Below are 144,179 nucleotides of genomic sequence, written 5' to 3'. Positions count from 1 at the left end.
AGGAATTGGAGCCCTCTCAATAATTCTGTGACTTTTCAGGGCTACCAAAGGATATGCATTTTTGACATGTTAATCTAGATTCCTAGAATTCATTTGGATTTTCAATCCATTGCATACTTCCCTCATGAAGGAATATGACATCTGATTTTTTTTTTCCAGTCTGAGGGAGGAAAAGAGAAATGATAAGGTGGGGACAGAAGTGAATATTTCAAATATTGCCCAGACAAAGAAATTAGTGCACAATAATTCCTGTTCTACCTTCCCAGACCCTTCCCTTATCTGTCTTAGGGGTTTAGGGTCTGAAGATCCAAACTATGAATATGGTTATACATGGAGGGGACACCTTTCTGAGAAGAAGACCCATCTATGCCATCTGCACACACTAGGATAGAGCCCTGGAACTATGTGCATGTCTTCTCAGCAGTTAGGCAAACCTCTTCTTATGCAAAACCTCAAAATGGGGGAGGGAATCAGGCAGAAAGAGATCCAAACGTCCAAGATTCATATGGTTGTGTTTTCACTGTCAGAGCTTATGTACTGAACATTTTGTGAGATATTTTTGATTTGTTGTCCTTGTCTTGGTTTAGCAAAGAAAGAGTTGAGTATATTTTTTTAAATGTATGGTAAACAGCTCTCCTTTATTGCTAAGTACCAAGTTTGCCTGAAAATCTGAAATCATTATATTGATAGACCATGGAAGGGAATTCAGCATGAAATGGAACATTCTTAGCCTCCTTTTTAGTTGTCCATTATTTAAAGTGACCCCATACAATGCCAAATCTGCAGTTGCATGTAAATCCTATTCACTGAAAATTATCCTTCCACAGCTATACTGAATTTCAGGCTGAAACACTGTTTGATAAACATTCTGATACTATCCAATATTTGAAAAGTTCTTGAAGCAGGATTTTTAAAAGTACGAGAAGGGAGTTAGAAGGCTGTGGATCTTTTGTTTCATGTTTCTCGCCTTTAAGCCCATTTGGAATAGTCTTTGACTGACATGAGGGAAACAGTGGGTCCAATATTTACCTCCTCCCATACACACATCTATAAAGAAAGCTGAGCACCAAAGGATTGATGCTTTTGAACTATGGTGTTGGAGAAGACTCTTGAGAGTTCCTTGGACAGCAAGGAGATCCAACCAGTCCATCCTAAAGCAAATCAACCCTGAGTGTTCATTGGAAAGACTGATGTTGAAGCTGAAAGTCTGGTACTTTGGCCACCTGGTGTGAAGAGCTGACTCATTGGAAAAGACCCTGGTGCTGGGAAAGATTGAAGGCAGGAGGAGAAGGGAACAACAGAGGATGAGGTGGTTGGATGGCATCACCAACTCAGTGGACATGAGTTTGAGTAAGCTCCGGGAGTTGGTGATGGACAGGGAGGCCTGGCGTGCTGCAGTCCATGGGGTCACAAAGAGTCAGACATGACGGAGTGACTGAACTGAACTGAACATCTCAGATACACCTGCAGATGCCATGGGCATCTTTCCCATAATCAGATGAGATCCAGGAGAGCATTTACTCCTGTCATATCTTATACTTCCAGGTCCTCTTATCCTCCAACTTGAAGACATAACATTCAAAAGCTGGCACTCCCCTTGTTCCAAACACTTGTTACCACAGTGGACTGATTGCACTGTCTGACTTGCCATTCCTGCCAAGATTCATTTCTCATTTTTTCTTTGTCCTATAACACAGACCATTTAGAAAATATTGGATTATTCAACAGATGTTTGGCAGGAGTTTGAAGTAGAAGGTCTGAAATATTTGTGGAGAATATACTTGACTAGTTTTAATCTCTGACCAAGTAATGGGGAAAGTATATAAATATCAGCATTGGTTTATTTCCATTCTTACTTTTCTTCCCCAGTCTTTACATATTTTTTGTCCTGTGTCTCTCTTTTTAGGTAATATATCAGAGAAGAGAAATTTAATCAAAGAGGAAGTAGGAATGCTTAGCGAAGTGCATTCATATCCCGGGCTATGAGTGTTCTAAAGAATGGTGTATCATTCGAGTTGCTCTATGTGTGGCATCATTAGAGCAGTGCATTAGAGTAGCTCTAATTGTTTCATGCTAGAACTTCATATGAAGAAGTAAACTGTGAACCAGAATCTCTTTCTTTTACAAACAATTTAGTCTGACTCAGACTCCTTTTTGAAAAAGCAAAGGAAGCTTCTTAAAGGAACTTTGTAGAGTGGTCTCCTTCTATTGAAATAAATTCAGCAAGTAAAATTAATGTAAAAAATCAGTCAAAATGAAAATAGAGGTGGTTCACGGGTGAATATTTGACAACCTGGCTCCTGCAGTAATTGAGTTGAAGCTTTTAGGAAATCATGTTATGTCCTTAGAATTACTTCACTGTCAGGTTTGATTTTTCTTTATCCAGTTATCACATAGTAATTTCTAATTAAAGCAGAAGATCACTCGAGTGTCTAAAAAGAAAAGAGTAAAAGCAAGAAAAATTATTTATTTTACTTATTTGATAAGTAATTATTTCTTATATTTGTATTCAATTTCAAAAGCAGAAAAGGCTGTGTTTCTACACCACAGAAGGTATAACCATATGTACAGTAAACGAGATAGGCATAAGTAGCTTATGACCACTTGAGTTTTATATAGGTGTCACCTGAAAATAATATATTTGTTGTCTTCACATAAATAATATTCATTTCCACTTAGGATGTAGACAATTGAAAAAAAAAATCTCCCTTACCAGAGTATACAAAGAGTTATATAAAAACCAGAATACATAAAGCATATTTAAAACTCAGTAATAATACAACCTGGTTTTGAAAATGGGCAAAATATTTGATCAGACAACAAAAAAATATATATTAATGGTCAATAAGCACATAAGGATATTCAACATGATTAATCATTAGGAAAACAGAAATTAAAATCACAGTGAGAAAATACTACCTAGATATTTGTATGACTCCAATCAAAAACCAACAAACAAAATCAAACAATATCAAATGCAATCATGAATTCAAAGTAACCGAAATCCTTACGTGTTTCTGGTGGAAATATAAATTGGTATGGTGACTTGGAAAACAGATTTCCAGTTTCTTATAAAGTTAAAAATATTCTTGCCATGAGAGACTCAGCACTCTTAGGCTGTTCCTCAAGTGAAATGAAAACATAGATTCAGATAAAAACTAATAGGTAAATATGTAAAGGCAGCTTTATTCATAATCATCAAAAGCTGTACACAACATCAATGGACACCAATAGGGGAGTGGAAAAAGGAAACGTAGTTCATTCATACAATGCAATGATACTTAGCAGGAGAAAAGAAGCAAACTACTGATACCTGCAATGGCATGGAAACATTTAAAAAGCATTATGCTAAGTGAAAGACCCAGAAAAAAAAAAAGACAACATTCTTTATAATTCCATTTATTTGACATTCTAGAAAAGATAAACCTAAAGTGGAAGAGGAGAGTGAAAACATTGGCTTAAAGCTCAACATTCAGAAAACGAAGATCATGGCAACTGGTCCCATCACTTCATGGCAAATAGATGGGGAAACAGTGGAAACCGCGGCAGATTTTATTTTCTTGGGCTCCAAAATCACTGCAGATGGTGACTGCAGCCATGAAATTAGAAGACGCTTGCTCCTTGGAAGAAAAGTTATGACCAACATATTAAAGAGCACGTGTATACCTGTGGCGGATTCATTTTGATATTTGGCAAAACTAATACAATTATGTAAAGTTTAAAAATAAAATAAAATTTTAAAAAAATGAGTATAAAAAAATAATAATAATAATAAAAAAAGCAGAGACATTACTTTGCCAACAAAGGTCTGCCTGGTCAAGGCTATGGTTTTTCCAGTAGTCATGTATGGATGTGAAAGTTGGACTGTAAAGATAGCTAAGTGCTGAAGAATTGATGCTTTTGAACGGTGGTGTTGAAGAAGACTCTTGAGAGTCCCTTGGTTTGCAAAGAGATCCAACCAGTCCATCCTAAAGGAAATCAGTCCTGAATATTCATTGGAAGGACTGATGTTGAAGCTGAAACTCCAATACTTTGGCCACCTGATGTAAAGAGCTGACTCATTTGAAAAGACCCTGATGCTGGGAAAGATTGAAGGCAGAAGGAGAAGGGGATGACAGAGGATGAGATGGTTGGATGGCATCACCGACTCAATAGACATGGGTTTGGGTGGACTCCGGGAGTTGGTGATGGACAGGGAGGCCTGGTGTGCTGCGGTTCATAGGATTGCAAAGAGTTGGACATGACTGAGCAACTGAACTGAACTGAATTGAACTGATAGGGACAGAAAGCAGATCACTGCTTTCCAAAGACCGGGAACAGGGAGAAGGGAACTGAATGTAAATCGGTATGACAGACTTTTTTGTGATGATGAAAATATTCTATATCTTGAATGTGGTGGTGGTCACCAGACTTTATATAAGTTTTCAAGATTTACAAAACTACCTACGCTTGTAGGGCAGATTTTACTATGTTAACTTATATCTCAGCAAAATTTCCAGTGGTCATGTATAGATGTGAAAGTTGGACTGTGAAGAAAACTGAGCACCGAAGAATTGATGCTTTTGAACTGTGGTGTTGGAGAAGACTCTCGAGAGTCCTTTGGACTGCAAGGAGATCCGACCAGTCCATTCTAAAGGAGATCAGTCCTGGGTATTCTCTGGAGGGACTGATGCTAAAGCTGAAACTCCATACTTTGGCCACTTCATGCGAAGAGTTGACTCATTGGAAAAGACTCATTGGAAAAGTTGCTGGGAGGGATTGGGGGCAGGAGGAGAAGGGGACGACAGAGGATGAGATGGCTGGATGGCATCACCAACTCGATGGACATGAGTTTGGGTGAACTCCAGGAGCTAGTGATGGACAGGGAGGCCTGGGATGCTGCAATTCATGGGGTCACAAAGAGTCGGACACAACTGAGCGACTGAACTGAACTGAAATCAATGATAAGAGAAGGATATGGAGGAGAAATGATCCATTTTGTCTGAATTAGGCATGACAGTCTAACACTTACCACACTGCATGGTTTTGTTCAGAAATTACTCATGGTAAGTTATCTCGTCTGAGAACTCAGTGATTGCAAATTGGTACTTGAGTGCAGCTATTCAAGTCATTCTAGATTTATTTCTTATCCTGTGAACTTCATAGGACTTTTATTATTAATGAGGTCAAAAGTCAGAGTATTAAGAAACACGAAGGAGTAAAAGCTTCTTTAAATTCAGAGAAGAGTTTGATCATGAGCCCCAAGGGCTGCCTCTTCTGGTCTTGGGGGAAGTGGTGTTGGAAGGAGAGGATGCAGAACCACAGAGTTGATAGGAAAATGAAACTTATTGTAATTTAAATTTGAGCATCAAATACCCGTGAGGTATCTACATGCAAATTTAATTGGGAAAGTCAGTTGTATCTACTAAAATCAAGACAAACATAACTTACTTTAAGAGCATGATTACTTTGAGGCTTTATAGGTAGACTGTGGAAATGCTAATGAATAAGTTTACAGATTTGAACCAAATTATATGTTTTGTGTTTTGAGGCTCAAGAGAATTGATTCAATCATACTAACAGATTGAAGAAGCAAACAGATATTGCGTGACAAGATGGCATGTATTAGAAAAGTAAGAACAGCTACATATTTTGTTTTTAAATTTTATTTTACTTTTGGTTTGATCAGTGAGAGAGTACATAAAAATTCTGGCAACACTGGCTTTGTAAATATGTCTTCAAAAGGGGGTTACTCACTCTTCAGTCTGACATCTGTCACTCCCCTAGAACACAAAAGGACTGTGCAGGTCTGGGCAGCTTGTTAGATTGCTGTCAATGTTTATTTTCACCAATATCCAAATGTGTGAATATAAGAAAGTTAATGTTTTAGAAAACAGTTTGTCTTTGTTCTTTTATACTATGCATGCATTTTTATACCAATCTGTTTCAGAATGAAGCATATTTTATCCAGACATGGTAGGTTTCAAAGACTTTATCAATGCACAAGTTTCATAATGTTGCATTAAGACCATAACATGACACCAAAGAATCTGTAAAACATTTTTATCTTACACTATTTGCCACACTGGATATTTATTCTTATTAACATAAGAAAGTAGAATTCATCATATATTTTAAAGTAAGAATTATTTGTATTTTAATACAACACCCAATGTTTGATGGTACATAATTGAAATCACTTCTCTAGTAATTGAAATACTTAATTATACTGTTGATTCCACATGCAAGTATAATTATATTAAAGCCTATTTCTTTCCTTTTGGCTTTTGTTTGTAAAAATCACAGGTACTTTAGATAATGTTCAATTGCTTCGGTTATTAAATTCCACCAACTAAAAATTGTTCATTCAAAGCCATTTTAAATATAAAGAACTTTTAAAAGTTAGCCCTGAAGACGTAGTAAATTTTCAGGCATTTCCTCTCAACATTCAAATAGAAAATCTGTTCTCTGTTCACTTTTTAAATTAAAAATGAGAGAAGAAATGGAATTCAGACTCCAGTGAAAGCCTGCTTTCTGTGAAGAAAATGTATTGATTTTATCATGGTCTTATGAACATGTCAAGTGGTAATTAGGTATTTTCTGAACAACTTTCACAGGGTGATTTTGCAGGATTGGGGATCATGAAGACTGTAATACTCTGAACAGTATCCAGAACTACTTCTAACACCTGCTTTTGAATCAGAAACAAACTAAAACCTGATAGACAGGAACATATAGATGAAAGTATATTTCACTAATTTTCAATATAGTTTTATTAATTCAATAGTAACATACTATTTTCATATTTCATTTGCATCTTTGATTAACTGCATGAATTGCTACACTGGAATAACACCCCCTTGACTGGTCTATCAAGTGATTTTCCAACTTACTTACTTAGTCACACTTTATCCTGTACTTCTCCTCTCCCCTCATAGCAATCACACTCATAGAAGTCAGCCTGAACATCTTTTATTGTTAATTTAAGACATCTGTGTTTAGCACACACTATGTTTTTATATTAATATCTTCAGTTTCCTAGAGAGTGTCACTTTTTCTCCCACTGGTAAAACAAAAAATCTTTTATTTGCAGGGATTATTATGAAGATCCAATGAGGAAATTTTAGTAACCTTGTTCCACTCACTTTAAAGGCTTTAAAAACTTGAGATATTATAACTCAGTTACTGCTCAAACAGAAAGCAACCTAGTCATGGATCCTGAATCAATTCAGTTTAGTTCAGTCGCTCAGTTGTATCTGACTCTTTGCGACCCATGGACTGCAGCACACCAGGCATCCTTGTCGACCACCAACTTCTGGAGTTTACCCAAACTCATGTGCATCAAGTTGATGATGCCATCCAACCATCTCATCCTCTGTCATCCTCTTCTCCTCCCGCCTTCAATCTTTTTCACCATCAGGGTCTTTTCCAGTGAGTCAGTTCTTCACATCAGGGGGCAAAAGTATTGGAGTTTTAGCTTCAGCATCAGTCCTTTTAGTGAATATTCAGGACTGATTTACTTTAGGTCCCTGAATACATGTAAACTTTTTCTAGTTCCCAGAAGAAATTGATTCAGAATGCTCTCAGGAGGACTGCTTTGCTTGGATTTGTAATTTCAAATCCCATGTGTGTTATTTCCTTGATGTTGTAGACTGAACAGTCCATGAGCTCAGGAACACATGCTGTGCCTATAGATTACATCTAGACCACAAACAGGCCTGATAAGATTGCTCTTAGCCTCTTTCCCCCTGTATATCACCCTATTCACAGTTAGCCTAGTAAAGGAGGGGGGAGGAATCCTCATGTTACGTTTGCTCACTCACATCTAAGGAGGAAAGATCCAACAAAGATGGAGGTAGCTTTTAAACACTCTGTTCTTTCCAGTAAAAATATTTGTTTCACTTTTGAACTGGAAATAGAACTATCATATTGTCAGGAATAAGTTTGGAAGACTGTCCAATACAAGGTTAAAAAATGCTTCTTATAAGTTTATATCTCTCTCAGGCCACTCTCTTCCACTCCATTCTCATTTAGAAACATCGACATATAAAATAGTATCATCCAGGAAGGATTCATGATGAACCTTCTTGAAAACCCTACATTCTTCAGCATAACATGTTTGAGATAAAAACGTGCTCAGCAAACATTACAAAAATCAGGTTTTTTTTCCAACTTTGCTTTTAAAAAAGATACTATTGATGAAAATCTGAACATTTCTCCTAATTTGTAGTCACAAATCATGTAGTACAACTGGTTAGTATGCAGGCCCAAAGGAAGAAAAGCTTCAAAGAAATTAGATATCAAAGAAAATATAGTTTATAATTTATGACTGCAGAGAACAAGCGTTGTGCAATGTTTAAGACCTAAGGCTCCAGAGTCCACATACTTAGTTTTAAATCCCAGTTCCATCATCAGCCAGCCATCTGATAATAGACTACTTTATTAGCCTCCCCAAATCTCAGTTTCCTCATCTGTCAAATGGAATGTTGCTAGTTCTTGCTGTCATAGAAAAGTTAAATGAAAAGATGAATGTAAAGAACGCAGAACAAGACTTGACTCAAAAAGTTGTTAGTTTCCTTTCAGTTAGTGGTTATGGAACTAGAATTATATTTTAGCCTTTTAGCAATGTGCATGTTTTCAGAAGTATATGTCATTCTAAAATTAATCGTAGAGGATATTTCTAATGGGCTTCCCTGGTGGCCCAGCGGTAAAGAATCTACTTGCAATACAGGAGGTGCAAGAGACGCAGGTTCAGTCTCGGGGTCATATGCATGTTGAATGTTCTAGGTAGTAATCCAATGAATTACATGGAATGAATTATTTTTGATAAGTAAGCACATACAATAAGAAAAATTAAAACTAAAAAAAGATGGCTTTGTTATCATTAATCATCTTGATAGGAAATATCTCTCCTAAAAGCTGATATGATACACACACACATAAGTATTTCTATATAATATATATATTAGTTTTGAGTGAATCAATGACTAATTAATGCCAAACTCTTAAATGGATTGAGAAATAATAAAACATGTTAAAGTCATCAATCCATGAAAAAAAATTTATCATCATTTAAGGGAGAAAAGATAGTAATTTTTGATTTTCCCTACTGATAATCAACTCTGCTGCAAAATCAATTTGATTAGAATGAATGCATCACCTCTCAGACAGATGTAAGTGGCTATCAACACAAGAGAGTAATTAAGAGCAAGCTCTTGAAATAAAATTCCTGGATCTAAATCTTGGTTCTGCTTTTAGCTTTGGAAACTTTAGCCTCTGTTTCCACATCTGTTAACTGGGGAAAAAAGTAATACTCATCTCATAGGGTTTTTTGAAGGATTAAATAGACAATATTTGTTCTGGGCTTAGGACAGCATCTGCCATATAATATATGCCAAAATATTAACTTAGCTGACTTGTCACCCTGAGGTTTATCTTTCACTTTGGCTGAGTTTCATCAGTAATTGAAAGAGTGGTTCTGACTTCTACTAGGCTAGATTAAATAAAGATCCAGGTTTTGTCAATAGTGTGCTTAATTAAGCAGACCAGATAAGAGTATCAATAAGCACTTGAGAGAGGCCTTGATATGGATAAAGTTAAAGAGAGCTGATACGGAATGTAGGTAAATGACTAAGCAAGTGCTGGACTCTTTCAGATTATCTCTGGATGCATGGCTACTGTCTCATCAAACTCTGATGTATTCAAGTAATGATATCTTACCACTCCTTTGTACAGTTCTGGAAAATTTGGGCCCCAGTTTGTGACTGTACCAGAAGCTCATCTGCAAATCAACTGTTTGAAATTCAAAAGATATTTTTTAACAGGAATGATATTCTGAATGGCAGTTCTTAGGCCAGTCTAATGGATTCAGATTTTCACTGAAGAATACTACCCCATCAGGTAAATTTGACTACCACTTTTAGCATGCATTTTATTTGTGTTTAATATGCCAGAAGTGAATATCCCTGTCTGCAATAAGCAGCTCATTTGCCACACCAGAAAAGGCACCCTGGTTGTTCTAGAGTGCCGATAACTAATTTGTCAAATTCCCATTTCTGCATAAGATACTTTTCCTCCTAATTTCTGCACTTTTGCAGAAGAGGATATTTGAATAACAAAAGCTCATAGTTGGAATAGAGTTTACATTCCTTCTAGTCCACAAAATCATATAGGGACTAAACTTTTTATTCTTCTCTCTCACTGTCTGTGCTTCTGAACTAGAGGCAGAGGCCCAGTAAGGAGTCTGTCCTGCCCAGGAGTATGGTGGGTTGTGCTGCAGAAGCAAGGCCCCCCAGACCAATGATGGTGTTTTCATGACTGTCCTTGCCTGTGTTCTCTAAGCTTCCAAAGCCTGTTAAAATTTTAGCTACTATTTCTGTAACTTCCAGTGACATTTGTCATATCAGTCCCCTCTCCGGATAGAATACTACCCTCCCTCTTATTTAAATCTCTTTCTCTACCACTCAGAAAAAAAAAAATCACATTTAAAAAGTTCCATCTGAATAGAAGATTCATTTCATCACTCTTTTCTCTATGGATCTAAGCATCTCTGGGATGTCAGTTTATAATTAAGACTAAAAAGGAAAAAAAAAAAAAGTAGCAACCCAGATGTATCTATAACAGTGTCAAAACTGAATATCCTCTTAATAATGAGTAAGATAATATTTTTCAACTTCTCATTATTTTCTCTTTGAAAATACATGTGGCAAAAATAATGCACACACTTTGTTGGACTGTGTTTCTTTAAATGCTGTATTTCGTGAAGCATTAAAATGGATTTGGTATCAACATGCTGAAGGCTCCTGCAACCACCAAGATATCAGCTGTCATTACTGTGTCATGGAGATTCACCCCGAAAAATACCTCACACAAAAATGAAGGAGACATTTGCAGACAGCTTTGTCATTTAGACATTTTCTCATGGTACATAGATGGATCCTAGGTGCTGTGCTCATTATAAAATGATTTCCGAAATTTAGGGGGACTAGAATCCTCCAATGAGATGCTAAATATCCATGGATACACTAGCTTTGGTATTTCTTGAAATCCAATATGTAGAGCTTTGTGATCTAGTGACTTCCTCCTTACTTTCTGCTTTTAAATGCTTGTTTTTACACTTTGTCTTCATAGTGTTTATTGGCAACAAGAACAGCTCAGTGCCAAACATGTAATACATTACTCAATGCATCTTAGCTCTTATAAATGAAAGAATCAATGCAACTGCGTCGTTTCACATTTGACTTGCTGTGTTCCACAGAAATAATGTGCATACAATGATATTACATAATGGAACTGCGTGTACCATTTTAGCAACAGCCGGAATGGCTGGATAAAGTGATTAGTGACCTTGCGTTCTCCTTGACTTCACTACATTCTCTGCCAGATTGACTAAGTGATGAGGTTGGTAACCATAAGTATCCCTGTCAGCCCTTTACCTCTCTCCTTACTATATTTCAGACTTTTTTTTTTTTTCTCTTCTCCATCTCCAGCCCCAGAATTTATCCTTTCACCTCTGCTCACAGACCTTTGCCTTCATCTTTCTAAATAAGATGATAAAGGATAAGCAATTGCAATATGGCCTGGAGAGGGCGCTCTTAAAATATCATTCTTTCTCTTCATTTCTATCCTCTCTTGTTCCACATTATGGGTGCATGCCAAGTTGCTTCAGTCCAAGTCTTCCCAACCCTATGGACAGTAGCCCACCAGGCTCCTCTGTCCATGGGATTCTCCAGGCAAGAATACTGGAGTGGGTTGCCACGTCCTCCTCCAGGCGATTTTCCCAACCCAGGGGTCAAACCCGCATCTCTTATATCCCCTGCATTGGCAGGCAGGTTCTTTACCACCAGCACCATCTGGGAACCTGGTTCCATATTATAGTACATCCTTATTCTCTGCTGGTCAGATAAGAGCAAACAAAACAAGTCAATGAAATATAACTGTACCAGAATATTTACCTTGGCTCTGTATCCTTTTACCCACAAGTTTCACAGGAGATGGTGTGGCTGAGAGAGTGAAGAAAAAAGAAGAAAGGTCTTGGAAGGTTGAGAGAGAGGGGAGAAACTGACAGAGAGTGAAACACAAAATCTTGGTTGAACCTAATCACGGGTAAAGTAGTTTTTATTTGAGACATGAAGACCAGTGAGGGTTTTTGCTTCCAGGTTGATGAAGGATGACAAAAAAGGCTACCCTTGAAGCCATGCTATGTTGGTTTAGAGTCAGATTGTTATAAAACTAATAAAATGCTTTCTTTAGATGCCTCCCTCTCTTTCCCTCTCTTTATTCCTGCCAGCATTCACATGAGTTCCATGATCATAGCCTCTTGCCAGCCTACATTAATATCTATTGTTTTCTCTTCTACCACAAAATTAATCTTCCTAAAACAAGGCTTAGATGACACTGCCTTGGTCCCAGGCCCTGGAGGTGGGGAGACTCGCTGGCCCCTGCTTAGCTTTGAGGTGCAATATGACTAGCTTGTCAGTGCAACTTGCTAATACATCATGACTGTCTTCATCATTTTCCCACCTGTTCTCTGTTCGTTATCTTCTGCTACAGAAAGACTGAACATTTTCCCTAACTGGATGTGCTTAAAGATGTTTCCAGACCAACAGGGACTTCCTAAAAAGTAGAACCCAAGTCATTTGAATACTTTTTTTTTTTAGCATATGTGAGCAGCCATCCTAGACAACTAACTAGTCAAGTGTTAGCACAAACTGCATTAGTGGAATTTCTTTCTTTCTGTAAGTAGATCACACACACACATATTCTAAATATACATTCTATTATATATACACATTCCATGTTCAAGTGGTTCCTTTTCCAAATTGTCCACTTGAGCAATGATTCTCAAAGTGTGGTCCCCAAAGGAACGCGTCAACATCACTAGGGAGCTTGTGAAAAATGCAAACTCTTAGACCTCACCCCAGATCTAGAATAGGAATCTCTGGTGGTGAAGCCCAGCATCTGTGTTTTAACAAGTCATCCACATAATTTTGATATATGCTATCAAATTTTGGGGAACATTAATCTAATGTCTACCAATTATGAGTTCATTTTTCATAATACAGTGAGATTTGATGTAAAAATATATAATACTCTTCTTATCATACCTACTACAGAATAAAGTGAATGTGAGTTTTCATTATGAACACCTATCTGAAATTTTTGGAAAATGGCCCCATGAGAAACAGGCTTTCAAATATATATATACATCTAGCAATTCAGTACTTTTTCCAGGCACAGTTTGAAGATATATATTAATCCCTTCAAGTCTTAAAACAAATAAGTGGTATTATTTATTTTCCATTTTACACATGGGTATAAGCCAGGCCCAGAGGAGTCTAACAACTTACCAGTTATCACAAAGCCGGTTAGGAAAAAGCAGAGATTTGTACCTGGTAATAGAGTGCTCCACGCTTTTAACCACTTCTTTATGTTACGTATTTAATAAACATCCTCTTACTCTTCTTAGAGCTATTTTGTTTTTAAAAATACAACTGTGTCATCAAATGTCCAGTGAACATTATTGTAAAACTTGAAATCTCACCCAACTTTGTTTTATTTAACTTATTTAACTTCCAGTTTACACTCGCTAAGAGGCTTAGTGAGGCTACATGATTTACTCAATTCCAAATAATTCTTATATTGTTTGAACTGATCTGTTTTTGAGTAGAATGTGCTTTCCCTTATAATTTTATTTTTTTAAAAATCAGTGTCAATTCACTGATTAAGAGGTTACTATTTATTTTTAATGCACATCAGTAGATGGAAGACTGTAGATTTTCATTTTGAGCAGACACAATGAGAGTGAATAAATCATTCCATTGTTAAATATAAACTCACATTATTTACAAATTGGTAAATATTTACCAGCATTTTATCTTCTACAGCTAATACACAGAATCTTCTTTGCAATATATTTAACAAAATTTAGTGTCTGTAAAATTACTACTAACTAGTTTATTAGAAATAAATTGCAAATTGAAGTATTACACAGATTTAAAGTGTAACCTTTGTTAGCTACATGTATTAGCACAAATTGGTTTGCAATGTATTAAACATAAATCTGATGCAAATTAACAGGAACAAATATTCATAGATTGTCTAGACCAGTTATCTAGATTGTAGTTATTTTGAAAACTTTTAAAAATGAAAAGAGAAGAAACTTCTCTGATTTATTGTATATTAAAATTAGGATATGTTCTTTAAAGTCATTTTCCCATCAATCCATTTTAATTTTAACACTGTCTTAAAAACATTGGCATTTTCTTTCCCATTGTCCAGAGCAAAGACATCTGAAAATACAGTTAAGTAACTCAAATGCACTATGAAGGTTAACAGTCTCTTGGGGATTCAATCACCATTTGATTTAATGTTGGACTGTTTAATCATATTATAAACTTCTCCAACTGGCCTGCATAATTGCCTCCTTAGCAGAAAAGAGTAAACAGCTTACCTTGCAACTCTGGTTCCTTAAGAAGCCATTACATTCCTGAAAACATCACAAGATCTGTCAGCATTTTCATTATCTACCTCCATTTTCTAGAGCTGATAACTGGCTATAAAATTTTACTCTGGGCTTAAAATTGACATTTAATATTTTGACCATGAAATAAATGTAGTCATATTCTGGGAGAGAGGGTAGGGCTCTTTTGCTGTGCAATTCAAATTAAGTAAATTGTTATTGCCCAGAAAATAGCAACTCATAACAATCACTACCATTTATTGAGTGTCTATTTTCCACCAGGGGCCAGTATAGTTTCATATACTATATTGAATTCTTTTTAACAAAGTTCAACAAGGGAGGTGGTATTATTCTAGGTCTGCAGATGAGGAAACTGATACTTAGAGAAATAAAGTCCTTTTCCCAAGTTTACACAGTAAACATAAGCTCATAGGACCATGGTGCTTCTTACTATGCAGCTGCTGCTTAACCTCACCCGTGCACAGGGGTGAGCAGGAGGGACATGAGCTAACAATGGAAAACAGGGGTTCCCATTTCAACAGTCAACCTATTTCACCTCTTTTGCCAGAGGTGACTGTCTCATCCCTTAGCCAATTATAGCTTCTATGGATATTTTTGCTGCATATCTTGAAGGGGAAAAGTAAACTAATATGTCAGGATTAGAAAAAGGTGTTCCACTATTTGACAGCTTGCCATGTTTCCATAACAAACAACTATTTGATTAGAGAAAATGAGGTTTGAAAATAATTTCTTTCACCCAAAATATGAACCAATCAGTGTAGGTGTTTTTAATATTTAAAAAAAGCTCATAATAGCTATCATCCACTAACTTAAATGACTACCGTCTCCCACATATATTCTTTATGACTTCTTCAGCAAAAACTCTGTAAATACTTTCTCCCAGAGAAAGTTTCGGCACCTGGCTCCTAGATTAATGTGACAGATCACACGACTCACCATGTTGGAAATCCACTGCAACTTACATCTAAAATCATATTGTGAGAAAGTGTTCAGCAGGGCTGATGGTTATGCTAATTCGGTGGCATCTTAACTTTGGGGGTGAATCCAAACTTCAGAGACAAGAAAATTTATCCTCTTATTTTGAAAGGCAGACTATGTTAGCCTGTATGAAAATTCATTTGCTGTTTGTTATTTTTCTACTTTTACAATGATAGCCATGAACACAAGTTCAGTTCTGTTCAGTCGCTCAGTTGTAACCCCCTGGACTGCAGCACACCAGGCTTCCCTGTCAATCACCCATTCCCGAAGCTTGCTCAAACTCAGGTCCATCGAGTCAATGATACCATCGAACCATCTCATCCTCTGTCATCCCTTTCTCCTCTGCCTTCAATCTTTCCAAGCATCAGGGTCTTTTCCAATGAGTCAGTTCCATCAGCATCATCCATATCAAATCTTTATTAGTATCTACTTGGTGAGTAGTACCGTGAAGTTGTCCTCAGGACAAGTTAAAGCAATATTCTGTGATAATCTAAAGGAGAAAAGAATTTTAAAAAGAATAGATACATGTATATTTATAACTGAATATAATATGTGTAATATAACTTGGCTGTACACTTGAAACTATTCCAATATAAAATAACATTAAAAAAAAAAAGAACAAAGTTAAAGCAGAGTTAAATTCCCTCAGTGTACCCAATTTGGTCAAGGTCTATCGATTTGATCTTTTAACCTGGCTTCATGATTAATCATAAAGTGATCAATTGGGATGACTAGGCAGTAAGCACAACTGAAAACTCAACAGCAAAAATCACCAAATTGCCTCTAGCCATGTCCTTTAAAATTGTCTGCAATTTAACTTCACATCCAGGCTCTAGGATCTTTTAAATCCTTTAGAGAGGAAATACTGTCGAATATGTCATCAGGATAGATCTAGGGAGGACCAGTTCTCAATTAAACCACAACTGAGTCCCATCCAGGGGAAAGCTGAGTTTTTAGTGTTTGATTGAGAGAATCATTTAAAACTGATTAGAAATCTTCAGAGGATAATTTAAGTGATAGGTAGAAACCTGAGTGGCTTCATTGCCACAAAAGGCCTATAATTCAGTGGTAGCTGAAAGAGAATGTGTATAAAAAATTCAAACAGTTCTTTTCAACCTCCAAAATTAGATGATTTTACTCAAGAGGAAGGCTGGGGCTCAAAAGCATAGAAATCCACTGTAACTTACATCTGAAACTATTCTGTGAATAAGTGCTCAGCAGCATTGATGGTTATGCTAATTCTGTGACAATCTTAACTCGGGATGAAACCAAACTTCAGAGACAAGAAATTGTTTTTTTTTTTGTTTTTGCAAACAGGGGACAGTGGTCACAGAAATCAGTCTTGCTGCAGCAGATACACTTCATCAGGAAAGCAGACCAAGTCCTTCTGGCTGAAAGGCCATTGGAAGCTTGTTCCTTAGTAGAATAGGATGATGCCCCTGGTCATAGTAGCACAAACATGGCTTTGAACTTATATTCCCCTTTTCCCCTGAATAAAGACATACTCTGTATATTTAGGGAAGCTCCGATGGCTCAGCAGGTAAAGAATCTGCCTGTCAATGCATAAGATGCAAGAGATACGAGTTTGATCCCTGGGTCTGGAAGATCCCCAGGAGGAGGAAATGGCAACCCTCTCCAGTGTTCTTGCCTGAGAAATTGCATGAATAGAGGAGCCTGGTGGGCTACAGGCCAAAGCGTCACAAAGAGTCAGATACAACTAAATGACACAAACACGCCTTAAGCATTTAAGTGGCCACCTATCTCTGTGTACTTTCTGTTTTACTCTTACAGATCTTTGATAATTTCCAGAACCCTGCAGATCATGAACCTCCCAGAGAGTAAGTGGGTTGATTAGGAGGTCCCTGGTTACTGGATTAAACATGAAAATGCCTCTGATCCTGAAATTCATGTCAAGACAATTTGACTCACGCCATTTGGCTTGTCTGTGTCTCTACCCTCTGCTGCTTTGTGTGCCTTAGAAGTCCTCCTTGGGATTTTGCCTTGACTGCAGAAAGCCTGTTTTTCAGTTGCTTTCATCGGGTTTTTGTCTCTGTCTGAAATGCTCTGTCATAGAGCACTGCTTAATGCAAACTGCAAAGCAAAAACCTTAGGATAAGGAAGCATGTGTGTCGCTTTCTGGTCTGGTCTCTTATTGTTACCCCTGACAAGTTTGGCTCCTGGGGGCCAGAAACTGGAAGTCTAATTCCTGCCTAAGGGTATGGAATAGTTGGCCCAGAAACGATTATGGCTTCAAGGAGCCACAAGGGGGAGACAATGATTCATCTTGGTGACTCCGCATTCCAATTCTGTTCTTCCTGTAAAGGAGCTGAAGTGGGAGCTGGGATAGGTTTAGTGATAGGTGACTCAGTAGTAAAGAATCCATCTGCTGATGTAGGAGACCCAGGAGCCAATGTTCGGTTCCTGGTGGGATGATCCCCTGGCAGAGGAAATGGCAACCAACTCCAGTATTCTTTTTTTTATAACATTATTATTGTTTTTTTTTTTTTTTTAAACACCAAGAACATTTTGTATTGGGGTATAGCCAATTAACCAATTATGATAATTTCAGGTGAACAGTGAAGGGACTCAGTCATACATATACATGTATCCATTCCAGTATTCTCGCTTGGATAATCCCATGGACAGAGGATTCTGGTACAGTCCCTGGGGTCCATAACTGAGCATGCGCACAAGGTGGAGACCACACCCATCTCTTCTTCCTAGTTACGCATCAGTCCCATTTCTAAGTCTCTTTTTCAGAAAGAAGAGGCCATATGACTGACTTCTAAACCCAATGAATTCTAAGCTGATGTTAATGTGGACTATTGCCACCTATAAATCCTCCTATGAAATTCCTCTGATTAGTGAGTTTTGAGCACTTCTCATTTACCTGGGAGAAGGAATGGACAACCCACTCTAATACTCATGCCTGGAAAATCCCATGGACGGAAGAGCCTGATAGGCTACAGTCTATGGGGTCACAAAGAGTCGGACACGACTGAGTGACTTCACTTCTCATATACCTGTGGATCATTCGTATATCATCATTGGAGAAATGTCTATGAAAGTCCTTCCCTCATTTATACATACATATTTTTTCTGCTATTGAATTGTAGACGATATGTGTGTATTTGGATGTTAACTTCTTATCAGTATAGGGTTCACAATATTTTCTCTTACTCCACAGGTTGCCTTTTCATTTACTGGTTATATCCTTTGTTGTGCTGAAAACTTTTAGTTTGATGTAACCCCACTTGTCTATTTTGGTTTTATTGCCTGTGCTCTTGATATCACATCCAAAAAAAAAAAATCACGGCTAAAAACAATATCAAGATTTTAACTATGCTTTTTTTTTTTTTCTAGGGTTTCACAGTTTCAAGTCTATGTCTTTAATCCATACAAATGGCCAATTCAGTAGTACTTGAATAAAGATGCTGATGGTACTAATCATTCAGTTCAGTTCAGTCGCTCAGTCATGTCTGACTCTGCAACCCCATGAATTACTGCACACCAGGCCTCATCCAAATGTGTAATATAAGAAAGTTAATGTTTTAGAAAACAGTTTGTCTTGTTCTTTTATATATGCATGCATTTATACAATCTGTTTCAGAATGAAGCATATTTTATCCAACATGGTAGGTTTCAAAGACTTTATCATGCACAAGTTTCATAATGTTGCATTAAGACCATAACATGACACCAAAGATCTGTAAAACATTTTTCATTACACTATTATGCCACACTGATATTATTCTTATTAACATAAGAAAGTAGAATTCATCATATATTTTAAAGTAAGAATTATTTGTATTTAATACAACACCCAATGTTTATGGTACATAATTGAAATCACTTCTCTAGTAATTGAAAACTTAATTATACTGTTGATTCACAATGCAAGTATAAATTATATAAAGCCTATTTCTTTCCTTTTGGCTTTTGTTTGTAAAAATCACAGGTACTTTAGATAATGTTCATTGCTTCGGTTATTAAATTCCACCAACTAAAAATTGTTCATTCAAAGCCATTTTAAAATATAAAGAACTTTTAAAGTAGCCCTGAAGACGTAGTAAAATTTCAGGCATTTCCTCTCAACATTCAAATAGAAAATCTGTTCTCTGTTCACTTTTAAATTAAAAATGAGAGAAGAAATGGAATTCAGACTCCAGTGAAAGCCTGCTTTTCTGTGAAGAAAATGTATTCATTTTATCATGGTCTTATGAACATGTCAAGTGGTAATTAGGTTTTTCTGAACAACTTTCACAGGTTGATTTGCAGGATTGGGGACATGAAGACTGTAATACTCTGAACAGTATCCAGAACTACTTCTAACACCTGCTTTTGAATCAGAAACAAACTAAACCTGATAGACAGGAACATTAGATGAAAGTATATTTCACTTAATTTTCAATATAGTTATTAATTCAATAGTAACATACTATTTCAATTTCATTTGCATCTTTGATTAACTGCATGAATTGCTACACTGGAATAACAACCCCCTTGACTGGTCTATCAAGTGATTTTCCAACTTACTTACTTAGTCACACTTTATCCTGTTACTTTCTCCTCTCCCCTCATAGCAATCAACTCATATAAGAAGTCAGCCTGAAACATCTTTTTATTGTTAATTTAAGACATCTGTGTTTAGCACACACTATGTTTATATATATCTTCAGTTTCCCTAGAGAGTGTCACTTTTTCTCCCACTGGTAAAACAAAAAATCTTTTATTTGCAGGGTTATTATGAAGATCCAATGAGGAAATTTTAGTAACCTTGTTCACTCACTTTAAAGGCTTTAAAAACTTGAGATATTATAACTCAGTTACTCGCTCAAACAGAAAGCAACCTAGTCATGGACCTGAATCAATTCAGTTTAGTTCAGTCGCTCAGTTGTATCTGACTCTTTGCGAACCCATTGACTGCAGCACACCAGGCATCCTTGTCGACCACCAACTCTGGAGTTTACCCAAACTCATGTGCATCAAGTTGATGATGCCATCCAACCATCTCATCCTCTGTCATCCTCTTCTCCTCCCGCCTTCAATCTTTTTCACCATCAGGGTTCTTTTCCAGTGAGTCCAGTTCTTCACATCAGGGGGCAAAAGTATTGGAGTTTTAGCTTCAGCATCAGTCCTTTTAGTGAATATTCAGGACTGATTACTTAGGTCCCTGAATACATGTAAACTTTTTCTAGTCCCAGAAGAAATTGATTCAGAATGCTCTCAGGAGGACTGCTTTGCTTGGATTTGTAATTTCAAATCCCATGTGTTTATTTTCCTTGATGTTGTAGACTGAACAGTCCATGAGCTCAGGAACACATGCTGTGCCATAGATTACATCTAGACCACAAACAGCCTGATAAGATTGCTCTTAGCCTCTTTCCCCCTGTATATCACCCTATTCACAGTTAGCCTAGTAAAGGAGGGGGAGGAATCCTCATGTTACGTTTGCTCACTCACATCTAAGGAGGAAAGATCCAACAAAGATGGAGGTAGCTTTTAAACACTCTGTTCTTTCCAGTAAAAATATTTGTTTCACTTTTGAACTGAAATAGAACTATCATTTGTCAGGAATAAGTTTGGAAGACTGTCCAATACAAGGTTAAAAAATGCTTCTTATAAGTTTATATCTCTCTAGGCCACTCTCTTCCACTCCATTCTCATTTAGAAACATCGACATATAAAATAGTATCAATCCAGGAAGGATTCATGATGAACCTCTTTGAAAACCCTACATTCTTCAGCATAACATGTTTGAGATAAAAACTGTGCTCAGCAAACATTACAAAAATCAGGTTTTTTCCAACTTTGCTTTTAAAAAAGATACTATTGATGAAAATCTGAACATTTCTCCTAATTTGTAGTCACAAATCATGTAGTACAACTGGTTAGTATGCAGGCCCAAAGGAAGAAAAGCTTCAAAGAATTAGATATCAAAGAAAATAGTTTATAATTTATGACTGCAGAGAACAAGCGTGTGCAATGTTTAAGACCTAAGGCTCCAGAGTCCACATACTTAGTTTTAAATCCCAGTTCCATCATCAGCCAGCCATCTGATAATAGACTACTTTATTAGCCTCCCAAATCTCAGTTTCCTCATCTGTCAAAGGAATGTGCTAGTTCTGCTGTCAATAGAAAAGTTAAATGAAAAGATGAATGTAAAGAACGCAGAACAAGACTTGACTCAAAAAGTTGTTAGTTTCCTTTCAGTTAGTGGTTATGGAACTAGAAATTATATTTTAGCCTTTTAGCAATGTGCATGTTTTCAGAAGTATATGTCATCTAAAATTAATCGTAAGGATATTTCTAATGGGCTTCCCTGGTGGCCCAGCGGTAAAGAATCTACTTGCAATACAGAGGTGCAAGAGACGCAGGTTCAGTCTCGGGGTCATATGCATGTTGAATGTTCTAGGTAGAAATCCAATGAATTACATGGAATGGAATTTTTTGATAAGTTAAGCACATACAATAAGAAAAATTAAACTAAAAAAGATGGCTTTGTTATCATTAATCATCTTGATAGGAAATATCTCTCCTAAAAGCTGATATGATACACACACACATAAGTATTTCTATATAATATATATATTAGTTTTGAGTGAATCAATGACTAATTAATGCCAAACTCTTAATGGATGAGAAATAATAAAACATGTTAAGTCATCAATCCATGAAAAAAATTATCATCATTTAAGGGAAAAAGATAGTAATTTTTGATTTTCCCTACTTGATAATCAACTCTGCTGCAAAATCAATTTGATTAGAATGAATGCATCCCTCTCAGACAGATGTAAGTGGCTATCAACACAAGAGAGTAATTAAGAGCAAGTCTTTGAAATAAAATTCCTGGATCTAAATCTTGGTTCTGCTTTTAGCTTGGAAACTTTAGCCTCTGTTTCCACAATCTGTTAACTGGGGAAAAAAGTAATACTTCATCTCATAGGGTTTTTTGAAGGTTAAATAGACAATATTTGTTCTGGCTTAGGACAGCATCTGGCCATATAATATATGCCAAAATATTACTTAGCTGACTTGTCACCCTGAGGTTTATCTTTCACTTTGGCTGAGTTTCATCAGTAATTTGAAAGAGTGGTTCTGACATTCTACTAGGCTAGATTAAATAAAAGATCCAGGTTTTGTCCAATAGTGTGCTTAATTAAGCGACCAGATAAGAGTATCAATAAGCACTTGAGAGAGGCCTTGATATGGATAAAGTTAAAGAGAGCTGATACGGAATGTAGGTAAATGACTAAGCAAGTGCTGGACTCTTTCAGATTATCTCTGGATGCATGGCTACTGTCTCATCAAACTCTGATGTATTCAATAAATGATATCTTACCACTCCTTTGTACAGTTCTGGAAAATTGGGCCCCAGTTTGTGACTGTACGCAGAAGCTCATCTGCAAATCAACTTTTGAAAATTCAAAAATATTTTTAAACAGGAATGATATTCCTGAATGGGCAGTTCTTAGGCAGTCTAATGGATTCAGATTTTCACTGAAGAATACTACCCCATCAGGTAAATTTGACTACCACTTTTAGCATGCATTTTATTTTGTGTTTAATATGCCAGAAGTGAAATATCCCTGTCTGCAATAATGCAGCTCATTTGCCACACCAGAAAAAGGAACCTGGTTGTTCTAGAGTGCCGATAACTATTGTCAAATTCCCATTTCTGCATAAGAATACTTTTCCTCCTAATTTCTGCACTTTTGCAGAAGAGGATAATTTGAATACAAAAAGCTCATAGTTGGAATAGAGTTTACATTCCTCTAGTCCACAAAATCAATAGGGACTAAACTTTTTATTCTTCTCTCTCACTGTCTGTGCTCTGAACTAGAGGCAGAGGCCCAGTAAGAGTCTGTCCTGCCAGGAGTATGGTGGGTTGTGCGCAGAAGCAAGGCCCCCCAGACCAATGATGGTGTTTTCATGACTGTCCTTGCCTGTGTTCTTCTAAGCTTCCAAAGCCTGTTAAAATTTTAGCTACTATTTCTGTTAACTTCCAGTGACATTTGTCATATCAGTCCCTCTCCGGATAGAATACTACCCTCCCTCTTATTTTAAATCTCTTTCTCTACCACTCAGAAAAAAAAAAATCACATTTAAAAAGTTCCATCTGAATAGAAGATTCATTTCATCACTCTTTTCTCTATGGATCTAAGCATCTCTGGGATGTCAGTTTATAATTAAGACTAAAAAGGAAAAAAAAAAAAAAGTAGCACCCAGATGTATCTATAACAGTGTCAAAACTGAATATCCTCTTAATAATGAGTAAGATAATATTTTTCAACTTCTCATTATTTTCTCTTTGAAAATACATGTGGCAAAAATAATGCACACACTTTGTTGGACTGTGTTTCTTTAATGCTGTATTTCGTGAAGCATTAAAATGGATTTGGTATCAACATGCTGAAGGCTCCTGCAAACCACCAAGATATCAGCTGTCATTACTGTGTCATGGAGATTCACCCCGAAAAATACCTCACACAAAAATGAAGAGACATTTGCAGACAGCTTTGTCATTTAGACATTTTCTCATGGTACATAGATGGATCCTAGGTGCTGTGCTCATTATAAAATGATTTCCGAAATTTAGGGGACTAGAAATCCTCCAATGAGATGCTAAATATCCATGGATCACTAGCTTTGGTATTTCTTGAATCCAATATGTAGAGCTTTGTGATCTAGTGACTTCCTCCTTACTTTCTGCTTTAAATGCTTGTTTTTTACCACTTTGTCTTCATAGTGTTTATTGGCAACAGAACAGCTCAGTGCAAACATGTAATACATTGACTCAATGCATCTTAGCTCTTATAAATGAAAGAATCAATGCAACTGCGTCGTTTCACATTTGACTTGCTGTGTTCACAGAAATAATGTGCATACAATGATATTACATAATGGAACTGCGTGTACCATTTTAGCAACAGCCGGAATGGCTGGATAAAGTGATTAGTGACCTTGCGTTCTCCTTGACTTCACTACATTCTCTGCCAGATTGACTAGATGATGAGGTTGGTAACCATAAGTATCCCTGTCAGCCCTTTACCTCTCTCCTTACTATATTTCAGACTTTTTTTTTTTCTCTTCTCCATCTCCAGCCCCAGAATTTATCCTTTCACCTCTGCTCACAGACCTTTGCCTTCATCTTTTAAATAAAGATGATAAACGGATAAGCAATTGCAATATGGCCTGGAGAGGGCGCTCTTAAAATATCATTCTTTCTCTTCATTTCTATCCTCTCTTGTTCCACATTATGGTGCATGCCAAGTTGCTTCATCAAGTCTTCCCAACCCTATTGGACAGTAGCCCACCAGGCTCCTCTGTCCATGGGATTCTCCAGGCAAGAATACTGGAGTGGGTTGCCACGTCCTCCTCCAGGCGATTTTCCCAACCCAGGGGTCAAACCCGCATCTCTTATATCCCTGCATGGCAGGCAGGTTCTTTACCACCAGCACATCTGGGAACCTGGTTCCATATATAGTACATCCTTATTCTCTGCTGGTCAGATAAGGCAAGCAAACACAAACAAGTCAATGAAATATAACTGTACCAGAATATTTACCTTGGCTCTGTATCCTTTTACCCACAAGTTCACAGGAGATGGTGTGGCTGAGAGAGTGAAAAAAAAGAAGAAAGGTCTTGGAAAGGTTGAGAGAGAGGGGAGAAACTGACAGAGAGTGAAACACAAAATCTGGTTGAACCTAATCACGGGTAAAGTAGTTTTTATTTGAGACATAAGACCAGTGAGGGTTTTGCTTCCAGGTGATGAAGGATGACAAAAAAGGCTACCCTTGAAGCCATGCTATGGTTGGTTTAGAGGTCAGTTGTTATAAAACTAATAAAATGCTTTCTTTAGATGCCTCCCTCTCTTTCCCTCTCTTTATTCCTGCCAGCATTCACATGAGTTCCATGATCATAGCCTCTTGCCAGCCTACATTAATATCTATTGTTTTCTCTTCTACCACAAAATTAATCTCCTAAAACAAGGCTTAGATACACTGCCTTGGTCCAGGCCCTGGAGGTGGGGAGACTCGCTGCCCCTGCTTAGCTTTGAGGTGCAATATGACTAGCTTGTCAGTGCAACTTGCTAATACATCATGACTGTCTTCATCATTTTCCCACCTGTTCTCTGTTCGTTATCTTCTGCCTACAGAAAGACTGAAATTTCCCTAACTGGATGTGCTTAAAGATGTTCCAGACCAACAGGGACTTCCTAAAAAGTAGAACCCAAGTCATTTGAATACTTTTTTTTAGCATATGTGAGCAGCCATCCTAGACAACTAACTAGTCAAGTGTTAGCACAAACTGCATTAGTGGAATTTCTTTCTTTCTGTAAGTAGATCACACACACACATATTCTAAATATACATTCATATTATATACACATTCCATGTTCAAGTGGTTCCTTTTCCAAATTGTCCACTTGAGCAATGATTCTCAAAGTGTGGTCCCCAAAGGAACGCGTCAACATCACTAGGGAGCTTGTGAAAAATGCAAACTCTTAGAACCTCACCCCAGATCTAGATAGGAATCTCTGGTGGTTGAAGCCCAGCATCTGTGTTTTAACAAGTCATCCACATAATTTATATATGCTATCAAATTTTTGGGGAACATTAATCTAATGTCTACCAATTATGAGTTCATTTTTCATAATACAGTGAGATTTGATGTAAAAAATATATAATACTCTTCTTATCATACCTACTACAGAATAAAGTGAATGTGAGTTTTCATTATGAACACCTATCTGAAATTTTTGGAAAATGGCCCCATGAGGAAACAGGCTTTCAAATATATATATCATCTAGCAATTCAGTACTTTTCCAGGCACAGTTGAAGATATATATTAATCCCTTCAAGTCTTAAAACAAATAAGTGGTATTATTTATTTTCCATTTTACACATGGGTATAAGCCAGGCCCAGAGGAGTCTAACAACTTACCAGTTATCCACAAAGCCGGTTAGGAAAAAGCAGAGATTTGTACCTGGTAATAGAGTGCTCCACGCTTTTAACCACTTCTTTATGTTACGTATTTAATAAACATCCTCTTACTTTCTTAGAGCTATTTTTTTTAAAATACAACTGTGTCATCAAATGTCTCAGTGAACATTATTGTAAAACTTGAAATCTCACCCAACTTGTTTTATTTAACTTATTTAACTTCCAGTTACACTCGCTAAGAGGCTTAGTGAGGCTACATGATTTACTCAATTCCAAATAATTCTTATATTTGTTTGAACTGATCTGTTTTTGAGTAGAATGTGCTTTCCCTTATAATTTATTTTTTTAAAAATCAGTGGTCAATTCACTGATTAAGAGGTTACTATTTATTTTTAATGCACATCAGTAGATGGAAGACTGTAGATTTTCATTTTGAGCAGACACAATGAGAGTGAATAAATCATTCCATTGTTAAATATAAAACTCACATTATTTACAAATTGGTAAATATTTACCAGCATTTTATCTTCTACAGCTAATACAACAGAATCTTCTCTGCAATATATTTAACAAAATTTAGTGTCTGTAAAATTACTACTAACTAGTTTATTAGAAAAAATTGCAATTGAAGTATTACACAGATTTAAAGTGTAACCTTTGTTAGCTACATGTATTAGCACAAATTGGTTTGCAATGTATTAAACATAAATCTGATGCAAATTACAGGAACAAATATTCATAGATTGTCTAGACCAGTTATCTAGATTGTAGTTATTTTGAAAACTTTTAAAAAATGAAAAGAGAAGAAACTTCTCTGATTTATGGTATATTAAAATTAAGATATGTTTCTTTAAAGTCATTTTCCCATCAATCCATTTTAATTTTAACACTGTCTAAAAACATTGGCATTTTCTTTCCCATTGTCCAGAGCAAAGACATCTGAAAATACAGTTAAGTAACTCAAATGCACTATGAAGGTTAACAGTCTCTTGTGGGATTCAATCACCATTTGATTTATGTTGGACTGTTTAATCATTATAAACTTCTCCAACTGGCCTGCATAATTGCCTCCTTAGCAAAAAGAGTAAACAGCTTACCTTGCAACTCTGGTTCCTTAAGAAGCCATTACATTCCGAAAACATCACAAGATCTGTCAGCATTTTCATTATCTACCTCCATTTTCTAGAGCTGATAATGGCTATAAAAATTTTACTCTGGGCTTAAAATTGACATTTAATATTTTGACCATGAATAAATGTAGTCATATTCTGGGAGAGAGGGTTAGGGCCTTTGCTGTGCAATTCAAATTAAGTAAATTGTTATTGCCCAGAAAATAGCAACTCATAACAATCACTACCATTTATTGAGTGTCTATTTTCCACCAGGGGCCAGTATAGTTTCATATACTATATTGAATTCTTTTTAACAAAGTTCAACAAGGGAGGTGGTATTATTCTAGGTCTGCAGATGAGGAAACTGATACTTAGAGAAATAAAGTCCTTTTCCCAAGTTTACACAGTAACATAAGCTCATAGGACCATGGTGCTTCTTTACTATGCAGCTGCTGCTTAACCTCACCCGTGCACAGGGGTGAGCAGGAGGGACATGAGCTAACAATGGAAACAGGGGTTCCCATTCAACAGTCAACCTATTTCACCTCTTTTGCCAGAGGTGACTGTCTCATCCCTTAGCAATATAGCTTCTATGGATATTTTGCTGCATATCTTGAAGGGGAAAAGTAAACTAATATGTCAGGATTAGAAAAGGTGTTCCACTATTTGACAGCTTGCCATGTTTCCATAACAAACAACTATTTGATTAGAGAAAATGAGGTTGAAAATAATTCTTTCACCCCAAATATGAACCAATCAGTGTAGGTGTTTTAATATTTAAAAAAGCTCATAATAGCTATCATCCATAACTTAAATGACTACCGTCTCCCACATATATTCTTTATGAACTTCTTCAGCAAAAACTCTGTAAATACTTTCTCCCAGAGAAAGTTTCGGCACCTGCTCTAGATTAATGTGACAGATCCACGACTCACCAGTTGGAAATCCACTGCAACTTACATCTAAAATCATATTGTGAGAAAGTGTTCAGCAGGGCTGATGGTTATGCCTAATTCGGTGGCATCTTAAACTTTGGGGGTGAATCCAAACTTCAGAGACAAGAAAATTTATCCTCTTATTTTGAAAGGCAAACTATGTTAGCCTGTATGAAAATTTCATTTGCTGTTTGTTATTTTTCTACTTTTACAATGATAGCCATGACACAAGTTCAGTCTGTTCAGTCGCTCAGTTGTACCCCCTGGACTGCAGCACACCCAGGCTTCCCTGTCAATCACCCATTCCCGAAGCTTGCTCAAACTCAGTCCATCGAGTCATGATACCATCGAACCATCTCATCCTCTGTCATCCCTTTCTCCTCTGCCTTCAATCTTTCCAAGCATCAGGGTCTTTTCCAATGAGTCAGTTCCATCAGCATCATCAATCAAATCTTTATTAGTATCTACTTGGTGAGCTAGTACCGTGAAGTTGTCCTCAGGACAAGTTAAAGCAATATCTGTGATAATCTAAAGGAGAAAGAATTTTAAAAAGAATAGATACATGTATATATTATAACTGAATATAATATGTGTAATATAACTTGCTGTACACTTGAAACTATTCCAATATAAAATAAACATTAAAAAAAAAAAGAACAAAGTTAAAGCAGAGTTAAATTCCCTCAGTGTACCCAATTTGGTCAAGGTCTATCGATTTGATCTTTTAACCTGGCTTCATGATTAATCATAAAGTGATCAATTGGGATGACTAGGCAGTAAGCACAACTGAAAACTCAACAGCAAAAATCACCAAATTGCCTCTAGCCATGTCCTTTAAAATTGTCTGCAATTTAACTTAACATCGCAGGCCTAGGATCTTTTAAATCCTTTAGAAGAAATACTGTCGAATATGTCATCACGGATAGATCTAGGGAGGACCAGTTCTCAAGTTAACCACAACTAGTCCTCCAGGGAATGCTGAGTTTTTAGTGTTTTGATTGCAGAGATACACTTTTATAAGACTGAGTTAGAAATCTTCAGAGGATATTTAAGATGATAGGTAGAAACCTGAGTGCTTAAAAAGCATTATGCTAAGTGAAAGACCCAGAAAAAAAAAAAGACAACATTCTTTATAATTCCATTTATTTGACATTCTAGAAAAGATAAACCTAAAGTGGAAGAGGAGAGTGAAAACATTGGCTTAAAGCTCAACATTCAGAAAACGAAGATCATGGCAACTGGTCCCATCACTTCATGGCAAATAGATGGGGAAACAGTGGAAACCGCGGCAGATTTTATTTTCTTGGGCTCCAAAATCACTGCAGATGGTGACTGCAGCCATGAAATTAGAAGACGCTTGCTCCTTGGAAGAAAAGTTATGACCAACATATTAAAGAGCACGTGTATACCTGTGGCGGATTCATTTTGATATTTGGCAAAACTAATACAATTATGTAAAGTTTAAAAATAAAATAAAATTTTAAAAAAATGAGTATAAAAAAATAATAATAATAAAAAAAGCAGAGACATTACTTTGCCAACAAAGGTCTGCCTGGTCAAGGCTATGGTTTTTCCAGTAGTCATGTATGGATGTGAAAGTTGGACTGTAAAGATAGCTAAGTGCTGAAGAATTGATGCTTTTGAACGGTGGTGTTGAAGAAGACTCTTGAGAGTCCCTTGGTTTGCAAAGAGATCCAACCAGTCCATCCTAAAGGAAATCAGTCCTGAATATTCATTGGAAGGACTGATGTTGAAGCTGAAACTCCAATACTTTGGCCACCTGATGTAAAGAGCTGACTCATTTGAAAAGACCCTGATGCTGGGAAAGATTGAAGGCAGAAGGAGAAGGGGATGACAGAGGATGAGATGGTTGGATGGCATCACCGACTCAATAGAACATGGGTTTGGGTGGACTCCGGGAGTTGGTGATGGACAGGGAGGCTGGTGTGCTGCGGTTCATAGGGTGCAAAGAGTTGACATGACTGAGCAACTGAACTGAACTGAATTGAACTGATAGGGACAGAAAGCAGATCACTGCTTTCCAAAGACCGGGAACAGGGAGAAGGGAACTGAATGTAAATCGGTATGACAGACTTTTTTGTGATGATGAAAATATTCTATATCTTGAATGTGGTGGTGGTCACCAGACTTTATATAAGTTTTCAAGATTTACAAAACTACCTACGCTTGTAGGGCAGATTTTACTATGTTAACTTATATCTCAGCAAATTTCCAGTGGTCATGTATAGATGTGAAAGTTGGACTGTGAAGAAAACTGAGCACCGAAGAATTGATGCTTTTGAACTGTGGTGTTGGAGAAGACTCTCGAGAGTCCTTTGGACTGCAAGGAGATCCGACCAGTCCATTCTAAAGGAGATCAGTCCTGGGTATTCTCTGGAGGGATGAGTGCTAAAGCTGAAACTCCATTCTTTGGCCACTTCATGCGAAGAGTTGACTCATTGGAAAAGACTCATGGAAAAGTTGCTGGAGGGATTGGGGCAGGAGGAGAAGGGGACGACAGAGGATGAGATGGCTGGATGCATCACCCAACTCGATGGACATGAGTTTGGGGTGAACTCCAGGAGCTAGTTGATGGACAGGGAGGCCTGGGATGCTGCAATTCATGGGGTCACAAAGAGTCGGACACAACTGAGCGACTGAACTGAACTGAAATCAATGAAAGAGAAGGATATGGGAGGAGAAATGATCCATTTTGTCTGAATTAGGCATGACAGTCTAACACTTACCACACTGCATGGTTTTGTTCAGAAATTACTCATGGTAAGTTATCTCGTTCTGAGAACTCAGTGATTGCAAATTGGTACTTGAGTGCAGCTATTCAAGTCATTCTAGATTTATTTTCTTATCCTGTGAACTTCATAGGACTTTTATTATTAATGAGGTCAAAAGTCAGAGTATTAAGAAACACGAAGGAGTAAAAGCTTCTTTAATTCAGAGAAGAGTTTGATCATGAGCCCCAAGGGCTGCCTCTTCTGGTCTTGGGGGAAGTGGTGTTGGAAGGAGAGGATGCAGAAACCACAGAGTTGATAGGAAAATGAAACTTATTGTAATTTAAATTTGAGCAGTCAAATACCCGTGAGGTATCTACATGCAAATTTAATTGGGAAGTCAGTTGTATCTACTAAAATCAAGACAAACCATAACTTACTTTAAGAGCATGATTACTTTGAGGCTTTATAGGTAGACTGTGGAATGCTAATGAATAAGTTTACAGATTTGAACCAAATTATATGTTTTGTGTTTTGAGGCTCAAGAGAATTGATTCAATCATACTAACAGATTGAAGAAGCAAAACAGATATTGCGTGACAAGATGGCATGTATTAGAAAAGTAAGAACAGCTACATATTTTGTTTTTAAATTTTATTTTACTTTTGGTTTGATCAGTGAGAGAGTACATAAAAATTCTGGCAACACTGGCTTTGTAAATATGTCTTCAAAAGGGGGTTACTCACTCTTGCAGTCTGACATCTGTCACTTCCCTAGAACACAAAAGGACTGTGCAGGTCTGGGCAGCTTGTTAGATTGTGTCAATGTTTATTTTCACCAATATCCAAATGTGTGAATATAAGAAAGTTAATGTTTTAGAAAACAGTTTGTCTTTGTTCTTTTATACTATGCATGCATTTTTATACCCAATCTGTTTCAGAATGAAGCATATTTATCCAGACATGGTAGGTTTCAAAGACTTTATCAATGCACAAGTTTCATAATGTTGCATTAAGACCATAACATGACACCAAAGAATCTGTAAAACATTTTTATCTTACACTATTGCCACACTGGATATTTATTCTTATTAACATAAGGAAAGTAGAATTCATCATATATTTTAAAGTAAGAATTATTTGTATTTTTAATACAACACCCAATGTTTGATGGTACATAATTGAAATCACTTCCTCTAGTAATTGAAATACTTAATTTATACTGTTGATTCCACATGCAAGTATAATTATATTAAAGCCTATTTCTTTCCTTTTGGCTTTGTTTGGTAAAAATCACAGGTACTTTAGATAATGTTCAATTGCTTCGGTTATTAAATTCCACCAACTAAAAATTGTTCATTCAAAGCCATTTTAAAATAAAGAACTTTTAAAGTTAGCCTGAAGACGTAGTAAATTTTCAGGCATTTCCTCTCAACATTCAAATAGAAATCTGTTCTCTGTTCACTTTTAAATTAAAAATGAGAGAAGAAATGGAATTCAGACTCCAGTGAAAGCCTGCTTTCTGTGAAGAAATGTATTGATTTTATCATGGTCTTATGAACATGTCAAGTGGTAATTAGGTATTTTCTGAACAACTTTCACAGGGTGATTTTGCAGGATTGGGGATCATGAAGACTGTAATACTCTGAACAGTATCCAGAACTACTTCTAACACCTGCTTTTGAATCAGAAACAAACTAAAACCTGATAGACAGGAACATATAGATGAAAGTAATTTCACTAATTTTCAATATAGTTTTATTAATTCAATAGTAACATACTATTTCATATTTCATTTGCATCTTTGATTAACTGCATGAAATTGCTACACTGGAATAACACCCCCTTGACTGGTCTATCAAGTGATTTTCCAACTTACTTACTTAGTCACACTTTATCCTGTACTTCTCCTCTCCCCTCATAGCAATCACACTCATAGAAGTCAGCCTGAACATCTTTTATTGTTAATTTAAGACATCTGTGTTTAGCACACACTATGTTTTATATTATATCTTCAGTTTCCTAGAGAGTGTCACTTTTTCTCCCACTGGTAAAACAAAAATCTTTTATTTGCAGGGATTATTATGAAGATCCAATGAGGAAATTTTAGTAACCTTGTTCCACTCACTTTAAAGGCTTTAAAAACTTGAGATATTATAACTCAGTTACTGCTCAAACAGAAAGCAACCTAGTCATGGATCCTGAATCAATTCAGTTTAGTTCAGTCGCTCAGTTGTATCTGACTCTTTGCGACCCATGGACTGCAGCACACCAGGCATCCTTGTCGACCACCCAACTTCTGGAGTTTACCCAAACTCATGTGCATCAAGTTGATGATGCCATCCAACCATCTCATCCTCTGTCATCCTCTTCTCCTCCCGCCTTCAATCTTTTCACCATCAGGGTCTTTTCCAGTGAGTCAGTTCTTCACATCAGGGGGCAAAAGTATTGGAGTTTTAGCTTCAGCATCAGTCCCTTTTAGTGAATATTCAGGACTGATTACTTTAGGTCCCTGAATACATGTAAACTTTTCTAGTTCCCAGAAGAAATTGATTCAGAATGCTCTCAGGAGGACTGCTTTGCTTGGATTTGTAATTTCAAATCCCATGTGTGTTATTTCCTTGATGTTGTAGACTGAACAGTCCATGAGCTCAGGAACACATGCTGTGCCTATAGATTACATCTAGACCACAACAGGCCTGATAAGATTGCTCTTAGCCTCTTTCCCCCTGTATATCACCCTATTCACAGTTAGCCTAGTAAAGGAGGGGGGAGGAATCCTCATGTTACGTTTGCTCACTCACATCTAAGGAGGAAAGATCCAACAAAGATGGAGGTAGCTTTTAAACACTCTGTTTCTTCCAGTAAAAATATTTGTTTCACTTTTTGAACTGGAAATAGAACTATCATATTGTCAGGAATAAGTTTGGGAAGACGTCCAATACAAGGTTAAAAAATGCTTCTTATAAGTTTATATCTCTCTCAGGCCACTCTCTTCCACTCCATTCTCATTTAGAAACATCGACATATAAAATAGTATCATCCAGGAAGGATTCATGATGAACCTTCTTGAAAACCCTACATTCTTCAGCATAACATGTTTGAGATAAAAACGTGCTCAGCAAACATTACAAAAATCAGGTTTTTTTTCCAACTTTGCTTTTAAAAAAGATACTATGATGAAAATCTGAACATTTCTCCTAATTTGTAGTCACAAATCATGTAGTACAACTGGTTAGTATGCAGGCCCAAAGGAAGAAAAGCTTCAAAGAAATTAGATATCAAAGAAAATATAGTTTATAATTTATGACTGCAGAGAACAAGCGTTGTGCAATGTTTAAGACCTAAGGCTCCAGAGTCCACATACTTAGTTTTAAATCCCAGTTCCATCATCAGCCAGCCATCTGATAATAGACTACTTTATTAGCCTCCCCAAATCTCAGTTTCCCTCATCTGTCAAATGGAATGTTGCTAGTTCTTGCTGTCATAGAAAAGTTAAATGAAAAGATGAATGTAAAGAACGCAGAACAAGACTTGACTCAAAAAGTTGTTAGTTTCCTTTCAGTTAGTGGTTATGGAACTAGAATTATATTTTAGCCTTTTAGCAATGTGCATGTTTTCAGAAGTATATGTCATTCTAAAATTAATCGTAGAGGATATTTCTAATGGGCTTCCCTGGTGGCCCAGCGGTAAAGAATCTACTTGCAATACAGGAGGTGCAAGAGACGCAGGTTCAGTCTCGGGGTCATATGCATGTTGAATGTTCTAGGTAGTAATCCAATGAATTACATGGAATGAATTATTTTTGATAAGTAAGCACATACAATAAGAAAAATTAAAACTAAAAAAAGATGGCTTGTTATCATTAATCATCTTGATAGGAAATATCTCTCCTAAAAGCTGATATGATACACACACACATAAGTATTTCTATATAATATATATATTAGTTTTGAGTGAATCAATGACTAATTAATGCCAAACTCTTAAATGGATTGAGAAATAATAAAACATGTTAAAGTCATCAATCCATGAAAAAAATTTATCATCATTTAAGGGAGAAAAGATAGTAATTTTTGATTTTCCCCTACTGATAATCAACTCTGCTGCAAAATCAATTTGATTAGAATGAATGCATCACCTCTCAGACAGATGTAAGTGGCTATCAACACAAGAGAGTAATTAAGAGCAAGCTCTTGAAATAAAATTCCTGGATCTAAATCTTGGTTCTGCTTTTAGCTTTGGAAACTTTAGCCTCTGTTTCCACATCTGTTAACTGGGGAAAAAGTAATACTCATCTCATAGGTTTTTTGAAGGATTAAATAGACAATATTTGTTCTGGGCTTAGGACAGCATCTGCCATATAAATATATGCCAAAATATTAACTTAGCTGACTTGTCACCCTGAGGTTTATCTTTCACTTTGGCTGAGTTTCATCAGTAATTGAAAGAGTGGTTCTGACTTCTACTAGGCTAGATTAAATAAAGATCCAGGTTTTGTCAATAGTGTGCTTAATTAAGCAGACCAGATAAGAGTATCAATAAGCACTTGAGAGAGGCCTTGATATGGATAAAGTTAAAGAGAGCTGATACGGAATGTAGGTAAATGACTAAGCAAGTGCTGGACTCTTTCAGATTATCTCTGGATGCATGGCTACTGTCTCATCAAACTCTGATGTATTCAAGTAATGATATCTTACCACTCCTTTGTACAGTTCTGGAAAATTTGGGCCCCAGTTTGTGACTGTACCAGAAGCTCATCTGCAAATCAACTGTTTGAAATTCAAAAAGATATTTTTTAACAGGAATTGATATTCTGAATGGCAGTTCTTAGGCCAGTCTAATGGATTCAGATTTTCACTGAAGAATACTACCCCATCAGGTAAATTTGACTACCACTTTTAGCATGCATTTTATTTGTGTTTAATATGCCAGAAGTGAATATCCCTGTCTGCAATAAGCAGCTCATTTGCCACAGCCAGAAAAGGCACCCTGGTTGTTCTAGAGTGCCGATAACTAATTTGTCAAATTCCCATTTCTGCATAAGATACTTTTCCTCCTAATTTCTGCACTTTTGCAGAAGAGGATATTTGAATAACAAAAGCTCATAGTTGGAATAGAGTTTACATTCCTTCTAGTCCACAAAATCATATAGGGACTAAACTTTTTATTCTTCTCTCTCACTGTCTGTGCTTCTGAACTAGAGGCAGAGGCCCAGTAAGGAGTCTGTCCTGCCCAGGAGTATGGTGGGTTGTGCTGCAGAAGCAAGGCCCCCCAGACCAATGATGGTGTTTTCATGACTGTCCTTGCCTGTGTTCTCTAAGCTTCCAAAGCCTGTTAAAATTTTAGCTACTATTTCTGTAACTTCCAGTGACATTTGTCATATCAGTCCCCTCTCCGGATAGAATACTACCCTCCCTCTTATTTAAATCTCTTTCTCTACCACTCAGAAAAAAAAAAAATCACATTTAAAAAGTTCCATCTGAATAGAAGATTCATTTCATCACTCTTTTCTCTATGGATCTAAGCATCTCTGGGATGTCAGTTTATAATTAAGACTAAAAAGGAAAAAAAAAAAAAGTAGCAACCCAGATGTATCTATAACAGTGTCAAAACTGAATATCCTCTTAATAATGAGTAAGATAATATTTTTCAACTTCTCATTATTTTCTCTTTGAAAATACATGTGGCAAAAATAATGCACACACTTTGTTGGACTGTGTTTCTTTAAATGCTGTATTTCGTGAAGCATTAAAATGGATTTGGTATCAACATGCTGAAGGCTCCTGCAACCACCAAGATATCAGCTGTCATTACTGTGTCATGGAGATTCACCCCGAAAAATACCTCACACAAAAATGAAGGAGACATTTGCAGACAGCTTTGTCATTTAGACATTTTCTCATGGTACATAGATGGATCCTAGGTGCTGTGCTCATTATAAAATGATTTCCGAAATTTAGGGGGACTAGAATCCTCCAATGAGATGCTAAATATCCATGGATACACTAGCTTTGGTATTTCTTGAAATCCAATATGTAGAGCTTTGTGATCTAGTGACTTCCTCCTATCTTTCTGCTTTTAAATGCTTGTTTTTACACTTTGTCTTCATAGTGTTTATTGGCAACAAGAACAGCTCAGTGCCAAACATGTAATACATTACTCAATGCATCTTAGCTCTTATAAATGAAAGAATCAATGCAACTGCGTCGTTTCACATTTGACTTGCTGTGTTCCACAGAAATAATGTGCATACAATGATATTACATAATGGAACTGCGTGTACCATTTTAGCAACAGCCGGAATGGCTGGATAAAGTCATTAGTGACCTTGCGTTCTCCTTGACTTCACTACATTCTCTGCCAGATTGACTAAGTGATGAGGTTGGTAACCATAAGTATCCCTGTCGGCACTTTACCTCTCTCCTTACTATATTCCAGACTTTTTTTTTTTTTCTCTTCTCCATCTCCAGCCCCAGAATTTATCCTTTCACCTCTGCTCACAGACCTTTGCCTTCATCTTTCTAAATAAGATGATAAAGGATAAGCAATTGCAATATGGCCTGGAGAGGGCGCTCTTAAAATATCATTCTTTCTCTTCATTTCTATCCTCTCTTGTTCCACATTATGGGTGCATGCCAAGTTGCTTCAGTCCAAGTCTTCCCAACCCTATGGACAGTAGCCCACCAGGCTCCTCTGTCCATGGGATTCTCCAGGCAAGAATACTGGAGTGGGTTGCCACGTCCTCCTCCAGGCGATTTTCCCAACCCAGGGGTCAAACCCGCATCTCTTATATCCCCTGCATTGGCAGGCAGGTTCTTTACCACCAGCACCATCTGGGAACCTGGTTCCATATTATAGTACATCCTTATTCTCTGCTGGTCAGATAAGAGCAAACAAAACAAGTCAATGAAATATAACTGTACCAGAATATTTACCTTGGCTCTGTATCCTTTTACCCACAAGTTTCACAGGAGATGGTGTGGCTGAGAGAGTGAAGAAAAAAGAAGAAAGGTCTTGGAAGGTTGAGAGAGAGGGGAGAAACTGACAGAGAGTGAAACACGAAATCTTGGTTGAACCTAATCACGGGTAAAGTAGTTTTTATTTGAGACATGAAGACCAGTGAGGGTTTTTGCTTCCAGGTTGATGAAGGATGACAAAAAAGGCTACCCTTGAAGCCATGCTATGTTGGTTTAGAGTCAGATTGTTATAAAACTAATAAAATGCTTTCTTTAGATGCCTCCCTCTCTTTCCCTCTCTTTATTCCTGCCAGCATTCACATGAGTTCCATGATCATAGCCTCTTGCCAGCCTACATTAATATCTATTGTTTTCTCTTCTACCACAAAATTAATCTTCCTAAAACAAGGCTTAGATGACACTGCCTTGGTCCCAGGCCCTGGAGGTGGGGAGACTCGCTGGCCCCTGCTTAGCTTTGAGGTGCAATATGACTAGCTTGTCAGTGCAACTTGCTAATACATCATGACTGTCTTCATCATTTTCCCACCTGTTCTCTGTTCGTTATCTTCTGCTACAGAAAGACTGAACATTTTCCCTAACTGGATGTGCTTAAAGATGTTTCCAGACCAACAGGGACTTCCTAAAAAGTAGAACCCAAGTCATTTGAATACTTTTTTTTTTTAGCATATGTGAGCAGCCATCCTAGACAACTAACTAGTCAAGTGTTAGCACAAACTGCATTAGTGGAATTTCTTTCTTTCTGTAAGTAGATCACACACACACATATTCTAAATATACATTCTATTATATATACACATTCCATGTTCAAGTGGTTCCTTTTCCAAATTGTCCACTTGAGCAATGATTCTCAAAGTGTGGTCCCCAAAGGAACGCGTCAACATCACTAGGGAGCTTGTGAAAAATGCAAACTCTTAGACCTCACCCCAGATCTAGAATAGGAATCTCTGGTGGTGAAGCCCAGCATCTGTGTTTTAACAAGTCATCCACATAATTTTGATATATGCTATCAAATTTTGGGGAACATTAATCTAATGTCTACCAATTATGAGTTCATTTTTCATAATACAGTGAGATTTGATGTAAAAATATATAATACTCTTCTTATCATACCTACTACAGAATAAAGTGAATGTGAGTTTTCATTATGAACACCTATCTGAAATTTTTGGAAAATGGCCCCATGAGAAACAGGCTTTCAAATATATATATACATCTAGCAATTCAGTACTTTTTCCAGGCACAGTTTGAAGATATATATTAATCCCTTCAAGTCTTAAAACAAATAAGTGGTATTATTTATTTTCCATTTTACACATGGGTATAAGCCAGGCCCAGAGGAGTCTAACAACTTACCAGTTATCACAAAGCCGGTTAGGAAAAAGCAGAGATTTGTACCTGGTAATAGAGTGCTCCACGCTTTTAACCACTTCTTTATGTTACGTATTTAATAAACATCCTCTTACTCTTCTTAGAGCTATTTTGTTTTTAAAAATACAACTGTGTCATCAAATGTCCAGTGAACATTATTGTAAAACTTGAAATCTCACCCAACTTTGTTTTATTTAACTTATTTAACTTCCAGTTTACACTCGCTAAGAGGCTTAGTGAGGCTACATGATTTACTCAATTCCAAATAATTCTTATATTGTTTGAACTGATCTGTTTTTGAGTAGAATGTGCTTTCCCTTATAATTTTATTTTTTTAAAAATCAGTGTCAATTCACTGATTAAGAGGTTACTATTTATTTTTAATGCACATCAGTAGATGGAAGACTGTAGATTTTCATTTTGAGCAGACACAATGAGAGTGAATAAATCATTCCATTGTTAAATATAAACTCACATTATTTACAAATTGGTAAATATTTACCAGCATTTTATCTTCTACAGCTAATACACAGAATCTTCTTTTGCAATATATTTAACAAAATTTAGTGTCTGTAAAATTACTACTAACTAGTTTATTAGAAATAAATTGCAAATTGAAGTATTACACAGATTTAAAGTGTAACCTTTGTTAGCTACATGTATTAGCACAAATTGGTTTGCAATGTATTAAACATAAATCTGATGCAAATTAACAGGAACAAATATTCATAGATTGTCTAGACCAGTTATCTAGATTGTAGTTATTTTGAAAACTTTTAAAAATGAAAAGAGAAGAAACTTCTCTGATTTATTGTATATTAAAATTAGGATATGTTCTTTAAAGTCATTTTCCCATCAATCCATTTTAATTTTAACACTGTCTTAAAAACATTGGCATTTTCTTTCCCATTGTCCAGAGCAAAGACATCTGAAAATACAGTTAAGTAACTCAAATGCACTATGAAGGTTAACAGTCTCTTGGGGATTCAATCACCATTTGATTTAATGTTGGACTGTTTAATCATATTATAAACTTCTCCAACTGGCCTGCATAATTGCCTCCTTAGCAGAAAAGAGTAAACAGCTTACCTTGCAACTCTGGTTCCTTAAGAAGCCATTACATTCCTGAAAACATCACAAGATCTGTCAGCATTTTCATTATCTACCTCCATTTTCTAGAGCTGATAACTGGCTATAAAATTTTACTCTGGGCTTAAAATTGACATTTAATATTTTGACCATGAAATAAATGTAGTCATATTCTGGGAGAGAGGGTAGGGCTCTTTTGCTGTGCAATTCAAATTAAGTAAATTGTTATTGCCCAGAAAATAGCAACTCATAACAATCACTACCATTTATTGAGTGTCTATTTTCCACCAGGGGCCAGTATAGTTTCATATACTATATTGAATTCTTTTTAACAAAGTTCAACAAGGGAGGTGGTATTATTCTAGGTCTGCAGATGAGGAAACTGATACTTAGAGAAATAAAGTCCTTTTCCCAAGTTTACACAGTAAACATAAGCTCATAGGACCATGGTGCTTCTTACTATGCAGCTGCTGCTTAACCTCACCCGTGCACAGGGGTGAGCAGGAGGGACATGAGCTAACAATGGAAAACAGGGGTTCCCATTTCAACAGTCAACCTATTTCACCTCTTTTGCCAGAGGTGACTGTCTCATCCCTTAGCCAATTATAGCTTCTATGGATATTTTTGCTGCATATCTTGAAGGGGAAAAGTAAACTAATATGTCAGGATTAGAAAAAGGTGTTCCACTATTTGACAGCTTGCCATGTTTCCATAACAAACAACTATTTGATTAGAGAAAATGAGGTTTGAAAATAATTTCTTTCACCCAAAATATGAACCAATCAGTGTAGGTGTTTTTAATATTTAAAAAAAGCTCATAATAGCTATCATCCACTAACTTAAATGACTACCGTCTCCCACATATATTCTTTATGACTTCTTCAGCAAAAACTCTGTAAATACTTTCTCCCAGAGAAAGTTTCGGCACCTGGCTCCTAGATTAATGTGACAGATCACACGACTCACCATGTTGGAAATCCACTGCAACTTACATCTAAAATCATATTGTGAGAAAGTGTTCAGCAGGGCTGATGGTTATGCTAATTCGGTGGCATCTTAACTTTGGGGGTGAATCCAAACTTCAGAGACAAGAAAATTTATCCTCTTATTTTGAAAGGCAGACTATGTTAGCCTGTATGAAAATTCATTTGCTGTTTGTTATTTTTCTACTTTTACAATGATAGCCATGAACACAAGTTCAGTTCTGTTCAGTCGCTCAGTTGTAACCCCCTGGACTGCAGCACACCAGGCTTCCCTGTCAATCACCCATTCCCGAAGCTTGCTCAAACTCAGGTCCATCGAGTCAATGATACCATCGAACCATCTCATCCTCTGTCATCCCTTTCTCCTCTGCCTTCAATCTTTCCAAGCATCAGGGTCTTTTCCAATGAGTCAGTTCCATCAGCATCATCCATATCAAATCTTTATTAGTATCTACTTGGTGAGTAGTACCGTGAAGTTGTCCTCAGGACAAGTTAAAGCAATATTCTGTGATAATCTAAAGGAGAAAAGAATTTTAAAAAGAATAGATACATGTATATTTATAACTGAATATAATATGTGTAATATAACTTGGCTGTACACTTGAAACTATTCCAATATAAAATAAACATTAAAAAAAAAAAAGAACAAAGTTAAAGCAGAGTTAAATTCCCTCAGTGTACCCAATTTGGTCAAGGTCTATCGATTTGATCTTTTAACCTGGCTTCATGATTAATCATAAAGTGATCAATTGGGATGACTAGGCAGTAAGCACAACTGAAAACTCAACAGCAAAAATCACCAAATTGCCTCTAGCCATGTCCTTTAAAATTGTCTGCAATTTAACTTCACATCCAGGCTCTAGGATCTTTTAAATCCTTTAGAGAGGAAATACTGTCGAATATGTCATCAGGATAGATCTAGGGAGGACCAGTTCTCAATTAAACCACAACTGAGTCCATCCAGGGGAAAGCTGAGTTTTTAGTGTTTGATTGAGAGAATCATTTAAACTGATTAGAAATCTTCAGAGGATATTTAAGTGATAGGTAGAAACCTGAGTGGCTTTCATTGCCACAAAAGGCCTATAATTCAGTGGTAGCTGAAAGAGAATGTGTATAAAAAATTCAAACAGTTCTTTTCAACCTCCAAAATTAGATGATTTTACTCAAGAGGAAGGCTGGGGCTCAAAAGCATAGAAATCCACTGTAACTTACATCTGAAACTATTCTGTGAATAAGTGCTCAGCAGCATTGATGGTTATGCTAATTCTGTGACATCTTAACTCGGGATGAAACCAAACTTCAGAGACAAGAAATTGTTTTTTTTTTGTTTTTGCAAACAGGGACAGTGGTCACAGAAATCAGTCTTGCTGCAGCAGATACACTTCATCAGGAAAGCAGACCAAGTCCTTCTGGCTGAAAGGCCATTGGAAAGCTTGTTCCTTAGTAGAATAGGATGATGCCCCTGGTCATAGTAGCACAAACATGGCTTTGAACTTATATTCCCCTTTTCCCCTGAATAAAGACATACTCTGTATATTTAGGGAAGCTCCGATGGCTCAGCAGGTAAAGAATCTGCCTGTCAATGCATAAGATGCAAGAGATACGAGTTTGATCCCTGGGTCTGGAAGATCCCCAGGAGGAGGAAATGGCAACCCTCTCCAGTGTTCTTGCCTGAGAAATTGCATGAATAGAGGAGCCTGGTGGGCTACAGGCCAAAGCGTCACAAAGAGTCAGATACAACTAAATGACACAAACACGCCTTAAGCATTTAAGTGGCCACCTATCTCTTGTGTACTTTCTGTTTTACTCTTACAGATCTTTGATAATTTCCAGAACCCTGCAGATCATGAACCTCCCAGAGAGTAAGTGGGTTGATTAGGAGGTCCCTGGTTACTGGATTAAACATGAAAATGCCTCTGATCCTGAAATTCATGTCAAGACAATTTGACTCACGCCATTTGGCTTGTCTGTGTCTCTACCCTCTGCTGCTTTGTGTGCCTTAAGAAGTCCTCCTTGGGATTTTGCCTTGACTGCAGAAAGCCTGTTTTTCAGTTGCTTTCATCGGGTTTTTGTCTCTGTCTGAAATGCTCTGTCATAGAGCACTGCTTAATGCAAACTGCAAAGCAAAACCTTAGGATAAGGAAGCATGTGTGTCGCTTTCTGGTCTGGTCTCTTATTGTTACCCCTGACAAGTTTGGCTCCTGGGGGCCAGAAACTGGAAGTCTAATTCCTGCCTAAGGGTATGGAATAGTTGGCCCAGAAACGATTATGGCTTCAAGGAGCCACAAGGGGGAGACAATGATTCATCTTGGTGACTCCGCATTCCAATTCTGTTCTTCCTGTAAAGGAGCTGAAGTGGGAGCTGGGATAGGTTTTAGTGATAGGTGACTCAGTAGTAAAGAATCCATCTGCTGATGTAGGAGACCCAGGAGCCAATGTTCGGTTCCTGGGTTGGGATGATCCCCTGGCAGAGGAAATGGCAACCCACTCCAGTATTCTTTTTTTTATAACATTATTATTGTTTTTTTTTTTTTTTTTAAACACCAAGAACATTTTGTATTGGGGTATAGCCAATTAACCAATTTATGATAATTTCAGGTGAACAGTGAAGGGACTCAGTCATACATATACATGTATCCATTCCAGTATTCTCGCTTGGATAATCCCATGGACAGAGGATTCTGGTACAGTCCCTGGGGTCCATAACTGAGCATGCGCACAAGGTGGAGACCACACCCATCTCTTCTTCCTAGTTACGCATCAGTCCCCATTTCTAAGTCTCTTTTTCAGAAAGAAGAGGCCATATGACTGACTTCTAAACCCAATGAATTCTAAGCTGATGTTAATGTGGACTATTGCCACCTATAAAATCCTCCTATGAAATTCCCTCTGATTAGTGAGTTTTGAGCACCTTCTCATTTACCTGGGAGAAGGAAATGGCAACCCACTCTAATACTCATGCCTGGAAAATCCCATGGACGGAAGAGCCTGATAGGCTACAGTCTATGGGGTCACAAAGAGTCGGACACGACTGAGTGACTTCACTTCTCATATACCTGTGGATCATTCGTATATCATCATTGGAGAAATGTCTATGAAAGTCCTTCCCTCATTTATACATACATATTTTTTCTGCTATTGAATTGTAGACGATATGTGTGTATTTTGGATGTTAACTTCTTATCAGATATAGGGTTCACAAATATTTTCTCTTACTCCACAGGTTGCCTTTTCATTTACTGGTTATATCCTTTGTTGTGCTGAAAACTTTTAGTTTGATGTAACCCCACTTGTCTATTTTTGGTTTTATTGCCTGTGCTCTTGATATCACATCCAAAAAAAAAAAAAATCACGGCTAAAAACAATATCAAGATTTTAACTATGCTTTTTTTTTTTTTCTAGGAGTTTCACAGTTTCAAGTCTTATGTCTTTAATCCATACAAATGGCCAATCAGTAGTACTTGAATAAAGATGCTTGATGGTACTAATCATTCAGTTCAGTTCAGTCGCTCAGTCATGTCTGACTCTGCAACCCCATGAATTACTGCACACCAGGCCTCCCTGTCCATCATCAACTCCCGGAGTTCACTTAGACTCCCATCCATCGAGTCAGTGATGCCATCCAGCCATCTCATCCTCTGTCGTCCTCTTCTCCTCCTGCCCCCAATCCCTCCCAGCATCAGAGTCTTTTCCAATGAGTAAACTCTTTGCATGACGTGGCCAAAGTACTGGAGTTTCAGCTTTAGCATCATTTCTTCCAAAGAAATCCCAGGGCTGATCTCCTTCAGAATGGACTGGTTGCACTCCAAGGGACTCTCAAGAGTCTTCTCCAACACTACAGTTCAAAAGCATCAATTCTTCGGCACTCAGCCTTCTTCACAGTCCAACTCTCACATCCATACATGAATACTGGAAAAACCATAGCCTTGACTAGACGGATCTTTGTTGGCAAAGTAATGTCTCTGCTTTTGAATATGCTATCTAGGTTGGTCATAACTGTCCTTCCAAGGAGTAAGCGTCTTTTAATTTCATGGCTGCAGTCACCATCTGCAGTGATTTTGGAGCCCCCCAAAATAAAGTCTGACACTGTTTCCACTGTTTCCCCATCTATTTCCCATGAAGTGATGGGACCAGATGCCATGATCTTCATTTTCTGAATGTTGAGCTTTAAGCCAACTTTTTCACTCTCTTCTTTCACTTTTATCAAGAGGCTGTTTAGTTTCTCTTCACTTTCTGCCATAAGGGTGGTGTCATCTGCATATCTGAGGTTATTGATATTTCTCCTGGCAATCTTGATTCCAGCTTATGATTCTTCCAGCCCAGCGTTTCTCATGATGTACTTTGCATATAAGTTAAATAAGCAGGGTGACAATATACAGCCTTAACGTACTCCTTTTCCTATTTGGAACCAGTCTGTTGTTCCATGTCCAGTTCTAACTGTTGCTTCCTGACCTACATACAGATTTCTCAAGGGGCAGGTCAGGTGGTCTGGTATTTCCATCTCTTGAAGAATTTCCCACAGTTTATTGTGATCCACACTAATCATTGGGAAAATGCAAATCAAAACTACAATGAGATGAAATCACCTAACACCTGCTAGGATGGGTATGATTTTTTTTTTAAAGTGTTAGAGAGAAGATGCAGAAATTGGAACAATTCTGCACTATTGATGGGAATGTAAAATGGTGCAACCACTTTGGAAAAGAGGATGAAGGGGATATATGTATACTTATGGCTGATTCATGTTATTGTATAGCAAAAACCTACACAACATTTGTAAAGCAATTATCGTCTAATTAAAAATAAAATTAAAAAGAAAATATTGTTATACATACAGTAAAATACTATTCAGTCTTAATAAGGGAATTCTGCCGTATGCTACATGGATGGACCTGGAGGAAGTTACGCTCTTAGTTAACAATCACGGAAGGACAAATAACGTGATTTCACTTGCATGAAATGCATAAGAGAGTCAAACTTGTGAAAGTAAGGATTCGAATGGTGCTTTCCAAGGGCTAGGAGTGGAAAAACAGGGACATGTGTAATAGATATAAAGTTTCAGTCAAACAAATAGATTGTAAATATTTTCTATACAATATAGTGCCTATAGTTAATATTGCATTATACACTTAAAGATTTGTTAAGAATGTAGCTCTCATGGAAGTGTCCTCACTACAATAGGAAGATAAATAAATAATAACAAAAATCCTCCTACACAAAATCTTCTTTCCTGCCAACACAATCTTGAGGAAAATACCACTGGTAATCTTGGAAGCCACCAAGTTAGATACGAGAAATATACAAATGGAAGGAAACTGTATCCCTGTATTATCTTTTGGAGAAGAACTTAAAACCAATAGAGAAAGCATATAGCAAACTTCGTATTAATGAGACATAAAATTATACGGTATAAACATTTTGAAATCTGGGGTTTATATCTTTAAACAGCTGTCATTGCCTAAAGTATTTGTGAGTTGTGTGTTGAAATGGGGTGTTGCCAAAACAAAAACTAGATTGTATCTCATTTGTTTAGTGGTCAAAGAGTAGATGATAAGGAAACTGACATTAGAGGCCTAAAAGATGACAACTTATGTGATGTGACATTTGGTAAAATGGTTGTTACCTGTGGCACTTGAGAAGTAGATCAAATATCTACTGATCCTGCAGAACAAGGGTGAAAGAGTTGGAAAGAATCGACATGTTGGTTTTCACATTTGATTTTTGATGCTGTTTTAAGAAAGAGATAAACTCAGGAAAGAATTGCCCATTTTCCAAGCAGAATTGAAAAGGCATAGAGAGAATCCAGAATCTAGGGCCCAAAATGGTGGTGAAAACTGATTATTTCTAGATTCCTCAAAAGTAAGAGAGAAGATGTGAAAAAGCTTTGAGAGACAAGGACCAGATACAGTTGCTCAGATGTTCAAAATTACTGAACCTGTGGCAAAACGTTGATTAGCAGTAAGAATTTCTCATCTATTGTTTTAGCTGTACTAAAATTGCTAGTTGACTGTGAAGTTGAGGATGAGTAAGCCATGAAACAAATAAATTTGGCCTTAACACTGTGTCTCATAAAGAAGTTTTAGTTTCTTTATTGGCACATGGAACTGACTGGAAACAAATCTATCTGGACTTTGAGTGCATTTTATGGCCAAATAAATTCATGAGTTTACTCCAAATATGTCTTTTAACAGTATGGCACCTAAAAATTGGATCCTCAAAATTGCACTAAGACTAAACTGTGTATGAAAAATTCCATGTAAATTAATTGCAAACAGAAATACTTATAGACATGTCCCAACAAAAAATTTAAGCTATCACACTACAAAAAAACCACCCCCAACATAAAAATATCTCTATGAAGGCTGAAAAGAAAATAGAAATAAATATGCACTGTTTATAAAGTAGAATGGAAATTCCAACTGGCTGTGATTTCACATCTACAAAACTAAATTACTGAAGACAATGGAGCAATGGATGTGAATTAAGAACCAAAATCCAGTATTGTAACCGACGTGTGAAGGCAAGAAAATAATTTTCTCAGATACAACTAGAAATTATATTATGCAATATTATTCTGAAATGGTCTATAAAATGTACAACATGGAAATGGAAGAAAAACAAAATTAGCTGATCAAGAATAAGAGAGTCATAATTTTAATGGCACATCTATGAACATTAAATCTATGTAAAATGCAGACCCGATATATCATAATTTGTAGGCTGAATCTAAAGCAATACTGTGGATGAAAGTTAATGTTCTAAATGCCTATATTAAAGACAAAAGTTCTCCAAGCAAAAACCTTGACTTCAGAAACTATAAAAAGAGCAAATAAAACCCAAAGTAATAATAAGAAAAGTAATAAGAATCAGTGCAGAAATCGATGAAATAAAAATCAGAAAGGCAGCAGAAGGTCATGAGAATACTCTTGAGAGTGATTCATTATCTTGAGTGTGATGGTAGCTTCACACGTGCGTATCTATTTCAAAACTTCTTAAATTACGTATCTCAAATCCACACGTTTCATTATATGTTATTTAAGCTTCAATAAAACTGTTAAAAACTTTTATAAAAAGAGGTTGAAATAACTATTAAAGTTTATAGGATAAAATTATTGAACAACTTAATCGAGTTTGCTTGAACTGAAGACCATGAGCACCTAGATTGAGGACATCCACTGAGCACCCAGTGTGAGTGAAAAGAGACCTGCTCCAATATATGTCATTGTGAAACTTCAGAAGGACATGGTCATAGTGGACAGACAACACCAGAAACACTCAAAGGTAGAAGAAAAAGGATAACCCAACAGACAACCAAATAAAAACCATATTTGGTGACTCAGACAGTAAAGAATCTGCCTACGATGCGGGAGATTTGGGTTTGATCCCTGGGTCAGGAAGATTCCCTGGAGAAGGAAATGTAAACCCACGCCAATATTCTTGCCTGGAGAATTCCATGGACAGAGAGGCCTGGTGGGCTACAGTCCATGGGGTCACAGAGTTGGACACGACTGAGCAGCTAACACATACATACTTTACAGGATTGGAAAACACAATGGCAATTTGACATTTCAAGAGCAACTCTGGATACTTGAAAAGAATGTAGACATACTTAGAGAATTCGGAGGAAAATGATTTCCAGTCACTAATGCTACACAGAGAATTCAGAAATGATTAAGCTGCAGCCATCAACAGAGGGAGAGGAGGAACTGTTTAGGTGAGGGACTGTAGTCTTCAGAATAAATACTTCTTTGAGCATGGATTGCAGAAGCTCTTGTATACAGCAATTGGAGTTTATAGTTCTGGCTCACTGAGTAAAGGTAGCCGGCAGTCTAGAAACAAGTACAGGTGAGCAGAGAGAGAGAAGGGACAGTTCTACCTGAGAAGTACTCAAGGGACATTCTAAATTCACTACTCTCTATCTCTAATTCTTTATCAGCACATATGAGTAGTGGAATTTGGAGAAAAAGCTTAGTGCTCTTTCCAATCAGTGCAGCTGAAGGCAGTGCTCTCAGGTAAAATATGTTATATTTGATGTCTTCAACAGTATCTTATGTTTTCTTAATCTTCCTTGGCAGTTCAGATTATTCCATTTGCACTCCTAGAGTACTACTTGATACGTTTTGTAGCTTGTGTAAAATGTCCAGGTGTTTACTGGAAAAAATTTGATACAAATAGTTATCCTAATTCTTGGTCCATGGTCTATACCCACTCCATCACCCTCTACTCCAGGTAACTTTGAAATTTTTCACCAGTCACAAATTGATAAGAATGAACGATATAAAATCGTATTTATTTTGTAGGTAAAAAATGGTTCAAATTTCACCAATTGGATATTTCATCAATATATGTGGATAGTAAGTATTTCTGCAGACTGGAAAAATAATTTTGCCAATTATGTGTGTCATCGTTTTTCAAAAGTGGTCTTTAAAATTTTTAAAAAGCTACTGTTAAAATGGTGGTCTTGACTGCTTCTTAGATGTTCCGTCTGAATTAGTTCTGTTATTAATGTAATTTTCTTCTTCTGCATCATCTGCTTTTATAATGAATAAATTGCACACTCAATTTCCAAAATATTAAAAGTTAAAGGACACATAAAGCAAAAGAGGATATATAGAGCAAAAAAGTCAAATAAAACTATCATATTTATATTAGATAAAAATTAATTAGATTTCCAAAGGACATTTATATCAATAATTGGAAAGATCACAGTAAAGATGTAGTTGTCATGAGTATTTGAAATAAATGTCATTCAGAAATTATATAAAATATAAATCCATAGCAACATAGAAGGAGACAAAATGAAAAGTACAGAAAGCAATATTCTAAAATTTAATATTATTAATCATTAATGTGGGTGTATTTCAAGGAAGCAAGGCTGGTTTAAAATTAAACATAAACTGTAAATATACTTAAGGAAGTATCTAGGCAAAAAGTAAATAGAGATATGGTGGGTTTAGTCACTAAATCGTGTCCGACTCTTGCGACCCCATGGACTGCAGCCAGCCAGGCTCCTCTGTCCATGGGATTCTCCAGGCAAGAACACTGGAGTGGTTTGCCGTTTCCTTCGCCAGGGGATCTTCCTCACCCAAGAATCGAACCCAGGTCTCCTGCATTGAGGCAGATTATTTACCGACTGAGCTATGAGGGAAGTCCCAAATAGAGATATAGTATATCAGAATAGTATCTTAAAAGATTTATGTAGACATCATGAAATAGCCTTGTGCCAAGTACTATGTTTGATGTTAGGAGTTATATTAATAAATATTTAAATATTAATGGAGCTTCCCAAGTGGCACTACTGGTAAAGAACCCACCTGTCAACGCAGAAGAAATAAGAGAAACTGGTTCGATCCCTGGGTCAGGAAGATCTCCCGGAGAAGGAAATGGCAACCCACTTCAGTATTCTTACCTAGAGGATCCAATTGACAGAGGAGCCTGGAGGGCTATAGTCCATGGGGTCACAAAAAATCAGACATAACTGAAGCAACTTAACACACACTCATGCAAATATTTATATATTTATACCTGTTTTACTTATTTAGAACAAAATTAGACTTATTACCTAACTACTAGCCAAGAACATATACAAAAGTTGATTGTGTAGGGACAAATCAATAAATATTTCAAATGAATAAATTGTTCATACCTCATTCTCTGAACAAAACTAAAACAAAAAATGCATAACAAATGGTTAGTTTAGATACTTGTTTGAAAACTGAGAACCTTTTAATTTGAAAACAAAATGTATCAAAATTTGTAAGAGGCAACCAAACTGCTATTCAAAGAAATACATTTCTTTGAAAACTGTTATTGATAAATTAGAATTCTTTCTCCAGAAATAAGAAATAAAAGGATATAAACAAAATAGACTCACAAGGATCATTTATTAAAAAATAACATAATTATAGGAAAGTGTGAGTAAAATATTAGTAAGTTAAAGCAACTAAAATAAGCAATAATTAATTACAGTTAATCAGTAACTTAATGAGATCCTCTTTGCAAAGATCAATAAACTCCTCTAGCTAATATGATGAGAAATATATGAGAGCAAATTTCTAACATTGAAAATGAAACTGATCATATAGCTATGGATGCAGATAGTTTAAACACTGTGAAACCATCACATTAGGAAAACCTGTCCTGACACATTGAAATAAGCAATTTCCTTAGAAAAATATAAATTAGAAAAATTAATTTAAAAAGTAGAAAATGAAAATAGTCAATTAATCACAAAAAGCTTAGTAAAAGAAAATTAACGTCATAAAAACCCTCTAAATAGAATCACCTCTATTCGTTTCATGGGAGAAAAACACACACTTTTCAATGAACACGTAGGTGAAGCACATTCACAAAGCAAAGACCATATGCGTGCCTGTGTGGTCAGTCACTTCAGTTGTGTTCAGCTCTGTGTGACCCAGTGGACTGTAACCCTCCAGGCTCCTCTGTCCATGGGATTCTGTAAACAAGAATACTGCAGTGGGTTGTCGTGCCCTCCTCCAGGGGATTTTCCCAACCCAGGAATTGAACTCACATCTCTTGAGTCTCCTGAATTGCAGGCAGATTCTTAACCACAGAGCCACCAAGGAAACCCAAAAACCATATGCATTTTTGGAAATCCTCAACTAAAAAAAAAAAAAAAAGAAGTCAGCATTGCAGTTGTAAGAAAACATGAAAAAATGACTTGCACAAAAATAAATCCTTCAAACAAAATCTCATTTACACATGACTTGGATTTGAATGTGAGTTTATTGTATGAGTTCACATATAGATGGCCTTTCCAGGTGGTGCTAGTGGTAAAGAATCCTTCTGCCAATGCAGGAAATATAAGAGACATGGATTCAATCCCTAGGTCAGGAAGATTCCTTGGAGGAAGGCATGGCAACCCACTCCAATATTCTTGACTGGAAAATCCCACGGACAGAGAAGCCTAGCAGGCTGTAGTCCACAGGGTCACAAACAGTTGGACACAACTGAAATGACTTACCGCACACACACGCACGTTATATAGATGGTAGAGTAGTTGAAAATTGGGAAGCCGATCAACTTAATTCATAAATTAAGTCTTAGAAGGCAAAAAACTTATGTTGTTATTGTTTAGCGTCTAAGTCACGTTTGACTCTTTTGCAACTCCATGGACTGTAGCCCATGGTGTTTAATTAAAGTCATTGTTCCTTATTGATAATATTTAGCAAACTCAGGGAAAAAGAATACTCTCTACTCAAATGCATGTAAGAAATATCTCACATTTATCTGTAGAGCATGCGCTTTTGGTCCTGTGTAAAAAGACCTAAGAAACTCTACAGTAAAATGACATGTTTAACTTGACTACACATTGACACAGAAATGTTTTGCAGTGCTACCAGCCATAGTCATCCTGTTTTCCATTAGCTCCTCTGACCTTAGTTCATCTGCAGCTGAAAGTCTGTACCCTTTCACTAGCCTCTCCATATTTACTCCACCCTTCAAGGCCATACTTTACTACTCTCTATTTCTATCACTTTGACTTTTTTCTAAATATGCCTCATATAAATGATGTAAAAGGCACCTTTTGAGAAGTATACATAATAAAATCTTGTAGAACATGGTAGGTGTTACCATTTTCAGAAATACCCACTGAAGTCAGGCATAAGACAAAATCCTCATGTTGAGAAAAGTTGTTTAGTTCTCTTTTAAACTACATGGAAATCCAGTTAAGAAAGCAAGGAAGGAAACAAGTGAGAGCGAGCTGGGGAAACAACCAAATAGCAAGTATTCATAAAGAAGAAACACATTTTTATTGTTCTCAAATTTAGAGAATTGGTTTAATCCTAATTGTGTCAATTGGGCTTCTCTGATGGCTCAGCCAGTAAAGAGTCTGCCTGCAGTACAGGAGACACAGATGTGGGTTCCATCTCTGGGTTAAGATGATCCCTTGTTGAAGGAAATGGCAAGCCACTCCAGTATTCTTGCCTGAAAAATCCATGGACAGAGGAGCCTGGCACTTACAGTCCGTGGGTTGTAGCAGTAGCCTGGCAGGCTACAGTCTGATGGGTTGTAAAGAGTCAGGCATGGCTGAGCAACCAAGCACCCAAGCATGCATCCATTGAAAACTTTCGAACCCAAGACATTTACTAAAATAGTCAGTTACAAAGTCAATATATAAAATTAGTATCTTTCTACATTCCCGGAAAAGACTGTTTAAAAATTGTAGTACATAAATGTTGCCATTTTCAACAAAAATAGAACAAGTAATACCCCTGAAAATACATTTACAAAACTAAATAGTGCTTACACGTAAAAAATGATTAAACTACGAAAATGTTTTTAAAAGTGTTTAAGGTGTACAAAAACGACACAAGAAGTACTATGCGAAAAAATGTACTGAACTATGTTCTCTGTTATAACAAGTATATAGAGTAAAATAATTTTCCTGGATGAGTCAACTTAATGTTGTAAATAAATTTTCTCAAATATACTTTTAAATTTACACTTACTTCAATCAAAATACCATTTTCTTTCCAGTGTTCAAATAAATTGTCCAAATAAATGGGAAAAAGTAATTCTAAACCTTATGCAGAAAAATTAAAATAGAATAGCTAAGAAATCATGAAAAAGAGATGAGGAAGTAGCTTTCGTACTAGCAGATACTTAAATTCATTAACGATTAATAATTATAACTATGCCGCAGTGATAAAAATAATGGCCATATATGTAAATGAAATACAATAGAATATGCAGAAAAGTCATCCAGGTATAATAAGACTGTAGTGCAAGTACTGGATCAAGGTAAGAATCTGCCTGAAATGCAAGAGATGTAAGAGACGTGGGTTTGATCCCTGGGTCGGGAAGATGCCCTGGAGAAGGAAATGGTAACCCGCTCCAGTATTCTTGCCTGGGAAATCCCATGGATGAAGGAGCCTGGAGGGCTACCGCCCATGGGGTCGCAAAGAGTTGGCCAGGACTTAGTGCTTGAACAACACACTCAAAAGTCAGTATTGTACCACCAGTGGTGAATGATAACAGGACCAATCCAGGACAACTAGGGATTTGGGAGAAAGCTTATCTCATAATGCTGCCAAAGCAGAATGTCAATTGGAATAAATTTTCTGGAGAAATGTTCATCGGTCGGTTTCAAAAATGTTCAATTTGTGTGTGCCCTTTGGGCTCCGACTTTCTTTTCAGTCTCCTTGAAGCAATATAAAAATTTTACTTCGAATAATTCATTTGGAGATGATTGCAAATTTCACAAAGATATACTCTTAAGCTGTTCATCTCAGTGTGGTTAAGATTATATATTTTAAAAAATGAAAAAGAAAATGACAGGGAAGAATCTAAATATCCAACAGTAAAGGTTTGGTTAAAATATAGTTGTATTTCAGACAGATAATATCACTATTATTAAGTTTGGGGTGGGGGAAGATGGAGGGGATAAATCTGTACCAGACTTGAAAAACCGTTCACAGTGTACACTAAAATTTTTACAGTACACAAATGTATATGTATACATTTTACAAAGATGTACACACATATAAAATACATACTTGTATAGGTACACTGCATGAGCCAAGGTTTATGATGAGACCATTTAAAGCCAGGACTGTCTCTCTGTACGTGTGTGTGTATTTCTTTCTCTGCCTCTGTCTCTGTTTCTCTGTCTCTTGAGAGAGATGAGAAAATATGGTATGGATTTGTGGCCATTCACGTATCCATTCAGTTATTAAGTTCCATGCGATTTTAGAATTTGAAGTTAACCCCTCTTCAAGTCTCTTCGCTTTATTGGAGTTTTCTCCTGTCTTTCCCAGCTGAAGTCCTTGCTATGTCTAGAGTCCATTATCTTGTTTCTGTCAAGGAAGACATCAGCTTCCCAGTGAAGCGTCTATCTCACTGGGGTCACTGGACAGAAGCCTCTGTTTACTCTCTAATGGAGGGGTGATCTTTTCTGCTCTGATTTTGCTCTGTTCTGTCATTTGTGCACTGCCTGGTCCACAGCTGTTCACTTGGCGGAAGTTCATTTACTCGGTTTGCGTGGTCTGTGTATGGTGGTTTGGTCTCAGGCTGAAACTGTCTATAATATTTTACTGGGTGAGACGAAGTCAACAGTAAATTTAACTAATTCATTGAATGGAATTACATGTTGCTCTAACAAACTATAAAAGGTGTCCAGACTGTTTTGGATGTTATATCAAACCAGGACCTTTGATTCACTGTGGCCTTCTGTGGTCTTTGTCATGAGGCTCCCCTGGTGTTGTGATGGGTTTAGTGGAAAGAAATCACATTTGCTGTTCATTGCCTTTGCTGCTGGAGCCTGACAGTACAGGTGTGGGCTGTCAAAGTTAAAAGAAAAAATCTTATAAAGCAAACATTTAACTATAATAAATTACCTAGTATAAGCCCAACGTATTAAAAAAATTAAAAGTGGGGTGTTTTCAGATTCAACTTACATCCAGGGCATTTAAAAAAATAATAAATAATATTACATGGTTTCTGTAATCTGTCAAATGACAACTCAGGGGTTTTGCCAGTTTACTGATTTTTTTTTTTCTGTTTTGTGACACAGTATAAGAAGCTATGAGTAAAGATATATTTTTGAATGATTAAGGGAAATTAAATAATTTTCTTTCTTAAAACGAGTAAACTAATCATTATTTTACTAACAATAAGAAAAGTTTCCCTTACACATTTTACGCATACTGCCCCTTCAGTACCATAAACAGAATTCTTAAGCCCAGAACTATCCAAACATGTATTTTGATCTGTTACAAAGGAAAAGAAAAAAATGACTCTAACTCAAAGAAAGAAAATCTGTGACTTTAAGGTGACAAGTAGTTCCAGGTTTTACTGTAAGGTAGATGTTTAACATTAAACCTGTAATTCTAATGAAAAATTAAATTTGCTCATTTTCAAGTATTCATACAGCCAATGTGACTTAATGATGTCCCAGCTTGTAGGAAAATATAATTACTGATTCTGCTTTTCTTCTGGTTTTCTCTCCCTCTCCTTTTCACAGCTTTGTCCATTTTATCTGCTCAGAAAAATAAGCCCAAGAGCTTACATACACAAAGAAAAGATAAAATGTCACCTCCAGAGCTTTCATCAAAGGCAGACTCAAACTAGATATCCTAACAAAAGGTAAAGGAACAATGAACTAAAACATGGTAACAAATATGTAATGAGCTGTAAAAAAAATAAATCGATAATTGCACTTGAGATCTGTCAAAATTTTACTGTCCCTGATCCAACCAAGGGACTCTTCTGCTGCAGTATTTTGTGAACACAGCTCTCTTGTGGGATCGGGCTGCAGAGGACATTTTAGTGGGAGGACGAGCGCAATAGGATGAGGGGTATGATTCATGTTCAGCATCTCAAGTGGAGGATGGAGTGCAAGCCTTGAATAATGAAACAAAGAGAAGATATTCCGCATGCCAGGAAGGTTACTGTTAGAGAGCTGTTAGAATTATTTAAAAAGGTTAGTCTATGAATAAACATGCTTCATCAAGGTCTCTTACACATGCAAAGAGAGATGCTAATGAATAATAAAAGAGTAATGGGGACTGGAGAAGAAATGAATGTTAATCTTATCCAAAGCAGATACAAATTAATATTGGAGCAACATTTTTGTAATCACTTCTCAAGGCAAAAATTCAATTAATGTGACTCTATCAATATTTCAAATCAGTCCCTTGAAAATATACTTGTCGCTCTGCATATAAGCTCTGTGAATGGCTGTAACTCACCTTGTCAATGCTTGGGGAGACTCCTAAATGGTACAGTTGGAGGAAATTGGGACTAGTTTTATAAATCACAGGCCTATGATGCAGAATTGCCTGAGGACGCATTTCAGTTAGGAAGCTCACTAAAGAGTAATTTTCCTATAGAAAATAAATATACGAGTCCAGAATAGCTTACCTTACTTCATGATTTTATTTTCTGCTATATATATATACACACACACATATATATTCACACTCACACGTGGGAGTGTGGTTTCTGGAGAATAGATAATTCTATGTACATGCTTACAGTCACAGAATAGATGTCTATATATTATATAATATATATGCATATTCACACCTATAATATATGTATTTAAATAACATCATGTCAAATGGACTAGCACAGGAGTCTATATACCACCACCAAAAGGAGACTAGTTCTATCAGTGGGAAAATAGTCATGTAAAACACATCTGAAAAAAATGCTCAATTTTATCTTTTGTCATGGCCTGCTTTGGAGATAGGAAAAGGAAATTGAATATTTTCTTCAGAATTATTAATATATCTGATTTTTTCACTAGAGATTTATTTTATCTCATATCTTCTTTCTTTTGTTGGTAGTCACTAGATACATTTTATATAGTGAGCTATTCCTCCTGTTTGGCATACAATATAAATGCCTGTCATAGTTTGTTTAAGGTGTCAGAGACTGAGCAAAAGTTTATGAAACTAAATGGACTCCTTGAGTAAGTGTTTTGCAGCTGGGCAGAATGTGTTGTTTGTGTTGTAATGCCCCGACAGGTTTATATAATAAGAGGTGCTAACGCCACCATCCTATGATAGATTGGACTTATTTGAAGCATGGTGCTGTAGACAAATACACTTACACGCTGTGGTGTGCAAAACCCAATGCCGATCCAAAGTGAGTCACCCTATTAAACTAACTGTCGGGACAATCTCATTTCTGTACTTTTAATAGACAGCGTATCATTCCCATAATGAAAGAAACATGAAATAGTTTCCATACGGAATGAGTTCCCTAGAGGGGCTGGGATTTGTCTCATTATACAAAGCTTTTCTATCACCGTTCCAATACCTCTTCTCATCTTTGCTTCTCATCCGAGTGGAGAATTTTCTGTCAACAGCTTTAGTCTGGCTAAACCTTCATAACACAGGAGAGAAATATACTGGAGATAAGATTACTTTTTTCCATTTATGTAGAAAATTATATCCAGTATTCCTGCCTGAAAAGGATTACTCTCTGATGTGGACAGCATTCTGCGCTCTCATTAAAAAGGAAGGCAGTCTGCAATTTTATTTTATTTTTTAAAGAAGTTGGATGTGGTAGGAAAGACTATCAGAGATTTCATGCTGTGAAATTCACCAGGGGGAGAAAACCACTACTTGTGCATTCTCCTCGGGTACCTTTGGGAACTAACAGTCCTGTGCTGTACCAAGAGCATCCCGTGGCCAGCAATCCGACCACCTGCCTCAGTAATTTTGATGGGAGGAAGAAGGTTAATATGATGGAATAAAATGAACTTTGTCAAGTAATATTAAAGTTCAGTCAGTAGCTGTCAATTCCAAGGGTTTTCTGAGAAAGGATGTCCCTGTGCTGTGATTCTCCCTGACTTTCTGTTGCTTCTCTTTGCTTTCGTTCAGGTAGGTGCTTTGAGCAGCCGTTACCTCACAGCAGAGGGGTTTCTTCTTGCCCTCTTGTGCTCCTTCATATCCTCCCCACCACCATCCTCATCATCTCAACCTCCTGCACTCCTCATCTTCATCATCACCAGTTAAGTACTTAAAACATATGTCAATATAATTTCATCATCAAAAATGCTTCTGTGTATTTTTATGCTCATTTCACATGAAAAAAAGTCACTTAGAGTAACTAACTTCTTCTAAATCACAAAGTCATAGATGGAAGAAATAAGATCCAAACCCATGTTTGAAACCAAAGACGAGGCTCAACAATGATGTTCCAATACCATTACTCTTCGAGCATACTTCTTCCAGGAATGTACCCAAATATCAAGTGCTGTTGTTAAGTTGCCAGGCTTCGGTACAGCTCCTTGAGATACAAATACATTACTTAACAAAGCACCTCTTGGACATCAGGCTTATGGAAAAATATCTCATGATTTAACATGAAGTAATAAGAACAAAGGGGCTTCCCTGGTGGCTCATATGGTAAAGAAGCTGTCTGCAATGCAGGAAACCCAGGTTTGATCACTGGGTTTATTCTTTGACAAGTACTCAAGTGGCTTAAATTTACTTGATATTGATTTTCAACTGGTCATTCTGGACATATATTTAAAGGCAAGTATAGCAATGAAATGAAGCTTGCTTTTTTGTTGTTGTTATTTTGTCACATAGCAATATAATATTTTCCTAGTATTTGTAAAAAGTAATTTAAGTTGTTATGGGAAAGGTCAAAATATGTTGTCCCATTATTGCTTTTAATAGAAGAACTGGATTAAACAGACTGAGGTAAGATAAATGGAATAAAAAAAAATAATCAAAGAACTTAACTCCTCAGTAAAGAAGGGAATTACTGAAAAATCATCAATAGCTAACCAAATCTGTAGTAAGTACTGTTATAGGTGAAAGCTGGAAGAAGGTATTCCTAAGACTTGTAGATAAACTTCATCAGCTAAATAAACACCCTCTCCAATGTACTTTAAATTACTCCATATTACCTTTTATGGATTATCTTCTAGACCCTATTCTATGGATGAAATAAATATTTGTAAGATCAATATTGAAAATTGAAGCTATACAACCTACCAGTAGAAGTCAGCAGATGACTTTTTCTGTTATTTCCATGGATGTTTTTAGTTCTGTGGTTTCCCATCATCCATCTTCTTGGGGAGAATTATCTCCTCATGTCATGCAGTAATAGTTGGACTATAATCTAAGGCATATATTGGGTCTCACTATACAGTTGAAAAGGTCCTTGAAAGTTCCTTTAACAAGTCCTTTCTTTTCAGCTCCATTATTGTGAAAGAATGTATAATCAGACCCCCTTTTGGGACACCAAATCTTGAGTGAATAATGCAAAGATGGAAAAAATCACAGAGTTTTATTTTAACTTGGTACCCCAGTAACTGGAGGGGGGAATCCTGCTCTAAAAATTTCTGGAACTTCCAGAACTCTCCCAAACTTAGATTACCTCTGTAATAGTGATATCTCTTGTATCTTTCCAATTAATTATGTGCTCATTTAAATAGGGTCCCTTTCTACTGCTTGTATCCAGAACAGTAAAAGGATAAAATTCAAAAGGCTGAATATAAATAGCTTAATTTCACTGGTAAGCTGAATTTATGTTTCGTTAAAGACAATTCCATGCCAAACCATCACATACAGTTAAGGTGAAGAAAGGCTAATTTGATTATCATCTTTTTTTTAATTAATTTATTTTTTATTGAAGGATAATTGCTTTACAAAATTTTACTGTTTTCTGTCAAACCTCATCATGAATCAGCCATAGATATATATATATATGTCCTCTCCCTTCTGAACCTCGCTCCCTCCCCATCCCACCCCTTAGGTTGACACAGAGCCCCTGTTTGAGTTTCCTGAGCCATACAGCAAATTCTTTTTGGCTATCTATTTCACATATGGTAATGTAAGTTTCATGCAAAGAGTTGACTCATTGGAAAAGACTCTGATGCTGGGAAGGATTGGGGCCAGGAGGAGAAGGGGACGAAAGAGGATGAGATGGCTGAATGGCATCACTGACTCAATGGACATGAATTTGGGTGAACTCCGAGAGTTGGTGATGGACAGGGAGGCCTGGCGTGCTGCAGTTCATGGGGTTGCAAAGAGTTGGACATGACTGAGCGACTGAACTGAACTGAACTGAATGTAAGTTTCCATGTTACTCTCTCCGTACATCTCACCCTCTCCTCCTCTCTCTCCATGTTAAAGGTAATTTACTTCCCCTGTCTAATCAGCCAGCAAAATCATGGTCCACACTCCCCAAACGAGTCTCCCCCAGATGCTTCCATCGTGACTTCCAGCACCTTTATCCACGGCAGTGTCTTCTCTCTTTGGCCCAGATGTCATCCGTTTTTATTTGCTCTTCACTTTTTGCTCTACTCCAATCTAACATCCACCTAGCACCCAAGGAAATACTTTAGAAACATAAATTCAATCATTTCACTTTGCTGTTAGACTTCTTTGATAGCTGACTATTAGGCTTCACATAGAGTCCAAACTGCTATGCTTTGCAAGGCCCTGGATGATCCAGTCAATGGCCCGCTGTAAAACTCCATCTCATATCATACTGTTTCACGAGCCACTTGTACTTTCTTTGAGATCTCAGCAATTTTAAAACCGTGCCCCACCTCAGCTTCTCAATCTCTCACCTTAAGTACTGTCTCCTCAGAAAATTCTTCCCTAGCAATCTCTTTTTATTTACTTGCCCTTGGCTGCTTGCTTCAATGTCTTATATTTTTAAGTATATACTTTGTGTTTGTCACTCATTTATTGTTTATGTATTCACTGGAATGTAAGATCTTTGAGGGCAAATTGATTCACAAATGCATCCCCAGTGGGATAGAGCCCACTGTGGCCTCTCAAATATTTTGTGAAAAAATAAATGCATGTTTTCTATGTACATTAACACTGAATTGCTTTTCTTGTAAGAACCCAGCTTATTATCCTCTTTTCCTTAAAATCAAATAGCTTTATGTTTTAATTCCACGTTTCAGGGCTTGAAAATGTCGCACATTTATGTAAGCTTGTCTTTTATAGGATATAAAATGAATAGCATTTTGAACTGTTAATGTCTATTTCCTTTGTTTTGTATAACAGTAATGAGACTCCAGTACTCTTGCCTGGAAAATCCCATGGACGGAGGAGCCTGGTAGGCTGCAGCCCATGGGGTCGTTAAGAGTCGGACACGACTGAGCAACTTCACTTTCACTTTTCACTTTCATGCATTGGAGAAGGCAATGGCAGCCCACTCCAGTGTTCTTGCCTGGAAAATCCCATGGACAGAGGAGCCTGGTAGGCTTCAGTCCATGGGGTCACTAAGAGTCGGACACGACTGAGCGACTTCACTTTCACTTTTCACTTTCATGCACTGGAGAAGGAAATGGCAACCCACTCCAGTGTTCTTGCCTGGAGAGTCCCAGTGACAGCGGAGCCTGGCGGGCTGCCGTCTCTGGGGTCGCACAGAGTCGGACACAACTGAAGCAACTTAGCAGCAATGAGATTAAAATGAATATAGTATAAGCAGGAGATCTAAAATCTCACCAGAGAAGAAGCTTATAAAATACTCCTGGTATCAGGGGAAACCTAACAAATCTTTCCTCTACCTGTAAACCATTTTTCATCAACACGAGATTCCAAGAACTCCTATAGACAGTGGAATGATACATTTGAACTACTGTGTGCTGTATCAGCCAGAAAAATTTTGGTTTTCTTTTCTGAACAATACACTCAGAGAAACTCTCATGGAAATGGTTATTGAGTTAGATGGAGAAGGAGCACAACACCTTGAGGGAAAATTTTCACTTTGAGAGAAAATATCCAATTTCTTCCATTTTGGAGCAATTATGATAGTGATGAGAAATTTGTAAGACCTATCTTTTCTATGGAAATGTCAACAGATTTCATATTAAAAATAGTATGAGGTGTGCTATGCTTCTTTTTTCTTCATATTCCAGCAATATTCATCCATCCAGTGAAGAAGGAATAGAAGTTAAATGGGAATGTGTGAAGAACTGAGCTTGCAAGAAAATAATGTCCTAAGGGGGGAAAAAAGTTCACTCTGATTTCCATTTGAGATATAATTTTCACATATAAGTTGCAACAAAGTGTCAAATATGATACTGGATACCATTTTTGGATCTAGTCTGGGCAAGAAGATTAACACAGACAAAGTGTATTAGTCTGGGATCTCTCTTTTTTAGATAATTATGGTGAAGATATTTCTGTGAAGCAAACCTGCAACATTTCACTATTAGAAAGGGAAGTAGAGAACATGACAAACTCTGGTGTTTTTTTTTTTTTTTTTTCAGATCGTAGCATTTGATCAGAAATATCACTAATTTTAGATCTAAATGATCAAGTTTAAAAAGGTGCTACAAATGGTTAGGTTTCATGTGAATGAGACCAACGTTTGAAATTCAATTTAATAAGCATTATTACATATTTTCTATTGAGAAAACACTAGGTAGTGAAGTTTTTCAAAGGTGTGCAGACTTTTCTCAAGTCTCAATTTACTAGGACATATAAGACCTGCACAAACTGGGGGAGAAATCCAGTTTTCTCAAAGATTAATGATGATTATCTCTGGAAGGTCATGGTACAATGCAGCTTCTGTTTCCATAGATTTACTGTGGAATCTAGAATCTGCATTCCTAATAAACTCCAAAGTAATGCCGATTTTTGCTGTTATATGGACCAAACTTTGAAGACTGAAGGTATAAAAGATAACTGTCTGAAGTGGGTCTCAAAAAGCAAGCCTTCCCTTGACCATAAAATTGCACTTATAATACTTGTGAGATACTGATTGGAGATATTCGAGAAACAAGAAAAACATGTAAGTAAAGGAGTGAAAATTTACAATAGAAAATTTACTATTTTGGATGGAAATTGATCATTATGATGGCTTTTTTGAAGTGAAGGATGTTAGTCACCTGTTATGTGCCAAGTCATGTGCAAGATTTTACTATATATAGTGGTTACATTTCAATATTTACTACTCATTAGTGAAAATGTTTCTTTATGAAAGTAAAAAATCAGAAACACTGTCTTCTCAGGAAAATGAATCTTTTTCCAGGGTTCTTTTTCCTAGTACACCTGAGAATCCCCAAAGACACTTTCATATATAACTACTAGATCACTTTGTGATGTTGTATCGAAAATGTAATTATCACCATCTGTCTCTTTTGTTCTATAAGCTCTTTCCTCTTTTCTTGTGGCTGGAAGGCAAGTATTCCCTAATTCCTGTGGTCAGTCAAACAAAAGGTATTTCAGAGCAGAGATATTAGGACCTTCACTCTGTGAAATTTCATTTCTCAGAGTAAACAGAACCTGGGGATGAGAACAGGAGCAGGTGGATCTTGAGTTTGAATGGTCAGGTGTATCCCTTATGAGTGATAAGTCACTTCAGTCATCTCCTGCTCTTTGTGACTCTATGGACTGTAGTCTACCAGGCTCTCTGTCCATGGGATTCTCCAGTCAAGAACACTGGAGTGGATTGCCATGTCCTCCATCAGGGAATCTTCCTGACTCAGGGATTGAAACTACCTCTCTTGCATCTCCTGCATTGGCAGGCGGGTTCTTTACCACTAGTGCAACCTGGGAAGCCCATATCCCTTATATGTCAACTGTAATCATTCTAGGTCCTGCTGCTCTGCTGGGCGTTTCTTCTAGACATCTCTCACATGTTATTCCCATATTATTTTCTCACTTATGGACAGCTATGCTAGAGAACACACCTGACTCCTTATTGCATCTATTCCTTCAGCTCTAATCTGTGTGCTCTGTTGCCTGTGCTTAGTCACAATGGCCCTGCAGCTTTGTCTAGTCAATCAGTAAGAGAATGTTGTCAGCAGCCTGAAATATACAGAATGGCCCATGCTCAGGGTTCTGATAATTAAAGTATAAAACTTTTCCATTTGTTATAGAGACTAAAAGATGCAGCACACAAAATAGCAATTTTCTTGTTGGAAGCTTATAGGGACACTGACCAGATCTACCTGGACAGCTGCAAGAACAAAGGATTCCAACACCAAGAAGTTTCAAACAACCAGACCCATGCCCTCCCCTTTTGTACAAAAGAAACCTGAATTATCACACGGACGAGAAGACTCTTAGGGACACTAGTCCACCACTTCCTCGATCTGCTGGCTTTGTGAATAAAGTTGCCATTTTTGTGAATGGCAATATTAGTGAACTCCTTGCCCTAACAACTTATTGGAAGTAAAGTCCGATGATGTAAAAAGCAATATTGCATAGGAATCTGGAATGTAGCTTCATGAATAAAGGTAAATTAGAAATGGTCAAACAAGAGATAGCAAGACTGAATATTGACATTTCAGGAATCAGTGAGCTAAATTGGATTGGAATGAGTGAATTTAACTCAGATGATGATTATATCTACTAATGTGGGCAAGAATACCTTAAAAGAAATGGAGTAGCCCTCATAGTCAACAAAAGAGTCTGAAATGCAGTACTTGGATGCAATCTCAAAAATGACAAAATAATTTATGTTCATTTCCAAGACAAACCATTCAATATCACAGTTATCCAAGTCTGTGCCCTGACCAGTAATGCTGAAGAAGCTGAAGGTAAATGGTTCTATGAAGACCTACAAGACCTTCTAGAACTAACACCCCAAAAAAGATGGCTTTTACATCATAGAGGACTGGAATGCAAAAGTAGGAAGTCAAGAGATACATGGAGTAATAGGCAAATTTGGCCTTGGAGTACAAAACAAAGCATGGCAAAGGCTAACAAAGTTTTGTCAAGAGAACAGACTGCTCATAGAAAACACCCTCTTCCAACAACACAAGCGAAGACTCTACACATGGACATCACCAGATGGTCAATACTGAAATCAGATTGATTATATTCTTTGCAGCCAAAGATGAAGTTCTACAGAGTCAGCAAAAACAAGACCAGGAGCTGACTGTCAGACAGACCATGAACTCCTTATTGTCAAATGCAGACTGAAATTGAAGAAAGTAGGGAAAACCACTAGATCATTCAGGTATGACCTAAATCAAATCTCTTACATTATACAATGGAGGTGAAAAATAAATTCAAGGGATTAGATCTGATAAGCAGAGTGCCTGAAGAGCTATGGATGGAGGTTCCTGACATTGTACAGTAGGCAGTGATCAAGACCATCCCCAAGAAAAAGAAAGGCAAAATGATTCTCCGAGGAGTCTTTACAAAGAGCCATGAAAAGAAGAGAAGGTAAAGACAAAGGAGAAAAGGAAAGATATACCCATTTAAATGCAGAGTTCCAAAGAATAGCACAGAGAGATAAGAAACCTTCCTTAGTGATCAATGCAAAGAAATACAGGAAAGCAATAGAATGGGAAAGACTAGAGATCTCATCTCTTCAAGAAAATTAGAGATACCAAGGGAATATTTCATGAAAAGATGGGCTCAATAAAGGACAGAAATGGTATGGACCTAACACAAGCAGAAGATATTAAGAAGAGGTGGCAAGAATACACAGAAGAACTGTACAAAAAAAGATCTTCATGATCCAGATAACCACGATGGTGTGATCACTCACCTAGAGCCAGACATCCTGAAATGCAAAGTCAAGTGGACCTTAGGAAGCATCACTATGAACAAAGATAGTGAAGGTGATGGAATTCCAGTTGAGTTATTTCAAATCCTAAAAGATGATGCTGTGAAAGTGCTGCACCCAATATGCCAGTCTTTTCATACTGTTCTACTTCATACAATAACCTCAGATATGCAGATGACACCACTCTTATGGCAGAAAGTGAAGAGGAACTCAAAAGCCTCTTGATGAAAGTGAAAGTGGAGAGTGAAAAAGTTGGCTTAAAGCTCAACATTCAGAAAATGAAGATCATGGCATCCGGTCCCATCACTTCATGGGAAATAGATGGGGAAACGTGTCAGACTTTATTTTTGGGGCTCCAAAATCACTGCAGATGGTGACTGCAGCCATGAAATTAAAAGACACTTACTCCTTGGAAGAAAAGTTATGACCAACCTAGGTAGCATATTCAAAAGCAGAGACATTACTTTGCCAACAAAGGTCTGTCTAGTCAAGGCTATGGTTTTTCCAGTGGTCATGTATGGATGTGAGAGTTGGACCGTGAAGAAAGCTGAGCACCAAAGAATTGATGCTTTTGAACTGTGGTGTTGGAGAAGACTCTTGAGAGTCCCTTGGACTGCAAGGAGATCCAAGCAGTCCATTCTGAAGGAGATCAGCCCTGGGATTTCTTTGGAAGGAATGATGCTAAAGCTGAAACTCCAGTACTTTGGCCACCTCATGCGAAGAGTTGACTCATTGGAAAAGACCCTGATGCTGGGAGGGATTAGGGGCAGGAGGAGAAAGGATAACAGAGGATGAGATGGCTGGATGGCATCACTGACTCGATGGACCTGAGTCTGAGTGAACTCTGAGAGTTGGTCATGGACAGGGAGGCCTGGCGTGCTGCGATTCCTGGGGTCACAAAGAGTCGGACGTGACTGAGCAACTGAACTGAACTGAACTGAATATGCCAGCAAATTTGGACAACTCAGCAGTTTTCCACAGGACTGGAAAGGGTAAGTTTTCATTCCAATCCCAAGAAGGACAATGCCAAAGAATGTTCAGACTACCGCACAATTGCATTTATCTCACACACTAGCAAAGTAATTCTCAAAATTCTCCAAGCCAGGCTTCAACAGTACATGAACCATGAACTTCCAGATATTCAAGCTGTATTTAGAAAAGGCAGAGGAACAAGAAATCAAATTTCCAACATCTGTTGGAGCATCAAAAAAGCAAGAGAATTCCAGGAAAACATCTACTTCATTTTATTGATTATGCCAAAATCTTTGACTATGTAGATTACACTAAACTGTGGAAAATTCTTCAGGAGATGGGAATACCAGACCACCTTACCTGCCTCTGAGAAATCTGTATGCAGGTCAGAAAGCAACAGTTAGAACTGGAGATGGAAAAACAGACTGGTTCCAAATCAGGAAAGGAGTGTATCAAGGCTGTATATTGTCACCCTGCTTTTTAACTTATATACACAGTACATTATGTGAAATTCCAAGCTGGCTGATGCACCAGCTAGAATCAAGATTGCTGGGAGAAATGTAAATAACCTCAGATACACATGTGACACCACCCTTATGGCAGAAAGTGAAGAGGAACTAGATTGCCTCTTGATTAAAGTGAAAGAGGAGAGTGAAAAGTTGGCTTAAAGCTCAACATTGAAAAAACTAAGATCATGGCTTCTCGTCCCATCACTTCATGGCAAATAGATGGAAAAACAATGGAAACAGTCAAAGACTTTATTTTCTTGGGTTCCCAAATCACTGCAGATGGTGACTGCAGCCATGAAATTAAAATATGCTTACTCCTTGGAAGTAAAGTTATGACCAACCTAGATGGCATATTAAAAAGCAGAGACAATACTTTGCCAAAAAAGGTCCATCTATTCAAAGCTGTGGTTTTTCCTGTAGTTATGTATGGATGTGAGAATTGGACTCTAAAGAAAGCTGAGCATCAAAGAATTGATGCTTTTGAACTGTGGTTTTGGAGAAGACTCTTGAGAGTCCCTTGGATTGCAAGGATATCCAACCAGTCCAGCCTAAATGAAATCAGACCTGTATATTCATTGGAAGGACTCATGGTGAAGCTGAAACTCCAATACTGTGGCCACCTGATGCAAAGAACTGACTCATTGGAAAACAACCTGATGCTGGGAAAGATTGAAGGCAGGAGGATAAGGGGACGATATAGGATGAGATGGTTGGATGGCATCACCAACTCAATGGTCATGAGTTTGAGCAAGCTCTGGGAGTTGGTGATGGACAAGGAAGCCTGGCACCCTCAGTCCATGGGGTCGCAAAGAATCAGACACGACTGAGCAACTGAACTGAATAAGTGGTCTCCTAATCTATTGGCTTACCTTTCAGTGAGCAGTATGAATTTGGACTCAGTAACACTCCTTATTCTTTTCCTTCATCTGACTTCCTTCAATAGTTCATTGGATAAGTCTATTAAAAAGAAGGTTTAAAAAAAAAAAAAACAGAACAAAGGACAAATTCACCTTCTTTTTACGCTGTCCTCCTAGACCCTGTAAAAACTGAAAGTGTGGCTGGGTGATATTTTAGTAAAAGTACACAGTCCATGACATTTTAATGAAATAATAGAACTTTGTATTTCATTCAAGTGGTTGGTCTATACGGAGGACTAAGGGAACTTCTAAGAATTAGTCATTGTGGATGACATGCACTAGTCTGTCTAAGTCTCAGTTCTGACTCAAACATATGAATGTGTTAAGAATGAACTGTCATTTATCCTATCAACCACCTTACAAGTTAGACATTATCTCCATTTCAAGCAACATTTTGAGCACAAAAAGCAACTCATGAAGCAATCTCAAGAAGGTTGATTAACTTTTACATAGTCAGAGAGCTAATATGATCAAGCCAAAAGGATAAAGCCAAATCCACCCACTTGGATTTGGAAGATAACTGTGGACCAGTGAAATAATAACTAGTATTCTTATTTGCTCTAGGCCAGTGTTATAAACACTTGAGATATGCTAACTAGTTTATTCCTTACAACAAGCCAAGAGTTTTATAGAAGAGGCCATTGAAACACAGAGATTCATTCCAAAGTCACATAGAAAGTAAGTAGAAGAACTGAGATTTGAACTCAGGCATCATGGCCCTAAAGCTACATTTTTAACCACTAATTCATTAAAGCTATATTAGAGTACTCTGAGAACAAAGATACAAGATTAGGGTAATAGATAATTACTGAAATGTAGCCTAAAAAAATGCACTAGGTGATGGCAACTATGGTAAGAATCAGCTGATTACAGGTACTTGACCACTGTGCAAATCTTTTCTTTTTCTTTCTTTTTTAAAATATAAATTTATTTAATTGGAGGTTAATTACTTTACAATATTGTATTGGTTTTGCCATACATCGACATGAATCAGCCACAGGTGTACTCGTGTTCCCCATCCTGAAACCCCCTCCCCTCTCCCTCCCCATACCGTCCCTCTGGGTCATCCCAGTGCACCAGCCCCGAGCATCCTGTATCATGCATCGAACCTGGACTGGCGATATGTTTCACATATGATAATACACATGTTTCAATGCCATTCTCCCAAATCATCCCACCCTCACCCTCTCCCACAGAATCCAAAAGACTGTTCTATACATCCCTGTCTCTTTTGCTGTCTCGCATACAAGGTTATCATTACCATCATTCTAAATTCCATATATATGCGTTAGTATACTGTATTGGTGTTTTTCTTTCTGGCTTACTTCACTCTGTATAATAGGCTCCAGTTTCATCCACCTCATTAGAAGTGATTCAAATGTTTTCTTTTTAATGGCTGAGTAATATTCCATTGTGTATATGTACCACAGCTTTCTTATCCATTCATCTCCTGATGGACATCTAGGTTGCTTCCATGTCCTGGCTATTGCAAACAGTGCTGCAATGAACATTGGGGTGCACGTGTCTCTTTCAATTCTGGGTTCCTCGGTGTGTATGCCCAGCACTGGGATTGCTGGGTCATATGGCAGTGGTATTTCCAGTTTTTTTAAGCAATCTCCACACTGTTCTCCATAATGGCTGTACTAGTTTGCATTCCCACCAACAGTGTAAGAGGGTTCCCTTTCCTCCACAACCTCTCCAGCATTTATTGCGTGTAAACTTTTGGATCGCAGCCATTCTGACTGGTGTGAAATGGTACCTCATTGTGGTTTTGATTTGCATTTCTCTGATAATGAGTGATGTTGAGCATCTTTTCATGTGTTTGTTAGCCATCTATATGTCTTCCTTGGAGAAATATCTGTTTAGGTCTTTGGCCCATTTTTTAATTGGGTCATTTATTTTTCTGAAATTGAGCTGCAGGAGTTGCCTGTATATTTTTGAGATTAATTCTTTGTCAGTTGCTTCATTTGCTATTCTTTTCTCCCATTCTGAAGGCTGTATTTTCACCTTGCTTATAGTTTACTTTGTTGTGCAGAAGCTTTTAAGTTTAATTAGGTCCCACTTGTTTATTTTTGCTTTTATTTCCAATATTCTGGGAGATGGGTCATAGACGATCCTGCTGTGATTTATGTCATAGAGTGATTTGCCTATGTTCTCTTCTAGGAGTTTTATAGTTTCTGTCTTATGTTTAGATCTTTAATCCATTTTGAGTTTATTTTTGTGTATGGTGTTAGAAAGTGTTCTAGTTTCATTCTTTTACAAGTGGTTGACCAGTTTTCCCAGCACCACTTGTTAAAGAGATTATCTTTAATCCATTGTATATTATTGCCTCCTTTGTCAAAGATAAGGTGTCCATAGGTGTGTGGGTTTATCTCTGGGCTTTCTATTTTGTTCCATTGATCTATATTTCTGTCTTTGTGCCAGTACTATACTGTCTTGATGATTGTGGCTTTGTAGTAAAGCCTGAAGTCAGGCAGCTTGATTCCTCCAGTTCTATTCTTCTTTCTCAAGATTGCTTTGGCTATTCGAGGTTTTTTGTATTTCCATACAAATTGTGAAATTGTTTGTTCTAGCTCTGTGAAAAATACCATTGCTAGCTTGATAGGTAGTATACTCATTTTCACTATATTGATTCTTCCAATCCATGAACATGGTACATTTCTCCATCTATTAGTGTCCTCTTTGATTTCTTTAACCAGTGTTTTATAGTTTTCTATATATAGGTCTTCTGTTTCTTTAGGTAGATATATTCCTAAGTATTTTATCCTTTTTGTTGCAATGGTGAATGGAATTGTTAAAATCTTTCTTAGGAGGTGGAGAGGAGGTCAACGCCAGTCCCTTAAACTGAATACACAGAAGTCTGGGAAACAAAAAAGGTAATGGAGCAAGACTAGGTTGAGAGAATCTTGGGGAAGGATGTGAACTGATAAAGCTAAAGAGAGCTTATCAAAAATAATTCTTCTGACTGTAGAATATTGGAGAGTATAAATATTGGGTGATAGTATGCAGTCAAAGTTAATCTATTCCAACTAGGGTGTGGACCCACTGCAAGCTTCAGTTCTTGCTTCTCAGAATTTCCTTCTTGATAATTTAAAAGAAAGAATTGTTTATATTGAAGATAGGGCTTCCCTGGTGGCTCGGATGGTAAAGAATCTGCCTGCAATGTGGAAGACCTGGGTTCAATCCCTGGGTTGGGAAGATCCCCTGTAGGAAGGCTTGGCAACCCACTGTAGTAATCTTGCCTACAGAATCTCCATGGACAGAGGAGCCTGTTGGGCTACAGTCCATGGGATCATTAAGAGTTGGACATGACTAAGTGACTAAGCACAGCACATATTGAAGATGTATAACATAGTGATTTGATATATATATATATATATATATATATATATATATATATGACTGCAGTCAATTTAATAAACCTGTCCATTGCCTCTCATAGTTACATTTGGATGGATGTGTGGTGAGAATCTGAAATCCATTCTCTTATCAAACTTCCAGTGTTCAATGGATTAGAGAATAAAAATCTGATTTCAAAATCTGCTATCCCATGAAATAGGCCAAATGAGAGGAAGTCAAGGTGTGAACTGTTATACAGTATATGGAAGAAGAGAAGCTCATAAACATGAGCAGCAGAATGTGGGGAAAGGAAAAGTTGGTGTGATTTCTCATGTGAGGCCTCATTCCGCATGCAGTGAGACAGAGAGATGAGTTGAAGGTGGAGATACACATTTCATCCACTGATTCAAACTCCTACCATCAGAGTTATTCTACCTGATTTGGTGCTACACCTCACTTTTCCACTAACTGTTTGTGCCAGTTAGTAAAGAATATCAGATTTAACCCACTGTTCAGTAATCTGTGATGCTGGCGCTGGAACAGCCAACCACATTTTTGTTTTCCCCCTTGGCTCCTTTTTGTGCTCAGCTAGCGAGGGACCCTGGAGGGGAATGGAAGAAAACGACTTGTTCCTTTATCCTGTCAGGATTCTTCTAGCAACGTGTCTTCACTTGGAAATAGCAGTTCATTTTAGTTGGCAGTAGCTGAATCCAGTTTAAAGTTTTTCCCAACATTTGCAGAAACCGTGTCCTTGCTCTCTTGCCTTGGAGATATTAATACCAGCACAAGCCAACAATCCCAGCTAATGTTTCCATGAGGTTCCTGTTCTGGACTTATAGACATTAGTACAGACTTAATGGCATCTTCTGTGTAGCAGTTTGTGCTTCAGAGTCACAAAATTCTTCCTCGTGTCTTCTAAATTTCAATAATTTCAGACTCTTTCAGCCTCTTATCTGCCTCAGGGGTTGAAGCTTCCACCTCCCCCCACCTCACCCCGCCCAAATTACTACCTCTGGAGATATATATATTTGCACTCATCTCACACGCTAGTAAAGTAATGCTCAAAATTCTCCAAGCCAGGCTTCAGCAATATGTGAACCGTGAACTTCCTGATGTTCAAGCTGGTTTTAGAAAAGGCAGAGGAACCAGAGATCAAATTGCCAACATCTGCTGGATCATAGAAAAAGCAAGAGAGTTCCAGAAAAAACATCTATTTCTGCTTTATTGACTATGCCAAAGCCTTTGACTGTGTGGATCACAATAAACTGTGGAAAATTCTGCAAGAGATGGGAATACCAGACCACCTGATCTGCCTCTTGAGAAATTTGTATGCAGGTCAGGAAGCAACAGTTAGAACTGGACATGGAACAACAGTCTGGTTCCAAATAGGAAAAGGAGTACATCAAGGCTGTATATTGTCATCCTGTTTATTTAACTTATATGCAGAGTACATCATGAGAAATGCTGGACTGGAAAAAACACAAACTGGAATCAAGATTGCCGGGAGAAATATCAATAACCTCAGATATGCAGATGACACCACCCTTATGGCAGAAAGTGAAGAGGAACTCAAAAGCCTCTTGATGAAAGTGAAAGTGGAGAGTGAAAAAGTTGGCTTAAAGCTCAACATTCAGAAAATGAAGATCATGGCTTCCGGTCCCACCATTTCATGGGAAATAGATGGGGAAACAGTGGAAACAGTGTCAGACTTTATTTTTCTGGGATCCAAAATCACTGCAGATGGTGACTGCAGCCATGAAACTAAAAGATGCTTACTCCTTGGAAGGAAAGTTATGACCAACCTAGATAGCATATTCAAAAGCAGAGACATTACTTTGCCAACAAAGGTTCCATCTAGTCAAGGCTATGATTTTTCCTGTGGTCATGTATGGATGTGAGAGTTGGACTGTGAAGAAGGCTGAGCGCCGAAGAATTGATGCTTTTGAACTGTAGTGTTGGAGAAGACTCTTGAGAGTCCCTTGGACTGCAAGGAGATCCAAGCAGTCCATTCTGAAGGAGATCAGCCCTGGGATTTCTTTGGAAGGAATGATGCTAAAGCTGAAACTCCAGTACTTTGGCCACCTCATGCGAAGAGTTGACTCATTGGAAAAGACTCTGATGCTGGGAGGGATTGGGGGCAGGAGGAGAAGGGGACGACAGAGGATGAGATGGCTGGATGGCATCACTGACTTGATGGATGTGAGTCTGAGTGAACTCCTGGGAGTTGGTGATGGACAGGGAGGCCTGGCGTGCTGCGATTCATGGGGTCGCAAAGAGTCGACACGACTGAGCGACTGATCTGATCTGATAGAGAGAGAGAGAGAGAGAGCGAGAGAGTTTCTCTCTCCTAACTAAACTCAAACTGATATACCACATTTATCACCTCAAAAAGTTTCTGAGACTTAATTATTTCATTATCAAAAAGCTATGTTTCTGCTGGATAAAAACCAATTACCTGCAAGTTCTATGATTGCTTGTATGGCCTTTGGAATTTCTTTCTTAAAATATGTGCTCACTGCCAAACAGGGTAAAAGAAAATATCTGCAGCTTTTACTTGGCTTTTTACTTAGTATTGTCTTTACAAGGATTATCCATCTAGCTAATAGTCCCATCAAATACACTAAACATCTTGGCTCATGAGGATAATACAAAGTCACAGTAGATTTCACTGAAATTCAGAGGAACAAATGCTAGATGCATTCAGTGTTGGCACAGAGACTGAAAAGCTATCTGGGGAATGGACCACAAGTCAGGACATAGTACGTAGAGAATAAGAAAGCAATCATTACTATTATTGTTATTTATTGAACACAGACTTGATACCTGACACATGGTTAATTTTTTCAAATATGTTTAATCCATCCTACAGTCCTACATATTGTGGTGGTGCTTTTATTAACCTCTTATTACCAGGGAGAAAATCAAGGCTCAAAAATGTTATATGACTTACCCATCCTCCTTAATAAGAAAAAAGGGGGTATAGATTCTAATGCTAAACTATGAGGCTGCAAGGCCCACTCTCTTAATCTTTATACTAATTTCCTATGGTGCAGTGTTGGGCCAAAGAGGAAGTGTGGCCATTAACAGGGCCAAAAGATGGATCGTAAGAGAAAGATAATGCTGCGTAGAAATGTTAACATATGTCAACTTCTGGTTCTCAATACATCTTTACTGCCACTTTTCTACTTGAATGAGTTACATGATCTTTGACCAATTCTGGTTTATCTGTTTTTATGTTCTCAGGTACAAATTTTCTATCAATGACCATGTCTAAGCCCTATAAACAATTGCCCAGAAACACTACCAAGGTAGGTCCAGAACCTAAAATACATAGTGTTGTATGAATTTCTTTGTTTCTAAATGCTAAAGGTTCATAATTTATATTTACATGTGAACTTGCTGATGATCTGTTAAATTTTGATTCATGTATATTAACATCCTGTGTAAGTGGGTCCTGCAGACAAAGCTGAGTTTATTGGGAAACTCCAAAAAGAGGCTGATTTAGACAAAATTTTTACACTTTAGTCTGAGATAATGATTAATGGACACAAACCAGTACTTCTAATTAACGAGCAAAGTATCATGAAATTTTGTCTCAATCAATGACCTATTTTTTACAAAGAAACTAATAGAGATAATAAGGTCATACTGTTTAAATTTTGAGTTTGTTTATAATACTATATTTTTGCACAGTAAAGCAGACGCTGTAGTGATGAGAATGAATCAGAACAAGTCTCTAAACTTTTCAATCCCTCATCTAAAAACTCCTCGTCTAAAAATTCAGGATGATAGAAAAAGATTATATTAGGGAAGTTACTGGGTTCGGTGGGTTGGCATCTATGAAGTGCTCAGAGTTGAAGAAACCAGTCTGCATAATCATCAGTTATTACTATTATTATAAAGCAACAAATGGTCCTGGGCATGTGGTTAGCCTACTATGAAACTTGGTGTTAAAAAGCAGCAAAAAAAAAAAAAAAAAAGAGAGAGAGAGAGCAAGAAAAGGGGGGGCGGGGAATAATTTTAACAAAATGAAAAAAAATGCTGTTATAAGAATTAGTTAGAACTAAAAGTCAAAAGATAGATATTTATAGGTTATTGGTGAATGCTGCTCTTTCTCCTTTGAGCTCTTCTGGTTCCTGTGCAAATGGGCTGGGAATCTAATGAGGGCCATCTTCCTCACAACATATCAAATACCCCACCCTGAGACAGCGCCAAAAATACCACAAAAAAGAACAGCCCTTCTCAGAGTATCCCAGCCTTCCTTTTCCAGATGGATGGTATAATAAAAATATTCCTCCAATTATTTCAGGGCTTTAAAAGAGAAAAAGAGAAGATACAGCTTAAGTTCAATCCTGAAAAGGCATGAAGCTGTCAGGGAAGCTATTTCTGAGCAGGTTGGCCCTTCCTAGTAAAGATTCTTTAAAAAAAATTTCTGTCTTGTTTAAAAAAACTATTAGAGGTAAGGTAGAAGAGTCACCTCCTTATATCTTAGTAGTCACAGCAGAAATACAGTGTGGAAGTTTGTTAAGCCATTTAAAATCCTGAGATTCTCAGACAAAAGACACAAGGTAAATACAGGAATATACAGGAATACTGAGCTCAATTTGGCAGCAGCATGAAAGGCACTTGCTTGTAAGATTTCTTCAGAGACCCTGTCTAAGGGAATAACTGCTAAGGATATTCCTTCCTAATTTCTCTTTCCGGAACACACAACCTCCACTTGTGCAAAGTCTCCTCACAATGTGAGTCCATGTAAATGTCTATCAGAAGTAAGTAATAGAGTATCAGTACCAAGGACCAAGCTGAACCTGTGGAGGGTGCCCCCAGTGTAGACGGTACTCCCATCCAGTTCTCCTTCCTCTAACAAGTGAACTTGCAAAGGTCACCGTGTCCTCAGTCTGCATAGAGAGACTCCTCTTCTACAGTACATATCTTCTCTGAATACAAATTCCCTTAAGTAGAGTAATGCTGCTCATAACTGTATTATAGAGAAGTTCTATTTTCTAAAATTAAATCCAAAAATGAAAAGGAAGTTAAGGGGATTAACTTAGTAGGCTATTGCAACAGAGACTGCATTGGCCCTGGAAAAACACTCATCTTTTCCATGCAACTGACGCTTATGATTAAATGGGACAATTCCATTTTATCTCTGGATAGATGCAGAGCAAAATCTTGTGATCATTCATGAGAGAGTAAAGACACACGAGACAGTTTATCTGATACTTAGTGTTCAGAACCAAATTTAATAGTTCTGAGTGTTTATTCTGGCTACAGTTAGTACATGATTAGCAATCAAGAAGAGATGCAATCCTTTTCAATTAGAATAATCTTCTGAAAGGAGTTCCCATCAATCTTTTAGCCTCAAAGGAATTTCTCTTGAAAATTATTAAAAGCTACCTAAGAAGTAAGGGTTCTCTGATTCTGTGTGGCATATGTGCAATTTATTTATTCAAATGCATTATTCTTTGTTATGAACACACCCCTGGTCTGCATTTAGGACCCTAAGCCTTATTTAGCATTTACATGGTGCTTCCCTGGTAGCTCAGATGGTAAAGAATCTGGCAGCAATTCAGGAGGCCTGTGTTGGATCCCTGGGTTGGGAAGATCCCCAGGAGAAAGGAACAGCATGTGTGGATCATACCAAACTCTGGAAAATTCTTCAAGAGATGGGAATACCAGACCACCTTACCTGCCTCCTGAGAAATCTGTATGCAGGTCAAGGAGCAATAGTTAGAACTGGACATAGAACAGACTGGTTCCAAATTGCAGAAAGAATACATCAAGGCTGTAGTGTCTCCCTACTTATTTAACTTATATGCAGACCACATCATGCGAAATGCCAGACTACATGAAACACAAGCTGGAATCAAGATTGCAGGCAGAAATATCAATAACCTCAGATATGCAGATGACACCACCCCTATGGCAGAGAGTGAAGAACTAAAGAGCCTTCTGGGGAAAGTGAAAGAGGAGAGTGAAAAAGCTGGCTTAAAACTCAGCATTCAAAAAACTAAGATCATGGCATCCGGTCCCATTACTTCATGGCAAATAGATGGGGAAACAATGGAAACAGTGAGAGACTATTTTTGGGGGCTCCCAAATCACTGCAGACGGGGAGTGAGCCATGAAATTAAAGATAGTTGCTCCTTGGGAGAAAAGTTATGACCAAACTAGACAGCATATTAAAAAGCAGAGATATCACTTTGCCAACAAAGGTCCATCTAGTCAAAGATATGGTTTTCCCAGTAGTCACACATGGATGTGAGAGTTGGACTATGAAGAAAGCTGAGCATGGAAGAATTGATGCTTTTGAACTGTGGTGTTGGAGAAGACTCTTGAGAGTCCCTTGGACTGCAAGGAGATCATCCTGTCAAATCCTAAAGGAAATCAGACCTGAATATGCATTGGAAGGACTGATGTTGAAGCTGAAACTCCAATACCTTGGCCACCTGATGTGAAGAACTGACTCATTGGGAAAGACTCTGATGCTGGGAAAGAATGAGGGTGGGAGGAGAAGGTGACGACAGAGGATGATATGGTTGGATGGTGTCACTGACTCACTGGACATGAATTTGAGCAAGTTCTAGGAGTTGGTGATGGACAGGGAAGTCTGGTGTGCTGCAGTCCTTGGGGGTCACAAAGAGTCGGACACGACCAGGCAAGTGAATTGAATTGAACTGAACCCACGCCAATATTCTTGCCTGGAGAATTCCATGGATAGAAGAGCCTGGCATGTTACAGTCCAAGGAGTTGCGAAGTGTCAGACACAACTGAGAGACTTTCATTTTCTACTTTTAGAAACGTATGCTACAGGCATTTTTACTAGCTATTCCTTACAGCACCCTGGTGCAATAGAACAACATTACTGTATTACTTCCTAGATGTAAAACAAACCCAAGCAGTGCTTGGAAGTATGGCCATTCTTAACTGATACATTCAGAATTAAAGATGTGACTTCAAGGTACATTGTTTTACTGGATGAGCCAATAAAAATGTTTTAAAAAAGAAATGAGGGATTTGGATGTGCTTCTTGTCTTGATTCACTACAACATTATATATATTGGTTACCTTTTAGGACACCAAACGCATATGTTAGTAAAACAGTATGTTCAAAAGCTCACAAAATATCTTCCATACACAAACATATACCTATCTTCCAGAATTCAGCTGGGAATGCATTCCTCCTAAAAGGAAGGCTGGATGAATCAGTTACTATTTTTGTTGTAAGATTATCTTTCAATAATTGCTTTTTGAGGACATAGCATCTCCCAAGGAAGAGGCTAATACTAATCTTTTCGAAAACCGTCCATTTGTCTCCTGTTGTTGTTTCTATATCAATACATGTGGTTGTTAGCTACTTCTGCCTACCCAAGACATACTAGTTGCACAGATGACAGATTCAGGCATAGTTGAGCCCCAGTAAACCAATCATTTCAGTGCTGTCAAACCAATAGAACACTTAATCAAGGTCATTACTTCTCTTTGTTATTCTCTTGTTACAGCTGGGAGATAATTTTATTTATTTCATTGGTTTCTTAGTTTCTGAGCTATACAAAACAGATGTATTGAACTACCACTTTGTGAAAGGAACATTGTAAATGGTGGGGATAAAAATCGATGAGTGGGTCTAAGCGAAATCTCAACTAGTTGAAATCATAATGATATTTTCTCTGGGTAGTTTGGCCATTTACTATTTCTATATGGTTTTATGTATTTTCAGGCACTTTTGATTAAGCAAGCAGTCTCATACACTTCATCACTCTAGTGGAGTGGCATGAGCCAGTGGAAAAGTACTTGGGAGTAAGGACTGGGGGTTGATTGGTGGGGTGTGTTGAGCACATTGAGTTATTCCTGTATTTGCATTTTTTTTTTTTTTTTACTCTACGATTAGGCCATCTGTATTTGGTAATCGGTACCCATCCTACATATATTAGGCTCCTACCTGCCCATAGAGACAGAGAAATAAGGTTATCATCTCCTTTGAAGTTTAGATTGTAACGACAGAGTTGCTGGGTCCTCAAGAAAGACCTGGAGAATCCCACGGATAGAGGAACCTGCAGGCTGTAGTCTGTAGGTCACAAAGAGTCAGACATGACTGAAGTGACAAGAAAGACATTCCCTGGGTTGGAAACTGGCAAGAGACTGGGAAAAAACTTACATACACATCAAAGGAACAGAGGAAGGATTTACAGTTGTGATTTTTCTAAAGGAAATGCTCCAAGGGAATTCCCTGGGGACCCAGTGGTTTCGATTTGGTGCTTTTACTATCACGTCCTGGGTTCAATCCCTAAAGGGGGAACTAATATCCCATAAGTCACTGGAGTGGCCAAAAATAAATAAAGCAACTGCTCTAAGAAAAGGGACATCATGGGCCTGTGGTTGAGAAGGACCTTGAATAATCATAAGAGAGTTGAGGGGAATTTTAAGACCCATTTTGGTCACCACTGTTTGTGGAGATCATGAAAGTTGGCAAATCGATTAAACTCTGAAAGGGGGAGAGACTCCTGCAGTCATCAACTTTCCAGGAAGGTGAGAGAGGGCGTAACGAGGCCCCTACATGTTACTGTTAGGGCGGGGCTAAAGCAGTAGTATTTTTCATGGCTCATGGACCAGAGGCTTGCCTATTTATTCAAATAAATAGATAGCTTTTGCTTTGAAGTAGCTGAGAATTCTAGTTATAGAGTCAGGCTGATTTTTCACTAAGATTCTATCCTTGAAATGTATTTGCAGTGAAATCTGGAAATTTTACTTAATGTTTCTACTATGAATAGATAATTATACCTATCTCATAAGTATATTGAAAGAACTAAATGAAAATGTTTCTAAGGGACATTTTCCATACAGTTCTTGGCACATGATGAATGCTCAAGAAATGGTATACACTTGATGTGTACCTAAATGAGGTATCAGCCTACTGCCTAATATTATTCTCATTCTATGTCTCAAACCCAGCAAAATAAGCACTTTATATTTAGCTCTGCTCTTGGGAAAAAATGCAACAATCTCTTTGCTCATGTGTTAATTTAATTATTAATATTTATCATTGTTATTAATTATACTTTGCATTCACATATAATTTATGAACTGATTATCACAAGTGGAAGTGATCTTAAAAGAACTTATTCCAAGAAAGCAGGTTTTTATTTCTTTGGAACACTCTCATTTCTTTAGCCTTTAAAAAATGTTATTTGAATAGTGATTTCATCAAAGCTTTTTATATCCTTGTTACCTTACCATTCTGAATCTTTAGAGAAGCTATTTGTAAGCGTGAAAGGCTTTAGAAGGGAAAACCAGTACAACAGAGTTAGATTCATTTCTAAAAAAAAAAAAAAATCCCCAAACTTCTGTAGGTCACTAGCAGAGGAGGGTTTTCTTTATAACAAGAGCCCTGCCACTCTATGGGCCTTTTTTTTTTTTTTGCAAATAGAGAATTTCTGGGTTTCCAGCTTTCCTTAAATGCCAAGCTTCCTGTATCACTACTACGAATTGCCTTGGCAGGAAAGACGTCAAATAGCCTCAGTGTAGAAAGCAAGGCTGTCGTTTTTGCTCAGTTGTTGGAAACCAAACATTAACTAGAACATCAGTATAAATATGATCTGGATGCAGTGACTCATTCTGTTTTAACTTAGTTTCACTTAAAATTTAACAGGGCAAGAAAATAACTATTTTTTAAATGCCTCCTATGTTCTCAGTACTTTTTGATGTATCTACAAGATATCCTTGAAGAGAAAGGATAGGCTGTAGGCTAGATGTTTACATTCCCATCATATTCACTGGTTGACATTCGAACCTTCATATATTGGAAAAGTGAGTCTTTTAGGAGATACTTAGGTCAGGATGGTGGATCCAATCCTGATATATATGTCCAATATATATTCATATATTGGAAAGTGAGTCTTTTAGGAGATGATTAGGTCAGGATGGTGGGTCCCTAATGAATGGGGTTAGTTCTCTTGTAAAAGAAGCCCCAGAGAGAGCTCTTTCGTGCCTTCTGCTGTGTGAGAACAAAGAAAGACCATGGCCATCCGTGAACCAGGAAGCAAGCCTTCACTAGTCACCAAATCTACCAGTGTCTTGATCTTGAACTTCTCAGCCTCTGGAACTGTAAGAAATAAGCTTCTGTGGTTTAAGCATAAGCATAACCATTTGCTTATGCTCAGAGAAGATACAGATCTTTGTTTACTTCTCTTATCAACTAGGGTTTAAATGAATGGTTTTAAAATATGTTCTTCTCATCTCTGAATCAAGGAAAAGACATCACTCTCAATTTTCTTTTCCAAGAGATATTAAGAGAAATGTTAATTAAAAAAAAAAGAAAATAATTTGGTATGTAGGTGGGAAATAAATATTCAAAGTTGCTTACCTCTACTACTAAGCAAAAACAAGTGGCTCTCTGCAAGTGAAGACAATAATGTACTCCCAGATGCTTTAGATAAAAAGCAAAGAATCACAATAATTAATTTGATTAAATATCTAGCTCTGGAGATATTAAATTTTGTTACTTCTTCTATCTCGTATAATTAAATACTAAAAAGAAAATGCCTGCTATTGATAAGCTATTTAGAATTCAAAAAGCTTAGTTTAAGCAAAGTACAAAAGACTTGACACTACAAATCATGAGTGGAAAAATCTCAAGGTATAAAAACCTTTAAATGATTTCCATTGCAACTTATAAGGTGTGCCACTGGTAGCCATCGGTCTAGAAGAAGCTCCAACAAGAAGAAATGTGTTCATGAAACTTGTCATGAATAAGAAAGCTTGCAGCTGTTAGACCTGCAAAGAGAGAATTACAATAATGTAGCCTGCTGGCAATTTAGCTTAGCCAAAATCACGGAAAATATATACATGATCTTAACATTCTGATATCTTGTTCTTGTGTCAGAAATGACGGTGACAGGGGAAAAAAGAATCCATTGTTGTGACAAAAGCCCTAGGACCACACGAAACGGCCAAGTATGTCATCAAAATGAAGACAGTATGAGCTTATCTGCCTGAAATGCTTTGTTCACACCCTAGCTAAAATTAGTTGAAATGTGATTCTACTCTATTTAAAACAGTTCTTTTTTTTCATTTTCAGCTTCATTTAGAGAAAAAAGTTATTTTTCTAAAGAAAAATTCCCCTGGCAAGAACTGATACAAGTTCATGAAACTGTAATCTCAACAACCAGGTAATGGGCAAATCTACAGTACACAGTAATTTATTCTGTTTTGTCTAGTCATCCGACCTGGTTACATCTGTTACTTTATTTACTTACTCATATCTGGGGTTAGTGAGGGATCAAAACAGTAACACTGTCACAAAAAATATATCTTATAGTAGTGTTCTTGTTTTTTGATACATACAAATTTATAGAGCTCAACAAATCAACACAAAATAAAACACACCCAGACACTGTCACTTGACTGTCTATTCATATTAATACTATACTTAATGCCGTGTTAAATTGTCCCTTCTACTGTTTACTTGCTTCTGGTTGAAATATGATATTTTATATTTATCCTTTACATGTTGCTGATATTTAGAAACTTGTAATTATCTATCTTGTAACCTTTATGTTAATGTCATCATAATTACAACCTGGTTTGAGTGCAAATTAGCAAAACTCTACTGGAATTCCATTTGGAAATATATGTCAAAATTTACCCAGAAAAGGTCTCCCAGTGCTTTTAGCTCATCTGGGAGCACTGATGGCAGACTCAGAGCATCCTCTCTAAGGCTCTGGTGTTCACCTGCTCTGCTCTGTACCCATCTAATGTTGGCATGGCAGCTGTCGTTTATGGTAGTTTTAACTTTGTGAGCAGCCAGTGATACAATAGGTCTTGCATGGCAGAAGTTTAGACTAATTTGGGGGTCCAGACGTCTGTGTGTTTATTAATAAAGCTTATTAGTTGAATTCTTCAAAAAATTGACCAAGAAATTCTGCTTCTAAGAATTTATCCGATGGATACATATTTTCAAAATACTTTATGTATAAGTTCAGTCACTGAATCATTCTTTCTAAGGCAAAACACTGGAAACTAAATAAAGTTTAACCCATAGAGAAGATGGGTTAAGCTAACTAGGGTAAAATCACAAAATTAACCATTACGCAGTCATAGAAAACAGCAAGGTTGCTTATTTATGTGCTGATATGGAAACATGTCTAATATATACTAGTAATGAAAATATATCAATTATTAAGATATCAAACATTGTATAGAATAGTACCTAGAAGAGGAAGATATATACACATAGCTGAAAAAATTTCTTTAGAAACAAATGCCATTTTCTTCTATGTTTTGGGAAACTAGTTGGACAGATAAGAAAGCACTAGTAGGACTAATTTTCCATGAATGTTCTTATAGTTTTAATTTTTTTTTCCATTTTGTGAATGTATTACTGGGCAAGGAAAGTTTAGTGCAGCTGTCCTAAGTTACTCAAAATATGCACATTTCAAGGAAATATCTGTCTTCAGGACTGGCCTGTGGTGGACTCCCGGGAGGTAGCATCCTAGTCTTTGGTATATTCTTCCTGAGAAGAATGATTTTTGTGACTGATGCCTTAGATGACACTGTATTTATGCTAAATACCTGTGTTTGTATACAAGATGCTGAGTCACACTCTATAACAACCTGGTCAAATACAGTTTTTCCTAGCAATGTCACTGATAATGAACAGTTGCTTTATCTCAAGGAGTGTGGTGTGGGAAGACTAGGATGTGAGTTGTTAAGGTCAACCACGCAGGTACTACATGTCTTGGTGACTGAGACTTAATAAATAAATGGACACCAAGCTCCGGGCTGAGCCTCTGTGGCTGCCATCACCTCACACACACTGTCATATAATGTTGCTGGGATAACTGGGTGTGTCCTCCTTTGACTCTACTGTGAGGAGGGGGAAGGGAGGGGTTGACTTGACACTCAAAAGGCTCATCAGAAACGGCAGAGACTGGGGGAGACTGAAGAGCCACACACACTGACACATGTGCACTGGACGAAGGGCAGGGCACAGACTGTCTGGGTCTAGATAATGGTTTCTTCCTTCAGCAGCGTCTCCTTCTGCATGGAGCTCAGTTCTCCTCCCAGACTATCCAGGTTTTCCAGGTACGAGATCTCTTGGGTGTCCTCAGTACTCTGGGAAATGGGCAACAAATGGCATCTAGGGCAGGCTATTTCTTGGATGAGGCAGATGGCACCAGCCACCATGAACAGAAGGATGCTGAAGCCCAGGACGTAGTAAGGCCACTGTATGGAGAACTGCGGGGGGCTGGGCTTCATCCGCAGACTCTGGATCTCCAGGGCATGCAGCAACAAGGCCAGGAAGGCACAAGCCCCTGTGAGGAAACTGATGAAGGCTGACACAAAATTGTGCTTCCGGGTCCTCGGAAAGAGCTGAGACGCAAAGGACACCATGATGAAAGTGGTGAGGAAAGACAAGACAACGGCGGACAGCAGGGAGACTCGGCCGAGGATGACGTAAATGGATAAGGGTCGAGGCTTCCAGCACTTGATATGGAAGCAGTTCTCAAACAGGCCACTGAAGAACACTTCCTGGGACTCCTCGTTCACCAGCCGCACCCAGAAGGGGAAGATGGAGACCAGCAGGATAAGCAGGTAGCCCAGGGAGGCTACAGAGCTTGCAGAGGGCTTCTTGTAATCTCTGTCTCATCTGAATTTGCCTTTTGCTGGTTTTAATCTGCATCCCTTCACTGAGAAAATCACTTTTCTGAGTCCTAGGAAACCTTGTAGCATATCACTGTGTCTCAGAATGATCTTGGGGACTCTGTATATTCCAAAAATCAAAGGAAAACATTTTAAAGTTTAAATTGCTTTTATCGAAGTCAACTCGATCAGTTTATTGAAATCCTACTATAAACAGATTTAGTGCTAAACATTGGGAGAAATCCTAGACTAAGGCCTCCATCAAGTTTATTGGCCGACTGAGGGATAAAATTATGACAGTGAAATTATCTGCAATGCAAGGAGTTATGACTATTTCATACATAGAGTGAATTAGAGGAGTTCCTGGAGTCTACAGATTATTTTTGTTGTGGAAAGAATACAAGCATTGTTTATGAAAGCAATCTTCTCTTACTGAACATTTAATGTGCTTTGCTGTTCTAGCTGTTTGTTTTATTTTCATGGTCTCTAAATCACTTCAAGGTAAACATTTACATTCTTATTTTACGTATGAGGAAATCAAGGTTCTGAGAGCCTGAGGCCAAAATTGATCACTTAATAAGTGGTGAAAGTAGGTTTCTGATTAAAAATAAGTAAATAACATTTCTCTTATATTTATTAGTGTACTATAAACACAATATAGTCACTTGCTATTATATGAATACATTGTCTAAGATTTAAAGCTTTAGAAATGAAACATTCTCAGGGTTAGAGAGATTAAGTAACACTTAGCTAGGAAGAGCCAGACCCCAAATTTGATGTTCTGTCTTCTTGAATCTGAAGATGGCATTTCCTCCCATTGTGTTAAAGTGTCCTATGAAGCTAAAACATTATCTATAAATAAGATATTCTTTTTTCAATTTAAAAAATTTTATTGATATATATGGCTCAGATGTTAAAGAATCTCCCTGCAATGTAGAAGACCCAGGTTCTATTCCTGGGTCAGAAAGATCCCTTGGAGGAGGGCATGGCAACCCACTCCAGTATTCTTCCCTGGAGAATCCCATGGACAGAGGAGCCTGGTGGGCTACAGTCCATGAGGTCACAAAGAGTTGGACATGACTGGGTGACTAACACTTTCATTTTCATAATTGATTTACAATATTGTGTTAATTTCTGCTGTATAGCAAAGTTAGATATAGATATATATTATTTATATATATAAATAATATATATATTATATATTTATTTTATTATATATTATATATATTATATATATAATATATATATAATTTTTCACATTATTTTCTATCATGGTTTACCACAGGGTATTGAATACAGTTCTCTGTACTGTACAGGAAGACCTTGTTGTTTATCCATTCTGTATATAATAGTTTGCATCTGTTAGACCCAAATAAGATTTGTAAAACAGACCACACTTATACGATTCTAGAGAAATAACAATACATCTGGTCTTAACAAGAATTTTCAGTAATGCTATATTTATCTATGAATATAAACTAATAGTACAGGAGAAACTATTACAGTAGTAAACTTTAAATAGTATGAAAATAAATGCATATAAAACTGCTGAATATTTCACATAAGTGAAATACATGTGTTTTATAAACAAAAGAAGGTGAAACAGTGGTAGTATTGCCTAACTTCAACTAAAAATAAATGAGGGAGTCCAGATATGCATTTATCAGACTTTCACTTTTATCCTTGAAATATCTTTTGTACTTTGAATGTATTGATATATGTCACAAGTAATCACAGAAACAGTAAAAAGTTGTCAGATTGCATTAATAGATAGTGTGCATGTAGCAACATCATCGTTATTAACCTAGGTATTAATTTCCAAGCAATTTCTTCAAAACTCTTAGATGTAGGCTAAATGCAGCTTTGTTTGATGACCCCCATCATTGCATTGTTATTGAAGGATCCAACAGAAATTTAGATTGCTAACTAAATTAAGCACATTAAAAGCTTATCTGAAACTCCAAATTATAGCCTTTGAAGATTCAAAAAGTCAGAAACACAAAGACAGCTATATTTAACTGATTTAAAAGAAAAAATAACACAGCTGGAAATTAATCATAAAATGCAGTGCTCATAATACAGAACTGCATGTCGTTTTCATTAATGTCTATCCAAGCATTCAAATGATGCTTCAACTTAAGACAATATACATTTCCCTTAGGACATACACTGTATTAAGAGTAAGGTTGTTTTTATGTTTAATTGGGAAGAATGAAGAACTGTTTGAATCTTGCCATACTTTATAAGCAATAAGCCTGTATTACCCCCAAAGGCAAGTCAGATGCAAAGATTTTCTTAAGAGGAGATTAGTGAAACACATGCTTCTTATGATAAGAATTGGTATGGAGGAAACTGATGAGATAACATAACTCTTAACCATCAAAATTTTCCTGAGAGATGTCCATAAATTCAGGATTACAAATCTGATTGATCAAGGCTGTGGGACTGAAATAGTGTCACATGATGAGATTTTGCATCCATTGAGGTAGGATCATTGCACGTGAACCAGGGAAGCTAGTTGATGCTTATATATAGTTGCTGTTTAGTTGCTAAGTCATGTCTGACTCTTTTGTGACTCCAGGGACTGTAGCCCACCAGTTGTCTCTGTCCATGGGATTTCCCAGGCAAGAATACTGGAGGGGTTGTCATTTCCTTCTGCAGATACTTATATATCAGATCAGATAAGATTAAGTCAGTCACTCAGTCGTGTCCGACTCCTTGCGACTCCATGAATCGCAGCACGCCAGGCCTCCCTGTCCATCACCAACTCCCAGAGTTCACTCAGACTCACGTCCATCGAGTCAGTGATGCCATCCAGCCATCTCATCCTCTGTCATCCCCTTCTCCTCCTGCCCCCAATCCCTCCCAGCATCAGGGTCTTTTCCAATGAGTCAACTCTTCGCATGAGGTGGCCAAAGTACTGGAGTTTCAGCTTTAGCATCAGTCCTTCCAAGGAAATCCCAGGGCTGATCTCCTTTAGAATGGACTGGTTGGATCTCCTTGCAGTCCAAGGGACTCTCAAGAGTCTTCTTCAACACCACAGTTCAAAAGCATCAATTCTTCGGCACTCAGCCTTCTTCACAGTCCAACTCTCACATCCATACACGACCACAGGAAAAACCATAGCCTTGACTAGACGAACCTTTGTTGGCAAAGTAATGTCTCTGCTTTTGAATATGCTATCTAGGTTGGTCATAACTTTCCTTCCAAGGAGTAAGCGTCTTTTAGTTTCATGGCTGCAGTCACCATCTGCAGTGATTTTGGAGCCCATAAAAATAAAGTCTGACAACTGTTTCCACTGTTTCCCCATCTATTTCCCATGAAGTGATGGGACCAGATGCCATGATCTTCGTTTTCTGAATGTTGAGCTTTAAGCCAACTTTTTCACTCTCCACTTTCACCTTCATCAAGAGGCTTTTTAGTTCCTCTTCACTTTCTGTCATAAGGGTGGTGTCCTGCCTCAAATCTTTCAAGGAAGAGAGTTAGCATAAGTAAGGCAGAAAACATTCCTTAATCTTCCTTTTAATTTCATTCACACTCAAACAACAAAGGAAAATCTGACTCTCTTGGAAGAATGGAAGCAATTTAGTGACTGAAGGCAAGAAGGAGCAAATAGTGATGGAATAAAAAGTTTTTTTTAAGGAAACTGCAAAATTGGTTTAAAAAGAGACCCAGAGGGATGGTATGGGGAGGGAGGAGGGAGGAGGGTTCGGGATGGGGAACACATGTATACCTGTGGCGGATTCATTTTGATATTTGGCAAAACTAATACAATTATGTAAAGTTTAAAAATAAAATAAAATTAGAAAAAAAAAGATTTTATTAATACTTACTGCAATATATTTTGTCCTTTTTGCAATTTTCTTATAAATTTAAGGTACAACATTTTATTGAAGTATAGTTAATTTACAGTATTTTGTTAGTTTTAAGTGCACAGCAAAGTGATTTAGTTATACACACACACACACACACACACAAACTTGTATATATACTCTTTTTCAGATTCTTTTCAGTTATAAGGCTATTACAAGATATTGAGTATATTTCCCTGTGATACACAGCAAGTCTTTGTTATTTATCTATTTATTTTATATAGCATGTAAACATTAATCCCAAACTTCTAATTTGTCTCTCCTCTCCCTCGCTATACCCTTTGATAGCCATAAAATTGTTTTCTACATCTGACTCTAGTTCTGTTTTATAAGAAAGTTCATTTGTATCAATTTTTAGAGTTCACATATTAAGTGACATCATATGATATTTGTTTTTCTCTGTCTGATTCAGTTTACTTAGTTTGATAATCTCTAGGTTCATCCATGTTGCTTCAAATGACACTATTTCCTTATTTTTATGACTGATTAATATTTCATTTTGTGTGTATATATACATTTTTATTCATTAAGATACAACATTTTTAATTAAAATAATGAGAATACTTTCTCTGACTTCTTTTAAATATCTATTTTAAGTAAGAAAATTATGCATTTTATTTTATTTTTTTTTCTAATTTTATTTTATTTTTAAACTTTACATAATTGTATTAGTTTTGCCAATTTAAAAATGTATAGCAGGTGCCAGCAATAATTCACTTTTTTTAGAAATCAAAAATAAATGAGGCACAATCCTTTAAAGTCCTTTTAGGGACAAGATGAAGAATTTTATATCTAAAGTTTTTACAATTATTTATAAAGGTGGATAGTATATTCTGATGTTGAGTTCAAATATCAGGAAAGAGAAATTAAATTTGTGAAATAAGAAAGGAAACACTAGAGATAACCTACCCTTAAAATTGAGAATCAACTGAGGCTTTTATGAGTTCAACTTGACTTCTAAATAGTTTCATCAAAGTAATACACTGATGAAAGCTAAGGATCTTTTGGGATGATGTCAGGTCTTTACTGTATATTTTTTTGTCTTGTTGAAATTGCCTTTAACTTAATATGTTCTTCTTAGTTCTTTGAGTTCCCCTAAGCAAAACAATATTATAAGCTTTTTAAAATAAAATTTTACAAGGAAGTATATCAATTACTGTGAAAGACCAAATCTCATAGCACAAATATTTTGTTCGCTGACATTGCAAAGGAAAATTTTACTAAAACTATGAGGCTGTCTCTATATAAGATTATTTATCCTCCCCACTAAGCAAATTTAAGTCTCCTTTGAATTCTTTTCTTTCTCATTTTAAACACTATTATTTAGCATTTATTGAGTAAATATATTATTTTATTTAACAGCTTAATTATATGTGTACTTTATGAAACATCCCTTGTTCATGTTTATTGCCCAGACCTACTTTTGTTGTTCAGTCACAAAGTTGTGTCCAATTCTTTGTGACCCCATGAACTACAGCACACAAGGTTTTCCTGTCCTTCACTATCTTCCAGAGTTTGTTCAAACTCGTGTCCATTGAGTCAGAGATACCATCCAACCGTCTCATCTCCGTTGTCCACTTCTCCTCCTGCCCTCAATCTTTCCCATCATCAGACTCTTTTCCAATGAGTCAGCTTCCCTGATAGCTCAGTTCCTGCCTGCAATGCAGGAAACCCAAGTTCAATTCCTGGGTTAGGAAGATCCGCTGGAGAAAGGATAGGCTACCCACTCCAGTATTCTTGGGCTTCCCTGGTGGCTCAGTGTAGGAGACATGGGTTCTCTCCCTGGGTTGGGAAGATCCCTTGGAGAAGGGAAAGGCTACCCACTGCACTATTCTGGTCTGGAGAATTCCATACACTGTATAGTCCATGGGGTCCCAAAGAGGCAAACACGACTGAGAGACTTGGACATCACTTGAATCAGATGGTCAAAGTATTGGAGCTTCTGCTTCAGCTTCAGTCCTTCCAATGAATATTCAGGGTTAATTTCTTCTAGGAATGACTGGTTTGATCTACTTGCTGTCCAAGAGACTCTCAAGAGTCTTAGCTAGCACCACAGTTTGAAAGCATCAATTCTTTGGGTTTCTCTGGTGGTTCAGATGGTAAAGAATCTGCCTGCAATGCAGGAGACCAGGGTTCCATCCCTGGGTCAGGAAGATCCCCTGGAGAAGGGTATGGCAACCCACTCCAGCATTCTTACCTGGAGAATCCCAGAGACAGAGGAGCCTGAGGGGCTACAGTCCGTGGGGTCATGAAGAGTTGAACTTGACTGAGCAATTAACATTTTCAGTTTCAGCTTTCTTTATAGTCCAACTCTCACATCCATACATGACTATTGGAAAAACACATGCCTTTGATTATACAGACCTTTATCAGCAAAGTGATGTGTCTGCTTTTTAATACACTCTAGGTTTGTCATAGCTTTTCTTCCAAGAAGCAAATATCTTTTAATTTCATGGCTGCAGTCACCATCTTCAGTCATTTTGGAGCCCAGGAAAATAAAATCTGTCACTGTTGCCATTTTTTCCCCATCAATTTGTTCATGAAATGGTGGAATTAGATGCCATGATCTTAGATTTTTGAATGCTGAGTTTTATGCCAGCTTTTTCACTCTCCTCTTTCACCTTCATCAAGAGGCTCTTTACTTCCTCTTTGCTTTCTGCCATTACAGTGGTGTTACTTATATATCTGAGGTCGCTAATATTTTCCCCTGCAATCTTGATTCCAACTGGGGATGTGTCTGCTGTTGAAAGTAAAGTCTGATGGTGTAAAGAACAATAATGCATAGGAACCTGGAATGTTAGATCCATGAATCAAGGCAAATTGGTTGTTGTCAAGCAGGAGATGGCAAGAATGAACATCAAAATTTTAGGAACCAGTAAAGTAAAATGGATAAGAATGGGAGAACTTAATTCAGAGGGCCATTATATTTACTATACTGAGCAAGAACCGCTTAGAGGAAATGGAATAGTCCTCATAGTCAGCAAAGGAGTCCAAAAAGCTGTTACCTTGGTGCAATCTCTAACACAACAAAATGATCTCGGTTCTTTTCCAAGGCAAACCATTCAACATTATAGTAATCTAAGTCTATGCCCCAACTACTAATGCCAAAGAGCTGAAGTCAAATGGTTCTTTGAAGACCTACAAGGCTTTCTAGCACTAATACACAAAAGAGATGTCCTTTTCATCGTAGTAGATTGGAATGCAAAAATAAGAAGTCAGGAGATGCCTGGAGTAACAAAGTTGTTACTCTGTAACAACTTCATTGTTACAAAATGAAGCAGGGCAAAGGCTAATAGACTTTTGCCAAGAGAACACACTGGTCATAGCAAGCACCCTCCTCCAACAATAAAAGAGATGACTCTGCACATACATTACCATCACCAGATGGTCAATACCTAAATCAGATTGATTATATTCTTTGCAACTAAAGATGGAGAAGCTCTATAATGTCAAAACAAAACAAAACAAGACCTGGAGCTGACTGTGGCTCAGATCATGAGCTCCTTATTGCAAAATTCAAACTTAAATTGAAGAAAGTCAATAAAACCACCAAACCATTCAGGTATGACCTAAATGAAATCCCTTATGATTATACAGTGGAAGTGACAAGTAGATTAAAGGGATTAGATCTGACAGACAGAGTGCCTGAAGAACTATGGATGGAGGTGTGTGCCATTGTACAGGATACAGTGACTAAAACCATTCCAAAGAAAAAGAACTGCAAGAAGGCTAAATGACTGTATCAAGAAGTCTTAAAAATAGCTAAGAAAAGAAGAGAAGTGAAAGGCAAAGGAGAAAGTGAAAGATATACCCCACTGAATGCAGAGTTCCAAAGAATAGCAAGGAGATAGAGGAAAACAAAGAAATAGAGGAAAACAACAGAATGGGAATGACTAGAGATCTGTTTAAGAAAATTAGAGATACCAAGGGAGCATTTCATGTAAAGATGGGCACAATAAAGGACAGAAATGGAAAAAAAACTTAACAGAAACAGATGTTAAGAAGAGGTGGCAAGAATACACAGAAAAACTATACATAAAGGTCTTAATGACCTGGAGAACCACAATGGTGTGGTTACCCACCAACAGCCAGGCATCCGTGCAAGGTCACGTGGCATTAGGAAGTATTACTATGAACAAAGTTAGTGGAGGTGATGGAATTCCAGCTGAGCTATTTCAAATCCTAAAAGATGATGCTGTGAAAATGCTGCACTCGATATGCCAGCAACTTTGGAAAACCTGAAGTCAGTGGAGGCACTCAAATTAGTAAATATGATTTGAATCTTGAGTGAAGTCAGCTGAGATTCCATTTTGAAAGAATTATTTGAATTAAGAATAATTTTTGACCACTGATTTGCAAGGAATATTTAAAAAAACAAACACTGTGACTGGAGATTTAGAAGAAAAAAAAAAAGACAAATAAATGTGTGTGTGTGTATACGTGTGCACACCTACCTGTCTGTAGATTTAAAACCAAAGGGATACTGTGAGTTCTGTTTCTAAACCTTGAAGGAGATCACACTTGGACAGAGATTAAATAAATTGTTGGGATATGTTAGCAGTGAAAACTACTGTTTTGATTTTCACATTGGTAAGTGCTGGCAGGAAATTTTGGGAGATTTCTCATCATAATCTCATTCTGTCTTTTCTGCTGACAAACATGTTTTCTAACAAACCTGGCATAGCTTTACCTTATAGTAATGAGTCATTACTTCATTGGTGTCTTACACAATAGCACAAGCACTAATAAAGTTTTGAATTCACTTAACTAATGACCCATTAAATTCAGCAACCTACTTAAAGTTGAAATTAAGCAGACTGATTATTTGTTTACATATATTGTAATACATAGATGAAATAGAGAATCTTTACTCTGAATTAATAAATCTCTTTTGGAAATAGAACCAGATTAGTTAATTTAAATTTGTGTTGTTTAGCCTAGATTTAGTTTCAAGTTTTCATGAAAAAACAACTTCTCATACAAAATTTGTTTACATTACTTTGTCTGAATCACCCAATCCCAGTATTTGAACAATCTGCTCAAAATAGAAATTTAGCTGACTGACTATTCATGTACCTATATTTATAATATATAGAGAGAATTGAATAGAAAACCCTTGCTTTGAGATATTAATTCTCTTTTGAAACTTGAGGATGCTTCCATCAGTTAGATTTTTCAAATATTTGCTTATTTATTTGATTTTGGCTGCACCGGGTCTTCATTGCTTTGGTCGGCTTTCTCTGGGTGCGGTGAGCGGGGTCTACTCTTCATTGCACTGAGCACGCTTCTTATTGCAGCAGCTTCTACTGTGGGCACAGGCTCTGGGGTGCATTGGCTTCAGTAGCTGTGTCACACGGACTTAGCTGCTCCGAGGCACGTGGAGTTGTCCCGGACCAGGGATTGATTGAACGCATGTCCCCTGCATTGGCAGGCAGATTCTTACCCACTGCGCCACCAGGGGAGTCTCATATATTAGATTTTAAGATGTTTCAATTTGAATTTATTTTCAAATTTAGGCTTACACGAGAAAGGCTTCTCACATAAATTCTGTTTAAATTGTTATGTTTAAATTACCCAGTCCCAGTATTTGAACACGTTAAAAAGTTAAACTCTTGATCTATTTTGCTAATCTGTATAGTGGGGCTACCAACAGTCACTACTGCATAGGCTCTTGCGTATATGAAATTAGAGGCAAAATAAATGCATCAATATATGGTATAGAGCAATCACTCAATATTTGCTAATATTTGCTATTGTTAGCACCACCATCATTATCATTTTATTAAAGTTAGTTGTGCGTAATTTATATAATTTCAAATAAGTTCCTTAGGGTCATTATAGAAAGGCTTTATTATTATTTAGAGATTGATCAAATGTTTGAAGGCAATAAATTAAAATAAAAGATGGACTTTTTCCATACTCATTGGACTGGAGCTCCTGTTTAGGCTGTCAAATAGAAAACTACAAAGTAGATAACAAGTGTTATAAAAAGAATGCTGTTCTGATAGCTCACAGTAAGGATACGTACACTGACCTGCAAGTTTGAAGGTACTTCTCAAACAAAACGAAATACATTCTGAGTTCTGAAAGATAAGTAAATCTTATTCAGAAGTTAGAGATTTGGGGAAATCCAGGTAACAGAAACAGTATGTGCAATGGTGTGAAGATTGAAGAGGACTTTTAAGTGTAGCAGTTCAGTATAGGGGAGGTTAGGAGGAGTAAGAAAACAAAGAAAACAGGGGAAAAAGAAAATTGAATGCAAATTTTGAATTATATAGAATCTTGTATGTGTTTAAATGTATTTGAAATGTATCCTATCGGCAGTAAAGAATTAACCGAGGTATTTTGTTGGTTATATAGCTTTTAAATTGTTCACGTATAATTTACATAGGTAATTTCTTTAATGCTCAGTTTGATGTGCTTTACAGCTGTCTATTCACATAGCAGGTGGTCCGGTGGTAAAGGATCCACCTGCCGATGCAGGAGATGCAAGAGATGCAGGTTTGATACCTGGGTGGGGAAGATCCCCCTGAGGGGGAAATGGCAACCCACTCCAGTATTCTTGCCTGGGAAGTCTCATGGACAGAGGAGCCTACTGGGCTACAGTCCATGGGTCACAGAGTTGAACACCACTGAGCAACTGAGCACACATTTAGCAACTGCTCCAATTAAAATACAGAACTTTTCTACCAGCAAACAAAATCCCCTCATATCTCACCAATAAATGGCCCCTTCCACCTCTCATCTCATTGTAACATGTTTCTTTTCCTTGTTCTTGTTCTGTATATAAATAGAATCATAGAGATTATATTCTTTTGCACTTGGTTTCTTTTGTGTGATATAATTTTTAGAGATTTACCCATGTTATTCAAAATATCATTATTTTATTCTAATTTATTTTCAATAAGTATCCCACTATATGAATATTTCAGTGTATTTACCCGTACTTCTACTGATTATTAAGACAATTATGCAAAAGATTGTGATTAATGTTACCTATAAATCTTTTTTTGTGGGTATATGTTAAGCACGTCAAAGTGGAATTGTCTCATCATTGTGTGAAAATATGCATAGTTTTAAAGAAAATACCAGTTTTCTAAATCTATTGCACCATTTATGCAATCAAACTCTTAGCAATGAATAAGATTCAGTTGCATCAATCTTGTCCGTGTTGTGATCTTTCTTGATATTAAACACTCTAGCAGGGGAAAAATGATGCTTTATTTGTATTTGTTTAATCTGTATTTCTTTAGTGACTAATGCTATTGTACTTTCATACATGTATTGAACATTTATATATCTTCTTTTTCAGTTATTTTCAATTAATTTGTCCATTTTTTAACTGACTTTATTTTTCATTGTTGAAGTTCTATATAAATACTGGATTCATCATTCTTTGAATTTGTGACTTTTCAGATTCTTTACTTAATGGTGTATTTTACAAGCAGAAATTATTAGTTTTGATAAGGTCAATTGACTGTGTGTGTATTCGTATATGTGTGTCTATGTGTATTTTCTAAGAAATATTTTATCAAGTTATCAATATTTTATCTAATCATCTTCATCAATCATGAAGATGATTAGATTTCTTCTAGCCTGTGTTTTTCTGGTTTTCATGTTCCAGTCTATACCACTTCAAATCAATTTTATTTTACTGGATCAAAGAAGAAGTTAAGGTTATTTTTCTTTATTTTCTATTTTTTTAAACTTGAATATCCTGCTGTTTTAATATTTGTTAAACGTTAAACACACACACACATGAAGTCCTTCCTTTTCTCTTTAAATTGATTTAGTACTTTTATGTAAAAAGTCAAGTGTAATATATGTCTGGATTGAGACTTCTATTCTGTTCCATTGATCTGTGTGTTTATCCTTAGACTCATATAATACTATTTGATATAATTTTATAGTATGTCTTGAAATCAGGAAGCAGAAAACATCCAGCTTTGCTTATGTTTTTAAATGGCAAAACAGATTCTTTTAGATTCTTTGTATTTATATAACAATATTAGAATGAGCTTACAAATTTTCCTTTTAAAAGTCTACTGGGATTTTGATTGTGATTGTATTGAATCCGTATGTCAGCTTAATAGAGAATGTATATTCAAAAATGTAAAGTATTGTAATCCATGAAGACGTTTATCTCACCATTTGCTCATCACCATCGTAAGTCACTTCAGTCATGTCTGACTCTTTGTGACCCCATGGATTGTAGCCCGCCAGGCCCCTCTGTTCATGGGATTTTCCAGGCAAGAACACTGGAGTGGGTTGCCAAGACTTTCTTCAGGGGATCTTCCTGACCCAGGAATTGAACCAGCTTTCTTATGTCTCCTGCATTGGCAGGCAGATTCTTTAACACTAGCACCGCCTGGGAATCCATTTACTCCTATCTTCTTTAATTTAGAAATGTTTTATATGCTTCAGCATAGAGATATTATGTATTTTCATTATATTTATTTTGAGATTTTTAAGTATTTTGTTGCTATCATGTGTTATTATGCTAATCTTCTTTGTTTATGGACTGTATATAAGATAAAATCCATCTTATATTAATCATATTCTGCAATTTTCCAATATCATTTATTTCTAATAGCTATTTTGCATGTTCCAAATGATTTTAAAATACATAACTTTAGCTTTTTCTTAGTTTAATCTTTACACTAAAATATTTGTTTTCTTGCCTTATTGTATTTGTTAGAATTTTCAGTACTATGTTGAATAGAAGTGATAAGCATCTACCAGATAGTCTTGTTTTTTATTCCCTTTAAGAGGGATATATTTGATGTTTGCCATTAATTGTGATGCTAGCTGTAGATTTGTGTAGAGCCCTTTTTTTAGATTGAGAAAGTCTCTTCTAACTCCAGCTACTGAGAATTAAATATCTATCTATCCATCCATCTATTCATCTATCTATATATAAATATGAATAGGCATTGATTTTTTTCAATTCTTTTGTCTGTATGCATTTTAATTATCATTATCCTTTTAATGTGACAAATTATAATGATTGAAGATATTAAGCCAATATTATATTTCCAGATTAACTCTACTTGGTCATGATATACTACCTTTTTACATATTGTTGGAATCAATATGCTGACTTTTTGTTAAGAATTTTGAACCTATGCTCATAAAGTTTAATTTATCTGATTTTTTGTGTGTAATATCTTCAATATCAAATTTATTCTGTACAAACCAATTGAGTTAGAAATTAGTCCTTTCTATCTTTGTAAAAGTTTTATTTATAATTTGTATTATTGCTTTTAAATATAATTGATGAAATTCAGTTACACATCTGGACCTTGATTAGTCTTTATGCAAAAGTATTTGAATATGAATTCAGTTTTGTTAAATAGATATATTTGAGTGTTTACTTCTACTTATTTGTTGTTGTTGTTGTTTTTCAAGAACTTTTCCCATTGTACTTAGTTGTCTAACTTACTGGCATAAAATTTCCCTTACATTATCACTTCAGTCATGTCCGACCCTGTGTGACCCCATAGACTGCAGCCCACCAGGCTCCCCCGTCCCTGGGATTCTCCAGGCAAGAACACTGGAGTGGGTTGCCATTTCCTTCTCCAATGCATGAAAGGGAAAAGTGAAAGTGAAGTCGCTCAGTCATGTCCGACTCTTATCGACCCCATGGACTGTAGCCCACCAGGCTCCTCCATCCGTGGGATTTTTCCAGGCAAGAGTACTGGAGTGGGGTGCCATTGTCTTCTCCGAAAATTTCCCGTAATATTCTCTAATTGTTGTCTATCTGCAGAATTTATACTATTGTCCTCTATTTCATCCCTGACTAATAGTTTCTGTTTTCCCATTCTGTTTTTTTTTTTTCTTTATACATCTTACTATAAGTTTATGAGAATAATCCACTTTATTAAAAATGTGAATTTTTGACAATATGATTTTTTTATATTTGACCTATTTCCTATGTCCTTGATTTTCACTCATGATTTTATTTCTAATTTCTGCTTAATTTACTTCAATTTGTTCTTATTTTATAATTTCTTAAAAAGGAAACTTGGGTCATTAATTTTATATATTTTAAAATATAGTCTTTAAATTTTCTCTAAGAATTTAATTGGATCTCAACATTATATGTTCTCACTAAAATTTAATTTAAATTATTTTGTAATATCTATTATGATTCATTTGATATATGTATTATTTGGAGGCATGTTGTATAACTTTCAAATACTTGGGGATTTTTTTTAAGATGTCTTACTGCTTTTAATTGCTATTATAAACCTTCTAGTTTTACAAAACACATTTTGTATGACTGATTTTTAAAGAATTTTTTAGAATTGTTTTGTGGATAAATACATAATCTATCTTGGAGAGTGTTCCATGTACCCAGGAAAATGATGCTTATTCTATAGTTTTTGGGTGCAGTATTTTATAAATATCAGTTTCAAGTTAGTGGATAGTGTTCATTCTTGCTAATTTTTTGTGTACTTTAAGGTACAGTAATTTAAATTACTGATGAAAATTGTCACGTCTTCAAATATGATTTACATTTATCTCTTTTTCCTTCGATTCTGTATTTTGCCTCATTCACTCTAAAGAATGACGCAATTGAGCTAGATTATGAACAATTAGCTCACATGCAAATTTGCAAGGATTTCATAAGAAATTTCTTAGACCAACTACTCAAGGAATTAATAATTTTTAAATTCTAGGGGCCATACCAATTTCAAAATCATATAAAACAAGATCATTCCTCTTCAGGGAAATGAAGTAACATTATTCACCAAATTTAAGAAACAGAATGAAACTTGACATATTATATGTAAAACTCTATAAAGAAAATAACTGAACTTTAATATCAATAATATAAATAAAAGATCTTTGAAAATTGTGGAAAATACAAAAATTATTACTTTTTGTACAAGCAATGACTGTGAAAATCTCCCACATTTTGAATGACTTGGGTGAATGATTTTGAGGAATTAAAATAGATAAGGTGTCAATTCCCAAAAAATAAAATTTACATTATTGTGTTCAAATTATTTTTGTTTTGAAATAAGAAGAATAAATACAAAAGTCAAATCTACATGAACATTCAAACCTACAAACTTAATACTTTCCCAAATTAATATCCTACTATTTTCAAAATATATAGACCTCACAAGTAATTTCTAATGAATTCATTGTATTATATAGCTTTTAAATTAATATTTAAACTCATTTTATATTTGCACTTTAGTTGGTCAAAATATCTGTAAAGAACTAAGCTTACTACATTTCATCATTCTCATATAAGTTGATCAAACTATATAAGTGCATTCTCCACTTAGTATTTTACTTAATGGCAATATAAGCGATAAAAAAATAATTAGTACATTTATGAATGCCATGTCTATTCTCTGCTTAATTATTTTTTTTGGAGGGGGAAGGGTTGTTACTTGTCAATGAGATTGTGCTCAATTGTGTATATTATAGAAGCATAAACCTCTGTATTTAGAACTTTCTGAAGATAAATTCAGATAGTCAAATGTTCAAAATAGAAAATAGTTAGCATTTTAATCACTATTGGTGTCCTTGTGCACTAAAAGGATACATTTTTAAAGTATGAGACTTTTCCCTAAGCTCTGAAGCAGAAATCTGAACATGATTTAAATATCACTTTATTTTCAAGGGGATGACAGTCATCCTCAAAGTTTGGCCATTGCTCTAATTACTATGTAGAAGCTTATGCTAGTGATGTTGTACGCCATCCAAAAGAAATTGTGACTGCATCAATTGTCCTTGAAAATTTACTTTTGACCATTTACTTTTGAGTCTTTTGCTGTTAATTGTATAATTGACCACACAATGAATATAGCACAAAAGAACTACAACAGGTCATTACATTTTCAGTGTATTAGGGCTTCAGAGATACAATATCGGTCCCTGACTTCAACAAGCTTGCTTTTTTGTGGAGTGGGTATAGTTGCCTTACAATACTGTGTTACTTTCTGCTGTACAGTGGAGTGAATGAGCCGTAGGTATCCATGTATCCCCTCCCTCTGGGGCCTCCCTCCCACCCGCGCATCCCGCTGATCTAGGTCAGCGCGGAGCACTGAGCTGAGCTCCCTGTACTACACCGCATGTGCCCCGAGCTGCCTATTTCACACATGGTAGTGCATATTGTCAACCTACTCTTCTGATTCATGCCTCCGTCCCCCATTTCCATACGTCCATTCTCTATGTCTGCATCTCTATTCCTGTCCTGCAAATAGCTCATCCCATATTTGCTTGTCATACAGAATGAAGTAAGTCAGAACGAGAAAAACAGATATCATACATTAACACATATACACAGAATCAAGAAGCTTTTTTTTTTTACCTTTTAGAGCCAAATGAAAAGCCTCCGTTAGCCGACCCTGTCCATCCAAGTGTAATGATGTTGCAAGGTGGGATTTTATACTCCAATTACCTAGGAGAAAATTGGGACTTGGAAATGTTAGATAACTTAGCATACACCAGTGTTGAGTGTAAGAACCAAATTCAAACTCAGTTCTGACTTTCAAACCTTTGTTCTTTCAATACTTCTATGTCCCCAAGGGCTTTGATATACAGTAAATCATCTTCCCTTCTTTCCAGTCTTCTCCCACAGAAGACAAATTCCATGAGGATGGCTGCTTACCTCTGCACTCCTGACCTTCTGAGGCAGCCAGCGGTGCCTCCTTTCCTGTGAGAACTGCGAAATTCATCAAATCACAGATCTTCAGGATTGGGAAGGTCCTTACAAGTTATCTAAACAAGCCCCTTCCTGTGCAGTTTAAAGCACTCAAGCTTAGTGAAGGAGACTTCACAGTCAGACCTCTGTTGGCAGAACCAGAAACTGACTGAATATATTCTCTAGACTCCTGGGAACATGTCCTTTCCCTCTGTTCCTTCCATTCTTCCTAGGATGTATTCTCTGTGCTCTTCCATTTCCTTGTTCTTTAAATAATACAGGCTTCAGTAGAGATGACACCAGTCCGTTAGATGACTGCACTTTTCCCTATGAAAGAAATAACAGTAGTGTAAGCATATCCTTCTGCCTTTTAGCACTTGTTTATGTTAGTAGGTGCTTCTCCATGATGATTTTGGTAAACAAGATCCGTCTGTTCTCTATAATTAGGCCAGTGTGCCCATTTACACTAGGTATGAGTTAGCCCTCACAGAGCTAAAGTGATGTAGGATCATGCTTCTAGCACAATCTAGATTGTTTCAATTCCATTTTTAGCACTGTTGCCCCTGGCTGATTACAAGAACAGCCTGAGAGTGTGTTCATTCTTGACATAATTCAGAGGAAATTGTGTGTGTGTGTGTGTGTGTGTGTGTGTGTTATGGGGTAGTTTTGCTTCTGAAAATTTTTACTGTGATTAAAAAAAAAAAAAAAAACACAACTATCTCTATTATTTTATGGGCTCTCAGTTTTACTAACATCCTAGTCATAATAAGGGAACTCCCAATAGGAACAGTCTTATCTCAGCCATCAGACAGTGAAAAATCTCCCTGAAATGCAGAAGACCCAGGTTCGATCCCTGGGCTGGGAAGATCCCCTGGAGAAGGAAATAGCAACCCACTCCAGTCTTCTTGCCTGGAGAATTCCACGGACAGAGGAGCCCGGCAGGATATAATCCATGGAGTCACAAAGAGTCGAAATGACTAAGAATTTCACTTTCAGTCACAATAGCAACTAAATGTATACTTCTGTATACATTCCCCAAAAATAAATCTATCCTTTCACTGATAAGTTGAAAAAACACAAAAACAAAATAGTTCTTCCTTCTAGGTCGACAAACTCCAGGTCCAGTCAGGTGGGAGCCAAGACTTGGTACCTGGACCCAGGTTGGATTTAAGGCTCCACGTCTTGCTTTGGTCAGGTGTCTCTTTGCAGTAACATACAGGGAGTAAGGTTCCCACCATGTGGATTAACCAGAGGTTAACTTGGCAATACCCAGGCATGTCCCTCAGTGATGTTTTTGACATAGAGGAATAACACATAGGAAATCGTAAGACAGAATACGACAAGTGCATACGGAGAAGGTCTTTTGATAAAGGTTTTGCACAATCTAGATCCTACCTTGATCATCAGTCAGTAAGGTGTTTATGATTTGAATATGTGTATGCATTTTCAGATTTATTGACACTGACTCTCTCTGATTTCACATTGAATACATCTAATATGTCATCATTTTATTGCCTTTTACAAGATGATGCTTTCACTGTCACTCTTTTAGGAGAGTGTTAGGTAAACGATGAGTCTGATCGTGAACAGACTTGTGATGATAGTCACACAGACTCTGAATCACAGTCCCCATTCCATTGTACATTTCCGAGTGTTTTCAAAGGCCTTTATACTTATTGACTAGCCGAGCATCTCTAAATACTTCAGTAGGACCAGAGGGTTTTATTTATCAATTTAATTTGGATGCTATCTGCTAGAAGTGCATAAGTTATTTAGCATACTTGATAAGTAATTTAGTATGCTTGGTATAGCTCCTAAAATATTATTCAATGTCAAGATTACACTATTCATTAAGATTCTTGGAGTTATGTTTCATATAAAAACAAACACTAAAAGAGGTGTAAGGTAACATTATACATTCTTCCAACCTCAGCAGAGTGATTGAAACCATGAAAATGTGGGAGACTAGTCTCTTTTATTGTTATGTTAATGCAAAATATTTGCCTCTTTGGCATTCTGGATAGCATCACATTGGTAGATTTTTTTTAAATTGCCCTTCTGTGTGTGTACAAGAATTAGGTATCCAATTCTTATAGAAAAAGATCTACTATCTTTTCACTGTCAGTGCACTTTATGGCCTTATGTCTTGTCTCTGTATTCAATGGCTGTAGGACTTTTTATTATTTCCTAAGATGTAATATGCTCTGAAAATTGAACTAAGATTTTAAAAACCTGGGCCCTCATTTAAGATATGCTACTTACCAATAAAGATCAATAAACCTTGAACATTTATAACTTTTATGATGCTCACAGTCACTTCAGTCAGTTCAGTTGCTCAGTTGTGTCCGACTCTTTGCGACCCCATGGACTGCAGCACGCCAGGCCTCCCTGTGCATTGCCACCTCCCGGAGTTTACCCAGACTCATGTCTATTGAGTTGGTGATGCATCCAACCATCTCATCCTCTGTCGTACACTTCTCCTCCTGCCCTCACTCTTTTCCAGCATCAGGGTCTTTTCAAATGAATCAGATGTTCGCATCAGGTGGCCAAAGTATTGGAGCTTCAGCTTCAACGAATATTCAGGACTGATCTCCTTTAGGATGGACTGGATGGATCTCCTTGCAGTCCAAGGGACTCTCAAGTCTTTTCCAACACCACAGTTCAAAAGCATCAGTTCTTCGGTGCTCAGCTTTCTTTATGGTCCAGCTCTCACATCCACACGCTACGACTGGAAAAACTGTAGCCTTGACTAGATGGACCTTTGTCGGTAAATTAATATTTCTGCTTTTTAATATGCTGTCTAGGTTGATCATAACTTTTCTTTCAAGGCGCAAATGTCTTTTAATTTCATGGCTGCTGTCACCATCTGCAGTGATTTTGGAGCCCAAGAAAATGAAGTGGTGCTCCCATTTCCATCTATAAATTGGGGCAAGAAATACTTGTCCCCACTTGCTTTCTAGGATTGAATTGTTAGAAGCAAATGAAAGTAAGATATGAAAGCATTTAAAGTTGTAAAGGTCAATGCAGAAATAAAATGTAATTGTTTGAAATCTATTAAGTTGAACTTTGAAAAATGACTTGACTTCTGTTACTGACATCATATTATACATGGAATGTGGTCAGTCAAAATATACTTCTGAGTATCTTTTAGCTAATCTGCTCTTATCATCATGAGTTTGTCAATAAATTATGCACCCACATTTCCCAGTGTGTAGATTCCAAGTTTATCATGACATCCTCCAAGGCTAGAGTGTTGAGTCAGGCTTCTGGCCTCAAGGAATGGTGATCACTTGTAGCATGTGATTGCAGCTCCCAGAAGGGGCAAGGATTTGGTCTGTTTTATTCACTGAGGAATTTCAAGCACCTAAAACAGTAATTAGCCTTTCAGCAAGTACTTGCTGAATGAATGAAAGAATTTCTCCCCTAAAATACTGAAAAGATCTGACTACAAGTGGAAAAATGTGGTCAACTGTCCACGGCTTTTTCCAAAACAGTGGTTCAAATGCTGGTAGACTTAGCTGTTTCATAAAGTTCATTTATATACAGATCACATTCATGCCTCAAGGCTTAAAAAACAATCAGTGAAGTTCAAGGGAATAAACAGCACATTTCCTTACAAGCTCTTTTCCCATCATTGAGATCCTACATTTGCTTATATTATTTTTATTAGTAAGCATTATGTGCATATACATATATATATGTATGCTGTGCATGCTAAGTTGCTTCAGTCATGTCTGACTCTGTGTGACCCCATGGACAGCAGCCCACCAGGCTCCTCTGTTCACGGGATTCTCCAGGCAAGAATACTGGAGTGGGTTGCCATTTCCTTCTCCAATATATATGTATATGTATGTATATATATAGAGAGAAAGAAAAATGGAAGTGTTAGTCATTCAGTCGTGTCTGACTCTTTGTGACCCTGTGGACTGTAGCCCACAGATCACCTCTGTTCATGGAATTCTCCAGGCAAGAATACTGGGGTGGCTTCTCATTCCCTTCTCCAGGGGATCTTCCCTATCCAGGGATCTAACCTGGTCTCTTGCATTGTAGGCAGATTCTTTACCATCTGAGTCACCAGGGAAACCCCATGTGTATATAGTGAATCTTATATTATATGAATTTTTCATATACTTTAAATGGTTCGCAGGGCATGTGTCTTCCTTCAATTCTCTCTGTATCTCCAATCTTTTCCAGAAATATCCAGTTAGCAATGATCTGTGAATCATTTCAGGTATCTCTCAGAATATCCAAACGGTATAATACACGTGCTCTCTTGCAACTTACTTCTTCCCTGAATTACACATCTTGGTTGTTACTAATATCAATTTACAAAGATCTTTGCACATTTTAGTGGCCATAATAACATATTAATCCATTATATGCTTATGTGTAATTTTAAACCAATAATCTTGTGATTATTTCTGTTGATTTTAATCTTATGCTACCACAAACAACGTTGAGATAAAGATGCTTATGCAAATGGCTGGTGCTAAAGTGTGAAAACACAGTTGCAGGATGCATTCCTAAAATGAAATGACTGTATCAAATGTCATGTATCACTTTTATTTGGCACTTAAAAACAAGTTTCCTTGCAAACAGTTTCTAATAAGTGAGTCCACCTACCTCTATTTCAGTATCAACATCAGTGTATAATCATCCTTTCACACTTTGGCAACTGTGATAGTTGAAACATCAAGTCTCATCAATTTTGAATCAGTGTTATTATGATGGAAATTTTACATGGTATCTTTCACATACTTAAAAGGTTTTTGCATTTTTTTATGAACTATCTTTCTGTATTCTTTCCCCATTTCTAATAGAATTTTCACAGATTTTCATTGGTTTTTAATTGCTCATTATAAATTAAGAATTTATTTTTGCCTATCCAGATGGCCAAGTGTCTTTATTTGATGAGTCACTCATTGTTAATTTGGATAATAATACTGAGTATTACTCAGCCATTAAAAAGAATACATTTGAATCAGTTCTAATGAGGTGGATGAAACTGGAGCCTATTATACAGAGTGAAGTAAGCCAGAAAGAAAAACACCAATACAGTATACTAACGCATATATATGGAATTTAGAAAGATGGTAACAATAACCCTGTATACGAGACAGCAAAAGAGACACTAATGTATAGAACAGTCTTTTGGACTCTGTGGGAGAGGGAGAGGGTGGGATGATTTGGGAGAATGGCATTGAAATACGTATAATATCATATATGAAATGAGTCGCCAGTCCAGGTTCGATGCACGATAATGGATGCTTGGGGCTGGTGCACTGGGACGACCCAGAGGGATGGTATGGGGAGGGAGGACAGAGGAGGGTTCAGGATGGGGAACACATGTATACCTGTGGTGGATTCATTTCGATATTTGGCAAAACCAATACAATATTGTAAAGTTTAAAAATAAAATAAAATTTAAAAAAAAGGTGTGTAGTCAAATTTATCTATACTTTAAGACATTTTAATTTTGCATTATATTTAAATGATTGCCAATCTAATATTATGAAAATAGCTTCATTTTTAATAATGTTTTATCAATTAATTTTCCATTTAATTATTTTATCGCCCTGTTATTTATTTTGTTTTAAAGACTGATATATAATTCAAATTTATTATTGTGTTTTTTCAGGAGTTTGGCAAGGTTTCCTAAATCTATTTATTCATGGATAAATTGTTTCTTCAGGAATTGGTGGTTACCTTTATGAAAAACTAAATTTTTGTTTAAGCATCTGTTTTTGAGTTCTTTCTGCTATTCCATCTATTTTGGAGTCCTTTCTTCTATTCCATTGATATGTCAGTATTTTTATGCATAAGTACCTGATGTTTTGTTTTATAAAACTATATACATATTGAAATATCTTACAGTTTGTTTCTACACGTTATTCTTTTTTAAAAGAAACTTCCTGGCAATTCTTGCAAGACTTTGATTCCAAATATACCCTATAATTAGCTTGCTCAGTTGCAAAGAGAAATCACTTTGATGCTTTGCATTGATACTGCACTAAATTTGTGATTCGTTTATGTAAAACTGGTCACAGGAAGTTCATCTCTTTCTATTCAAGTATTCTTATAAGTTCCTCTTTTCATTTTTATCATCTACTTTTCCTGTTAAGACTTTCCAAAGTAAGTTCATGTTACTCTTACTTTTTAAAAATGGGGGATTCTTCCATTATGTTTTCTAGATGGTTGTTCTTATATAGGAAATACATAAATATATGCAAAATTATAACTAACATTATTTTATATTCCATAATAGTTTTTAAGGTTATTCACATATTTATTCAAGATATAGCTCCAACACTTCAAATATGTACCTAACCGTTGATTTTCTTCTCCAGTCTAAATGTGTCAAATAATTGCTCCCCAAAATATGGATCAGTTCAGTTCAGTCACTCAGTCGTGTCCGACTCTTTGTAATCCCATGAATCGCAGCACATCAGGCCTCCCTGTCCATCACCAACTCCCAGAGTTCACCCAAACTCACATCCATCGAGTCGGCGATGCCATCCAGCCATCTCATCCTCTGTCATCCCCTTCTCCTCCTGCCCCCAATCCCTCCCAACATCAGGGTCTTTTCCAATGAGTCAACTCTTTGCGTGAGGTGGCCAAAGTATTGGAGTTTCAGCTTTAGCATCATTCCCTCCAATGAACACCCAGGACTGATCTCCTTTAAAATGGACTGGTTGGATCTCCTTGCAGCCCAAGGGACTCTCAAGAGTCTTCTTCAACACCACGGTTCAAAAGCATCAATTCTCCGGTGCTCAGCTTTCTTCACAGTCCAACTCTCACATCCATACATAACCACTGGAAAAACCATAGCCTTGACTAGATGGACCTTTGTTGGCAAAGTAATGTCTCTGCTTTTCAATATGCTATGTAGGTTGGTCATAACTCTCCTTCCAAGGAGTGAGTGTCTTTTAATTTCATGGCTGCAGTCACCATCTGCAGTGATTTTGGAGCCCAAAAAAATAAAGTCTGACACTGTTTCCCCATCTATTTCCCATGAAGTGATGGGACCAAATGCCATGATCTTAGTTTTCTGAATGTTGAGCTTTAAGCCAACTTTTTCACTCTCCTCTTTAATTTTCATATATATAATGAATTTATTTTTAATTGAAGAATAATTGCTTTACAGAATTGCTTTGGTTTCTGCCAAACCTCAACATGAATTAGCCACAGTGTACATATATCCTCTCCCTCTTGAACCTTCCTCCCACCTCCCTTCTCATCCCACCCCTCTAGGTTGTTACAGAGAACTCAAACTGGGACTCTATAACAACCAAAAACATATTTTTGATATTAGAATTGCTCTAAGCCATTCTTGCCTTTACAAATAAAGCTTCTAATTCTCCATTAAAAGTTATACTTGATTTTGCTTTGTTTGTATCAATATATAGCAATACTTATATCTATTTATATGTACATATATATAATAATACAGGTTTTAAAATGTACTCTAAAGCTATGCTTTTTTTCTTTTCTTATACCATGTGCTTTTCACTACATTTGTCATCTGTGACTCTTGAAGGAAAGTACCAAGGCAGGTTAAGTCTTATGGGGCTCAGTTGATAAATCCTATTTATGTTTCTATCCAAGGGCAATGGAGAATTCCATGGATTGTATAGTCCATGGGGTCACAAAGAGTCGGACACAACTGAGTGACTTTCACTTTCACTTTAAGGGCAATGGAAAAGTAAAATTCATGAGCCCTTAGCTCTAGTTTTCATAAGATGAGGCTTCTCAGGGTACAGTGAGTGCAGCACTGTGGTAAAAAACAGAATGTTTGTTTGTTTGAGGAAGGAGTTTGGATGATGAGAGATGGATATGAGAATTTTTGTGTCTCAATAATAAATGTCCCTTCAGTAGCAACGTGAAATGAAAAGACTTGTAGCCCCAAGTCCGGGACTAATTACATGCCTTTAATATAGTACTTACCATTTTCCTCATTTGAAGAGTGAGAGTGTTAGAGTACATAGTGCCAAAATACTTTTTACAGTTAACACTATCTGAATTCTATCACTTAATGCAACCTAGAAGGAGACAACTTGGCAAGCTGAATCACCAGACTAGATTATAATCTCCCATTTATGCATTTTTATTCCCTACAGCTTTAAAATGCAGAGAAATACGGCACTTCAAAGCTTCTCTTTCTGCTTATTTGGGCTGCATTTTCATTTGTATGGAAAATGAATTCAGAATATATTTCTGCTTAATTTTATATTCTGCCAAGCTTTTTTTCCCTAATTTGATTGAAGAGTTTAAATTTTTATAGAAAGTGAAGCTCTACTAAGATGCAGATTTTTTGGTTGTGAAAATAAAGGATTGGAAAATACATGTTTGGTTGACCAGCAGAGGGTAGGTCCCAATATTTTTAGCTTTTTTGGGGGAAAGTAAACCTCAGTGCTTATAATAGTTTAACATAATGCTATTTAAGATTATGAAGAGATATTTTTCTTCTCTAAGTAGGTACCCTAAAGGAATTCTCTGGTAGTCAAGTGTTTAAGCCTCTGAGATTTCACTGCCAGGCTTGGGATTCAATTCCTTGGTCAGGAAACTAAGATCCTGCAAGCCACACAGTGTGGCCAAAAAAAAAAAAAAAAAAAGTTGGTACAGTCGTCGTTATCTTTGCCAAGTCATTTCAGTGTATAGGATTTGAAATACAAGATATCTTCCTGTGCTGCTCTGTGCCAGGCAGGTGCCGGTCACCAGTGGAACGTGAGGTTTACTGAGTGGAGGCAGTGAAGTCTGGGCCCACCACAGCTTTCTGTGGGGTTTCCTGCAAACCTGATTCAGCGTCTCCCAAGAGCCTGTGACACACAAGTGGCAAGGAAGGATGAGGAACAGTGAAACCCTGGCGAGCAGCCAAGCCCCTGCCAGGAAGCTCTGCTCACTTTAATGTAGCTCCACTGGGCTGGATACACGTGGAGGATGGATGGCTGCAGGATGCTGAAACAGCCGCTGGGGGAGATCAGCTGAAGTGGACCACATGGAACTGTGCTGGGAAGGAGGCGTGTGGCTGATAGGACATTTGCTAAAGGGCTGCTCAAACCACACCACAGCATCATGATGCTGTCACCTCGTAGACTCTTATAACAAATAACATCAAGGAATCCATCTCGGCCTATAAATTTCAAGGGTTGGCGGTGGGGGAGGTGCATTTCTTTTAAAATAAGGAAAGGAAAACAAAGCCACAGAGACGAAGTTCTTCCTGAGAATGCTGGACTGACTCTTACTTTGACATGCACTCCTTTAAGCAGTCAATAGACAGATATCTAAATGTTTTGATTTTTCTTTGATAAAATCAGCAGGTTCCACAGTTTCAGCCTTCAGAATGTGCTCTTTTAGCTTCTTTTTCAAATCCTGTAAATCAGCATGAGCAAAAGTATGGCATGAGCTAAGGCAAGGTAATAAAAATGAAGGAACAATTAAGAAGTTAAAAAAAAAAAATCTGCACTACTTTTCTGACAATTAAGTCCTCTCCTGGAGGGCTTTGTGTATTTTTGGAGATTAAATTAGTCTTAAGTTGGTGCTAAGGCTTGAAGTTGTTGTCTGAAAGAATAAGCATTTTGTTGGTAGAAAAATAAACTGAAAAAATAAACTCAAATACTGGAGAAGGGAATGGCAACCCACTCCAGTATTTTTGCCTGGGCAATGCTATGCAAGGGGAGCCTGGAGGGCTATAGTCCATGGGGTTGCAAAAGAGTCAGACGTGACTTAGAGATTGAGTACACACACCCACACACACACAAATCTCAAATACCATAGAGCATGACCCATTCCTTGACTCCAAATTTAGGGCTGACTGCAAGATTTTGTCTTATTTATTAATGTGCAGTGTGTATATATGAGGACTTCCCTGGTGGCTCAGATGGTAAAGCATCTGTCTACAATGTGAGAGACCTGGGTTCGATCCCTGGGTTGGGAAGATTCCCTGGAGAAGGAAATGGCAACCCACTCCAGTACTCTTGCCTTGAAAATCCCATGGACGGAGGAGCTTGGTGCAGGCTACGATCCACGGGGTCGCAAAGAGTAGGGCACGACTGAGCGACTTCACTTTCTTTCTTTCTTTGTATGTATGACCAGATCGAAGTCAGTTTGTTTATTTGGAGGTTTCCTTATTCAAGATATTTCAAATACTTGCCACCACACCCTGCAATCATAGCCCTAATCCATTTATTTGCTCATCTACCTTGTATTTGACACAATGCAAGGGAGCAGGAACACAATGATGGATAAGAAAAATATAATTCTTCAACTCCTGGAACTTGCATGTTAATTGTTTAAAGCTTACTCTGCTTGTTACTGTTCAGTGATACCACATCATACAATACCTGATGCTGTTGTTTAGTCACCAGGTTGTATCAGACTCTCTATAACCCCAGGGACTGTAGCCCGCCAAGCTCCTGTGTCAACGAGATTCTCCAGGCACGAATACTGGACTGAGTTGCTATTTCCTTCTTCAGGGGATATTCTTGACCCAGGGACTGAACCCATGTCCCCTGCATTTAGAGGTGGATTCTTTACTGCTGAGCCACCAGGGAAGCCCATAATACATGTACCCCATAATAAAAGGTCAACAATTTCACTGGAGAAGTATGAACCACCTGAAAAGAAAATAATATGAGACAATGTGTAACAATTACCTAAAGAGTTCTTCAGAGCAGACAAACTTTTTCTACAAAGGGCCCGATGGTAAATATTTTGTGCTTTATGGGCCAAAGGGTCTCTTTTATGATTATTCAACTCTGCCATTAAAGCACAAAAGGAGCCGTAGACAACGAACAAGATAATGGATATGATTTTATTCCTGTAAAATCTTAGTCACACAAACAGGTAGTGAGCAGGATTTGGTCAACAAGTTGTAAATAGTTTGTCAATTCCTGCCTCAGAAAATAATTTGCATAAGGATAGGAGAAGAGAAGTCAGAGAGGAAGGAGGTTCACTGGACAATAAACACTGGAAAAAAAAGTGGTACACCCGCATTTGCAGAATTTCAACAAAATAATTAGAATGTACTGTACATCTTCTTGGGCTACCCAGGTGGCGCTAGTGGTAAAGAACCCTCCTGCCAATGCAGGAGATATAAGAGACATGGGTTTTATCCCTGGGTCAGGAAGAGCCCCTGGAGGAGGGTATGTCAACCCACTCCAGTCTTCTTGCCTGGAGAATTCCATGGACAGAGGAGCCTGGCAGACTGCAGTCCATGGGGGCGCAGAGAGTCAGACACGACTGAAGTGACCCAGCACACACATGCATATATCTTCTTGGAGCTTCCCAGGTGGCTCAGCAGTAAAGAATCCACCAATATATTCTAATTGACAGTACATGAATTCAATTATCTGGATCCAAACTCTGCTAGACACATCAAGTTTAATTCCATGTTTTCTAGCCCAGCTCTTTCTACCTGAGGCTTTATTTTTTCCTTTGGTTTTGAGCTTGGTCTCTGGAATAGACTTGGTTTCCAAATCTCTTAAGCACTTAACAGACAAACACAGACTGACTGTTTTATTTTTTTTTAATTTTATTTTATTTAACTTTACAATATTGTGTTGGTTTTGCCATATATCAAAATGAATCTGCCACAGGTATACATGTGTTCCCCATCCTGAACCCTCCTCCCTCCTCCCTCCCCATACCATCCCTCAAGACTGGATTTTATATTGGTTGGCAGCCATAAAATTCTGTACTGGATGGTGAATGAAAATAAGAAAAATAATGAAGAATAGGGTGTATGTACTTAAGGGTGGTTGAAAATGGACAGTGATGGGAAGAATAAAACCTTAGGAAAAATTCTCAGAGATCAAGAGAATGTCAGTGAGGCACATTAACTTTCTTCAGAAGGTCTAGATTACTATCACACACCATTCCCATGGGTAGAGATAATTTCATTAAGAATTTGATGATGTTACAGTTGGATAATGCCATCTCTATAGAGAGTACATGGTAACTATATATTACTGGTGAGTTTATGAATATGTCACTAATTTGAATATACTTTCTTTTCCCATAATACTCTCCATAGGCTCTATAATTAAGCATTAATCATTTAAGTTGCTCTTTGAGTTCTTTGAGGCTTTGCAATTACAGTATAAGGATTATAGAAATTTACCATCGAATTTTTCTTTTTTACCGAAAGTTGTTAATCAAGTAACAAAGAACAAATGATTCTTTTTTTAAGTACCAAATACATTTTAAATAAATGCACATACAAAGTATATACTCTTATATTGCTTGGGCTATTCAGGCAAAATGTTTCTAAAAGACCTTACCATTTTATGTTTTTGCCTACATCCATATTTTCCAAATTAGCCCTCTTCAGCCTTGCACTTTCCCTCACTTTCACATAAAACTGAACTGTTCAACTCACTCTATCTCCTTCTTCAAAGGAGTTTTCCTTGGCCTTTCTAGGAGGGTTAGAAGGTACAAGCCATATCTACCTGTTTAGCACCATCCTGGTATATGTCACATTGATTTCTAATCACGTATGTTTGTCTCTCCATTAGATTATGAGCCTCCAGACACAGATATTCTTTCTGGTCTCAGGAGTCACTGCTTTTCCCTGGTATATAGTAGGTACTCATCACATATTTGGAGTGACAAATGAATGATAATTTCCCACTGTATTGTGAGAGTATCATTATGAGTACATCCCAGAAGTTCAAGAAAGCTTTATTTTTTTCCTCTTTAGCATGATAGCTAATATCCTATGCATCTCACCTTTGACTTATTCATGTTACAAACAACATCATCTATAGTGGTGGCGTTTCTGATCTTAGACAAAGACAATTTAAGGTCATTACTGTCACCATCAACTATGGTACTTCAGGTAAGTCACAGAGTCTCTCTGAACGTTAGTTTCCACATCTATTACCAGAATAAAAATAGTATTCTCCACAGTTGTGCCAGACATGAAAAAGGTAATTTCAAAAATGGTTTCTAAATCACATGATGAAATATAAACCATCATGGTTATTTCATTTCTGTTCATATTCTGCCCTGTGTATCACCTGGTAAAACATGGTTAAGTCTTAATGAGCAGGACCTGCCTTGGAATATATGGAATATTATTTTCAATCATTACATATTTGCCCCTATTGTCACCTTTACTGTTTCTACCAGGTATTAAAAATGCTGTGGCAGATACACATTTCCATATTATTATTTATTTTTTACTTCTGGTGTGAAACTCTAATGCCAATTAAAGAATTAAGGTAGAAAGTAATATAATTTTCTAACTAAACTAGAGTAGGGAAAGAATCATGGTTCTTTCGTTTTTAACAAGAACGGTCGGTCTTTAGGTAGAAATGTGTTAAGTGATCAGTTTATGAAGAACAGTTACCGGGAATCGGGTATGTGGCCGAGGGCTCCTTTCCCAGGTATTCACTTGGCCAGCAGAAAAATGGTTCTCTCTCTTGTTTGAAATGAATATGGCTATGCCTCTGGCAGATTCATGCTGTTTAACTCCGCTTATCCACTATCTGTGAAAGACAGTTTGGTCTCCAGAATGTTAACTCACATTTAGAGTGTTGGCAGGAGCTTGCAGTGCAGGAGTGAATCTTTAAAGAGACTTACTGCCACATTCAACCCCCATCCTATTTAATAAAACAGAGCAATGAAGGTGCTTTAAAGTCACATATGGTTTTCAGATTAAAAGAAAAACAGCACATTTCTGAAAGCAGAGGGCTTGGATGGTAGAAGTAATTGCCTAGGTCATTCACACACATCTAATGGAAAGAAAGACTCTTGTTATGCTATAGTTAGTTTGTGCAAAATATTTTTCAATTACCTTTCCTAATTTTGACTGGGAACAATTGGAAAGGAGGTAGCAAAGTAGATATTTTCAAAAGGTGAGACCAAATCTCACAGGAAGACACAATTTTTCATAACTGAATAGATCAGACATAATCACAATTTAATCCTTTTTAAAGCTAACAAAATTTGTAAGTCCTTTGTCTGGAAGTAAGTCTTCTATCTATTCCTGTCTCATAAATTGCAGAGGAATGGAATGGGAACTGGGACGGGGTAGAAAAGTGGGAAAGATATTACATGGCTCTTAGGCACCGGGATGCTTAATTCTGAGAATCAAGGAGTTAGTCCCCCTTGAAAGAATATTGACAGTGAGACTATCCTTTCAACACTGTAGTCTCCATGTAGGAGACTTTCTAAAAATATGTTGCCAATTCCAGCTCTGTCTTTTTAACTTTCTAGACCAATCTTCCAAACTAGAGTCAATTTGGATGCCTGGATGGAGCTGCTAACAAATAAGCATTTTGTCTTCCATTCTGAACGTTCTATAGCTGGAAGTGCAAGGAATAAAATAAAACAAGGCAGGATAACATAAGAGGCATGGGTGAGGAATCAGGGGAGGAGCAACTTAAGAGGAAGTGCTCTGGAAAAACATATTTGAAATTGTGACAGGTGAATCATGAAAAATGAGTAGGGATGAGCCCTGTAGATGGCCTGTGTAAAGGCCCTGAGGCTGCACATAGTTGGCATATTTTGTTTTTTTTTTTCATAGTTGGCTTTAAGTTTGGAGTATAGTAAGGAAAACACAGGAATGAAGAGCCCTCTCTTGGGTCTTTGAGACCTTGAGGCTATTATAACTGGTTAAATAAAAACCCTCAAAGGATAGTGAATAAACATAAACACTTATTAAAATCCATCACTGTATTGAATCATGTTCTAAAAAATTCATTCCCTTTTGCACTTGAGAAGCATCTGTCTGATTAGAGTTTATAAAAATCTGTCCAGTCCTCATTCAAACAGTTTCATATCTGAAAGCTCCATTTCAAAGTTCTACCTGTCTTCTTCTTCTGAGGCTGGGTGTAGTCCCCCAGAGTTCAGAGTAGGGGAGGTGGTGCATGAAGAGGAAAAATGGCCCTTTGGAGTCACATTTGGGTTTTGGCTCGTCCGTGCCAATTTTCAGTACGTTTCCAGTTGCCACTGCTGGCTCTCAGCCTCTGGGTGGTGGGCACTGACCTGCTGGGTACTACAGAGTGTGGGAGATAGACCTGGGGATTTTGAGATCCCATCGATCAGGTCTCTGATCTGAGAGTTCTGCCTTACATTCAGTCCCTTTCCATCCACACTGGTAGCCCAGCTGCCTCGAGATGGGAGTGCAGATTCCTAGACTGCCAGCCTGCCTTGCTCTGACCGCTCATTTTCCCTGCTGAGAGAGGCAGAGAGGCAAGTCACCAAGCTGACTGCCTAAGCAGATACCCAGCTGAGAGACAGAATGCCAACCTCCCTTTACAGCGACAGCATCAGAGGTCATTTTGCAGTCTTTCTGTCATCTCTTTGAGGAGATGGATGCCTCTCGCAGCCAGGAGGGCTCTATCTTTAAGTCCGACGATACTGACCATCTTGTCTTCCTTAACCTTCTAAGTACATCCATTGGGGAGGGTTGAGGAAGTGGAAACAGCTTCTGCCATTTGATGGCTGGCAAAACTCAGAATCAACAGACAGAGATGATTTTAACTTTCAACAACACTTGGGAAATGATGGAATGAGTCTCCAGCAGAGTGGTAGAAGTATTAAAGGCTTGGTCGTAACTGACACATATTCTAATCCTGGTTGCTGTATTTACTAGATATTCACTCTTGTGTAAGCTAAATTCTTCAGGGCTTTAGTTTTTAATTTGTGGATATGGGGGAAATAATAATACCTATCTTCATAGAGTTATTGTGTAAAGTAAATGGGTTAATCCCTTTAAATTATGTGCATAAGTACTGGCAAATAATAAGGGCTCAGTAAGTTTAGCTATTATTAGGGACTCTGGTTAATAATGAGTTCATGCAATCTGACTACTAAATGAAAATTAGACTGGGTGAGGGAAAGAAGGGCAAGATGGAAGCAGAGAGATCATTAAGGCAGATAGCAGAGCAGGCCAAGAAAAATCTTATAGGGATTTGGGATAGAGTGGTACAGGTAGAGATAGTGAAGTAGTCATTTTCATTATTTGGTTCTAGGCATTATTGTAAGGACTTGTTGAGAAATGTTTCGTTGGGCTTGAGACCAAAAAAAAGTGGAATCATGCACAGCTTTGACATTTTCAGTCTGAGAATCTAGGAAAGCTGTTAGCTGTTTAAGGCCATGGTGCTACATGACATCAGAAAATAAAACAGAAACAAAAACATAAGAATCTAAAGAAAAAGAAAACAACTAAATTCTCAATATACATAGATGATGCAATTTTCTATTTAGAGAGTTTCCATATAATAGCATATGGTGAGTTCTAATAGCAAAACTTTATCACATGATATAGATTTTAAAAAAATTTTAAAAACCGCCATATAAAAGGAGGCTTTTTGTGTGTGTATGTGAATAAGGAATCCCTTATTAAGATGTATTAATACCTTGAACTGTGAATACATGGTTTTACATGGCAAAAAGACTTTGAAGATGTGGTTAAAGTCAAGGACTTTGAGACAATAAGATTATTAATGGGATAAATTTAATCACACGGGTCTTCAAAACCTGAGAGTCTTCTGGATCAGGAGATATTGCCTTGATGGGGGAAGAGTATGAGACTTGGAAGGATGAGAAGGATTCCATGCCCAGTTGGTTTGGAGACACAGGGGGCTGTGTGCAAGTGCTGGAGAGAGGCCTCCAGCACTCTCAGAGCTAAAGGTGACCCTAACTACAGCCAGCAAGGACACAGAGACCTCGGTCTCACAGCAGAACTCAACTCTGTCAGTACTGGATGAGCATGGCAGGAAGTTTCAGATTTCAGACTTGCAAAACTGTAAAATAAGGAATTTGTATTAAGTCAAAAGGGCTTTTTGCCATTTGCTGCAGCAGCAAGAGAAATTAATCTGCATATTATAAAATTCACCCACTTTTTTTCTTACATTTAGTACATTTATAGAGTTGCGTAGCTACAGTCCAGTCTTATAACATTCTCCTCACCCTGAAAAGATGCCATGTGACTATTTACCGTCAACTCCAGTTCTGAATCCCAGCTCCAGATAGCCACTATCTGCTTTCTATCTGATATGCTTGGTTTTTCTGGATACTGCATATAAATTAAATCATGTGACATGTAGTCAGAATTTTTACGACTATGAATAAAGTTGCTATGATCACAGGTCATAGGGTGGACCAATGTTTTATTTCAGGTGGGTACGTAAGAGTGAAATTGAGATAGTTCTGGGACTTGGGCCTCTTTGTGGCAATGCTAAAATGCTTGCACCTAGACACTCCCCTCTTCTAGCAATAAAATACAAAGAAACTACATGGGACTGAAAATAACTGCAGGCTTTACAGTTGGGGCAAATTCTGGACAAAAGATACACAAAGACCAAAACCCACTACTGCCACTTCTAAGGAGCCAGGAGCAAAATCGGTGTTGGGAGCTAAAGCAGGGTACTGCACATGCCGCCTGCACTCAACACCACCAAAGGAGTGGGCAAAACACTGAAACTATCCCTCCAGCCAGAGCCCTGAACACACTCCTACCCTCCCCCCATGTAAGGAACACGTTTCCTTCCCTCACCTTGGGGATCTTGTGAGCAAAGGAATCTGCTGTTTGTTCACTCCCTCCTGCTGCAGCAGGGGCTCTAGTAAACCTCCTCCAAATTTCTTGTCTGGCCTCTGATCAATTTCTATTGATTAAGGAGGTCAAGAACCCTGGTTGGCAACAAAATTGCCAGGTCATATGTAAGTTTATATTCAGCTTTTTAAGAAACAGCTCAAAGTGATTGCATTTATACCCTCATAAGCAATATAGGGAGGTTCTGGTTTCTTTGTTGTCTTTGCCTGTACTGATGATTGTCTGCCTTTTTAATTATAGCTGTTCTAGAGGGTGTGAAGTGATGTTTCACGTGTTTTTAAAATTTGTATTCCAGTAGTCTTGCCTGGAAAATCCCATGGATGGAGGAGCCTTGTAGGCTGCAGTCCATGGGGTCGCTAAGAGTCGGACACGACTGAGCGACTTCACTTTCATTTTTCACTTTCATGCATTGGAAGAGGAAATGGCAACCCACTTCAGTGTTCTTGCCTGGAGAATCCCAGGGACGGCGGGGCCTGGTGGGCTGCTGTCTATGGGGTCGCACAGGGTCGGACACGACTGAAGTGACTTAGCAGCAGCAGCAATGACTATTAATTGGGCTTCCCTTGTGGCTCAGCTGATAAAGAATCTGCCTGCAATGTGGGAGACCTGGGTTTGATCCCTGGGTTTGGAACATTCCTAGAGAAGGGAAAGGCTACCCACTCCAGTATTCTGGCCTGGAGAACTCTATGGACTGTATAGTCCATGGAGTCTTAAAGAGTCAGACACTACTGAGCGACTTTCACAGTGACCATTAATGCTAAGTATCTTTTCAAGTGCTTATAAGCCGTTCATATTTTCTTGGTGTAATGTCTATTCGGTTTATTTGCCCATTTTTAATGTGATTGTTTTCTTTATTATTAAAGGATGATTTTTAGTATATTCTGGATATAATGGTGGTGGGAAATTGGATATTCTCATGAAGGTTTTGTAGACATATCAAACAGAGATAAATAATTTTAAATGAATCATATGCCAAAACACAAAGGTTGTGTACACAAAGAGTTAACCCTTAAACAATGTGGGGAGTTGGAAGCTCCGATCCTCCATGTAGTCACAAATTTGCATATAACTTATAGTCAGCCCTCTGTGTCCATGGTTACACTGAACTCACAGATTCAGTCATGGGAGTTGTTTATACATGATATGAAGTACCTGAGTTGGTTTTTTTTTTTTTCAGAAGAACATCCAATGTGCCCAGTATTATTTGTTGAAAATATCCTTTCATCCACTGAATCGTCTTAGCACCTTTCTGGAGAATGAACTGAACATAAATTCAAAGGTTTATTTCTGAACACTATTCTAGTAATCTATCAATCTATATATCTGTCTCTACCAGTACCACGGTGCCTTGATCCATATAGATTTATAGTAAGTTTTTTCACTGTTCTTTTTCACAATTATTTTGGATGTCTTTTTCATTCCATTTAAATGTTAGGGTAAGCTTATCAATTTTTGCAAAAACACATCAGCTGTGTTTTGATAGGGATTGTGTTGAATCTGTACCTGAAAGTGTGGAGAATTACCAACTTGACAACATTGGTCTTTCCAATGAATGAACATGAAACATTTTTCATTTATTTTAGGTCTTCTGAATTTTATTTCAGCAATGTTTTGTTGTTTTGAAAAAAGGTCTTGAACTTCTTGATAAATTCGTTCTCAAGTATTTTATTCTTTTTGGTTCGACTTTAAATGAAACTGTGTTTCTTAATTTCATTTTCAAAAGCCATGCATTCTTATAAAAGGGATGTTTGATCATTCAGGAGGCAAATGATTGGAAGACTTTATGGCTTTTTGTGTGGGATTTGAGAGTATATTTGGAAAAATATGCTGATTTAGATTGTAAAAGACAGCATATTAAGGCAGAGGCATCACTTTGCCGACAAAGGTTTGTATAGTCAAAGCTATGACTTTTCCAGTAGTTCTGTACAGATGTGAGAGTTGGACCAAAAAGAAAGCAGAGCACAGAAAAATGGATACTTCTGAGTTGTGGTGCTGGAGAAGACTCTTAAAAGTCCCTTGGACAGCAAGGAGATCAATGCAGTCAATCCTAAAGGAAATCAACCCTGAATATTCACTGGAAGGACGGATGCTGAAGCTGAAATTCCAATACTTGGGCCACTTGATGCAAAGAGCTGACTCATTGAAAAATACCCTGATAATGGGCAAGACTGAGAGCGACAGAGGATGAGAAGGCTGAATGGCATCAACCACTCAATAGACATGATTTTGAGCAAGCTCCAGGAGATGGTGAAGGACAGGGAAGCCTGGAGTGCTGCAGTCTGTGGGGTTCAAAGAGTTGGACATGACTTAGCGATTGAACAAAAACAAGATTTTAAAATATTTTGCATATAAATTCTGACCTATGCAAAAAAATGATTCACACAGTGGGAAAGAGAAAGTAGAGCTAGAAAGAATGAGACTGGGAAATGGGGATCTTTGCAAAAAAAAAGTGAAATATTAGCCAGGGATGATTTGAAGAGGGCCTGGACAAAACAGTAGTAAGTACAAATATGCATTTCAGCTTGGGGTGTGCATCAGCCCTATGCCTAAAGTGAAAGTGAAAATGAAAGTCACTCAGTCATATCTGACTCTTTGCGACCCCATGGACTATACAGTCCATGGAATTCTCCAGGCCAGGATATTGGAGTGGGTAGCCTTTCCCTTCTCCAGGGGATCTTCCCAACCCAGGAATCGAACAGGGGTCTCCTGCATTGCAGGTGGATTCTTTACCAACTAAGCTACAAGGGAATGGCCAGCCCTATGTCTAGTGAACCAAAAAGATAATTTGCCGTTCAAAACCCATCACCTGTGTGGCCTATTCGAGGGGTGGAGGAGTGCTCACATAAGTAAAAGACTGAAAAAAAAACAATCCTGGAGATTTCACTTTAAGCAATATATTTGACAAATAATCAAATTTATGTGTCTCTTTTTTAACTTTACCATTTTATGAAGTGCTTTCTGTACTTTGTTTACATGTAGACATTTGCAAAGGCTTTGTTTATAGCTTTAAAGTGAAGCAAAAACACAATAAATAAAAATACCACTCTTCATTGACTTTTGTTGAACAGTCCTCAAATTGTGAAAAGGTGTGGCAAGAACCAAATGAGGTAAAAGCTAGCACAGTACAAAAAAAATTGGCAAAAAATTTTTCCCTCAGAAAATGTTCATTTCTATTCTTTCCCCTAATCATTCATATTCAGTATTTATTGAAATTAAAATTATGCTTGACATTCAGGAAAGGTGTTTCCTCTAATGTTTTTTTATATTATGAAGGCATAATTAAGAGAAAAATACCAACAGAAATTTCACAGCACACATCCTACAAGAAGGACAAGAAAATGAACCTGCAATTAGATAAAGCTGCATCCTTTTCAAAGGATTATATTATTAAATATTCAAGATTATGTACATTAGGGGGGACGTCAACTCAAAGACATACCTTTTTGCAGGGCTTCTGACAGTAACTAACCATTAGAGAAACATTAAATGAAACATTGAAAGGGGAAAGCAATTCAAGAAATGGACCAATTTGAACAACTTAAAGTACTGCCTTAGATGGCACATTTAGAGAACAAAAGACAAAAGAGAAGCAGAGAGAAAAAATCATTTAAAGACCAAGTGGCCATTGTCCATTGATTGAGAGGTCACACTTTAAATCATTTTGACAGCTGAAAAGGAAGAAGGATATAGTTTTCCCAAAAGATAGTTTAAACATTTTTTTGAAAATAATATAAAGAAAAGGACACCAAAGCTGACCCAGAAATGACTAAGAGACTTAGTTGCAGATATGACCAAAGGACTATATCCAGATAAAGAACATTTAAAAACTGGATGCAGAATAGATGAAGGGAACAACTCACTCACTTGGTATTTTCTGGCTCCTATAGAAACTCTATCTCCCTCTAGCAATATTCTACCTTTCCATTCAGTTTAACCATAATCTTATTTTTTCCAGCATGATCTGGGTTTATGACAACTCCCATTTTTTCTTAGCAGAGGCATTTATTAGATGTATTGCTTATGACAAATTCTCTCAAGATTTAGACAGTGAAAACAATAGCAACGCTGAAACCCAGTTTGAGCCATTTTCCTGCTTCATTTTATAAACCCTAAATATGTGCATGTTACCTACCATATTTGCTGTATATTGTATAAAATTGTATTCAAGGTGAATAGTAAAATGAAGTATGATTTCCTTTGCACCTCACAAACTTGTGATCAAACAGGGTTGGCATTTGTGTTACAGCTTGGGAGATTTTTTTCTCAGTTTTATTTTGAAATTTTCAGCGATTCTGCAAGTTGAGCTTTATGCCACATAGACACAGAGAAACCTTTGAAAATGAAAGAATTATTAGGATGATTCATTCAAATGCCCAGTTTTCATCTGAATTACATGTCTATAAGCATGACTTAATGATTTGGTTCTCAAGTTTGGAGTTTAACATATCTCAACATGAATTTAATTTATGTCACTTAAATTCATTAATATTCTATTCTCCTTTATGTGCTGAGATAATAAAATTGATATGATAATAAGTTCATATAATAATAATAATTTCTATAAAGATTAAATGAGATGATGCTTAGAAAGTCATGAGAATGATGCCAGAAACAGCAGTGATTCAGCAAATGATAAGTGATAGTAGTCATAATAAAAATAAATACAATGTTAATAACAGTAGTAGTAATAGTAGGATTACTAGTCATAGCCATGGTATTTTCATGCTTGTCTTGAATGATCAAAAATATTTTGTAACTTTACTCTTGTTCTTGAACCTCAGGCTGAGCCAACTTTTGCATGAGAATCTTTGCATGTGAGGTGAGGAAGGAGAGCAAATCATAATAAAAATTGCCTCAACTTACATTGCCTTTAGTCCATTACTGATATATTACATGGATTCTCTTAACTCCAAAACAAAGCCCAAGAAAGGAATATTAGAGGAACGCGAGTTATAAATGGCTAAGGCATCTGTAACTGGATTCATCTTAAAAGGGAGGTTGTTCATCTTATGCTTGAAGCCATGGGATGGAAGTGACTTCAGAATATCTCTGGATTCCATGTCCAGCTTCTATGCTATCGTAGGTAGTTCTGTCCTCAGAGGAGTGTCTGTAGTCACTTCAGGTCCAATGCCTTGCAGATCCCTGACCACAGGGAAAAGGGCTCTGGTCTCCTTCATGTCTAGTATAAATGCAGGAGCAGAGGAAATCTGCTTGGCTCAGCTTGGGTAACACTCCCACCCTTTGGCAATAATTGCTCTTGGAGATTGGAAGTAGGGTTGGGAGTTGATTTTGGACGTAGGCTTGAGGGTTGATTAGCCTCGTTTATGGTCATGACCATCCTGTGTCCAGGATGGGCTCTGTAGCATCAAGATTGTAAGACACCAGGGAAGACAGCCACTGTAGCATGTAATCAGAGCTCTCCATTTATAGATGGGAAATTAAGGTTCTGAGAGAGTGCGTATAATAACCTTGAGTGTGATAATGGGAATTCAAAGTTGTGTTTCTTTCTCTGCAAAACATATAGTCTGTCTACTGTCTCATGCTGCTCTCATATTTCCACAGGTAATATTTATATAATGAATTCAAGAAATAGACATTGAATATCAGGTTAGGGAATCCATACTGGGTTAAGCAATGTAAGCACTAAGTATTCCCAATTCTCTTGATAATTGAAAACCTTCATTTAATGCTACAAAAAGTTTTACTAGGCTTCATTAAATTTACACAAAACTGACGTGTTTTTCTAAATATCCCAGATGATATTCACTAAGCATGCAGCCAGTTGCTATTTGTCTTTCAGTTGGTCAGTTTTCAACAGCATGCTCAGTGGACTTTGACATTAGTAATGCCTCCCCCAAATCTAGAGAATGTTTGCATTTTCATTCCATTTTCCAGACGATCTCATGGAGCCCCTGAGCAGGGGGTATTGTTGTTCAGTTGCTAAGTTGTGTCTGACTCTTTGTGACCCCATGGACTGCAGCACACCAGGCTTCCTTGTCCTTCACCATCTCCCGGAGTTTGCTCAAGCTCATGTCCATTGAGTCAGTGGTGCCATTCAACCATCTTGTCCACTGTCGTCCCTTTCCACTCCTACGTTTTGATCTTTCCCAGAATCAGGGACTTTTCCAGCGGGTCAGCTCTTTGCATCAGGTGGCCAGTGTGTTGGAAGCTCAGTCCCAACATCTAAGCAAAGTATTGGAAGGACCCAGTCTCAGTCCTTCCAATGAATATTCAAGATTAATTTCCTCTAAGACTGACTGGTTTGATATCCTTGCTGTCCCAGGGACTCTCAAGAGTCTTCTTCAGCACCATAGTTTGAAGGCATCAGTTCTTTGGTGCTCAGCCTTCTTTATTGTCCAGCTGTCACATCAGAACATGACTATTGGAAAAACTGTAGCTTCGACTATACAGTCCTTTGTCAGCAAGGTAATGACTCTGCTTTTTAATACACTGTTTGGTTTGTCATGGCTTTTCTTATAAAGAGCTGCTGCTGCTGCTGCTAAGTCGCTTCGGTCCTGTCTGACTCTGTGCGACTCCATAGATGGCAGCCCACCAGGCTCCCCCATCCCTGGGATTCTCCTGCTGCTGCTGCTAAGTCGCTTCTGTTGTGTCCGACTCTGTGCGACCCCATGGACTGCAGCCTACCAGGCTTCTCCGTCCACGGGATTCTCCAGGCAAGAACACTGGAGTGGGTTGCCATTTCCTTCTCCAATGCATGAAAGTAAAAAGTGAAAGTGAAATCGCTCAGTCGTGTCAGACTCTTAGCGACCCCATGGACTGCAGCCTACCAGGCTTCTCTGTCCACGGGATTCTCCAGGCAAGAACACTGGAGTGGGTTGCCATTTCCTTCTCCAATGCATGAAAGTGGAAAGTGAAAGTGAAGTCGCTCAGTCATGTCCAACTCTCAGCGACCCCATGGACTGCAGCCTACCAGGCTCCTCCATCCATGGGATTTTCCAGGCAACAGTCCTGGAGTGGGATTCTCCTAGTGTCTTTTAATTTCACAGCTGCAAAAACCATCCACAGTGATTTTGGAACCTGAAAAAATAAAGTTTGTCACTCTTTCCATTGTTTCCCCATCTATTTGCCATGCAGTGATGGGACCAGATATCATGATCTTCGTTTTCTGAATGTTGAGTTTTAAGCCAGCTTTTTCACTCTCCTCTTTCTTCCTCATCAAGAAGATATTTATAGTTCCTCTTTGTTTTCTACCATTAGGGTGGTGTCATCTGCACATCTGAGGTTATTGATATTTCTCCTGGCAATCTTGATTCCAGCTTGTGCTTCATCCAGTCCAGCATTTCTCACGATGTACTCTGCATATAAGTTAAATAAGCAGGGTGACAATATACAGCCTTGATGTACTCCTTTCCTGATTTGGAACAAATCTGTTGTACCATGTCCGGTTCTAACTGTTGCTTCCTGACCTGCATACAGATTTCTCAAGAGGCAGATAAGATGGTCTGGTATTCCGACCTCTTTAAGAATTTTCCACAGTTTATTGTGATCCACACAAAGGTTTTAGTGTAATCAATAAGTAGGGATATATATACATATTAACACATAGATGAACCATTATTATCTGCTTTTTCAGCATTTTTGAACATGATTAAATAACAAGTACACAAAAGAAAACTGTTTAATTCATTGGATTATAAGACCCAAGGTCCATAAATTGAAGAGTCTGAGAGTATCAATTCATTCCTTCTTTGCGGTTTTGTTTTGTTTTTGACCCCTAAAGTCACTGATTTAATCAGTTTTATCCCCCTAGCATTTGACCTTGTTATTTGGTTTTGGTATGAACTCTAAAACCATGTTCTTTCCCCAAGTGCCTCTTGACATATTACAACAAAGTAACACAGTAATAACTAGTCTATTATGCTTTGTGGCATAATCAATAATATAAATAAAGTGTGCCTTGATGTAATTTGCTCTCTGAAATGTTAGTGGTTATACTTTATTAAGCTGTTTATAAGATAAGATTAAGTTTTGCTATAATTACCTGCCTTTTCCTCCTGTGTCTACCATAATATTCTTTACTGTTTCTACTGGATCATTTGTGAATGTTTCCTTTTGTTTGATAAATTTGTATTTTATTGTACAGACTGATGTGATCATCATCCTTTGATTTAATTGCAAGCCTGTCTTAAAATGTATTTACTCTGTTTTCCAAGTGGTTAAGAAGTTCAAATTTTGCATAATCAAAAAAGTTCTTTTTTTAAAGGAACTCAAAGTTAATGTTATCATAATCCTAAATAGATGAAGCAATGGTGAAGAAAACTACAGAGCAAATATGAAATTTAATAATGGCCTTCCAACAGCTTCCCTTTCAAATTGTTAGAAATTCATTAAACAATGGTTGAGCAGCACTGACAATTAAATTACTCTCATATGAGGTATCCAGCCATAATATGAATATTGCATACTACATAGCTCACATTTCTAAAGGGATGTAGACAACAATTGGATTTCAGATAATTAACATGAGGCTTGAGTTTAGTCTCCAGATGCCTCCCACTCTGTTTCCAAGCAAAAATAATTGGGATGTAACTGTAGAAAGAAGGTTAGCATTAAAAATGTTAAAGACGAAAAATATAGAGCTGTGGCTGCATTAGAAGGAGCTTCCCACACCGTAGAAGTGTAGAGAGGTGGAAGTGGTAATAGGTGCTCACCTGATAGAATTGCAAATATTCTGTGTGCATTAAGCCTTTTAAAGCTCATGTTCTATGAGGAACTCTTTTACCCACAGACAGCCAAGCCATTGGTAAAAGTCATGTCAGATTGAAATCTATAGAGTTTGAATTTAATATCCCTTTTACATAGATCTTGTAATACACATAGCTAAGCATCACCCACATTCTAGCAACTGGATCATTTTTTAATATTCATGATTGGTGTCTGCATATGTCCTCTAAAACAATGAAAAGATACTAGCAAGGATATTTGTAAAAAACAAGACCAAAAAATGCTCAGAATGAGCACTTCCTGTGATGCTGCCTTATCCTTCTTTGGGTGGAGGCCATAGGAAATGCGAAAATGAGATGAAATGCAGATGTCAGACCTGACTATGGAATAGAAGTTATAGAGAACAGAGTTGGAGGCTGTCTTTCCTGTGGTGTGCTCCCATTAATTGCTTTTTAAATTACAATTTGAATTTTAGAATAGCTTTAGAGGGACTTCCCTGGATATACAGTGATTAAGACTCTGTGCTTCCAGCATAGGGGGCATGGGTTTGATCCCCGGTCAGGGAACTAAAATCCTGCATGCCATGAGGCAGGGCCCCAATTATTAAAAAAAGAAAATAAAGGCAATGCCAATGATATGAAACTGCACTGAAACCATCAAAAAAAGAATAGCTTTAGATTTACATAAAAGTTGTGAAGAGGGTACATCCCTCACCTTCAATGTTCCCTATGCTGAAGAAGACTCTTGAGAGCCTCTTAAACTGCAAGGAGATCAAACCAATCAGTCCTAAGAAAAATCAACCCTGAATATTCATTGGAAGGACTGATGCTGAAGTTCCAGTACTTGGGCCACCTGATGCAAAGAGCTGATTCATTGAAAAAGCCCCTGATGTTGGGAAAGATTGAAAGCAGGAAGAGAATGGGGCGAGAGAGAATGAGTTGGTTGGATGGCACCACCGACTCAATGGACATGAATTTCAGCACACTCCAGGAGAGAGTGGAGGACAGAGGAGTTTGGCAAGCTGCAGTACATGGGATCACAAAGAATCATACATGACTTTAGTAACTGAACAATGACAACATGATCAATACGTTAATATTATTAATCATAAAACTATGGCATTTATCACAATTAATCAATTAATGAACCACTATTAATGCTCCACAATTAATTAAAGGTCATTCCTTATTCAGATTTCCTTTCCTAATACCCTTTCTCAGTACCAGGATCCCACCCAGGACACCATGTGGCACATAGTTCTCATGTGGTTTAGGCTCCTCTTGGCTGTGAAAATTTCCAAGACTTTCCTTGTTTTGACGACATTGACAGTTCTGAGAGTACTGGTCAGGTATTTTGTAAAAATCCCCCTATTGCGATGTGTCTTATGGTTTACTTATGATTAGACTAGGGTTATGGGCTTGGGGGAGAAAGATCACAGAATTAGCATGCCATTTCCATTACATAACAGGAGTGCATATAATCAGGACGATCTGTTACCTGAGGTCATTCTCGCTCACCTGGCTGAGGTAGTGTTCCTCAGGTCTCTCCACTGTGGCTGCTTCTCCTCACCCACCACCTCCACACTTGACTCTCTGGGAGGAGGGCACGATGGTCCTTCGGTTGGCTCCTGCATTCCTTTGGCACCCTGTCATCACAGCGGGATTTTTTGAGTATTTCAAGCTGCTTCTGGCACATTTTGTATAGTTGACGCCCCATCAATTAACATTTGATGTCCCCACATGTTATATACTGTGGACATTTAAAGCACAGAGATATTGCATATAATTGATATAAAGTGTCCATAATTAAAATTTATAATTTGCTTAGCTGTGAAATATGCATACAGCTGGGAAAACATCTCCACAATCAAGACAGTGAACAAACCAAAGTTGTCTCTCCTCTACTCTTGCCCTTTCCTCCCTTTTCCTTCCCCATCCATTGACATATACCAATCTGCTTCCTGTCACTAGAAATGGTGATGAATTTTCTAAACCTTCTTTTAAAAATTGGACTGCTTAGTGTATTTTTTTTTTCAATAACTTCTTTCACTTGACATAATTATTTTGAGTTTCATCCATGTGTTGTATGTATAAATTAATCCCCTTTCATTGTTGAGTAGATTCCCTTATATATACTGTTAATTTTGTGTAAAATATATGTAATAAAAGTATATATAAAACATAATATATTTATATATTCATTAAATTTTTTTCTCCATTTACCTGTTCGTGGACATTAGGGCAGTTTCCCTATTTTGGTTTTTACAAAGAAAGCTCTTCTAAATATTTGTGTAGTCTTCTACATTTCTCATGGGTTAATATCCAACACGGAAATGGCTACTTCATATGACTGGACTATGTTTAACTTTTAAGAAACTAATGAATTATTCTTCAAAGTGCTGGTACTGGGAGTTCTCTGACAGTCCAGTGATTAGGACTCCACACTCTCACTGCAGGGGGCACAGGTTTGACCCCTGGTCAGGGAACCAAGAGCCCACAAACTGTGGCATGGCCAAATAAGGAAAAAAAAAAAAAGGATAGTGGTGTCATTTTTAATTTCTAGTAGCAGTAGGGGAGTGTTTCAGCTTATCCACTTCCTCATCAATACTTCACATGTTGTCATTATTTGGTTTTCAGCATTCTGATACATGTACAGGGTTATCTCACTGCGACTGAATTGGGGTTTTCTTAATGAAAAATGCTGTTGAGTATCCTGTGTTTATTTTTCTGCTGAACACTTCTTTGATACAGCTTTTGAATTTTTAAAGTAGTGTTCTTTAAAGAGTTTTCTTTTCATTGAGTGTTGTGAATTCTTTTTATATTCTGGATACAAGCCGTTTATCAGATCAGTTCAGTTCAGTTTAGTCATTCAGTCATGTCTGACTCTTTGAAACCCCATGGACTGCAGCTCCGCAGGCCTCCCTGCCCATCACCATCTCATGGAGCTTGCTCAAACCCATGTCCATTGAGTCGGTGATGCCGTCTAACCATCTTGTCGTCCCTTCTTCTCCTGCCCCTAATCTTTCCAGCATCAGGGTCTTCAAATGAGTCAGCTGTTCGTATCAGGTGGCCAAAGTAGTGGAGTTTCAGCTTCAACATTAGTCCTTCCAATGAACACCCAGGACTGATCTCCTTTAGGATGGACTGGTTGGATCTCCTTGCAGTCCAGGGGACTCTCAAGAGTCTTCTCCAACACCACAGTTCAAAAGCATCAAACACGTGTATGCCTGCGGTGGATTCATTTCCATATAAGGCAGAACCAATACAATATTGTAAAGTTTAAAAATAAAATAAAATAGGAAGTTCCACCTTCTGAGTGGAAGCTCTCATGCCAAAAAAAAAATAAATAAATAAAATCAGTACTAATTAGTATCTTTAAAAAAAAAATCTTTATCAGATATTGATTTGTAAATATATCTCAGCTTTGTGACTTATTTTTTCATTCTCTTAGTAGTGAGATATAAAAATCAAAGATCATTGATCACAGAGCACCATAACAAACATCATAATATTGAAAAAGTGCAAAGTGTTGCGAGAAAATCACCGACACGTGGCACAGAGACACAAACGAGCAAGCGCTGCTTGAGAAACGTGCAGCTGGTGGGGGGTAGCACACACCTTCAGTTCATTAAACACAGTGGGGAGCCTAGGAAAGCAACACAAAATAAAATAAACTATGACTGTACTTAATTTTATGCAGCTAAAATTTAATCAATAAGAATGTAAGACTCCAATCTCTCTCCAATGCTATTTTAATTCTATAATGTATTTTTTACTTGTTTTATACCCCAAACATTTGCTATCATAATTGTTACTGTATTTCTAGCCATAACTGATTTAAATTTACCCAAGTCTTTTGATCACTACTTCTTACATTCCACTCCATCCCTCAAGGTTTAATTTTCTTTGTTCTAAAGCATATATTATTTTAACTCCTACATGAAGGTCTGTTAAAGACAAAGATTCAATCCTTGTCTAAAAATATCTATATTTAACCTACACTATTAACTTTCAAGTTTTAACCGGTTGCTGTTTTCTTGTATTACACTGTCATCCGGATTCTGTTGTTTTTGTGAATAGCTAGGTATCAGTGTGATTGTTGATTATTGTAGGTAAATTCTTTTCCTTTTCTATGCTTTTAGGAATTTACCAATATGTGCATCGTCTTGCCTATTTGACCTTTCTAGTGTTCACTTTGTGTCCTGATATTTAGAATGTATATCTTTTTTCAATTCAGGAAAATTTTTCTATCAATTTCCCTTTAGATGTTGTCTCTCTCCACTGTTTATTTTTTAAAAAGTCGACAAGGTATGGTATTTCCATCAAGATATATAAATCCATAGAACAAAATAAAGGTCTGTAAATATGCCCCATGTTCTCACCTTTCGTTATGCAAATATTATCAAAGATAATTTTCCTCAATTTTTCCTTTATTTGTTTTAAAAAAGAGTATAATTACAATATTGTGTTAGTTTCTGATGTACAATTCAATGAATCATCTAAATATATATGTACATCCCCTCTCTCTTGGACCTACCTCCCATCCCTCACATCCCACCCCTCAAGGTCATCACAGTTAGCTGAGTTTCCTGTGCTTTATAACAGGTCCCCACTAGTTATCTGTTTTACACATGGAAGTGTATATATGTCAAAGCTACTCAGTTCATCCCAACCTCTCTCCCCGCTCACCATGTCCACATGTCCTTTATGTCACGTCTTTATGTCTCTATTCCTGTCCTGGAAATAGGTTCATCTGTACCATTTTTCTAGATTCTACACAAATGCGTTAATATATGGTTTGTTTTTCTCTTTCTGGATTACTTCACCCTGTATGACAGCCTCTAAGTCCATTCACATCTCTTCACATGACCCAATTTCATTCCTTTTTATGGCAGAGCAATATTCCATTCTTTATTTCTCTTAACCTTTCTTTTATATTTCAAGTGTCTCTTTTATGCAGCATTATTTGCAATATACTCAAACTAATTCTGTCTTCAATAGTGTTTATCTCGCCACATAGTACGACCTATATAAAAGCAACAGACTCAAACAGCTCAACTAAAAAACTCAAAGCCTGTTAAGTTCATGGTTACAGTTCTCTGAGACATACTGGATTGTTTATTTAAAATCTGTTTTATTTAAAATCAGATTGTTTATTAAAAAAAATCTGATTGTTTATTTAAAATTGGATTTATTTAAAATCAGATATAGTGCTCATAATTTTATGCCACCTAATACTTTCAATTGTAGTAAATCATATCGAGTAACAGAAAAATAAAAAATGCCTACATGTAGAGGATAAAGAAAGGACGACAGAGAGGCACACAGATCTGAAAATATTCTCATGGCCACTAATCACATGCATAAAAGTATAGTTAAGGAGCTATACTATTACCTTATAAGAGAAGGGCTTCCCTGGTGGCTCAGCAGTAAAGAATCTGCCTGCCAAGCAAGAGATGTGGGTTCAATGCCTGGGTGGGGAAGATATCCTGGAGAAGGAAATGTCAATCCACTCCAATATTCCTACCTGGAAAATCCCATGTACAGAGGGGCCTGGTGGGCTACAGTCCATGGGGAAGCAAAGGAGTTGGACAATACTTACTGACTAAATAGCAACAACAACACAAGGAAAGAAAATTGTTGACATATTTTAATCACATGAATGCCAAATTCAGAAACTTTGCATATTTTACAATAAAAATTTGAACATGTGAGAAATCTATTTTAATAGTATATTTATCAGATGTATATGATGTCTTTACTATGAACTTCTCAAAGATAGATTCAGTGTTTATATATATATATGTGTGTGTGTGTGTGTGTGTGTGTATCTCTGGAATCTTAATCCAGTGACTGTAACACAGTGATTATTCTGTAAATGGTAGTTGAATTGAAACAAACATAGTAAAATGACAGGTTTTAGAGTCCAATCTTTTGAAAATGTAATAAAAATATCTTTAAGATTCTAATTCCTCATACCTGTTTCATATATATTTTTTAATATTATAAGGAAATAAAATTGCTATCTAAAATTGCTAAATGACTCCATATTGATATCAATAGTTTCTTCATAACAATTAAAAGATTTGTGTAGACATTAGGTTGTACTATTAGGATATTAAACTATCAATGATGAAGAGTAACATGCATTTCTGATTATGCTATACGTGCACTGAGCTATGCATTTTTCTACTACTAAGATATAAGACAATTGTATTTACTGAAATATGGTCTACAAAGTGAGCTATTTTCCTCTAAATAAATATATCAATGAAACAAAATAAAGAAGCTAAAAAGAGACACACAAATAGAGTCAAATTATTTTTTATAAAGGTGGAGAAAGAATAATCTTTTTTACAAATGGTGACTAAACCACTGAATGCAAAAAAATCATACTTTTCACTGAAAGTTAATACAAAGTGGATTTAACCTAAATGTTAAATATAAAATTATAGACTTCTGGAAGAAAACAAATCAGGACATCTTTGTGACACTGGATTTAAAATTACAGAGCATAAAACCATTAATAAATTAGACTTCACTATTAATAAGATAGTGGAAGAGACTTTTGAGGTTCCCTTGGACAACAACGAGATCAAACCAGTCAATCCTAAAGGAAATCAACCCTGAATATTCATTGGAATTACTGATGCTGAAGCTGAAGCTCCAACCCTTTGGCCCTCTGATGCGAAGAGCCTATTCATTGGTAACAACTCTGATGCTGGGAAAGATTGAAGGCAGGAGGAGAAGCAGGCAACAGAGAATGAGATGGTTGGATGGTATCATTCTCTCAATGGGCATGAGTTTGAGCATACTCCTGGAGATAGTGAAAGTCAGGGAAGCCTGGCGTGCTGCAGTTCATGGGGTTGCAAAGAATTGGGCACAACTGAGTGACTGAGCGATAGTAATTAATAAAATAAAATTAAGTACCAGCATACCTTGTTTCATGATGCTTCACTTTGGCTATTCTTCACTGATATGCGTTTTTTTGAGTTGAAAGTCTGTGGCAATCCTATCTCCACTCCATCTACCAGTATGATTTTTCCAACACCATTTGCTCACTTTATGCCTCTGTGTCACATTTTGCTATTTTGGCAATAGTCTGAAATTTTCATTGTTATTTTATTTATTATGGTTTTCAATTAGTTATCTTCGATGTTACTATTGTAATTGTTTTCTGGTCCCACAAATTGATCCCATATAAGATGCAAACTTAACTGACAAATGTTGTGTGTGTTCTGACTTCTCTCCCACCTATTGTTCCCTCTTCTTGGGTGTTCTTATTCACTAAAAAGATGAAATTGAAATTAGCACAGTTAATATATTTTTTTTTCCTTAGTCAATATCCTTACAATGGCCTGTAAGTGTTCAAGTGATAAGAAAAGTCATGTCTCATCTCGCACTTGAAATGAAAAGCTAGAAATAATTAAGTTTAGTCAGAAAGGAGACCAAAAGCTGAAATAGTCTCAAAGCTAGATCTCTTGCACCAAATAGGCAAATTGTGAATGCAAAGGAAAAAATTATTGAAGGAAATCAAATGCATTATCCAAGTGAACCCATAAATGATAAAAAAGCAAATAGACTTACTGCTAAAGTAGATAAAATTATAATGGTCTGGATAGAAGATCAAGACAGCCACAGCATTTCCTTAAGCCAAAGCTGAATACAGAACAAGGCCCTAACTAATTCTCTTCAAGTCTATGAAGCTTGAGAGAGATAAGGAAGCTGCATCAGAAAAGTCTGAAATGAGCAGAGGTTGATTCATGATGATTAGGGAAATAAGTGGTCTCCACAACATAAAAGGATAAAGTCCATGGAATTTTCCAGGCCAGAATACTGGAGTGGGTATTCCCTTCTCCAGGGCATCTTCCCAACCCAGGGATCAAACTCAAGTCTCCCACATTGTAGGCAGATTCTTTACCAGCTAAGTCAGCAGGGAAGCCTAAGAATACCGGACTGGATAGCCTATGCCTTCTCCAGCAGATCTTCCCCATCCAGGAATTGAACTGGGGTCTCCTGCATTGCAGGTGGATTCTTTACCAGCTGAGCTACCAGGGAAGCCCCAAAAGTATAAAGAGAAGCAGTAAATGCCAATAATAGAAACTGCAGCAATTACCTAGAAGATATAATTAAGATAATGAATGGAAGTGGCTGCACACATTTCTCAGTGAGGATGAAACATGACTCTATTGGGAACAGATGCCATGAAGGAATTGTATACCTAAAGAGGAGAAATTGAATCCTGACTTCAAAGCTTCAAAGTGAAGTCACTCAGTCGTATCCGACTCTTTGCAACCCTGTGGACTGTAGCCCACCAGGCTCATCTGTCCATGGGATTCTCCAGGCAAGAATATTGGAGTGGGTTGCCATTTCCTTCTCCATCAAAGCTTCAAAGGACAGGTTAAATCCCTTGTTAGAGGCTAATGCAGCTGGTGACTTACAGTTGAAGCTAATGCCTCACTTGTTAATCCAAAAGTCCTAGGCCCTTAAAAATTATGCTAAATCTACTTTGCTTGTTCTCTATCAGTGGAACAACCAGCTTGAATGACAGTGCACCTGGTTATAACATGGTTTTCTGCATATTTCAAGCTTGTTTGCTGAGGACTACTGCTAAGAAAAAAATTCCTTTCAAAATATTAGTCTAGTTTTGCTCACTGACAATGTTTCCGGTCCCTCAACAGCTCCAATGGACATGGACAATGAAACTAATGTTGTTTTCACGACTTCCTACACAACATTCATTCTGCAGTCCACGGGTTCAGCTGTAATTTCAACTTTCAATTCTTTTTATTTAAAAGACACATTTCATAAGATATAGCTGCTATAGATAGTAATTCCTCCAATGGATTTGGCTAAAATATGGTAAAAACCTTCTGGAAAGGATTCACCATTCTAGATGTCAATAACAATATATGTAATTCATAGGAAGAAATCAAAATATCAACATCAACAAAAGTTTGAAAGAAGTGGATTCCAACACTATGGATGACTTTGAGGGGTCCAAAACTTCATTGGAGGGAGGAACTACAGACATAGGAGAAATAGCAAGACAACTAGAACTTAAAATGGAGCCTAACGATGTGAATAAATTGCTGCAATTTCAGGATAAAGCTTTCACAGATGAGGAGCTGCTTCTTATGAATTAGCAAAGAAACTGGTTTTCTTGCGATGAAATCTACCCATGGTGAAGATGTTGAGAAGACCGTGAAAACGACAGCAAAGGATTTAGAATATTACAAAAACTTAATTGATAAGGCAGTGGCAGGGTTTGAAAGGATTGAGTAAATCCTTACAGACACTTCTTTTTGGAAATTCTCTGTTCACTTCTGGTCCTTAAGGAAAACTGCTCTCTCAAAAAACTCTTCATCTTCACCCCACATCATCTTTTCAGCCTAATTTGTCAACACTTCAGTTCTTATTTTGATTACCAGTTCCTCTAGAATGTCTTTCTAGGCTTTTAGCCTATGACTTTTGCTCAGTTTGTGACCTTGCTTAAGACCTTGACCTTCACTTTCATCACCGTCAGCACAGTTCCCTAAAATGATTTTCTTTTCTTCCAAAGAACTTGGGAAGGGCTGTGATGTAAAGGACAATGTGTCAGACTTCCTGCGTCTCCAGACACAGCCTACAGGATAAATAAATGATGGTAGAGTCCCGTGGATTGAAAGAAATGCTTTCCTCTTATTGAGAGTGTTTAAAAAAATGTTTCCTGGGAGTAGATATTCCTTTGGTACCCTTCATTCTGCCTTGAACTAATTTATTCAATATTCTTTCAACAGTTACTTACTGATCATCTGCAATGTTCCAGGACCATGACCAATGTTGAGATTTCAGTGGTGAAGGAAACAAACATGGCTCTTTTGCTGATAAAGCTTTTTAGAATTTAATAATAAAAATGGTACACATCTTTAACAGCTACTGATAACATGCTTACATTTGGAGAGGACAGCCACTGATTTAAGTGATGTGTTTTGATTCAGCAAACCAACATCAGTGCATACCTCCTTGAAAAGCATTGTGGCTGGAAGTAACATAGATGAATGAGATTCAGTCTCTGCCCTAAAGGACTTATAATCTAACAGCAGATATTGACTATAGAGCTCAAGTGAATGAATTGTACTGTGATAATGTGGCTTGAGTCTGTAAGAGCACAGAGAAGTGAAACATGTTATGAATTGGAAGCTTTGGAAGAATTCGCAAGGAAAGCTGCATGTTATCTAGGTCTTGAGTCTGAAACTGATTTGTAAAGTGTGTCTTCAGGACACTCTCAGTGAAACATAGAATGAATCAAGGCCTGTGGTAGACAACTTCACTGACTTTCAGAATTATTAGCCAGCCTTGACAAACATTAAGTATTTAAGGAACACCATAATATTACATAAAATGTGTCAATGGCTAGAATGTAGTGACAGTTGCTATGGGAATGCGACTCCCTTATAATTGGGATTGTAGGTGAAGCTATTTCTCTATTTTAGTCTTTTGATCAAGTGACATAAGAGTTAGAGTGGTCAATATACTGCTCACAAAAATAATTGCCTCTTCTATAAATTGGTAAAATGCATGTAATTTTTATTTTTTAAAAATCTCCTTCAAAGCAACTTCTCTATTATATTCTTTCATTAATTGCTGTGAATTAGTTTAACCCAAAGTCAATTTACACACTCATGACTCCTGACTATGGATGCAGCATCAGTCATAATTGTATTTTATTCCATTTCATTCGGAAAATTTAACTCTATAGAAACCAATCCCATTATAGTAATACTTAGTCTGTTCAAATATGTCATTGGATGTATTTACAACCCTGATGCAGAGTGTAAATTGCCTGCAAAGCTGTGTGTAATTATGCAACTGCATTTTTCTTCAGAGTTCGTGATCTTGCGTCAGACTCTCAGAGGGACCAAGACCCAATAAAGGTTCAAAAGCACTTGAAAATCTTTCCTTTTGCATTTGCCCATTTTGGCAAACTTGAAAAGACTCTACTCACATGTTGTCTTGAAAGCAATAGGAATTATTTTAGAATTTTTTTTCTTATATCAAGAAAGGCAATGTTACCTCTCATGAGACTCACTGCACAACGCCTTCACAATGTCATGTAAATTACTATGGATTGTCAATGGCTGACGTCTGAGATTAAATCCTGTTTGTTTCCATATAGCTGGTATTTTACACAATATGTGCCACATAACTGGGCCTCCATAGATGTAGAAGATTTGGGTGAGAGACATGAGTTACTTTTTCTGTTCAGTGTTGCTTGTCAAGGATGCACTGGCTGCCATACAAGCCCTAATCATGTTGCCTCCACATAATTTGTTTTGTGACTACATCTATCCTGTGACATAAGATACTTGAGTTATAGTAAATGCTTCATAAATATAGATGCCCATTAAACATTTATCAATTAAATCAATTTCTGCAACTGTTTTGGTTTACTTAAAAACAAACAGAATAATGGAGATATTTCACCAACAAATATTCTATTATTTGTAACACTATTTTCCTCCTTCAAGATTCATTTTGTTGTCCTTTAATATTATAGAGTTGCCAGTGGGGAGTCTGAGCTGAAATGCTTACCACATGAGTCTGGAACTACATTGTAATGAAATCAGCAGAAGTGAGTCTCAGTGCATTTTCATCATAATTTAAGACCTGGTTGAAGCATGATGAATGGCCCTTGTCTCTGATCATTATACGAGCTGAGCAGTACTATGTCACTCATGTCTTCCTGTTGTACTCTTGGAACTGCCATGGGGGTAGCAAATGTACAATAAATACTCCGCTCGATTAAATTTATATTTCAGAAAAACTCAGTGTGTTTTTCAAGATATAGGAGTAGCAAACTTAAATGTAGACTCTAGGTGACGAAAAGACTTTACTGAGCACGCTCAGCTCTATGTCTCGTTTTATGGTTCAGGAGCAAAGATCCAGATACATTGAATATTTTCACCAAGGTGATATTCAGTTCCTATTTGACCCAGAATTGGAACACAGGTTATTAACTCATCTAGTCCTTGCAAACACAGTTATTTAGTGAGAGCAATGTTCTGAGCACTGAACTAAGGATAGATTAAGTTAAAAGGCAAATTCTGCTCTGAAGGTCTTGGAATCTAATTGGAATGACTAATGTATTAATAACAATTGCAATGCAGAGCAAATGAAAGAGCTCCAATAGAGGTTATGTATAAGGTCCATAGTGTTTTTTAGAATTATTTGCAATGTTTGAGAAAGTCAGGTATGTGTTGTTTTTGTTTTCTAATGAAAAAATATCTTTGTACAGTATTGCCAGAAAAACTACAGAATATCCAGCCAAAGTATAATGTTTTCCAGTGTATCCCAAATGTGAAATTCAACTTTAACTGACATCCTGTATTTTTATTTGCTATATCTGAAAACTCATTTGTTGTTGATGGCCATTCCCTATTTGAAGACTATGAAGTCATTGATGCTTTGAAACATGTTTTTGTTTGAACTTAGTTGCCATTATTTTATTTTTTATTTTAAAGAACTACTTTTTAAAACTACTTTAAAGTTTATTAACTATTCTAAGTAACTTGTATGTCACAGATTTTTACAAACTTAGGTGTTTAACTTCCCAAATAATGGCAACTTTTTAACTCTCATATTGCATAAATTGAGGAATTGTAATTTTCAGGTAATTATTTTTTAACCCATATTCTTTCTTACAGGATTCCATAAGAATATTCCCATGATCCACACATTCAACCTTGCTGGTTGAAAACAAGAACTATTTACAATAAGTGAGACATGAAAGCGATCTCTAAATGTTCATCTACAGAGGAATGAATAAACAAAAAAAATGGTATGAACCCTCTGCCAATGCAGGAAACTTAAGAGATACAGGTTCTGTCCCTGGGTGGGGAAGATCCCCTGGAGAAAGAAATGGCAACCCACTCCAGTGTTCTTTCCTGGGAAATCCCAGAGACTGAGGAGCCTGGAGGGCTACAGTTCCTGGGTTGCACACAGTTGGACACCACTGAAGGAAATTAGCGTGGCCCAGCATGGTATATATGCAATAGTATTCTACTCAGTCATAAAAACAGAATGAAATAACGCCATTTGCAACAATATGGATGAACCTAGAGATTATCACGGAGAAGGCAATGGCAACCCACTCCGGTACTCTTGCCTGGAAAATCCCGTGGATGGAGGAGCCTGGTAGGCTGCAGTCCATGGGGTCACGAAGAGTCAGACACGCCTGCGCGACTTCACTTTTACTTTTCACTTTCATGCATTGGAGAAGGAAATGGCAACCCACTCCAGTGTTCTTGCCTGGAGAATCCCAGGGATGGGGGAGCCTGGTGGGCTGCCATCTATGGGGTCGCACAGAGTCGGACACGACTGAAGTGATTTAGCAACAGCAGAGATTATCATACTAAGTCAGACAGAGAAGGACAAATATTGTATGATACCATTTATACACCAAATCTAAAACATAATACAAATGAACTTACAAAATAGAAAGATGCTTACAGACATAGTGTGAATTAGTCTCTCACACATCACAAATTTAAGGTGATCAAAGGAGAAGGGGGAGGATAAATTAGGAGCTTGGGATTAGGAGATACAAACTACTATATATAAAACAGATAAACAACAAGATCCTAATATATAGCATGGGGAACTATATTCAGTTTCCTATAATAAACTACAATGGAAAAGAATATGATGAGTATATATGTATAACTGAATTGCTTTGCTTTATAAGAAACTAACACAGCATTGTAAATCAAATATATTTCAATTAAAAATTCCCATAATTTGTAGCTGATGCTGTGACATAATTTTTAAATTAAGGCATTCTATAGTTTTGAGAGTAGAGAGAAGGAAATCCAATACTGAGAATAATTTTTGATTGTTAAGTTTCATGAAGATTCCCGCAGATTATATATGGAAGCAAATGAAACTTTTCTCCTTCACTCTCATGAGAAGTATACTAGGCACGCACACACACACATAAACACATATATGCATATATGTATATAACACCATTATGTATAACACTGTATTTTTCATTCTAAGACTTTGACAGTCTTATGGTACACCATAAAGTTAAAAGGCAAGCATTTAAAAAAAATAAGAATCACTCCCCTGTTAAAAACAAACATAAAGAATGAGACACACTTTGACTTAGAAATGTAACCATATGAAGTAAAATGAACATATTAGATTTGACAATATAAATAATATTTACACAGTCTACCCCATCTGGTAGTAGGCCATAAATAACTTTTTATTGAATATATTAAACAAACAAAAAAAAAGATGCTTAGGATATGCATTAGGAAGAAGGGAATTCACTGCTATTCCCCTAACCCTTTTTGCCTCAGCCGTTCGGGTATCCTTTCTCCTCTCTGTCCCCAACCCCCACCCAGGGATATGTTGCTAATTAGAAGGGGCTGATGCAAGAACAGTTACTGCACTGTGATCCTAGTGAGCACATGCCTGTTCTGCGTGAGTTTATCAAATGGTTTGCCTATCATAGCATAAGACAGATACATTGAGTTTAGGACTCTTGAGTTCTATTGGCTCTCTCTCTCTCATTGATGCAATATAGTTAGAATGGTAAATTTGCTCTACTTTGTCTTTCTCTTTACAGAAATGCCTAAAAGTACTGGTACAAATAATAAAAGGTGGGAATAGGGAAGGAGAGAAAATTTCACATATGCCTTAAGTCTAACAACTTTTTATAAGAAGACTCTATTTGAGACACTTCTGTAGCTCTTAACAAATCAGTAAGTTAATTCTAACATGAAGTATTATATAGAGAGGAAGCTATGGTTGGTGAAACAGGATTCAGACATCCATGGGTCTTGATTTCATATTATTAAAAAGTACCTAAACCCTCACTAAGTGGTGGGATGGCATCACCAACTCAATGGGCATGAGTTTGAGCAAGCTCCAGGAGCTGGTGATGAACAGGGAAGCCTGGTGTGCTGCAGTCCATGGGGTCACAAAAAGTCAGACACAACTGAGGGACTAAACTGAACTGACTGAAAACCTCACTTTTTATCTTTAGCTTCAGACACAGCTAATAATAACTACAGCTTCTCATGATATCAAAATCCTTTAACTGAATATTCATCATCAATAATTACAACAAGTCTAAAAGCAGAAAGTTAAACTAATAATAATACTAGTCTACAATATCCAAAGCATTCTGCTAGACGCTATGGAAAATGCAATAAAAATAATATATTCTGCCCATCTTAAGCTAATCATTGAGACGGAAAGTTAACACATGCAAATATGAACTCAAAGCCCTTTACTCTGAGTTAGTATATGTGGATACTAAAATAATCAGGCACTACACAGAGAGAAAAACGGTAACTGAGAATGAAAATAATCAATGTTATTCATAATGGATATGGAAAGATTTGTAGAAGTTTTAAAAGCCGTGGATGGTTTGATAATAAAGAAAACGCTATGCTATGCTATGCTAAGTC

At 37.1% G+C, this 144,179-nt stretch overlaps 1 protein-coding gene and 1 long non-coding RNA gene across 2 annotated transcripts; one reads left to right on the top strand and one right to left on the bottom strand.

Annotated features, from left to right (window-relative positions):
* The first annotated feature begins 63,659 nt into the window (after positions 1-63,659).
* Positions 63,660-141,869, top strand: LOC132346712 (uncharacterized). Its single transcript, XR_009496625.1, has 5 exons — positions 63,660-63,827; positions 75,538-75,602; positions 83,372-83,462; positions 140,255-140,329; positions 141,402-141,869. It is a non-coding gene; the product is annotated as an uncharacterized lncRNA (long non-coding RNA).
* Positions 85,217-139,943, bottom strand: LOC100141168 (transmembrane protein 225B). Its single transcript, XM_059892180.1, has 2 exons — positions 139,771-139,943; positions 85,217-85,933 (listed from the first exon to the last, which is right to left on the bottom strand). The coding sequence occupies exons 1-2, from the start codon at positions 139,941-139,943 to the stop codon at positions 85,297-85,299; spliced, it is 810 nt and encodes a 269-aa protein (XP_059748163.1). The 3' UTR covers positions 85,217-85,296.
* Positions 141,870-144,179: the final 2,310 nt, after the last annotated feature.

This window comes from Bos taurus, chromosome 12 (genome assembly GCF_002263795.3).
Source record: "Bos taurus isolate L1 Dominette 01449 registration number 42190680 breed Hereford chromosome 12, ARS-UCD2.0, whole genome shotgun sequence".
Classification (NCBI taxonomy): Eukaryota; Metazoa; Chordata; class Mammalia; order Artiodactyla; family Bovidae; genus Bos; species Bos taurus.
Note: the sequence above shows the minus strand (reverse complement) of the source record. Positions and strands in the feature narration are given on the sequence as shown.

Coding starts and splice junctions, on each gene's coding strand:
- LOC100141168 (XM_059892180.1), bottom strand. CDS start 139,943: ATGTCTCTCACCCAAATCTTCTACATCTATGGAGGCCCAGTTATGTGG. Junction 85,934..139,770: donor TGCAGTGAGTCTCATGAGAG/GTAACATTGCCT, acceptor CAGATGAGACAG/AGATTACAAGAAGCCCTCTG.